This window comes from Quercus robur, chromosome 8, assembly GCF_932294415.1.
Source record: "Quercus robur chromosome 8, dhQueRobu3.1, whole genome shotgun sequence".
Taxonomy (NCBI): Eukaryota; Viridiplantae; Streptophyta; class Magnoliopsida; order Fagales; family Fagaceae; genus Quercus; species Quercus robur.
In genome coordinates, this window is record NC_065541.1 from 66,894,346 (window position 1) to 67,038,152 (window position 143,807).

Consider the following 143,807-nt stretch of genomic DNA (forward strand, 5'->3'; position numbering starts at 1 on the left):
GCCTAAGGTGCATGGTTGAATTTAGTTGAAGAACTTAAGATGCAACACTTAAAGGATTGTACCTAAGATATATAATATATTAATTCTAAAAAATAAAAAGTTATACTATACACTAATACTTGCAGTAAAAAAAATTCTCTACCGTTCATCATGTTCCACTCACATGCATAATTGGTTAAATCTTTGTTACCAGGATTGTAGGGACAAAAAAAAAGTTGTAGATGACAATGTAATGCCCAATGCATTATGTTTATTGTCATCAATGTCAATGCTGGTAGAAGACTATCATCGTGACAGTTTTAATGGCCGACATTGATGGGCTTACACACCAGGAAAATTTACAAGTTGTAGGAATTATGGTTTACAAGGTTGATCTAGTGCCTAAGTTAAGAAGTACTTAGTGTCAACCTTACTGTTCTTTTTACTGTTGCGTTTGTAATTTTTAAATTCCCTCACATTTAATCAATCAACCTAAAATTGCTAATAGATTGGTTGAGATTAGACTGTGTTGGGTTTTGAATTTGCATTTTTTTTTTCTTTCCAAATTGTTGAAACCCGAACCAATGTTCTCACTCACACCCTAACCCAATAGTTTGGATGAAAACTTGTTATTTTGACTAAAAAGGTTCAGACTGACTAACCGAAACTGACCCGCAACTCGTTTGCATTCCAGTAATGTGAACTAAGTATAATTTAATTTCTAAGGCCACTGTTTCTGACATCATTCCGGTAGCAATTTCTTTTCCTTTGTTTTCATTTCCACGCAACAATCTTTGAACCTTTGCTCTTGGGGTCAGAAAAATACCAACTAGCCAACAAAAGAAAGGCAATTACTCACACAACACATTACTGGACATAGCAAAGTCAACCTTGGCTATCGCATACATTTCTCTCTCTCTCTCTTTTTTTTTTTTTTTTTTTTAGGGAGACAGTCAACACATAAAACAAGCAAGAAAATAATGAACAATGTTATACAAGCAAACAAAATACACACTTTCGACTCCTTAATAACTCACATAGGATTATACTACACGTCTTGTAAAGTCTGTATAGGAATTATCTTTCCCTTCAAGGTTTCTTTAGTTTTTGAGAATATCTTCTTTTGTTTTTTTTTTTCTTGACTATGTTTCAAGGACTAATTCAAGAAGCTGTAGTCAATGATGAGCCCACATGTCTATAAAATGTTAAAAATACCCAGAGAATATCAAAAAATTGTTCTTCATTTGTCTTATTCAAGACAAAGAGGACAAAGAGAAAAAAAAAGTAGAAGAAGATAATCATGTTGAAACGTCTCTAAGCCGGAAGAGGGGTTCACACTTGCTAATAAAGCATCAATTGAGTTGAGTTGAGGCCCCCAATTTGCAAATTGGGACATGACATGACATCCCTAACATAATATCTAGTGTACCTCATCATTTTCAATTTGTGTTCACTGCTTACCATTCCAATACAATTTGGCGGCACACACAGATTTAATGGGCAGCCCATCAAGGATTGCCACTTGGCATGGAGGAAATTGAACTGGACCTTGCTTTATGGTGCCCCATTTGGAGTGGGGCCTGCTTCTTCTTTGTGATTTGTTAAGAGCAACACATTAGAACTACTTCGGATTTGGATAGCTAGGCCTAGCTATCTAATATCTAAATGCTGTATTATCCATTTGATGCCTTTACAGCTCTCTTAATTAGATTCTTAATTCAGAAACAATTGGTACCAACAAATTCTTATCAACAAGTACTGTGACAAAATAAATTTGTTATTCTTTTAAAAAAAAAAATTATTTATTGAAATGACCTGTTAAGAATTAAGATTGAAAAAAAGATTGTTGTATAATAATTAAAATTAACCTAAATAATATGCATATTTGTAACTTGTAAGCAGTTTAAATTTCAAAAATTTTAATAGAGTTGTGAAACAAGTTGTGCTCATAACATTACGCAATTTTTTATCTGCACATTGTTAATGAAGGTTTTTTTTTATATTATTTTTTTATAGCATTTATTAAGCTAAAGTTTCTTTTTGGGCATTTAGAGTGATATAATTTTTAGTGTGCATTTAGTTGAACTTATTTTTTTAATAGAGTTGTGAAACAAGTTGTGCTCATAACATTACTCTATTATTTTTTTATCTACACATTATTAATGAAGTTTTTTTTTTTAATAGCATTTTATTAAGCTAAAATTTCTTTTTCGGCATTCAGAGTGATATATTTTTTAGCGTGCATTTAGATGAACTTATTTTTATTAGTTTATTAGATAAAAGTATAGTTGTGTATCTTGAAAAAAAAATAATGCTTTAAAAAGTTGAACATGCATACTTTCTTTTAGGATGAAAATAAGCTCAACTAAACATATATCCTTTTTCTAACTGTAATGTTTTTTTTTTTTTTTTTTTTTAATAAAATTTTTTTAAGAAGAAGGCCATCAAGGCCTATTATTCATTAACTTGAAAATCAAACAGATAATAGTTATAAATATCTAGAGAAACAGGCTCCACCCAAATCATCAAAGGAGAAAAAGATCTTGCTCTCTTGACCAAAGTATCAGTTAAAGCATTACCTTACCTAAATGTATGAGAGAAAGAAAAGCTCTATAAAGAGCTAGCAAAAGACAATATGTCTCTAATTAAGTGACTAAAGGAAAAGTGAAGTAGATTATTGGTTCGAAACATGTAACTCTGAAAAACTTGAAAGTTTAATCTATTAAAAATGATAAATTTAATTATTTAACCATAATTTTAATAAGCTTCTACAAATCCTCCATTTGAAGAACCTTTGACCCCCTCTAAACCTCTTTCTCTACCACCAATGCCAATTTTTCTTTGTGACTTACAAAATCCTTGTTAGTCACTAACACAAATGCATATTAGGTTTAGAAGCACTCCAAGGTACCTTTAGTAGAGATAAGAAAGAGGACTAAAAAGTGAAGTAAACGTCACATGATGCCTGTCACGCATTTGTGAAAAGTGGAGAAGGGTTCCTAATATATTTAAGAATCATGTTAACCACTCCGCACCCTCGGTGCGGTGATCACTCCATAAATATAAATGCTTGTGGGGTGTGAGGAGAAAGAGTCGGGGTTCAAGTTTCTAAGAGAGATGCATATTAGGTTTAGAAGCACTCCAAAGTACCTTTAGCAAAGATAAGAAAGAGGACTAAAAAGTGAAGTAAACGTCACATGATGCCTGTCAAGCATTTGTGAAAAGTGGAGAAGGGTTCCTAATATATTTAAGAATCATGTTAACCACTCCGCACCCTCGGTGCGGTGATCACTCCATAAATATAAATGCTTGTGGGGTGTGAAGAGAAAGAGTCGGGGTTCAAGTTTCTAAGAGAGAGTTTCACACACATATACATTTAAATTATGCTAGAGTAGAAATTTTATCTTATATATATATATATATATATATATTTTTATATCTTTAAAAGGATCATTTTAACATGTGCCCTTAGGTAATTGTTAATAAATTATTTCAGGAAAATTTCTATATCACTTTTATGAGAAATTAAAAAAAAAATTGTCAAAACATTAATTTTTTTTTTCTTTTCTCATAAATCATTGTAGTTGCACGATTTTCCTGGCCCAACTTCTATTGCTCAGGCCTTGGCCCAAAGCGCAACCCACAATAAATATTTGTAGAGGATGGGTCAAAGAACTTAGCCTCAGTGAACCTATTCGGTCTGATACATGGACAGTATTGTTTGCAGAAAAGATAAAAACACAAGAATGAATCTCTCCTGTATGATTCTATTTCTTCAATTCCCAATACAGTTTTTTCGTCCCCTTCTTTGAGGGATTCCACTACATTATATAGTTCTCCTCATCTCATCTCAACCTTACACCTGTTGATCATCTAAGCATCTACTTGAGCACCTGTCCCATCAGACGCCCTCATCAGTCCCTTTGTGAGTTGCAGAGGTCAAGGTGCTACTGTTCAGAGGTCTTTTCCTCATTAATGCGGCCAAGAGGGTGGTTGGGACGCAATTAATGTGGTGGTAGCTTTCCATGAGATATTTTGGATTTTATTCATTTTATATGTTGGGAGGATGAACTGAAATGACTGGGGAGAGTTCCTCGTCTGGGCTTCATGATGTCCGAGGAGGAGTTACTCCTCGGACAGGTTTCCCTGGCGTTAGTGGGATCGAGTAATGCTTAATATGTGGTTTTTCTTCGGACAGGACGCTCCTCGGATGGGCCTGAATTTGGAATAGCCCATTATTTTTGGGCCGGGCCCCACAATAGCCCCTCAAAACTCCGGTTTTTATCTCCTTCCGAGGAGAAAAGCGGGGTTTTGATGTTTGTGAGAGGATGGAAATAAGGAGATCGTGTGGCGCGCGTGCGAATCGTTACTTTTGACGCGCTACAATTTACGAGGCGTGGCCATTAACTTCTGGAGGCGTTATGTTCCCTTCATCCAACGGCGTGGCGTGGATCGAACGGCCATCGTTTTTTCTCGTATTTTTAGGCAGGAGTGATCTTTTCTCTCTCCTTCCGGCTATATAAGACGTCAGAGGGGTTCAGTTCCTTCTTTTTATCTGTATTTCATAAACCTCAAAAGACTCCAGAGAACTCCATCGAATCCCAGAGATATACGAACACTTGCGTCCGTTACGCCACCGTAGCCGTTTTTTGTGAAGCGTTTCGTCCAAGAGAGATTTCCAGGCGTCCCATTGAGCGTTTTGTGAAGGTACCAGTATATTTCGTTCTTCTTGCTGTTTCAATTCCCTCCTCGGACTCTACTTTTCTTCTCGGTCTTTACTTTCATTCCCCCAGTTCAGTTCAGATGGGTAGATTCGAAAAATTAGTAAAAACTCCAGCCGCTATGGAGGCCTTTAGGGCTAAATACCACATTCCCCCGGGGGTTGGGCTGCGGTACTGTCCTCTGGAAGGAGTATTGACAGATAGAGGTGAGGGAGAAGTCGTTATCCCCATGATTGCTTTCATAGAGGGAGGGATGACACTTCCCATGCGTAGGATTACAAGGGAATACCTGTTCAACCATAGGTTGACGCCGTATCAGTGTGTCCCGAATATGTTCAAGATACTAGGCTGTGTAGATGTCTTAGACGAGCGGATGAATCTAGGTCTTACTTGGCACGATGTGGCCCATCTGTACGAATGTCACCGCCTCGGGGATGATGGGTATTATCTTAAATCCCGGAACGAGGATGTTAGGTTGATCTCTTGTCTCCCAGTATCCAATAAGACCGTGAAGAATGACTTCCTCATTGCTTCTGGGGAGTGGTTTGACGGTATTCATTGTCCAACTCGGGCAGGAAACCCAGGTGCGGCGCTTTTAGGATCGGTCCTTTTTGGGAAAGGATTTAGTATTGAGGGGTTATTTTTCTTGCTTTCTTTGTAATTGGAAAATTTCATGGACTAACCCCACTTTTCTTGGTTGTTTGCAGACAAAGTTCACGTCGCTCCTCGGATAAACTTTGTGAACATGCCAGCGTTGAACTATCTTCTTAAGTCGGAGATTTACGTTGCCGAGGACGGACAGTTGCGTGCGGCCCATCTGGTTCTGGGCTATCAACCTCTGAGCAACGCTTTCCAGGAAATCGGCCACGCTATAAGGGCTGGCAGTCCGAGGCTGGCTAGGATTGACGTGTCCAAGGACGGGTTCCTAGCTCAACACAATCTGCCTCCAGTTGTGTTGCCTGGTGTCAGAAATCCCTACTTAGCAGAGCAGCTACCTCCGGTGAACGAGCCTGGCGCTGCTGTTTTGGTTGAAGAAGAAGCTGAATCATCTCGTCTTTCCCTTGAGGAAGAGATAGACGAGTTTTACTTCGAGGAGGAAATTCAGCAAAACCCCTTGGTGGAACTTTCTAATCCCGAAGCAGAGCAGGACCAGCATTCTGCAGTTGGTGTTCCCTCAATCATTATCTGTTCGGACGATACTTCAGACGAAGAGGCAGAGCCCATGGCAGGAAAGGGAAAGTCTCTAAAGGAGCTGATGTCCTCCCGAGGGAAAGGTCAGTCATCGAAGGGTCAGTCGTCGAAGGGACCAACTCCATCACAGGTCAAAACCCTTCCCCCCGTGGTCCCTCAGGGCGTCTCGGACCCTGGCCTTAAGGTTAATCCGGACTTGAGGAAGAAGAGGCCGGTTGACACTCTTGAGGAAGGTGAGGTGATTGCCCAGCCGACCAAGCAGCAAAAAACCACACGGGCGCCAAGGAGCAGAAAGGGTAACTCCTCGGAGAGCCGGGATGAGGAGAACCTTGCTGAAGTGCGCGCTACCCCTCGTGCATGGAACCCCAAGTTGGAGCTGGATGGGGTTGCCATCCCTTTCAATGCTTCGGTCCGAGAGTATAACCGAGGCCGGGCAGGGTACGTGGCGGATGCCTTAGAGCAACCCCTACTCCTCCCTCGGGACATGGAGGCCTATAGGCGATTCTCTCAGCCCAAGCTCTTCCTATCCCTTAAAAGGGATCTCGCGATGGTAAGTAATCCTTTTACTGTTTTATTAATTTACTTACCCCAATTAGATTTTTTTTTTTTTAAAACAATCTTGTTTCGTTTGTAGATTACTCAGCAGGTGTTCGTGGCTGAGGAGTTTTGCCGTGATAGTCGTAGTCGGGCTGAGGCTGAGACCCAGGCTCGGACGGAGATGGAGAAAACCTTGGGGTCCCTCAAGCACGAGCACCTTAAACTCACGGACGAGTTCAAGGATTCGGAGAACCGGCGCAAAAGTGCAGAGGCTGGTTTGAAGAGTGCCGAGACCCAGGCGGAGGACCAGCGCAAAGAGCTGTACTCGACACAGATTAACCTCGCCACCGAGAGGCAGGCAGTGCAGGATCTCAAGACTGCCTTGCAAAAAGTTGAGGATGAGCTGAGGCGGGTCAAAGAGGAGGCCCAGCTGATCCGAGAGGCTACTGAGGCCGAGAAGAATGCTGCTCGCCAGCTCGGGGCTGAAGAGACGGAGGCCAGGCTATCCGAGGAGATCCCCGAGGTGCGCAGGGATTACTGCAGTATTTCATGGGCTCATGCTCTCGATGCTGCAGGAGTTCCTGCGGATTCGGCACTAAGACTGCCCGAGAGCATCTTCTATCCTCAGGAGATCCGAGATAATCTTGATGACGCCCAAGTCGCTTCAGAGCAGGACCTGGCGGTGACTGATGCCGTCCTTGTGCCTGATATGACGAAGGATCCCGCCGCAAACTCTACCATTGAGGTTCCTCCTCCTCAGCCCGAGCAGAAAGAAGATCCTCCTGCTAAGGCTTAGCCTTTTAGGCTTTTGATCTTTGTACTCTTTTTTTTTTTTTTTTTTGAATGAGAGTCGTCTTATTTTTCCATTCTTTTGTAAGGACCTCTCTTTCTAATGTACTCGGAATATTAATATAAAATGTTTGTTTTGCTTACTATGGATGTATGTCAGTAGCGTTCTCTTTTAAACATTTGCAACGATGTAGATACAGGTAAACGGTCAAAATAAAAATGGGTTTTTGTGCTGCACATTTGAGGGTTGCGATGGTGCTAGACTGTGCGCACACATTAAAATGATTTTCTTTAAGTAGTAATCTCCCAATCTATTATAAGTAATAATTTCCCCTAAGTCTGTGGTGCGAGGAGCCATGTAGGACTTAGGTTCTGTTTAAAACTTATGAATAGTTGCCTTAAGTAATAATTTCCCAATCTATCATAAGTAATAATTTCCCCTAAGTCTGTGGTCCGAGGAGCCATGTAGGACTTAGGTTCTGTTTAAAACTTATGAATAGTTGCCTTAAGTAATAATTTCCCCTAAGTCTAAGTAATAATTTCCCCTAAGTCTGTGGTCCGAGGAGCCATGCAGGACTTAGGTTCTGTTTAAAACTTATGAATAGTTGCCTTAAGTATTAATTTCCCTTAAGTCTGTGGTCCGAGGAGCCATGCAGGACTTAGGTTCTGTTTAAAACTTATGAATAGTTGCCTTAAGTAATAATTTCCCCTAAGTCTGTGGTCCGAGGAGCCATGCAGGACTTAGGTTCTGTTTAAAACTTATGAATAGTTGCCTTAAGTATTAATTTCCCCTAAGTCTATGGTCCGAGGAGCCATGCAGGACTTAGGTTCTGTTTAAAACTTATGAATAGTTGGTTTAAGTAATAATTTCCCCTAAGTCTGTGGTCCGAGGAGCCATGCAGGACTTAGGTTCTGTTTAAAACTTATGAATAGTTGCCTTAAGTATTAATTTCCCCTAAGTCTGTGGTCCGAGGAGCCATGCAGGACTTAGGTTCTGTTTAAAACTTATGAATAGTTGGTTTAAGTAATAATTTCCCCTAAGTCTGTGGTCCGAGGAGCCATGCAGGACTTAGGTTCTGTTTAAAACTTATGAATAGTTGTCAGTAGATCAGCAAGCAGCGGATAGTCATGAAAGAAAACGTATGCTAAGCCATTCTCATTAATAACAATATCTTCTGAGGTTATTTACATTCCATGGTCGAGGTACAACTTTTTCATCCAAATCTTCTAGGTAGTAGGCGCCTATTCCGGCCACGGATGTGACACGGTATGGTCCCTCCCAATTGGGCCCCAACTTGCCCCAAGAGGGGTTCTTTGCGCTGCCAAGAATCTTCCTCATCACGAGATCACCTGGACCCAGAGGCCGCAGTTTGACGTTAGCATCATACCCTTGTCTCAGCTTCTGGTGATAATAGGCCATATGAATCATCGCTTTTTCCCTTCTTTCTTTAGTTAGGTCCAGACTCCGTTCCAATAACTCGTCGTTATCGTTTGGGGTAAACGATCTAGATCTTAGTGTGGGAAAGTTGTTCTCGATCGGGAGCACGGCCTCAGCCCCATAAGTCATCGAGAAGGGGGTCTCACCGGTCAATCGTCGTGGCGTCGTCCGATAAGTCCATAAGACGTGAGGGAGTTCTTCTACCCATCTCCCCTTTGCCTCGTCCAGTCTCTTCTTCAGTCCGTTCACTATGACCTTGTTCACGGCCTCGACCTGCCCATTTCCTTGAGGGTAGGCGGGGGTGGAATATCGGTTAATGATTCCAAACTCGCGGCAATACTCCCTAAAGTTCCTACTGTCGAACTGCAGACCATTGTCGGAAATGAGTGTACGCGGAGTCCCGAAGCGGGTGATGATGTTCTTCCAGATGAATTTTTGGGCGTCCACGTCCCTAATGTTGGCCAAGGGTTCAGCTTCCACCCATTTAGTGAAGTAATCAGTTCCGACTATTATGTATCGCTTGTTCCCCGCGGCTTTGGGGAAAGGTCCGACTATATCAAGGCCCCATTGTGCGAACGGCCATGGGCTAGAGAGGGGGTTGAGAACCCCTCCGGGTTGGTGGATATTCGGGGCGAATCTTTGGCACTGGTCGCACTTCTTAGCGTATTCTTGGGCCTCTCTTTGCATGTTCGGCCACCAGTACCCTTGGGTGAGTGCCCTGTGCGCCAGTGACCTTCCTCCGGTGTGGCTTCCGCAAATCCCCTCGTGTAACTCCTCAAGTAAAGACTCGGACTCTTCTGGATGTATGCAGAGTAGGTACGGTCCAGAGTAAGAGCGTCGATATAGTTTGTGGTCCTCTGATAGCCAGAACCGAGGAGCATTCCTGCGTATCTTCTCGGCTTCCAGTTTTTCCTCCGGTAAGATGTCGCTTTGGAGGAAGCTCTTTATGGGGTCCATCCAGCTGGGACTTTTTCTGATCTGATGGACTTGAGCCGGGTTTCCGCGGATGGGACTTGCCTGTGATAGATCTTCAACAAGGATCATTCACGGCAGATTATGCGTCGAAGACGTGGCGAGAGTGGCCAGCGAGTCTGCATGGGTGTTTACGCTCCTGGAAATGTGCGTCAGACTAAAGGATTCAAAACTCGTCTGTAGCCGTTTGACTTGTCCCAGATACTCTTGCATCCTAGTATCTCGAGCTTCAAGCTCGCCCATCACTTGTCCAACCACTAATCTGGAGTCCGAGAATGCTTCTATATTCTTCCACCCAATCTTTGAACCATCGCCATCCCTTGAAGTAAGGCTTCGTATTCGGCTTCATTTTTCGTAGCCGAGAATCCGAGTCTTAACGATTTTTCAATGGCAGCGCCGTCCGGCGATATTAAAACTATCCCAACTCCTGATCCTCTCTGGTTGGCCGCGCCATCCACGTAGACCTTCCAATGCATGGTCCCCCCTGCTGAAATTGCGCCAACCAATTTTCCACCCAGGTCTTTCTTCTCGGTCATTGTTTCTATAGAGGGCTCGGCAAACTCGGCTACCAAATCTGCGAGGACCTGTCCTTTGACGGAGGGTCTGGGCATATATTTAATATCAAAGGCCCCCAAAAGAGCACTCCACATGGCGATCCTTCCTGTGTAGTCAGCGCTTCGAATCACGGCTCGAAGGGGAAGCTGAGTTAGAACGATGACCGTATGCGCCTGAAAGTAATGAAGAAGCTTCCGGGTTGCATGCACTATCGCCAGAATTGCCTTTTCTAAAGGTAGGTATCGCACCTCGGCTTCATGTAGTGATTTGCTCACATAGTACACCGGTCGCTGCACCCCATTATCATCCCGTATTAGTACCAGGCTTACAGCGTGGGGAGCTACGGCGATGTAGGCAAACAGCACCTCATCTGCCTCAGGACTGGACATGATGGGTGGCCGGGACAGGTAGTCCTTAAGCTGCTGGAAGGCCTGAACGCAATCCTCCGACCATTCGAAATTTTTCCACTTGTTTATCAGGAGGTAAAAAGGCCGACATCGATCCACCGATCGTGATATGAACCGGTTTAATGCCGCAATCATGCCAGTGAGCTTCTGCACCTCCTTCGGATTCCGAGGAGTCTGTAGGCTGTTGATGGCTTTGATTTGGTCGGGACTTACTTCTATTCCCCTGTGGGTGACCATGTACCCTAGGAATTTCCCAGACCCGACCCCGAATGAACATTTGGAGGCATTCAGCCGCAACCGGTGCTCCCTTAAGATCGCGAAGACTATTCCGAGGTCTTTCACGTGCTCGGACACCCTTTTACTCTTCACAACCATATCGTCTATATAAACCTCAATGATCTTGCCCAGTTGTAGCTCGAACATCCGAGTCATCATCCTTTGGTAGGTTGAGCCCGCATTCTTTAGCCCGAACGGCATCACCTTATAATGATAATTTCCGATGGGCGTCATGAAAGCCGTTTTCTCTTGGTCCTCTAGCGCAAGGGGTATCTGATGATAGCCCTGGAAGGCGTCCAGGAAACTCATTCGAGGGTGCCCCACGGTTGCATCCACCAATCGATTGATTCGGGGTAGGGGGAATGGGTCCTTGGGGCACGCCTTGTTCAGGTCCGTGAAGTCCACGCAGACCCTCCACTTCCCTGTCTTCTTCCTTACCACCACCGTGTTCGCCAACCATTCGGGATAAAAGACCTCTTTGATAGACCCCTCCTCTTTTCAATTTTGCCACTTCGTCCCTTACGGCACTAGCGTGTTCCTTTGAAGGGCGTCGGGGTGGCTGCTTCTTCGGAGTGGAAGAGGGGTTGACGTTCAGGTGGTGACAAATGAGGCTAGGATCAACTCCCGGGGCGTCGTAGGCGTCCCATGCGAATACATCGACATTTTCTCTGAGAAATCCGACCAGTTCCTCCTTTTCTTGAGAAGGCAATTTGGAGCCGACCTGAAAGAACTTCTCCGGGTCATCGTTGACAGCAATCTTATCTAGACTTTCACACCTTATCTCCTCGGCCATCCCATCGTCTTCCCTTGCCGAGGAGGCTGGTTGCTATAATCTATCTAGGACCGAGGACTCGACTAAGGGCCGATGTAAAATGGCGGCCACCATACACTTCCTGGCCACGGCCTGATCTCCTCGGATCTCTTCTACTTGTCCTCTGGATGGGTATTTTACTTTTTGGTGAAGTGTGGAGGTCACGGCCTCTAGGGAGTGGATCCATGGCCTTGCAACTATCGCGGTGTAGGGTGAATAAGCGTCGACCACGATAAAATTCACCTCCACCACTTCCGCCCCAGTCTGTACGGGTAGTCGGATTTGCCCTTTTGGTGTAACAATCCTTCCCTCGAAGCTGAGAAAGGGGGAGTCATAAGCTGTCAAATCTTCTGGCTTCAAGTTCAGCCCCTTGTACAGGTCAGGGTACATTATCTCCACAGCACTTCCCGAGTCTACTAACACCCTTTTCACATCGAAGCCCCCAATCCGCAATGTGACCACCAAGGCATCATCGTGAGGTTGAACAGTTCCTCTCTTATCCTCATCCGAGAATCCCAGTATCAAGGAGCTTCCCTTTTTTGGCCTTTTGGGCTCCCTTTGCTTGCCCTCGGAGGGGAGCCGATCAACAGCTAATACCCTGGGGATGGGTGGCCCGGTTCTTCCTGGTGCAGCGAGGATGACATGTATCGTCCCGGTGGGGGGTCTTAAAGACACGTCCTTTCGAGGCTCTTGTGCTGCCTGGCCGAGTTGGCCGCTCGATGGGTGCAGCAGGTGACGTAACTTCCCTTCTCGGACCAATTGATCTAGGTGATTCCACAGATTCCTGCAGTCCTCAGTAGTATGCCCATGGTCCCGATGATAGTGGCAGTACAGGTTCTGGTTACGTTTGGAAGGGTCTTCAGCCATCTTTCCCGGCCACCTGAAATAGGGTTCATCCCTTACTTTCTCCAGTACCTGTTGTACTGGCTCTCTGAATACGGCATTCACTGTTTGCGGGTTGCTCTGCCCAGCCTGTCGTGGAAAATCTCTCCTCGGCTGACCAGGATTGTGACGTTCCGACCTGAAATCATTTGCTTTGGGGGGGATAATCTTCTCCTTTCCCCTCCCTTGCAGCTGATCTTCCTCTACTCTTTTGTACTTGTCGATCCTATCCATTAGCTGTTGGACGTCAGTAACTGGTTTTCCGGTGAGGGATTTCCTTAATCCATGCTCGGTGGGGAGACCGCTTTTGAACGTGCTGATAGCAACATTATCATGGTTGTCATCTAAATCGTTATACACCTCCCAATACCTATCCGAGTACGCTTTCAGGGTTTCTCCTTCGTGCATGGATAAGGATAGTAGCGAACTGAGAGGTCGAGGGACTCTGGTGTTTGTAATAAAACGGGAGGAAAAAGCTTGAGTGAGCTGCTTGTAGGAGCCTACGGAGTTTGTCTTCAGGCTGTTGAACCACCTCATTGCCATCGATCCCAAGCTGGATGGGAAGATTTTGCACATTAGGGCTTCGTTTTGCGAATAAATCGCCATTTTTTTGTTAAACTGACTCACGTGCTCTACCGGGTTTGCTCTGCTGTTATAGATGGCGAACACGGGTTGGTTGAAGCGTCTTGGCAGCTTAGCCCCTTCGATTCTATTCGTGAAGGGTGACCTCGAGACCTGATCCAACGCCTTCTTCATGGCGTCGTTCCCCGAACCTTTGCTGGATGGGCTCTCATACTTCCGTACAGGGCGTGGTTCCTTTTCGTAAGAAAAGGTTTCACTTGGGGGGGTCCTTGACCTTTGTCTGTAACTCACGTCCTCCGCATTAGAAGACTCGCCTGAGTCAGAGGGAGATCGTCTTCGCTGCACACGTCGTAACTTCCTTTTTAGGTCATCTATCTCTCGCTGCATGGCCTGGTGACTATTTTGCCTCTGAGACACGTGACTTCCTATCTGAGTGTGACTCTGGCTCGTCCGGATAGTATGCACACTTCCCTCACGATTCCCCCTGCCGCCTGGGTTGGTTGGGTTATTTTGCCTCTGGGACTCGGCGGGTTGTGTCCGTTGGGAGTTAGCTTGGTGAGGATCCTCCTGGTGCGGACCTAGTTCTGCCATGCTCGACCGTTGCACTAGCTGATGCCTTAGTTCTTCCCACAAATGGCGCCAATTGTAGTTGCACGATTTTCCTGGCCCAACTTCTATTGATCAGGCCTTGGCCCAAAGCGCAACCCACAATAAATATTTGTAGAGGATGGGTCAAAGAACTTAGCCTCAGTGAACCTATTCGGTCTGATACATGGACAGTATTGTTTGCAGAAAAGATAAAAACACAAGAATGAATCTCTCCTGTATGATTCTATTTCTTCAGTTCCCAATACAATTTTTTCGTCCCCTTCTTTGAGGGACTCCACTACATTATATAGTTCTCCTCATCTCATCTCAACCTTACACCTGTTGATCATCTAAGCATCTACTTGAGCACCTGTCCCATCAGACGCCCTCATTAGTCCCTTTGTGAGTTGCAGAGGCCAAGGTGGTACTGTTCAGGGGTCTTTTCCTCATTAATGCGGCCAAGAGGGTGGTTGGGACGCAATTAATGTGGTGGTAGCTTTCCATGAGATATTTTGGGTTTTATTCATTTTATATGTTGGGAGGATGAACTGAAATGACTGGGGAGAGTTCCTCGTCTGGGCTTCGTGATGTCCGAGGAGGAGTTACTCCTCGGACAGGTTTCCCTGGCGTTAGTGGGATCGAGTAATGCTTCATATGTGGTTTTTCTTCGGACAGGACGCTCCTCGGATGGGTCTGAATTTGGAATAACCCATTATTTTTGGGCCGGGCCCCACAATCATTTTCTAAAATGGTTCATTAACAAATACTTTTAAGCATTTGTTAAATTTTCCCTATATTTAATTGGAAATTCTATAGATACCAAAAAATTTGATAAAAAATTCCATACTTCACTTAATACAATTGATTGTTAGTGCAAAGTAAAAAAAAAGGGATAATTACAGTAAACCCACCTGAGGTTAGGCCCGATAACACTATGCCTACCCGTGGTTCAAAACTTATCACTTTGCCCACTTGAGGTGCCTTCCGTTAGGGCTCTGTTACCCACCTCTCCGTTTGCCGTTAGAAAAACACATTTTTAAAGAAAAACAAACATAACAAAGATCAAAAAGTTAGAACTTTTTATTGCTTAAGAACTTGTTTGAGAAACAAAACACAGGAATAGCACAGATCAAATGCTATTCCTGATTAAAAGTGATATCATTGAGCATTTGTTTTTTTATTCTTGTTTTTTTTTATAGATCTCTCCAACTTTTATTCAAACCAAACCAAACCCAAAAAAAAAAAAAAAATTCCAGAAAACACAAGCCTTGATCAATTTAATGAAACAAATACATTTCTCACAATCAAGTTATAAGAAAACAAACCTTGTTAACGAAACATGACAATCTCAAATCAGCGTTTTCTAGCCCATAAAACGTGGAATCCGCCAAAGCCATTTCCACAGCATTTCTAAATACTGTATCAGGAAGGCTACATATACCCAAAAGGAGCGAGGAGCTAACGGTAGCTGCTGTTGGAGGAAACCTCTCGACGCCGGCGAGATCGCGCCGTCGATCGCGATCTCGATCCGGCGCAATCTCGCCGGCGCGATCTCGCGAAGGCGAGATCGCGCCGGCGAGATACGATTTTCTGGAATTTTTCTTGTGTTTTCTGGAATTTTTTTTTTTTTTTTTTTTTTTTGGGTTTGGTTTGGTTTAAATAAAAGTTGGAGAGATCTATAAAAAAAAAAAACAAGAATAAAAAAACAAATGCTCAATGATATCACTTTTAATCAGGAATAGCATTTGATCTGTGCTATTCCTGTGTTTTGTTCTCAAACAAGTTCTTAAGCAATAAAAAGTTCTAACTTTTTGATCTTTGTTATGTTTGTTTTTCTTTAAAAATGTGTTTTTCTAACGGCAAACGGAGGGGTGGGTAACAGAGCCCTAACGGAAGGCACCTCAAGTGGGCAAAGTGATAAGTTTTGAACCACGGGTAGGCATAGTGTTATCGGGCCTAACCTCAGGTGGGTTTACTGTAATTATCCCAAAAAAAAAAATTGATGTCATTGACAAATTCAGATAAGAAATAGTTAAAATTTATCAACTCAACTTAAATGAAAAATGTTATGTATTTTTTTTTTTGATAAGTGTTGTAAATTTTTTTGTATCTATAGCTATCTAATTTCTCTCTTTTGTGTGTGTATATATTTGAAAAAAATCTTGGATGAGATGGACGCATGCGCATGTGGGACTCACATATCATTGAGACAATGAGCGCATGTGCCCGTCTCACAAGATAACATTTCATATATTTGATGCTTTTTTAAGAGAGAATCTATTTGATGCTAGGGCAGCTAGACAACAAATGAGATAGAGAAATTGGGAAAATGAGAGACAGTTTGAAGGAACTTGTACTTTCACCTCAAATCACGCTCCACTAACTAAAAGTTAGAGTTTTGTCCTGCTATGTGCTATCAAACATTACATGGATAATTCATACTAGCAAAAAGATCCCTCACTACTTGTGAACCATTCAAATCTCATTTATATGCAATGCAATTGTTCGTGGGTCCTAGATTTTCAGTTTTTATTATTACTATTTCTTCTCAGGAAATGTTAATGAATGCTCTAAGAGTAATTGTACATGTTAGTGAACTATTTTTGAATTTTTTTTTATGGAAAATAAGAAAAAATAATTAATATTTAGACAATTTTTAAAATTTTTTTATAAAAATAATATAAAAACTTTCACATAATAATTTATTAATAATTGTCTTAAAAGCGCATATTAACAGGACTGCTCCTTCTAACTGCATAATCATTTAAAAATGCGCTTCTTTTCCTTTGTCTAAAGTTGGTTGGTATTCAGTGAAACCCATAGGATTAAAAGAATAAAAAAAAATGTCTCCAAATTTAAGGACCCACTTAATAATAATGCATTAAAGTGGTGATAATCAAGTTTTTATAATTTTATCGTGCAAATGAACATCCTAAGTGTCAGTACTAGATGAAATTATTGTATGTACAAGTGGGCAAAAATGTGGGTCCAATTGATTTTATGTCATTATTTATGATTCCCAACTTCTTCATATCTCCATCACTATCACTTTCCTTCCAGATTGCAAAAGCCACTTAGAAGAAAAAATTGTGAAAGCCATTTAGAAGAAAAATTAACTAGTCACAAATATAAATTTAATTGAAAAGATTTTTTTTTAGAGATATTTAATTGAAAAGTTTGAATTGTTATTTATATATTAGCTAGTGTGATTGCCAACCTGTTTAGCTACAAAAAAAAATAATTACTACTTTATGCCGAATCTACCAAGATTCATTCCTTTGTGCCGGTCATAATCAAAGAAAGGACAATATTATATCATTCATTCTATAATCCCACATGGAGTGGACAAATGATGGAGTCCAGCTGAAGAAGCAAGTGCTGCCTGAAACCTTTTTATTTTTTATTTTTTTTTATAGAGTTTCAATTTATGCCCTACCCTCTTGGTGATTGATTTCTTTATTTATCAAGATATCAATTGGTTTTTGGTATAACTGAGGATTGAATCTCAAATCTCTTATTCAACTATCGGAGAATTTACCAGATGAGCTAACTGGAACCAACATTACTTTTGTTATTTATTTGCAATATGTAGTATGATTGGGTAATTGAAAGTTATAAACCACATGATTGTTGCATTTGCAATAGAAAATGCATTTTTATTTTTATTTTGATTTTTTTTATAAAGAAAACAGACTAATATTAAAGAGAATCAACAAGCACCCACAATTGTCTTCATTTGACTTGTAGCCCATCATAAAAGGCTGAGGTATTTTGAATTTTATAGGTTAACTCATAAAGTTGGCTACATGTTGCATGATTTGCTAATTAAAAGTTGGAAGTCACATGATTGTTGCATTTTTAATAGAAGATGCATTTTGATTTAATTTGATTTTTTAAGAAGACAGACTAATATTAAAGAGAATCATCAATTACATACAAGTGTCTTAATTTAACTTGTAGCAATCATAAAAGGCTAAGTTAAAATGCTACATTGGTGAAGCCATGCATAAAAATAAGCATGTTTGGTAGACTGTTGTGGGGGGTTTTTTCCCTGCACACTCGGCTCATTGTCCTCTTTGGGAAGCCAAGCCCGCAAGGATTTGTCCTCGTCCCCGAGTGTGGTCTTTGGGATTTTCACCTCTTGGGGCGCTTCTCTAACCAATGTGGGACTAAAGGTGTCAAGCCTCCAAGAGGTGAAAATTCCAAAGACCACACTCGGGAATGAGGACAAATCCTTGCGGGTTTGGCTCCCCAAAGAGGACAATGAGCCGAGTGTGCGGGGAAAAAACCCCCACAACTGTAATAGACACTGTAATGTAATAGTTATTTATATGGTTTAACTATTCAGTAGTTTGGTTATATTTTTATCATAGAGAATAGTCATTCCATATGAATAGCTATTCTTTAAAATGAAGAATAACTATTCATCTAGAAGGAATATAATAGCTATTTCTTAGTAGGTGTATTCATTTCTACAATTAATATATTTATAAATAAACAAACTTTCTATATGTACATAACAATTATGAAAATAAAAAATCATAAAAAATAACTAAACTCTCTTTCAAATTTAAAAAATAATTTTTTTAGGAAATATAATTAAATGATTAAGATATTTCCTAAAATATATCTTAAATTTGATTTAAAATCCTTTCATTCCATTGTCTTCAGGGTTCTATTATTGTGTTGCCATGAAACAAATGAATAGTAATAAGCATTACATTATAGTATTTTGTATTTTTTGTAATATCTATTCCTATTCCTTTGTAATTACCGTTATAGTCTACCAAACGTGCTCTAAATTTTGGATATTATTTAGGTCAATTAGTATAAAAACAAATTAATTAAATAAGGATTTGAACCTAATGATTCAAGGAAAATCTTTCCTTTTTCCTTAACCTTAACTCTAACTTACCAATATGATTAACAACAATATATCAAAGTAAATATCAATGGTTTCTCAAAATAAATAAATATCAATGAATCTCTTTATTCCAAGAGGCAATGATAAATTTCCTTTTTCATTAACTTTATATCAAAGTAAATATCAATGGTTTCTCAAAATAAATAAATAAATATCAATGAATCTCTTTATTCCAAGAGGCAATGATAAATTTCCTTTTTCCTTAACTTTAACGATAAGCTATTATGATTAAGGATAAAGTTTAGTTACAAAATTAGTTGCAACCTAAGGCTACAACCTTACTCAATAAAATAAATATTACTAAATATTTTAAAATTTAACTATTGAAATGTATGTTCTTTACGCTTATAATACACATGTAAAATTTTGTGTCAATCGGATATTATTTACTATATGCTCTATAAGCTTATATTTTATGCATAATTTTAAACTATAAAAACTTGCAATTTAAATAATTTATTGATGACATAACTATTGATCTTTAATTTTCTAGAAATTTTGTAAGCACGGAGGATATAAATAGAAGGTGTAATCCAATGGTGAATTTGTCAAAATTCATCTTCAATAAAACGATATTGAATAAGGTTGTAGCCTTAAATTATAACTAATTTTGTAACTAGATTTTGTACTATAATTAACAACAATATATCAAAGTAAATATCAATGAATCTCTTTATTTAAAGAAGCAATGATAAATTTCATTTTTCCTTAACTTTAATCATAACTTACTAATATGATTAACAACAATATATCAAAGTAAATATCTATGAACCTCTTTATTCCAAGAGGCAATGATAAATTGAAAAAAAAAAAAAAAAAAAAAAAAAAAAAAAAAAAAAAAAAAAAGAGAGGAGGGAAGTATAATCTCGCTGTCGATGTGACCTACACCAACGTCAAAGGGTTTAAAAGAAGGGTTAGGAATTAGATGGTGTGACACTGTATAGTTTATATATAGTTATAAGTTTATTATTTATAGGTGGGTTCCAGTTAGCTCAACTAGTAAAATCTCTAATGATTGGTGTCTTGGTTTGATGATAACTGCAGTACCACTATCACTATTTTGAAACTCTCAAAAAAAAAAAAGATTAATTATTTATAGACAACTTAAAAGAAAACCGAATTATCACTATTACTATTTCCTCAGTCCTTTCCCATGTTTTTCTTTTAGAAAAGAATGTGTTAGATAAATTAAGAGTAATGAGTAATGACAGCTTGGGTTACTGATTTAACAATCAGAAATGAGTTTACAAAGAAAAAAGCAGAAAATAATGTCAGATCCCATTAAGTAGGAGTGTGCAAAAAACCCACCGACCCACCAAACCCGACCCAACCCAACCCAACCCGCCGGGTTGGGTCGGTTTTTAAGGCTTGGTGGGTTGAGTTGGGTTGCAAAACTTTTTTTTATAGCGGGTCGGGTTGGGTTTGGGTCATAAAATTACAAACTTGCCAAACTCGACCCGACCCACCCATATTTAATATATATTTAAAATATATTATATATTTAATAATTTTTTTTAAATCAGCTGTAGGGCACTTATATATATTTAAATATATATTATATATTTAATAATTTAAAAAAAAAAACCAACTATAAAGCAGCATTTTCTCGATTTCTCCTACTAATACTAATTTAATATATATAATATATTATATAATTAATAAAAAATTTTAAATAACCAGTTCTCCCTATCCTATATAAAAGCTAATTAGTTCACACAAATCCTAATAAATTACTATTGTTATTTAGTCATTAGTGTTGTTTGCCTTTAAGGAGTTACATTGATACTAATCTTTAGGTTTTTTTAATATATTAATATTTATATTTTTTTCTACTCAATTTAATAATAATAATAAAAATTTGTCAAATCAATGGGTTCAACATGACCCAACCCGACCCATGTGGGTTGGGTTGGGTTGGATTGAATTTTTTTTGACCCACCATGATAGGTTGGGTCAAAAAATCCCCTCAACCCGACCTATGCATACCCCTACCATCAATGTTGAATAGGAGATACACTTTGACCCTTAGCTTATTTCACTATATTAGGAAAAAGTTTTGGCACAATTAAAACTTTGCAACATTTTCACGGTAATTTTATTTTGAACTATGAGCCTATGAAGGATTCAAATATAATTTTATTTTATTAAGATTTATGTTGGACTTACCTCTTAACTTTTTTTTCTTAGAAACAACTTACATCTTAATTTGTAAAGTCTCTAATGGTTGAATAAAAGATCTGAAATTCAATTTCCACCTACACAAAAAATCGATTGGTGTCTTAATCTGATAATAAAGAAAATCATCATTAGGAGCAGATCACCATAGATTGAAACTATATCTCAAAAAAAAAAAAAAAACTTGTTATAAACATGTTATGAATTTTATTGTTATTGTAAAAGGACTCATAAATCTATAAAGTTCTTAGTCTGATAATAAAGAAATTCATCATTAGGAGCAAATTGCCATAGATTGAAACTATATCTCAAAAAAAAAAAAAAAAAAAACTTGTTGTAAACATGTTATGAAATTTTATTGTTATTGTAAAAGGACTCATAAATCTATAAAGTTCTCTCTTTCTTAAATATGGATTTAAATAATAATTAACTTATAAGATTCACCATTAGGCATGAATGTAAGTAGGATAAGATTCTTAAGCATATGGTATCTTGGGAAGATACTTGTGGGTACTTGCCGCGCCATTAAGCAGTTTTTGTCCGCTTTGAGGAGCCAGTCCCTCACGGTTTTGTCACGAAGGGGTGGGAGCTAAGGATTTTTGCCATGAAGTGATTGACACCTAGGCTCACCCGAGTCCCACATCGCCTAAGTAACCCTCCCACTCATGGTTTACAAGCTTCTGGAGCGACCATGAGTGTACCACTATTCAACACATCTGGAGCGACCATGAGTGGGAGGGTTACTTAGGCGATGTGGGACTCGAGTGAGCCTAGGTGTAAATCACTTCATGGCAAAAATCCTTAGCTCCCACCTCTTCGTGACAAAACCATGAGGGACTGGCACCCCAAAGCGGACAAAAATTGCTTAATGGCGGGGCAAGTACCCACAATACTGTTCCCCCATATATATATATATATATATATATATATAGTTCGTAAGGGTTTGACAGTCAATACTAAATAACTCAGTGGAGTTGGCCGAGTGGTTGGGTACTCGGTCGCAAAGTGGTTGTCTCGGGTTTGATTGAGAGCTCCCCAATTCAAGTCCGACCACCAGTACTTTGAAAAAACTCACTGGACCAACGATTTATCCCGTTATGCGCCCACCCGTTGTGAATAGTAATTAGTCTCTGGTTGAAAGTTTGGAAGAAATACCGTGGGAAAAAAAAAAGACAGACAATACTAAAGAAATACAATGCATCCGAAATTAAGACAATAATATATATATATATATGTAATTAAAAAATAGTTTTATATAAATACCATAATATTACCTAAGCCAACTTGTAGTTTGTGAGGATATTAATTTATAAGGGGCAGTTGGATCCAAGCCATGTCTGATGTGTGAATGAATGAATTCGGCATGAAATGAAACAACTCAAACTGAAACTAGCCGTTTTTCCTTGCAAGCTGGGTCAAAATGTTTTATATATATATATATATATATATATATATTAAGAAAATATTTACAAAAATAAATTGAAAAATAAAAAAGAGACTCATGGGAAATGTTTCCAATATGAAAATATAGTAAAGAAATTAATAGAGTATTGAAAAAGGAAAGTCAACTCTGTATATCCAGACAGGCAATGGCAATGCTGTTTCTTATTTGACTTTATATATGCCCGTCATATTCCAAGTTGTACTAGTTTTTAGTTGAGGTTTGAGAGTTGAAATTGGAACCCGCAAGCCATCATGCTTTGCTCTACATGTTCTCACCTTCACTTGCTAGTTTTTGGAATCAAGTACTTACGTAAACAAAAGGTAGTTTTTTTGGAATCAAATTGCATCTTTTGAAATTATCGAGAATCAGGGGCGGCGTTACTCGTTAGCAATATATATAATTTTATAATTTTTGTTTTGATCCCTTAAAATAAAAATTTGAATATCTTGAGTACTTAACTCTAAATCTTTTTTAAATCTAAGTTTAACTAAAATAAATTTGAATATGATCCCCTTAACAATCTATTCTTACAAATAAAGTTATAATTAATTAAAAATTTTGATCGAACCTGTGACTGAAGAGGCTAAATTTGAATGTGTTTTTAATTTTTTATTTGTTAAGTGGGATTTGGGGCATGCGCTAGTCAGTTAATCAGTGATTAGTAAATGTTAACACAACAAGGGATGATTCTAAAAAAATTTAGACAATAGGCGTGGAGCAGGGGAGTAATTGAGTGAAGACAAAAACAAATGTTAACATTACAAATCTTTTTTAAATCTAAGTTTAACTAAAATAAATTTGAATATGATCCCCTTAACAATCTATTTTTACAAATAAAGTTATAATTAATTAAAATTGTTGATCGAACCTACGAGTGAAGTGGTTAAATTTGAATGTGTTTTTAATTTTTTATTTGTTAAGTGGGAATGGGGCATGCGCTAGTCAGTTAATTAGTGATTAGTAAATGTTAACACGACAAGGGATGATTCTAAAAAAAATTAGACAATAGGCGTGGAGCAGGGGAGTAATTGAGTGAAGACAAAAACAAATGTTAACATTACAATAATTTTCTTAATATATAGAATTAAGAAGACCAATAGTTGTTAAAGTTGAGTTGAATTGTTAAATAAAGTTATAACTAATTTATATTTTTGATTGAATCTGTTAGTGGAGTGGCTGAATTTGAATGTGTTTTTAATTTGTTATTTGTTAAGTGAGATTTGGGGCATGAGCCAGGCAATTAATCAGTAATTAGTAAATGTTAACACTAAAAGACAATTAGATAGTTAGACAATTAGCTATTCTAAATAAAAAAATTAGACAAGGGGGTGGAACAAGGGAGTGATTGAGTGAAGATAAAAATAAATGTTAATACAAAAAAAAATTTCTTAATAGAATTACAAAGATTAATAGTTGTCAAAGTTGAATTGAATTATTAACTAAAAGAATTGTACAAAGTAATGACATAAACTAATTGATAAAAATATTCTAAGCAATGAATCATAATTAAAGTTCACTTAACAACAATAATTAATATACTTATTGTGCTTTTATATGTGTGTGAAGTCTTCTCCTAAAGACTTGAACCCTAATCATTGCCTCCCCACAAAAACTTATACTTATGAAGTGACCATCAAGCTAAGGGTGTGCAGTGGCATTGTATTTAGAAACAATAAATTATTTACAAGATTTAATCTTAACAATCATAATTAGTATGTTCATTATATGAAGAAACAATATATCAAATGAACTTATAGTTTATCTTTTATTATCTTCTTAGCACTATAAACAAATTGGGAATAAAACTATGTAGACCACAAAATTCATCTTCTACTCAAGATTGTTGAGAATCCTAAAATGATTCCTAAGTTATTCCAATGTCTAATCAAGGCCCCCATTTTTGTTATAAAAAAAATCTTGTAATATACATACTTATCCCAAAATTTTGTAAAAAATATTTAAGTAGATATCTTTTGGCCCCCCCTCTCCTAATCTCCCTCCGGTAAATTCAAGTAGAAATACTAACTTATCTCCAAAAAAAATTTTGAAGTTACATTTTTAGATGGATTACAGCCATATTAGTGATAAATTAATGAGATATTCAGATAAACACATAGTTATTTCAATTATTATCTCAAAAATTCAACTAAAAAGAAAACAAGTATCTCAAATAAAAAGTTTATAAATTTAACTAAAAAAAAAACACACACACACACACAATTACCCCCTGATACCTATTGGTGAGTGCGACTCTTTTCTTAGTATTTCTCTATATTTTCTCTTCCTCTTTTTCTTTCTATTTTTCCAATCCATGTTTTATTTATTTATTTTTCTTCTTCCAGTTTTTCTCTATTCGATTTGCTTTTTTACTTCTCCTCTTTAGTTTGTGTTGTTTCTTAAGTTTTTTTTGCTAAGTCCTAAACCCTTGTACTCCTTACTTCAATTCCAAAAAGGTAAACACTTGTATGGTTAAAAAACCATACGCTTTGCCAAGTTAATTAATATTAGCCATTACCTTTTCTCTTTACTTCCCATTTATTTAAAAAAAAAAAAAAATACTTCCCATTTATTTGACTCTTCTTCTTCTATTTCTTATTTTACATTAAATTTATATATATATATATATTTATTCTATATGACATTTTTTTGAGAATTAATATGACATATAAATATAATAAATTATTCTTAATTTGATAATTATATATAATATAGCATATAATTAAAATAATGTTATGTTTGATTGGTTATTTGATTATATTTTTTTGCATTCAATGATAGTTTGTCTGAATTTCTACAATATTTAACCTACTAATAATTTTTTAATCTTAATTATTATACTTAATTAGTTTTTGATAATTGGATAATTTTTTAAATCTTAATTATTATACTTAGTTTCTTTTTGATAATTGGATAGTAACAATAGGGAAAGGAGGAGTTGAACACTAGTTGTTTTTGATAGAAGTACCTGAAAATGTCAACCAATTGAGCTACAAAGATCTTGACAATTTTACTTAATTAATAGGTTGTAATTTATCTTCTAAAAAACGTAGTGACTTTAATTTCAAAATCTAGGTCTATGAGCAAGTTAAAAACTATTGAATTATAAAATATTAGTATTAAACTTGTGTTACACATTTAATTATGTTTATTAAGACTTATTCTACTTTAGTATGGATATAGTAAATAGTATATACATAGAAAAAAAATTATTTATTTATTTATTTTTTCTTCGGCCTGCAAGGATAAATTTCTGGTTTCACCATTGTGTCTAATACCTTTTGACTTTTTTTTTAAATTTTTTTAATTTTTATTTTTATCGAAAGTAAAATTTTTTATCTATGATATTGTTATCATTTTGCAGATATAAACAATGTTTAAACTTTGTTCTATGATAATTATTCCAATATCAAACTACATCCCTTTGTTAAAGCTTGTGTTGGATATATAAGGTTAAAAGAGGTGTTAGGGTTACAACAAATTTCGTAATACTCAATTTACGCAGCTATCATCTCACACATGCATGTGTAAATGCAAATTGAATATCATTGTGAATTAATTTTTTTTTTTTTTAAACTTACTAATTCTTTTTTATACGGTTATACCTATCAAAATAATGCACATAACCTTAAAAAGAAGAAGAAAAATAAAGAGATTTAACCAAACATATGCTTGAAAATCATCTCCATATTTCCAAAAGAAAATTCATAAAACAAGGCACATGTAATTGAAGAGTTTGGATTTTGAGACTTTGCCACTTTTAGAGCGGTAAACGAGCTGAGTTTTGTCGAGTAATGTATGTTCAAGCTTGGTTCGTCAAGAAAAATAAAAAACTCAAGCTTGGCTTGAGCTTGTGACAAGTCTAAAAATAGTATTTGACATTGAACTCATGGGCAAGCCAGAAAGCTTGAGCTTGGCTTGGCTTGGCTTGATTAATTAGTCAAGCCAAACTCAAGCTTAATATCAAGCTCAAACTTGAGCTCAGGTTAATTTCTTGAGCTTGAGATCTAAAAAAATTATATTATTAAATGCTTAAATCTCTAAAATTAAGAAAAAAGAAAAAGAAAATAGTATACATATTTTATCATGTATCTAGTCTTACTTATAATTAGCTGTAGGGGAACAATTTGGTGGCTTAGTCCTTGTTGTTCAAGTCTTGGTCCAAAAAGTCCAACACAATGAATTCTTGTAGAGTATGGATTTAAGAACTAGGTTTAAGCAAGTTAAACGGATTACTGCATGGGTTGAGGGAATATATGAACCAGAACCAAAGTCATTATGCTTCAAAATCTCCCAGAATAATAAGGATAAAACCTAATTTCTGGATACCAAATAATGCAGCAGGACCTCTTTACATGCAATAGTCTTTTTTCTCTCCCTTTCCATGCCCTCTCTTACGGGGACTTATACACATTATATAGGCCCTTTCTTATCATATGGGTTTTACACTTGTCGATCATCTAAATCCTTACTTGAGCACCTGTCCCATCAGACACCCCTCTCAGTTCTTTGTGAGTTGCGGTAGCCAAGGTAGCACTGTTCAGGGGTCTTCTCCACATTAATGCGGCTAGGAGAGTAGCTATAGGGTATTCAATGTGGCGGTGGCAGCTTTTTTTTAGATATTTAGTATTTCTTTCCTGTTCACGTATCTAGGAGAGGGGTTTCAGTGGCTGGGATGTACATTTGCTCCGGATTTTCAGTATCCGAGGAGAAATTCCTCCTCAGACATGTCGTCTTTGTTTCCAGTGATGTTTGAATATGGATTGCTTGAGTCACATTGACTCCTCGGATAGGTTGGGGTCCTCGGATGGGTCCAAGGCCCAATCTGTTATTTTGGGCCGGTCCCCACAATAGTCCCTCAAAACTAAGGTTTTTTATCTCCTTCCGAGGAGAAAAGCGGGGCTTTGACCTTATAAGGGATGAGATTAATTAGTTCCTGGTTCACACGTGTGGGGGCAGTTACTTTTGACGTGCTACAATTTACGAGGCACGACTATTTACTCCAGGCGGCTTTATGTCTCCCTTATCTAACGGCGAGGCGCAAATCTAACGGCTGACATTCTTCCCAGAGTTCTTGAGCGAGAGCGATCCCCTTTTTCCCCCTTGCTATATAAAGCCCTAAGAAGACTTGTTTTTTCTTTTTTACTAGCATATAAGAAGTCTAGGGAACTCCAGCGCCCAGAGATTCACGAACACTTCCGACCGTTAAATTTCTAGAGCTACTTCTGCGAAGCATCCTTCCTTGAAGAGATTTCTAAGCGTTCCGGTGATTGTTGTAAGGACATCCGTAAGTTCTACTCTCTTCGTTGCTTCAAATTTCTCCTCGGCTCTCAATTTTCATTTCGGTTTTGTTTCTCGACCCTCCGGTTTGATTTAGATCGGTAGATTCAAGTATCTAGTAGATACTCCGGCCGCCATGGAGGCTTTTAAGGCAAAATATTGTATCCCACAAGGGGTGATTTTGGAGTATTGTCCCCCAGAAGGAATGCTAACAGATAGAGGAGTGGGTCAAGTCATCATTCCCATGATTGCTTTTATAGAATGAGGAATGGCACTTCCCATGCGTAGGATTACCCGGGACTACTTGTTTAACCATAGGTTGACACCGCATCAGTGCGCTCCAAATATGTTCAGGATCTTAGGCAGCATAGATGTCCTGAACGAGCGGATGGGTCTAGGCCTTGCATGGCACGATGTAGTTCATCTGTACGAGTGCCACTACCTCGAGAAGGCAGGGTATTATCTTAAATCTCAGTCCGAGGTCGTTAGGCTAATTTCCTGCCTCCCCAAATCCAATAAGGGTATGAAGGATGACTTCCTCATTGCCTCAGGAGAGTGGAGCGATGGTCTTCATTGTCCAACTCGGGCAGGAGATCTAGGTGCGGCGCCTCTAGGGCCAATCCTTTAGGGAGGGGGTCTAACCCTTTAGCTTCATTCTCTATTGCTTAAAAATTAAACAAAATTTTTATAACCTAACCACAATATCCTTCTCGGCTATTTTGCAGATAAAGAACACGTTGCTCCTCGGTTGAGCCACGTAAATGTTCCGGCCTTGAACTACCTTTTGAGGTCAGAGATCTACGTTAACGAGGACGGGCAACTGCGTGCGGCTCATTTGATTTTGGGCTACCAACCCCTATCCCGCGCCTTTCAAGACGTTGGCCAAGCCATAAGAGCTGGTAGTCTGAGGTTGGCTAGGATTGACGTATCCAAGCCCAAGTTTTTAGCCCGAAACGATATCAAGCCAGTCGTTTTACCTGGCATTCAAAATTCTCCACCAGTTGCGCAACTGCCTCCACCAGACAATCTTGAAGTTGCCGCACAAGCTGAAGGAGAAGCTGAGTCATCTCGTCTTTCTCTAGAGGAGGAGATAGACGAGTTCTACTTTGAAGAGGATAATCCCAAAGCTCCTCTGATTGAGCTTTCAGATCCCGAGGGAGAGCAGGACCGAAATTCAGTGGTCAGCGTGCCACTTGTTATAGCTTGCTTGGACGACTCCTCAGACCAGGAGGTAGATAATATGGCTTCCAACAAAGGAAAAAGCCTACGAGATTTGATGGTCTCCCGAGGCAAAGGGCAATCATCAAAGGTGCCCTCCAAGTCCCAGACCCTATTCTTCCTCCCGTTGTTCCACAACTCCCTATCGATCTCGATCTAAAAGTTAATCCGGACCTAAAGAAGAAAAGGCCGATTGAGTCCTTTGAGGAAGGCGAGGTGAGTCCCCGCCAGGGTAAACAGCAAAAAACAACCCGGGAGCAGAGGGACAAAAGGGCTCCATCTGTAGAGAGCCGGGAAGATGTGGACCGGGCTGAAGTGCGCGTTAATCCGCGTACTTGGAGCCCAAAACTCTAGGTAGATGGAGTTGCCATTCCATATACCGCCTCGGTCCGAGAATACAATAGGGGCCGAGCAGGGTATATAGCTGAGGCCCTAGAGTAGCCAGTGCTCCTTCTTAGGGACATGGAGGCTTACAAGCGATTTTCGCAGCCTGAGCTATTCTTGTCCCCGAAGAGGGACCTTGCAATGGTAAAGTGATTCATCTTATCTTTGATAAAATCATTAAACCCTATCACATTTTAACATGTCGTTTTGTTGTTTTCTGGACAGATTACTCAGCAAGTGTTTGTGGCCGAGGAGTACTGCCACAACAACCGTAAGTTGGCTGACGTTGAGGCTCTCTCTCGTGCCGAGGTGGAGAAGACTTTAGGGTATCTCAAGCAGGAGAATCATGAACTTTCTAAGAAGTTCAAAGAGGCTGAGAAGGGCCGTAGGAGCGCTGAGGCCAGATTGAAGAACGCTGAAACTCAAGCTAAAGACTAGCGCCAAAAACTGTTCGTGACCGAGACTAACCTCGCCATTGAAAAGAAAACAGTGTTGGATCTTACGGCCGCGTTACAGAAAGCCAATGAGGAGGCCCGGCTGGCCAAGGAAGAGGCTCAGCTAGTTAGGGAAGCAGCCGAGGCTGAAAAGAAGGCTTCTTATCAGCTTGGGGCGGAGGAGACTGAAGCCAGGCTTTCCGAGGAGCTACCAGAGGTATGCAGGGATTACTGCATCATTTCATGGGCTCACGCTCTTAATGCTGCAGGGGTCCCCGCAGACTTGGCCTTGAGGTTGCTTGATGAAGCCACTGAAGCTTCCTGTTGAAGCCACTGAAGCATCTGAGCAAGTCACGGTTGTTCCTGATGCTATCCCCCTAGTTGACACTGCTGGGGGCCCTGGTCTAGTAGCTATCCAGGCCAAGGATGCGGAAATGGAGAAGAACAAGGGCAAGGGTAGGGCAAAAGAACCTTCTCTAAGGCCAAGGATCCTGCTAAGGAGTCAGTCACCGAGGATCTTGGGGCAGATTCCTAAGCTGAGGACGTTCCCCCTCCTCTGCCAGAGCAAAAAGAGAATCCTCCTGCCGAGGCTTAGCTCCTAGGGTTTTTATTACCGTATCATTTTTTTTTTTAAACGGGAGTTGTCTTACATTTTGTTCTTTTGCAAAGACTTTGTATTATTTCTCTCCCATTAATATAGAATTCTCTTTCTTTCATCTCTTCATTTTTTATGACTGATGTGGATAGAATTTCGATATTTTGCTCCAAGTTAATGCTATTGTTTCTTTAGTTGATGTTTGCAACAATCCTACCGATGCGAACAAATAAAAAAGGGCATGAGCGTGCGGTGAACTTAGAACAATAGATGTTATTATACGAGACTATGAACGTACCTTAAATTTGCACAAGAGTTCTAAATTGTTAAACGGATTACTGCATGGGTTGAGGGAATATATGAACCAAAACCAAAGTCATTATGCTTCAAAATCTCCCAGAATAATAAGGATAAAACCTAATTTCTGGATACCAAATAATGCAACAGGACCTCTTTACATGCAATAGTCTTTTTTCTCTCCTTTTCCATGCCCTCTCTTACGGGGACTTATACACATTATATAGGCCATTTCTTATCATCTGGGCTTTACACTTGTCGATCATCTAAACCCTTACTTGAGCACCTGTCCCATCAGACACCCTTCTCAGTTCTTTGTGAGTTGCGGTAGCCAAGGTAGCACTGTTCAGGGGTCTTCTCCACATTAATGCGGCCAGGAAAGTAGTTGTAGTGCATTCAATGTGACGATGGCAGCTTTTGCTTAGATATTTCATGTTTCTTTCCTATTCACGTATCTAGGAGAGGGGTTTCAGTGGCTGAGATGTACATTTGCTCCGGATTTTCAGTATCCGAGGAGAAATTCCTCCTCGGACATGTCGTCTTTGTTTCCAGTGACGTTTGAATATGGATTGCTTGAGTCACATTGACTCCTCGGATGGGTTGGGGTCCTCGGACGGGTCCAAGGCCTAACCTGTTATTTTTGACCGGTCCCCACATTAGCTATTATTCAAATTAATAATTTATATAATTAAATTCATTTATTCATCATTCCTTGTCTACAGTTTCAACAATTGTTCAAAATACAATTTTTACATTCACATTAGATGGTGAAGGACTAGAAAAATACCTATTTATAACTATTATGAATGAGAAAATACAAACATATTTCATAACTTTACTTTAAATGATTGATAAGAAAGGATCATATGCGGTCTACTTAATTAATTAATTATTTTTAAATATAACTATAGTCTAAAGTGTGGTTCTTGATCAGTTTAAAGAGAAGGAAAAAATTTAGGTAATATAGGCGGTGGTCTCATGTTGGCCATGTCATTATTAAGATATATGTAATGAGTATATTTACATAACAGATATAAACTTATAAATGAGTTTATGCTTGAATTGTTCGGGATTGTTCGTGAACAAATTTTTTTGCTTGAGCTTGGCTTGTTTATTAAACAAGCCTAAAACTAAGGTTCAAGCTTGATTTAATTATAAACAAATAAATATAAACAAATTTTTTATAGAGCCGAGTCTGAATTATTCATGATGGGCTTGGGTTATTTAGAGCCACTTTGGTGATATATTATTATAAGGTTTTTCAACAACCAGCAACAGTTGTCATGCATCACATTCACGTGGGTCTCTCCTCACCGTTTTTTTATAAGCCTTTTGTTCACACACGTCTGTTCTTTTGATCAATTAGTCTTAATAAATACCTTAAGTGGAACAGTAATCTACAACTCTTTTTTTTTTTTTTTTTTGCTGAATAATCTACAACTCATTTACTCATTAATTGTTCACACTCACGAATATAATTTAGGATTAAAAAAAAAAACCCTTCATAAATAGAATCATAACCTATTTAGAATCCTAAAGATTCTATGTATTTCTCTCCTGTATATCCAAAAATAAAAGATTCTCTCTCTCTCTCTCTCTCTCTCACGACCATATAAAATTATAAATCATATTTCTTCATTAATCTTGGTCTTGCTTCTCTTTAAACTCTATATAATATAACAGCCCAAAAACAAAACACACCCACCCTATCAAAGTTCAGAGTTGTTTTTTTCTTTTTTTCCATTCCTTTCATTTGGGACCCATAATATCATCAACATGGATGAGTCTCAAACTCAGACTCAGGTGACTCAGAACCAGAAACCCCTGACACGCCTAAACACCTATGTGGAAAAAAGCTGGGTGGGCAAGCGGTTCAAGATAGCCGAAAGAAACACCAGTTTCACCACGGAGCTCCGAGCCGGAACAGCCACGTTTCTCACCATGGCTTACATCCTCGCAGTCAACGCCTCCATACTCACCGATTCCGGTGGCACTTGTTCGGTCTCCGACTGTATCCCACTCTGCTCTGACCAATCCATACCCGTATCCAGCTGTACCGGGTCGAACCTCCGGGTCGTCCAACCCGACGTGTCATGCAAATTCGACCCTGTTAATCCTGGTTACTCGGCCTGCCTCGAACGCATACGCAAGGACCTGATCGTTGCCACCGTGGCTTCTTCTCTAATCGGGTGTGTGATAATGGGTGCCTTTGCGAACCTTCCTTTAGCTTTGGCTCCGGGTATGGGTACCAACGCTTATTTCGCTTACACAGTCGTCGGATTTCACGGGTCGGGTAGTGTATCCTATAAAAGTGCTCTAGCCGCCGTGTTCATCGAAGGGTTAATCTTTTTAGCCATTTCGGCAGTTGGGTTACGTGCAAAACTCGCTAAACTCGTCCCGAAACCAGTCCGAATCAGCTCCTCCGCCGGTATCGGACTCTTCCTAGCATTTATCGGGTTGCAAAACAACGAAGGAATCGGACTTATCGGGTACAGTTCTTCAACCCTAATCACTCTCGGAGCTTGTCCAGCTTCCTCTCGCGCTTCACTAGCACCTGTCATAACTGCCGCTAACGGAACCGTTAGTTTGTTACCGGGCGGTACCGTATCGGGCGGTATTTACTGTCTCCGAAACACAATGGAAAGCCCGACATTTTGGCTCGGAATCCTTGGCTTCGTCATCATAGCTTATTGTTTGGTGAAAGACGTTAAGGGTGCGATGATTTACGGTATAGTTTTCGTAACGGCGGTTTCGTGGTTCCGAAACACACAGGTGACCGAGTTTCCCGATACGGACGCCGGTAACTCGGCGTACGAGTATTTCAAAAAGGTAGTTGACGTGCATGCGATAAAAAACACAGCTGGAGCTCTGAGTTTTTCGAGTATAGGAAAAGGGTATTTTTGGCAAGCCCTGATTACGTTTTTATACGTGGACATCCTCGACACGACCGGTACGTTGTATTCGATGGCCCGATTCGCCGGATTTGTGGACCGAAACGGAGATTTCGAGGGACAATATTTCGCTTTCATGTCGGATGCCACGTCAATAGTTGTGGGTTCGTTATTAGGGACGTCACCAGTGACGGCGTTTATTGAATCGTCAACCGGGATAAGGGAAGGCGGGCGGACGGGATTAACGGCGCTGACGGTGGCGGGGTATTTCTTCTTGGCGTTTTTCTTCACGCCGTTACTTGCGTCAATTCCAGCCTGGGCGGTAGGTCCGCCGTTGATATTGGTGGGAGTTTTGATGATGAAATCAGTGGTGGAGATTGATTGGAACGATATGAGGCAAGCGATCCCAGCGTTTGTGACTATGATTTTGATGCCTCTGACTTATTCAATAGCGTATGGGCTTATTGGTGGGATTGGTACCTACATTGTGTTGCACCTGTGGGATTGGGCTGAGCAGCTTTTGGTGAAGCTTGGAATAGTGAGAGGTCGTGTTGTAAAGGCTGAAGTCAATGGGACACGTGATCATGGTAGAGAAGAAGACCCTAGTGATGTAAAGGCACTTGATGTTTAAGATTTTATTGCAGTAATAGAATTGTGCCTTTTTTTTTTTTAATTGGTGTGGGATTAGGAATTTGTGGAAAAAATGGTTTCCATGGTGGGATTGTAAAAAAAAAATATATAAATTGCTTTCAAATCTCCTCTTTTTCTTTATTTTTTCCACATTAAGTTGGTAAGACATTAAGGTCGAATTCTTAGACCTCTTTCCTCTTTGACGTAAGATAGAATTTGCAATTTGATTTCTATAATTGATTCATTTTGTTTTTTTTTTTTAATGTAATTTTCATAATTTTAAGTTTAGGGTTATTATTTCTTCATTTTTAAATACATTTAATGCTTTTACAATCAAATTAGAGTCCTATTATGGTTAAGAATCAGTTAGGATATATTTTAGTAGAATATATTTTATTGTCTATCAAATTTTACGGAACATTTAATTAGACTTTCAAGGTAAATTCAAGCTTATTTTTCAGAAGCAAATGTGAATATGTTTTCTTTTTTATTTGCTAGGAATAAACGTGCTATATTTTTTGTGGTTTCTGTATCCATTTCATTTTTTATTAAAAAATGATACCTTTTTAATTGGAAAGATTAGAAGATATCAATTGACCTAAGTTCATTGGCCTTATTTCTCCTCTTTTACAACCACCAAAAAGTTATCTTCCCGCATTGTTTTCAATCCAATTAACATGTTTTAATTATTATTTTTAGAGCGAACATGTTTAAAATCTGATTAGCAATAATCAATAGAATGGTTCTGGTTGGCATGTCTATAAAAAAAGGAATCTGTGAACGCGTTATAGTTTTTGACAATGAAATTGAGTCAAATGGACGGTGGTGGATTTTCATTTTTCAAGTAATACAATAATAATCAATAGAATGGTTCTGGTTGGCATGTCACAGATAGTATGAAAACTTGTTCTATGATTACGTCCTGTATTTTACATCATTGGACATGGTAGTATAAAATTCTTTGTATATGAAAACGGGAAGATAGTATTAATTTCTTAGAATCTTTTATCAGTGCTCTAGTCGCTTTCTCTCTCAAAAAAAATGGGGGTCTCAAAATAATGGCAAGCAGTGTACGGCAGGCAGTGAATCAATCAAATATTGCATTTTATTGCTTCCTGCTTTTTTAGGTACTCTGTGACTCTGTCCATGAGAAATATGGTCCAGCCTGTGAGTTATGAGTTATGATTCATTTGAACATTGAAGATTGAATATCTCAAAAAAGGAAAAGAAAAAAAAGGTCTCTCTGGCTCTATATAATTAATTTATTTCATTTTTTGGGGAGTAAATTTTGGTCCAACTTGTGTTTGTCTGACTAGATTTGGATTTAACAAGTTGTTTAATCTACTCCTTAAGTACTTTCTCTTATTTTATAATAGAAGCATGTTAGTAATAAGAATTAAAAATACAAACCTATAAACTATACTTTCTTTTCCCATGAGATAAGATCATATGCTATAAACTATACTGAATTGATTAGGTAACAATACTTGCCACTTTGTTGAGACAACTGGGACAGAACCAAGTTAAAGATTCGGTACGAGAAGTGATTTTCAAGGCTGAAAAATATGAGTGTGGATTGAGAAGACCTTAACTTGATTTGGCCCCCCATTAGAGGCAGCCACTACTCATTTGTGCTCAAAGATCATATCAATTATCAAAGTGGGCAGTGTTTAAGTGGGGAATTAAGAATTCAAGATTAGCCAAAACAGATCAAAATACTTATCCGTGGCATTAATTAGTGGGGGAAAATGGGATTAACTAAGTCAATCAAGGAGTCATTCTCGCTTTTAAAAAAAAGAAAAAAAAAAAAAAGAATCCTTAATTTTGGCCTACAAATTGAAATATTTTATCACGTACCAACGTAGGTACACATAATGATTCTAGTAGCAATGAAGCTTTGCAAGAAGATTGAATTCCAAAAGCTCATATTTGCAACAGCTTGCAAACATAATGGATTATTATTCTGTTTGCTAGATGATAGCATAATTAAGGTGAAAAATAGAACAAATTCTTGCCTGAGTGTTGATATGATATGACATAAAACATGGAGCATTTGTCATTTTTTTTTCTTTGGGCCACAAGAAAGTACATGTGTCACCTTAAAAGCCCATATTTTGGAGCTTTTTCATACACAAAAGAAACTCTCTTTTTTTTTTTTCTTTAATTATTATTTATAAACTGTTGGATGAATAGAATTTAAGCTGTTGATGATAATAGAACACGCATTCAGGTCCTAATTTGATGGATTATTGGTATGGGACCTGCTGTCCAAAAGTTGTGCTAATCCGCAAAGATACTCTACCAGTATTCCTTTTTCTTTTCAGCAGAAGTGCATACAAAAATTTGCCTAACACAAATTTCTCATCTCACTAGAAAAAGTTTAGAAACACACAATTTCACAATTTTTTACTATAATTATGACATGACAGAGTGAGATTGGTAAAGAAAAAATAGCAGATTCATATGTAAATAATAGTTAATTACTCATACCTCAAAGTTGTGGCAAAAAAAATTATAAAATAATATGTGATCTTAGAACTATTCTTATGATTATGATGAGATAAATTTATTTGGTATAAAATTATATGTATATATATAATTATATATATTATAATATTTTTAAAAATTTTCAATTAATACCAAAATATTTCGTTACATTAAGCAAACTAAAATAGGTTTCAGAAGGAAATTAATAAGTTTTCTCAACCAAAAAAAAAAAAAAAAGGAAATGAATAACATTTCCCAATGCCCACTCACGTCAGCTAGTTGCAATAAAAGCTGTGTTATTTGATGTCTCTAGCGTCAGTCAAATACAGGGAGGAGCACTGGTAAAAAGGAGAAAATGTGTGAAGAGCATCTGGGAAATAGAAAAAGGAAGAAGTAAATGTGGTTTGACATTTGATAAACTTTGATTAGATGTTGACATAATTTTGGCAAGTGAGAGGGAGAGGAACCTTTTTTGGCAATACTTGATTTGCATCATGGGTTTTAAATGGGTTCAACCTAAAGAAGAAGAAAATACAAGATTGGGCTCAAACTCAATGTTCTGTGCTTATCAATTACGAGGGTTGGCCCAAGTTAACCCTCACCACAAAAAAAAAAAAAAAAAAAAAAAAAAAAAAAAAAAAAAAAGAAAAAGAAAAAGTACACGTGTCAAAATGAACAAGTAAAAGCGTAAAGATTCGGTTTACTTCTACTTCTAATACTTTTTAAAAAAAATCTTAATTTGTTTTAATTAGGGACTGCTATATCATTCACTAACTAAATAAAATGTGAAGATTAAAACTCACTACCACACATCATTGTATATTTAAAATAAAAGAACATGTCCAGTTAAAAAAATACAAGAGGTAAACCACACCCAAAGTGTAAAACCTTAACCTTATGGTCTGTTTGAGATCCACTTATTTTGCTGAAACTAAAAACTTTTTACTAAAAGTATCGTAAATAAAAGTAAAAGTTAGCTGAAATAGAACAGTGAGACCCATAAATAATATCAAAAAGTGCAGTGAAACTCATGAATAGTAACAAAAATAAACTAAATAGTAAAATAAACTGACCTTTTAAACTAAAGCTAAAAGCACACTTAACCTTAACAAGCTTGGCACTCTGACTTTTATCGTGATTTCAAGTTTCAACCTGTTTCTCAAAAAAAAAAAAAAAAAAAAGGTTTCAACCTTGTTAGATATGAAGTTTGAGATACATCATCATTATTCACAAAAGATGAATGAAAATCTGCATTTGAGATTCCCAACTTCTTTACTAGCCCAATCACGCTTTTATATGGGCAGCAGGGATGAGAATCACTGCTCCCTAAAATATCAAAAGCCAAGAGAAGCACTGCACGGTGCTAGACTATATGACTGAAAATATGAAATATACTTCAGGGTAACATTAATAGCAATGATTAATATTGATGATAAAAAAAAAAAAAAGCAATGATTTTTTTTTATTGGTTGGAAACTTGGAATATTGAACAGCAAGTGCCACTGTAAGCCAACTGTTTATAGTAAATGAGCCAAATTCATGACTATAATTAAGTTCGACAATTAAACAAGCTAACTATTAAATAAATTGATGATAAATACCAAATAATTAAGACTACAATTAGGATAAATAGTCTAATTAACATATAAAGGAGGGCCGTTAAAATATTATAATATGAAAAAGAAATTATATGATGTCAGTCATGCAAAATCTCCGATTTCTACCAAACAAGAAATATATATGATTACAAATTGAAGGCAATTCTAAATCCATCAGTGAAGCTCTACAAAATCCTTCTTTGGCTTTAAATTTTTTGGTTTTGGACTTCTATCAAATTAGCTCTTGTCAAAATCAGTTGCTTTGGCACCGGACAAAGCTTCTCGAATGGCCAATAGTCTTGTAGTGGTTCTTTCTGTAGGCCTAAAACTTCTGCTTCACCAGTCTAAAGCTTGTTTAATAAGAGTATCACAACATTTTAGTGGTACAAAAGAATTCTCAGCAACTCATTTCTCAACTACTTATTCAATCACATCACATCTTATCATAGAAATATAAATCTCATGTACCTCAGAACTTATATATATATATATATATATATATATACAATGCACTGAATGCAGTGTCGTCTCTATGGTATTCTTTGTGTGGATGATGAAATGTTTTTCTACTTAACTCAATTGAATTAGTCATTCGCTTGGCTTAAGTTTCCAACCATATTGATATTTTTTATTACAATGTTTATGCTTGCTGGTTTCAATGCCAATAGAAATTCTTAACATCTTAACAAACCATAGTGCAGGTATAGGGGCAAATTTCATAGTTGTACTCAAAGCTAGAGCTTTACAAGTATAATTTACCATTCTCTCTGTGGAAGGACTAGAAGTCTAGAATTTAGCTTCAATTGTGTATGTACAACTTAAATATCTAAGCAGCAAATAAAACTGAGCTGCCAGGATGGCGTTAGGGGTTTAACAGTTGCGGAAGCTTTCCAATTTAGTGACATTTTGCCATCTGACCCGCTATTATTGCACCTAAATCGCATATCTGTGACTCTGAATTGTTTGAATCTTTTCTATAACAAGTTTACCTGGAACACAATGAAATGTTTGTTGAGCAACTTTTATGTTTTTAAGTTCAGTATTATAATTTTTGGGAATTAGCAACCTTGTTATCTGGGAGTGGACAACTTAATAGTAGGATACACTGAGATTGAAACACCAATAGCCTAGTCCAATTTGTTAAATTACTTAACAAATGTAGCGTAAAGAATGTCCATTTTTCTTTTTAAATCCCCTTCTATCTCAGAAAAAGAACCTTTTATATATGGCTTAAAAGTGTATTGTAACATTCAATCATCCGCCGTAGAACTGTAGATTTTAAAATTTATAAGCTTAGATCGTACTTTGTCTTCTGTCTCTGTCATGAATGGCAAACATTATGCAAATGGGTTGAACTCATAACCTTTGTGATTTTATTTGAGTTGAAATTATATTTGCTATGATTATTAGAGCAACAACTTGAGTTGGATGAATACCAATATCATTTGAGTAAGTTGACAGGTAGAAAAGCACAACCAATGCATGCATTGAAAGTGCAAAATGTTTTTTGTTTCTCCCTTTGCTAGTCAGCAATGGGCTTTCAGCTGTGTCCTCTTTAATCTTGTGGATTGGGGTTATTTATTGCTTCGGATTTGGTTGAGGGAGGAGAAGGGAGAGGGTTTGGTATAGCAATCTCATATAGTGAATATAATACTGAGCTATAAATATGGCTTTAATATATGTACAGTTTTGTTGCACAATCATCCTCTGCTTCTCTCTTTTCCTTTTCCGAAGCCATCATCAACATCGTGATGAAGAATCCCACTCAAATACTTATTATTTTATACTGCCTGCTTGCCGACCTAAAACGAGTATGGGCTAAATTTTTAGCTCCCAAGTCCCAACAAAATGGGCCCTTTTAATTCTTACTCGTTTCACTAAAAACTAGGCCCACGGATATGATAAAAGCTTTAGCCCATTTCGACTTAATCTAAGTTCCTGTATCTTGGAATGACCCAATCGTATACAATTATCTTCAACGAAAGATGAGCCTAAAATGAAAAACCTTGAATAAAATCTTCTTTTCTTAATATAAAGCCTAGACTTGATCGATTGATTCATATATATATATATATATATATATAAAAGAATAAATTAAAAGGAAATTAATGAGGTTCCCAAACTGATGCAACCTAAGTTCTACAAAAACACTAGGCTAATAGGCAAAATAATAAAGAAAACCTATTTAACAAACTTTTATTAAAAAACCCATCATAATTCTCCTCCATATAAAAAGTATATATAGGAATAGAATTTATCCTACTCCTTTAAGAAAAAGAAATAATAGACCTACTTCTACTTGAGAAAGGAAAAACAATTTAATTATTAAAAAAAATTAAAATTAAAATTAAAATCCCAATTCAATTAGGAAAAAGATTTTAATTGAACTTGAAAAGGGAAATAAATCCTACTTCCACATGGAAAGAGAAAACAGCATAAAGTATTAAAATATTTTCTTCTCCCTTAACCAATTTGCATCATTATCTCCAATTTTTAGGACTAAGACTTACAAAAGAAAAAAAGAGATAGAGATAGACTCATCTCAATTACAATAGGCTCATCCCAATTACAATAGGCAGCCCATCAAGCCACATTGTCAGACAAAAAAATTACATTATGAACAAAAGAGAAATCATCTCTAAACCAGCAGAGCTTCAAATTGGGCTATTGACAAATTAGTTCCATCAGGTTGGCGGTTTCTGATCAAGTCTTGAATAGCCCTCATCAGGTAGTGAATGGCTAGAATTTGACCTTCATATATATACCAGCAAGATTGTCACCGTTTCTCCCCAAAAAAATATTAAATTAAAAACTAAAATAAATAATAAAGAAAGAAAGGAAATGTCTTCTAAAAAAAAAAGAAATGAAATGGAAGATGTCACCAATGTCCTACATAAAAACCTTTTAAAATGTGTGTGTATATATATATAAGGTCCGTTTGGATTGAACTTATTTTTGCTGAAACTGAAAACACTGTAGCAAAATAATTTATAAATGTGTGAATAGTATCGTGGGACCCATTTTTAATGAAAAAATTGTTGAAAAGTGGAATTTGTGGATCCATAAACAGTACACAAATGCACTGTTCACGGTTGACTTGGTCAAATAGTGTGGCTGGAACCAAAAAAAAAAAAAACTTGAAAACGCAACAAAACTTTCAGCCACTTTCAGCCCAATCCAAACACTTAGGATCCGTTTAGATTGAACTTATTGTTGCTGAAACTGAAAACTGAAAACACTGTAGCAAAATAATTTTTAAATGTGTAAATAGTACCGTGAGACCCATTTTTAATATTTTTTAATACGTAAACAGTGTATGCACAGTGCATAAACAGTACATACACAATTCATAACAGTAAATATTGTCTCCCAAAATCAACAAATGCGGCAAAAAATAAAAAATAAAAAAATAAAAAGGAAAAAATGCGCTTTGAGAAAATGCAGACGCTGGATAATTGCTATCCAAACGCCCTCATAGAGACACACACATGATTCTCAAAAAAAATAAAAAGACACACACACACATAAAATCTAGCACGTTTTCAAAAAAAAAAAAAATCTAGCACTAAGCAAGGTCATTATAGTCAAATCATCTGAGACAAGTTAGCTCCTACATAAAATCTAGCACCCCATTCAGCCAAAAAAAAAAAAAAAAAATCTAGCACCCCAATCACCCGTGAGTCAGACAAACAAAGTTAAGAACTAAAGAGGTACAGTAGCTTGGAAGTTGTAGTCGAGCGTGTAAAATGGGTAGTATCGGTAACAGCTTGTTTTCTTATTCAGTTCTCAAAGCTCCTCTTGAAAACAAGAAGATATTGATGAACTCTGCATGCTATTCCTTTGTGTCCATTTCCAAGAGTAGCTCAAGCTTGAGAAAGATTAATTGTAAACTACCTGAGACTCAGACTGGGATTCAGCAGCACAGACACACAAGCAAAAAAGCCTCCGATTCAAAGACCAACAAGATGGAAGAGTACAACATTGCTATGAAGGGGATGATGAGGAACCCTTATGAGTATCATCATGATCTTGGTCAGCTCTCTTCTATTCCCTTTTTCTTCTTCTTGATAATAATTCACATTTCATTGTCATATAGGATTTTGGTCCACCTATATGTGTGGCTGTATAGTTATCTTCTTTCAAGTTTCAAAATATGAGATCCAGGTTAACTCAACTAGTAAAATCTCCTGTCATCAAATAAAGATTTTGAATTTGAAACTCATTAGTAGAACGAATGCTATAAGTTTCAAATCATATTGTGTATATATAAAAGAAGAGGCTTTAATATTGGTAAGTTTGTTACCAGGAAATGAAAAAATTAACGGTGGTAGTGGCATGGTGAGTTCAATTTATGGAATAGACAGACTGGTTTATGAATTTTGTTACATTGGCATATAGTAGCTATGTGTCTTCTATTAATTGTTTGGTTTTACAGCTATTAGCAAATGTTTCATTCAGGTCTTTAATAACTCAATTCGAATTGGCATTATGAGAGTCTTTTCTTTTTTCCCTTTTTCGATTTGGCCTTTCTATGTTAGTCTATAGTTGAGCTTTAAGATAGTGATACCTTTTAGAGAAGTAAATAAAAGTAATGGTGTTAATTGACTCTTTTACTCTAGCTTCTTCTCCTCCCCCACCCTACAAAAGATAAAGGTGCTAGAAGAGCAACTTTTTTAAGTATTTGTCATGCCAGTTTGACAGGAAAATATAGTTTTCTTGACCAACAAAAACAGTTTGAAAAGGTACCAATGAAAAAGTTCTGCATTGCACTATTATCATTTTTTTTTTTTCTTCACAAAAAAAAAAAAAAGATTCTTTTTTCCTTTTCTTTTCAGCAAAGGAATTTGACTGTTTGAACAACTTATGATGCAATAATATTCATTCATACATAGCATAATCATATATGCAGCAGCTGACAAAGCCATTTTGCTGGACGTTATTGATAATATAGGTTCTGAGATCTGTTTATTTGAGTAAAAGTAGCTAATTAGAGCAATATCTCTTTGTCAGAATAACAGTGACAATGATTTGAGGAAAGGGAGAAATAGAGAGGTTTGATTTATGGTATCTGGGTTTTGCCTTTGATATAAATGACCATGTGGATAACTCATTTGAATGAACATCTCAGACACAGAAAAAAAGAGTTCCGTGTTTTTTATTCAGGTTTCCTCACTGATCAATGTGCAGGCATGAACTATACCCTGATAACTGAAAATCTAATAGTGGGCTCCCAGCCACAGAAACCTGAAGATATAGATCACCTAAAAAAGGAAGAGAATGTGGCATATATTTTGAACTTGCAGCAGGACAAGGATGTTGAATATTGGGGAATTGACCTGCAGTCAATAATAAAAAGATGCAAAGAACTTGGAATCCGTCACATGAGGAGGCCTGTAAGTAAATTTTTCTTGTAGCACTACTTTTTAAATGATAATAGATACAAGTGATTTGGCATAAACTGAAGTCCTACACTGCTGAATTAATATGATTTTCTAGGCATTTGATCTACTTGGAATCAAAACTTTGGAGAAAGATTATGCTCAAAACTCAAAATTCTTTGGGATGAATGATTTGTTAAGTTTTTTCTTTAGTATTGGTGGAAACCCATAGATAAATTGATTAATCAATCACATTGAGATCTGAGAGATCTATGGTGTTTTGAGTAATTGAGTTACTATATATGAATTGTAGGCAAGAGACTTTGATCCAGATTCATTGAGAAGTGGATTACCTAAAGCTGTTTCATCACTGGAATGGGCCATTTTTGAGGGGAAAGGAAAAGTGTATGTGCACTGCACTGCTGGATTGGGGAGGGCACCAGCTGTTGCAATCTCTTACATGTTCTGGTTTTGTGGGATGAATGTGAGTCTTTCACTCTTTTGTATATTGTCATACCTTTTTCTTGAAAAGATATGTGCATAGTCTCTATGTTCATTCCTTCACATGCTCTGGAAAATACAGCACTTTCTACATTTATAGCAACTTAGTTTTGAGGCTGAGTTGAAGTTTAAAATGTTACATGAAACTGATTTGAATTCGGAAGTATGCATATTGAACTGAGTATAGAGATGTTTGAAAGGTTTCTTAGATAGACGATTTTTAAGAAGTTGCAACATTTTTTTATTTGCGGCAATGTGACAGTTGAATACAGCATATGATACACTAACTGCAAAAAGGCCTTGTGGCCCCAATAAGAGAGCAATACGTGGAGCTACTTATGATCTAGCTAAGAATGATCCATGGAAAGAGCCTTTTGAGAATCTTCCAGAAAATGCATTTGAGGGTATGGCAGATTGGGAGAGGAACTTGATTCAAGACCGTGTCCGTTCCCTCCGTGGAAGTTGAGCACTTAGGTAAGTACTTCTTCTTTTAATTTTTTTATATCAGAATTCTCCTTTTAAAATTAAAATGCCTTCAGCCTAATCTGAAATTTCACAGCTGTGCTCCTAATATATTGGAGCTGGTCATTCCAAGGACTATATGTTTGAGTAATAAGCAGATGTACTTGATGTGAGCATGACTTCTCTTTAGTCACCTTCTAAAGAAGTGAAATATGTCTTTCTTAAAAATGTAGTTTAAGTTGCTGCGACATTTGGCCTTTGATATTCAACATGCTTACTGGATTTCCTCAAACACCTGCAAAACACATGTATGACCTAAATAAAACGAAAAAAGAAAAAAAGAGAGACTCATGGAATTTAATTTAATTCCATATGGGATGTCTTTCTGAACTCCCTTAACTTTTAACTTTTTTCTTGCAACCTCTTCATGTGTTCATTATTGCTACATCTTATATTTGCCAGCAATGCCAAGATCCTTGTAGCTTAGTAGCATTTTTCTGGTCTCCTTTATGAGGAGAACCAAGGTTTGAACCCTCCTTCTCCCACTTGTTGTAGCTGTCACAAGTACAGTAAACAATGCAGTATTGTCTCTATGATGTAGTATTCTTTGCATGGATGATTGAAATGTTTTTCTACTTCTCTTTAACTCATTTGAGTTTGCTGAGTCATCATTTTACCGGAGCCAAACCAAATGAATTTGTCATTTTCATCCAAAAAAATTAGTCATGTGCTTGGCTTAAGTTTCCAACCATATTGATATTTTGATACAATGTTCATGCTTACAGGTTTCCATGCCATTAGAAATTCCCAGCATCTTATCAACAATAAATAGCAAGATAATGAAACATAGAGTGGGTACAGGGGCAATTTCAGGCCTGCACTCAAAGTTGGAGCTTTTCAAGTATACTTTACCAGCCTCTCTTGGAAAGAATTAAAATCTAGCTTTAATTGTGTATGTATGATTTATGATTCAAATAATGTATTTAAGAAGCAAATAAAATTGAGCTGCCAAGATGGCACTGGGGGTTTAGCAGTTGCAATAGTTTTTGACATTTGGTCATCTGACCAATTATTTATCTATATAATCTTGGTCATCTGACCAAGATGGCACTGGGCTTCATTTTAATACAATTCCAATTCCGTTATTTATCCAAAAAAAAAAAAAAAAAAATTGTCTATATAATCTATAAAAGGCGAAGACATTTGAGTTTTTTTGGACTTCAGAAAATTTTGCCACCTCACTTTGGAGGCTTCACAATTTTTTACATCAGCATTAATAATTTATTAATACTGACAAATCACAATTATCAATCTATCAAAACAAATCACAATTATGTACCATATTCAAAGTAGAGTCCATGTTGGTCTCTAAATCCTATACGATTAAAAGAACTAGGCTAAGCTCAACCCATACATCTATATAAGAAGCAACAACCCTCATAAAAATTAATGTTTTAGAACTTAACAATAAGTAATGTTAAATTTTCTCTTTTTGAGCAAAATAAAATAAATAAATAGATGAGTTTGGATTCATTAAATATATGTGTAACATGTAACAAATTTGAGATTAAATTGCTAAAATTTAGTAGAATTTGGAACAAGATTGAGATCTATATATTTTGATTAATTCAGATTTAGAATAAGTACCCTCTCATTCTTAAGTGCACTTAAGTAGACCAAATGGACAGAAGTGCAAGAATCACTTTGCTTTTTTGTTTCCCCTTCTACTAGCCAGCTAGCAATGAGAGCATTCAATGGAGGTATTAGATGGTGCGAATCAAGAGTGTACATGCATCGCGTATCTTAGTACAATTGGCCTTTTTGTGCCAGATCATTGATGAATTAATAACCATCATTATTTCCAGTGAAAAGAAATGAAAGAAAAAAAGTGTACATCTATGAATCTGCTTGTAGAACATTTCAAAACTTTAAAATTTTATATTTGTATCCTATATCCTGCAACTAATGTACATTAAAATTTTACAACATTTTAGGAAGTGGGGGAAGTTTGTAGCTTTGAAAGCTGTGCTTGACGGCGTCCTAAATGGAATGCAGTGACTATCCACAATAAGCACACCTGAGTAGTGGAAGCAAAGGTGAATAAATTCTCCAGAATCTCACCTTAACCAAAAAGAATATAAGGAACAAAAAAGAAGAGAGAAGTAAAGTTAACTATACACATACAGGTAAGGCATATATTGAGACAGTTGACGTTCTCCCATTGAGAGTGCTAGAAAGTAGCTTGTACATCCCTGCAGCGGTAGCATCTCCAAGTCTTTGAACAACTACATCTATACACACCTGCAGTAGTATATACTCAGAGAGTGTATTGATGAGCTTTGCTATTAACCCTTTATGTGTGGCATCCAATTAATGTAGCATAAGTCACACACTGAAACAATGTATTCCTATAACAGATGGCATGTTATGAAGCCATGTTTTCTCTTTAGATCAAAGCCCTATCTCAACTTGAGGAACCTCTAAAACTAAATTCAGGACTTCTGAATTTACATAAACACAACCAGCTGCCAAAAGTTTCTATGTGATTAAAACAAAAACAAAAATAAATTCTGGGAAAAAAGGGGTCATGCCTTTGCTTTGTATTTCTCATCCTGAGAGACAACTGTAAATAGGAGTTCTCTTCCAGGCCTGGTCACAACATAAGTAACAACCTGCACAATAATAAAGTCGGAATTTTTAAAACCTACTTAACAATCATATATTGACCTTCAACTTCAGCCATCTTTCTTCCTAAACACAACATAATTTCCCTTTAAGAATGAATATGTGGAGAGTGAAATTTAGTCAACAATAAAACCAGAGGATGACTGCAGAATGAGTAAAAAATGGGTCTAAGAAGGAAAACACAACTCGCATTTACACAAGACATACCTTTCGCAAGGTCTCAGACACAGCAATGGCTACCCAAGTTGGCCAAATGGCAATAGCAATCAAATTTAAGAATGAAACAAAAGGAGCAGAGCAAAGAGCTATAGTAACCCCAGCAACAGTAAGAACGCGCCCCTGTATTTTAACAAATGAAAGCAACATAAATAACAAAAGTTAAATAGATGATGATACATTTATTTCATTAACTTGCAGGACATATATATTACTTGGAGATATTGATCCTATGTCCTATTGAATTTAAAAAATGCAACGTCTGGGCACAATACATAAAACTGCAGAAAATTTATACAACTTTAAGATGATTTAGCTCCTAGGAAAAATGTCTTTATTTTTCCTTCAAAAAGTTACGTATTTTTTCTCAAAGATGCCTTAAAATGCATGGAAACTCATTACATGTCAAGAAATAGGAATAGGAATCACAATTCCAATATATTTAACAAACATTAGTACGTGTACAACTGCAGTTGACAAAATGAGTTTTGCATAAAACAATAATTAAATTGCTAAGGAAACTGATATATGGCACTTCCTAGATCTCCAAGCGTACTGCCACCTCTCAAGGTTAGAAGTCTTGATTTTGTACTAGAGTCAGTCATTATGGATTTTCAAAACTACTAACAGAAACTCAACAATACATTAAAAGCCTGAAGAATTTTAAGTCAGCAGAATATAGGTACCATCTAGATTTACCACACCTGGGCCCCTCCAAATTCACCCAAACTAAAAATAAAAAAGACATTGAAGGATTAGGGTCATCATTCGTATGGTTGTGTACTTTGGAAGGCAATTAGACTTGGATGGGGATTCTTCTCTAGATTTGGGGGGCTTGGTTTAGGTGATGGCAGAAGAATTAGGTTCTGGGAGGATGTGTGGTGCTCTGATAGGAGTGTAGCATCCTTATATCCTATGTTGTTTCAGCTAGTAGTTAGCAAAGAGACCATGGTGTTGGATTACATTGAGATGAGAAATGGAGGAATCCAGTGGATCCCCATGTTTGTGAGATGTACTCATGATTGGGAGCTAGAAATTTTGCTCATTTTTTTCCCAAAGTCTCTATTCATTCCAGCTCCAAATAGGAATGGATATACAACCTGCATACTCCTTAGATTCTTCTTTTGTACATTTGTTTCTTTGTTACCTCTATATAAAAAAGGGAGGAGGGGTGGAGAAAGAGAGAAATTCCATTTAAGAGGTTTACAGCATATAAACATAGATATATATATCCATCAGCTGCCAACCAAATACTTGTCCTTTTTTCAGGCCTTAAATGAGCTATATTTTATAATGTTCTCAAAAGGCCTATTAGTTTCATTATTGAAGACAAAACCTCAAATTCAGATATAAGCATAAAACTAACCATGAGGCATGCACCCTCAGGAGGCAAAGATCTAAGTAAGTTCTTTAGACATTATTTCTCATATTCTTTGTTGTAACACCATGATATAACATCTAAATGACAGCCGAAATTCATCTTATAAATAACATACCGTCAAGGTAAGTTGTCCGGCAAGAATAAAAGCAGCAATGAAACTATTTATCTGGGCAAACAATCTTCTTCTCTCAACAGAGCTAGTAATAGTTGCAGCGATTACGCTCGCTTTCTGCAGAAGCAGAAAATGAATACAAATTCAAATTAATAATTACAAGTGCAACAGTGGTTGATAAATTAAGCACAGAAAATTCAACCCAACTGAATTCAACCAAGGTGTAGATCCCAACTGAAAATCAAGCACTAAAAACATGACTTTGGACATGGACAGGAATTTCTGTACAGACACAAATCCATATCTGGTGTGGGTTGCTTGTGCATGAAAGAAGACATGTCTTCTTTTTAACAGATTAACATAATATGTGCTAGCTATTATAATGTATGGTAATCAATACCAATAAAAGAGAAAACATAAAAAATTTAAAAAAAAAAAATGTAAATGGAATGAGAAAAGATTTAGTCTGATCCCAAAAAGAGGACAGTAAACAAAGTTGGCTAGAAAAATATCAAATGAGTAAGCCATTTCTTATGCTTCCTTTCCCTTTCCTCATTCTTCCTAAGAATCAGAGGGAGGTAAAGATGGCAAAGGAAAAAGAAAATTGTACTTCAGCTTTTTAAGCACACAAAGAACAATTCATGTAAGTCCAAATCACACAACATATATTGAGAGGTTTATTCTAGAATCAAAGTACATTTTTTGCGACTGAGAAATATCTTACTTGGAAATAGAAGAATGAAGAGACAACTGCACTAAGCCACAGGAACAAAGACACGTACAACAAATAAGTTGAAGACAATATGAGCCGGAGTCCATCTAAGATGGTCCAAAGCTGAGGCTTTGCCATGGAACTCGGAAACTTAGGAGAAGAATTTCTGAGAGGTTGTGCAGTCTGCCGATCACCATGAACCTCGTTTTGTTGATCAAGATCAGCTTCCCTAGAAACAAAAAAGAAACCAAGTCAAGAAATATGAGGTTTAGCCCTTACATCCCTGATCCAACCCATGCTTTCCAATAAATTATAACAGATCAGTTTGAACCTTCTTTGAGAAAGCTTTTTAAACAGTTACCCAGAAACTGAGTTGAAGTTTCCAGGCATGGCTTGGGTATCAAAATCAGAAGGGCAAAAAATCTTGTCATTTATATATTTATTATTCAGATTACATAAACCACATGTCAGCATATAGATTCAAGGCCGTTTAACTACATTGAGGCTAGGACTGATATGATAGGAAATACGCAAGCCCACCCCCCCCCCCCCCCCCCCCCCCACAAAAGAAAAAAAGCAAATAAATGAAAGAAGAAAAGAACGAGAAATTATGAACACAACCTAGAGAATTTTACCATCTTTTAGTCACTTATGCAATCAAAAAATTAGAGATATAGCTGACCTGATGGGAGTTAATTCCTCAGGAAGATGGGAATTATGGGATACATCCTTGTTTATCCCTTTTGATGACTGTGCAGCAAATTCCATTAGCAAAGCAGCAAATAGGAGTAGAACTGCAAGGAATCAACCTTGGATTAAAACCCACCGAAAACAAGAAGGAAAGAGAGTTAAGCAAATTTACAATTTCCAAGGAGCTGAACAAGCAATCTTACATGGCCCCAACCAAGCCATTCCGGTGGCAAACAATGACCCAAAAAGCTGGCCAAGTGTGGCACCGGCACCAATGAACCCAAACAATCTTGAACCTGACTGAATACAGAACGAGTTAAATATGTATCAAAATATCAACTTGTTATCAGATATCTTGTGGCAGCAAACAGACCTCGCTGTCCATGACATCAATCACTCTTGCCCAAGTTGAAGAAATTGTTATTAGATTAAGCAGAGCAACCTTCAAAAAAGCAAAAATTCCCATGAAGATCTAAATTTTGGAAATACTCTACAATATCTAAAAGTCAAAAAATAATAAATAGACCTTAAAAAATAAGATTAATTTCATACCCAAAGGAAGAATGCAACTCTCACTAAAATATAAAACCATCCATGGTTATCCCATTGTACAGAGTATGTAGAATTAGCATCAACCTTTTGTTCCTCTTTTGAAGTAGAGGATGTAGCCACTGATCCCTAGACAAGGGGGGAAAAAGAGCAAATTAGTGCGGGATGAAAACAGAATCAAATTTGGGGAGTGAGCAAGCAGCTCAATAAAAAACAATTATTTTATAATAAGATTCTAATCTTACCTTTAATTTGGATAATGAATATCCAGCCGATGAGGAAAGCCATAGAATGAAGAATAAAACAAGTGATATGCTAAAAAACCTGTGTATCAAAACCAATGCCTGGAATTTCAAGAAGCAACTATTACAGGAGGATATGTGAAGAAACATAACTTAAAACTAAAGGGAAAACCAAAACAATAAAAAAATCTACTGACTTCAAAATGAATTTTCCTTTTTTTTGCTTTTATAAATGAAAATTAATTCACGAAGATAACCAGATGCAGAACAATTAGATACCACCAAAACTAATGATTTCAAACACCTTATTTGGTTATAGGTGAATTTGAATGGCTATTGGCTACCCCAAAAGAAGTGATTATTGTTCAACTAATGAGAAAACTACACTACTCATTACCATTGTGGGCAATGAAAATAATGGGGCATGGGCGGTATGTAATCAATGACCACACCTATGTGCTCTTATGATCAGAGTTTAAGATCAAAAGATGTGGGGAACAGCAATGACAACAGAGCATAAGACACTTAGTCATGGTTAGAGGGTAAGGCACATGAAAAACACACATAGGTTGACTATCTCTTTTGGAAAGCCCAAAGAAATTGAATTGGGGTAGCTAAAATCCAGCAAACTAAACAAATAAGTATGGTTAATCCTCTCAAGAAAACACAAAAATGATTATAGACATTGCAATCACCAGTTTTGCCCACTGAAACCATAACATTGCACATTGATACAAGCATGTTCTAAAATACAGAGTTTGAACACATAGTATGCATTGTCCAGTACATGGCAACATAATTACTTGGATATTTTACAAGCCAAAAACAAGTCATTTATCATTGACAAGCTAATATTTATTAAGTACACCACATATCATAGTCCTCTTCATCAAAATCATCATTTACCTCAGCATTGTCATTGTACATCTCATACACATTCACCCACATCACATAAGCTAACTAAAAACATACAAAACCCAATTCATCACCCCATCTTCTATTTTGCATTCATTTTCCCTTTCCTTACATTAATTCTTAAAATTTATCACAAAAACATAAGTGGGCCAATCATAAAACCAATCCAAGAAACTCATACACTTGAATATATATACTAATTAAATGGTGGGTTCAATTCATACATACCTTGCCTTTGGAAAGACTAGGCAAAGAGAAAATGAAAGTGGAAAGAGGAGCAGCAATCAAAGTAAGCACCAAGGACCCCACAAAGAGACCCGGCAGGTTTGATATGCCCAATGAGATTGCACCATCATCACGCAAAGGAAGCACCACGAAGTAGGCGCTCAAGATCTAAAGCTCAAAAAATAACAACGACCCAGTTGAGTGAAAATTGAGAATAATATATATACATATATATATATATATATATATATAATATGTGATAAAGGTGAATGAATGAATCAGAGGGGGAGGCTTACGAAGAAGAAGCAAGAGGAGGAGTGGAGCAATATGGAAGTCTCGTGAGGGTGCACTGTAACGAATATGGAGAGGATCGCATCTAAGCGGGGCCTGCTTATCATGTTCATCGTGTTTGGTTGTCGCTGTAAAAGACAATAACGGAGGAACTTTGTGAGTTTTATTGAACATTTACTCCAGCTCCATGGTCAAAGGACTCAGAGCAGACATGACTTTGTATAATATATAGTCTTTTGTCCCTACCATTTCTTTTTTTTTCTTTTCTTTTTTCAGTAACGTTATAAACATAATGTTTTTTCACTTTTATTTTTTGGAAAAACATTTAATATAATGAGAAACAAAAAATAATAACTAAACAACTCATGAACAAACTCTCTAAATTCCCGCTTATATTAAAAACTGATTGGTGTGATCTAATGATAAAGAGCTATCATCAGGAGTGAACGCTGTAAAATGAAACTCTCTAAAAATAAAAATAAAAAAAAAACTCCAAATTATATGATAATGAAATGAAAAAAAATTAAGTATAAACTCCAGATTGTTTGAGTTCAACACCATTGTTTGGTGGTGAACTCAATCTTAAATTGTGTTCAAATTAAAATTAAATAAATAATTTTATTTTAATACTGACATTGTTTGATGATGAACTAAAGTGGTTATGGTTGAAAATGTTATAACATGAGTACAAAAAAGATATAAGCCCTTTTTTTTTTATAATATTTATAAAGTGGTGTTCTAGCCTTTTTTTTTTTTTTTTTTCAAACTATTTCATTTCCTACTCGAAACATTCTCAAAAATCATATGAGCTTATAGTATGGTGGATTAAACTAGGGGAAACAACAACCCCAACCTTTTTTTTTTTTTTTAATCCTTTATAATATTTATATCTATTAAACATTTTTAAAGATATAGCCTCTAGGTTTATGTCACCGCCAGACCAATAAACCCACCACTTTAGTATTCCTGTGGGGGTGACCTAATTAATTTGAATTCAACAAAAACTAGAATATTGAATTGAATCAGGTTTGGAAGTATAGTTGAATGAACTCTGGTACATTGGTGAAAATATATTTTAGCGAAAAAAATAAAAAGGCCAAAAGATACACAGTTCATGAAATGAAAAGGCCAAAAATAAAAGGGGCACGATTGGTTTAGATGTTATAAAGATCATGTATACTATTATTATATTAAAAATGACAAAAATTTTTCTACACTTTCCAATATATTATATAACAATTTATAAGATTATCAACGTGTAACGTTTAAACTAATCAAACAATTTATTAAAAAAGTTATGTAACTAAAGTTACATATGGATGATCCTTTCAACCTAGTTTGCGTTTAGATATGGCTTATTTTGCTGAGAACTCAAAACTTATTGTTGAAAACACTGTAACAAAATATTTTTTTATTGCTCAAATTTATTGTTTACCCACAATTTGCACTTGGGAACCAGCCAAAAATGCAGCTTACCAAAACGTAAACGTAAATGCAACTTACCCAAACGGAGCTCTAGTGTGTAAATATAATTTGAGTTAAAAATAGATAAACCATAGTGTATTTTGGTAAAATAAATAGAGGGTAAATTGTAAATTACACCCCTAAAGTTTGAGATGTCTAGATTTTACATCCTAAAGTTTCAAAATTATGATTTTATTCCCTGAAGTTTGAGAGTGTTTGGATTTTATACCATACATTTTAGAATTTGGGTTTTACTCCCTAAATTTCAGGGATGTTTGGATTTTACTATCTAATATTTGGAAGTGTTTGGATTTTACACCCTAAAATTTTAGAATTTTGGGTGTAAAATTCAAACACTTCCAAACTTTAGGGGATAAAATCCATATTTTGAAACGTCAGGTGTAAAATTCAAATTCTAAACTTTCAATTTACCCCCTAAACTTTCAAAGTGTAAAATCTAAACTTGTCCAAGTATAATTTTCAATTTACCCCCTAAATAAAAATGTTAACAAACAAGCAGGTGACACGTGGGCAATAGTAGAGAGGCGCGGGCAAGAATATTGGTCAATTCCTCGAAGAGAGATGCTACGTCCACAATATTTTTATAACAAATCACAGGTGGTTAGTTGTTATTGGTTCAAATTTAAAACTAATGCTAAGATTACTTTTTTACCCCAATAATAACAACTAGTAACAACCTACCACTTAGGATTTGTTGTAAAAATATTGTAGACATGTCATTTCTCTTCCTCGAACTGCAGAGAGATCAAAAGAAAAGAGAGCATTGAAGATTTAGGGCTCGTTTAGTAATGTTGTATTTTTTTTAAAATAGGCGTAGTAAAAAAGCGTGTGAAATTACGTGTAATATTATTTATACACAAAAAAAAATTGTTTTTCAAACCACCTACCAAACAGCCCCTTATAATCCCAACCCCACCCTCCTCCCGATGAGTAGCACTTGGTGCAGAGGACGATCACTACTCGTAGCTTCCAGAACCCTCAAAACAACACCAACGAAAACAATCAAAACTATCATCACTTCTTCAACGCTGAAGCTGAACCCGAATCCTACTTCTACAAGATTCTTCCACTATCGAACCCGTCTCACTCATTCATCACCACCGTTTTTAATGGCTGCTGCTAGGGTTTCCAATGAAGGAGGAGACGGCGTCGTTCGCTTCCCTCTGTCTCCTTCCGCAGCTCTCGTTATTCAGAAGGGAGATATCACCAAATGGTTCGTTGACTCCAAAACCGATGCCATTGTCAGTGCCTCTCTCTCTCTCTCTCTCTCTCTCTCTGTTTACAACATTGTTTATGTATATAATATATGACTGAGCAAATCGATTAAGTTCTCGTTATTTATAATGGCCAAACAAATTGTTGATTAATCTGTGTGTTTAACTGCGTATTGATTGATATTGTCGATCTTAGTGAAATGCCTAAAATATCATGACCCATGTTCTATTTTCATCATTTTCGACCCTGAAATTTTAAAATGTACTACATTTCGACACACACATACACATACCCACCAAAAAAAAACACTAACAGAATTGGATGGAAGGAAGAAATGGAATATGTATTGTATTTTGATTTTGAATTGTGATTCCATGTTACCAGTTATGCTATCAATTTAAATTAATAGGTTCAGTGACCACCCTGACTTGAAAAAAAAATGTATATATATACTTTAAAATATATATATTATATACTAAATTAACCTATTTTGACCATCTTAATAAAATTTTTGAACACCTTTACTTGAGAATAATAAGAATTTGAGTTCAATAAATATAAGAGTTTTCACAATAATTTCACAATAAATTTTATGTGATAAGCTGTTACTAATTCTAATTCGGGTTCAATATTGACGTGTTTTACTCACTAATAATAGGCTAACAACTTGTTGCATAAGATTTGTTATGAAATTGTTGTAGTCACTTTATTATTCTCATATCAGCATTTTCAATTTGCAATTTATCTTTTTTTTCTTATTCTCTTTGATAGTACAAAAAAATTATATTATTTCATGTATTTGAATGTTTTTTTTTGTGACGTTATGTATTTGCATGGTTTTTTTTTTTTTTTTTTGTGACGTTAATATGTTCGAATTCTCTCTTTATAAATTTTGAATAATTTAGTAATTACCCTAAAAAAAATTCCTAGGGTCGCCACTGACCTATATGGTCGTGGAGCCCACATGTTGTGAGAGGAAGGATTCATATATTGGATGTATGAGGTAATTGTTGCAATGGGTGCCATTGTTACCTGATTGCATAATTAGGGATTCAGAAGCTACTTTATCTAGTTTCTTATTTGCAATGAATTATCAATTACTATGAGTTCCAGTGCGTCTTTCTTCATTATGAGGGACATGTTCTGCAGGTTAATCCAGCAAATGAGCAAATGCTTGGAGGTGGGGGTGCAGATGGGGGTAATACATTAATCTCTTATGGGTATTTGTTGTAATAGCAATAAGACAACGACCATAACTTTGATACTTCTGTGTTTTTTTTTCTTCAGCTATACATAGAGCTGCTGGTCCAGACCTCCTTCAAGCTTGTTATAAAGTTCCAGAAGTCAGCCCTGGAGTTCGTTGCCCCACAGGAGAAGCAAGGCTTACCCCGTAAGCTCTTATGGCCTAAGTTCTGTTTTTTACTTACGGCATTGTTTTAACTTGTATGTCAGAAACACATATCAATAGACTAACTAGTTGTATCATAACTATGCAGAGGTTTTAAATTGCCTGCATCTCATGTAATTCACACCGTTGGACCCATCTACAATGCTGATAGTAACCCTCAAGCCTCTCTGAGAAATGCATATAGGTACTTCTTGTGTATGTTGCTGCTATTATAGTTAGCATGTTTTATTTGTCACTGTTAAAGATGATTTCTTTTTGCCAAATCAATTACAGGAACAGCTTGAGTGTTGCCAAAGAAAACAGCATTCAATATATTGCATTTCCTGCCATATCCTGTGGTGTGTATGGGTAAGCTGAACAGCTGTCACTAACAAGGTGTTTCAAGCACAGGATTACACATATTTCTTATAACATAGAAAAACAGCTTATCTTCTTGGTTGCTTTTATTGAGTCCTAACATCTGTTGCCCTTAATGACAAGAATTTCGAATGGAGAATTCATTTACCTAAGTGATGTGGACTGAGTCAATTAAATTTTTGACCTTTCAATAACTCATGCTTTAACGTGCTCTTAATTCAGTTCTAATCAATAACATGAGGAAAATTACCAATGTTCTTCATAATTTTGGCAACAAAAACATTATGAAAATTACTTGCTCAGTTGAAGTTATAAATGACTGAGGTATAGTTGTGGATTCTAATTTCTCCTCTTTAGATGTCCATAAAAAGTGTATGAAAATTATATCTTTTTTATATTCCTTATCATATCTTTCAGATATCCTTTCGATGAAGCTGCGACGATAGCTATATCTACAGTTAAAGAGTCCTCAAATGACTTTAAAGAGGTATTCCTCTATTTTTTTCTTCTTCTTTTTTTTTTTCTTTTTTTTTTTTGCTTTGGACTCCACATTTCCAGTATCTTCACTTATTTTATGTGGCAAAGTTGTTTGGTTCTTATAAATGTGCAATTTCTTGTGAACTGGCATTTACATGATGTATTGTTTGCAGGTACACTTTGTTCTATTCTCTCCAGATATTTACAATGTGTGGTTGAACAAGGCAAACGAAGTGCTGAAAGATTAGTCTGTTATATCAGCTAGCTATGGAGAGAATTATGGGCACTTGCCTATCATATCTATATGTGCAGCTGTTCTACTTTGAAGTTGATGGTGGCTTGTGTATGGAATTTCCATATATAAAACTTAAATATCTAAGGTTGATAAAATTTAAGTGACAACTACTTTTGAGAAGATGTCCTTTCTCTTGGAAAAACGGATCATGCTAATTATGTGTCATTGTAAATTATACCTGTTTGAATGCTAGTTGAACTTCTTTCTCCATAATGCCCCTATTATGTGCATCTAATAATAAGAAACAGGTTCTCAAATCTTAATACATTGTGTTGCTTTTGTTCCATAGCATTAGTGTTGATTTTCTGTTCTTGTTATTTTGAACAAACAAACATCAAATCCATACCATTACTGAAAATTCTGTAAGTAGTTGATTATCATGCAGGCATATCTGACAGCTTCCTTTCATGTTAAATAGGTTTTTCTGGTCAAGACCATAACCAACTATATTAAGTTTCAATCTGATTGTGAACTTGAAACTCAGGTTGTCTTTCTGGCTTCTTGCCTACTTGACAGTAAAGGGTTAGCAATCCTGATTATTCAACAGATAATTAGCGTTCTGCTTTCTGGCTTCTTGCCTACTCAATCCTGATTTTTCAACAGAGAATTAGCGTTCTTTAATAAATCATGAGCAGGCCATGAAAAACATCCCATGAGGTTCATGGAAAACCAGAATTATCGCAATAGCTGGAAACTGTAAAGTCGATAATCTTTTCCCGGTGGACTGATATTGTTATGATAATAGGCCACATGGCCAAAGCCATCTGTTTTGGGGTTTTCACAAAATAAAGTTTAGGCCACTGAGCCGCTTCAAGAACATGTAACAGAAGAAAAGCTGGCTATTCAAAACTTCCAAATCTACACGGCTGTGCCAAGCTCACAAATTTTCTTAATCAATTCTAATGAAAGAGAATGGGCATTCCACCCATTACGTACAGAGAGAACCAAGGATTTCGGTCTTGGTCCACCAACAAAAAGATAACAAATAACAAACATACAGATAACTTGAGAACAGCCACTGCAACTCCAAAACAGCCCACTTTGTTACTCATTACTGAAACTAGAATTTCAGAACTATGAATCCTTGTTCTTAGAAAAACTCCGGGGGAGTCTGCTAAAAACACCATCATCCACTATTTTATAGTGCTTTGAAAATTGTCGTTGGATTATTCCGCAATACCTATCAACAGGTTCCTCATATTTGCTGTACAACGCAGGAACTGTAATTGATATGATGGTTCCTGTTGCCATCGAATTAGAGAAAAGTGTAAGTAGAGCATCAAAAACTGAGGAACTTATTTGTAAATCAACCTCTCTCTCTCAAGAAAAAGAAAACGAAAAAGAAAAAGAAAAAGAAATTAAAAAAAAAAAAATTTTGATGAGTGTCTTATGCACCTAATTCCGTGTGTATAAGAAAAAAGCAGTTGGCTGGAAAGTTTTTGGCGAGCTCAAGTCAGAAAAATAGTTTACTTAAGTTAAATGGGAGCTCATTTTGTTGCCAAGACATGATGGATGTCTTATGCTGACCATGCAAGAATGGTTAATTTTCAAATTGGCCTCAAGTTTGAAAGAAAAATCTGGATTGTCACATGTGATCTACAGTAGCACACACTAGCAGGGGCAAGCAAAACATCCCATGACATGGCAAGACAGATATATTGCTAAAGGTTGAAAATCTAAGGTCAGTTGGCAGATATACATACGACAGTAAGCCACAGTGCATCTTTTTAAGACAAAGGAAGAACAAAGGCGTAAAAAAGAGACAGAAGATTTTCCTATATAATAACTGGGCCAAATTATGTGATGATATACACATAATATGTACATTGATAGATACATAATGACTTTAAAAGGAAAAGGTTAGAAAAAGAAAACAATAAGCAGCACACACACACAGAGGAACGAGTTACACAACATCAGCCACCGCACTTAAGTGACAGACTAAGGATGAATTTGCATACCAATATATGCAAGAGTGAAGAAAGAGAAGTAGCTACCGATGACAGACAAGAGCCACATACAGACCACCACCTGTAATACATAATAGTATGTGAGAGAATTCCTTAAATGAATCAGCAAGGTACACAATGCACAATTAAAAGAAGATTCCCATGGTTTCAGTGGGATCAATAATAGATCCCAAGAACCTATTTAAATAGCAGAGAGCTCCATAAATCATGCAGGGGATTGGAACCCAAATACAGTGGTTTGCACTACCTGCCCTGCAAACCAAATAGAACAAACATTGATACCAAATTGTTGTCTAAGAGAAAATTAAACACAGTTGAGTTGCAGTGCAGTTTCTGAAACAGAAAATTCTTGTCTTTCTTCGGGGAAAGGCTCTGCACAGGTACTCATGGTCACCCCTGCCCATTTTTGGACATTTCCCCACATCTCTGCCCCCTCTTGGCATATTTAAACCATTTTTTTTGGGCACCAATAAATGTAGGTTGATTATCATTTTGACAATGGATGAATAATTGTCATCTACAAATCATGATTGCCTCATATTTGCCCCACTATGGTTGCAACACCTCAGCCATACAGCTTAGCATGTTTGAATAATTATACTGTAAATCTAGACTGACCTTGAAAAAAAGTCTAAAATCCTTGCCAAGAGTGATGTCGTGAGCCATATGCAGAACATTATTGATTTTAACACGAAATGATGCTGCAGCATTATTAACCATTTCCTCTGATAATACTAGCTCCGGTAATGTTTGTAATTGTCTGCTCAAGAATGGAAACAGTTCTCATGATGAAAATAGTTTTGGCTCTATAATAGTAGAGAGATATAATCAATTAGCAGATCAAGGGTAAGATTACCTATCTCTGATAACGTTATAGTTGGCCCAAAGAAATAATAGTATGATTAAAATCAGCAACACATCTGAACAAATTGATAAGAATGATAATCCAGACCGCTCAAATAGGAGCCATGCAACTGTAGCAACAACAATGACACCAAAAGAAGCAGTCCGCCGCTTCCACAATAGAATATCAGCAGCTAAAATAAAAATACAGATAGTCAAGTAAAATGATATCAACTAGAGAACACATTTAAATATATGCCAGAAGGCTGTAGCTGGTGAAAAATAATATGAAAATTTACATTACTAGTTTGCTGCAGGTTTTGATGGCAAATTGTAATTGCTAATAAAAGAAAGTGGTACATATTATAAATGCTCAACACGTCATAATCCAGCTAATTAGAGTTGGTAATAAAAAAAATTCAAATGGATTGAAGGCAGGGGGATGAGAAACATAAAGATAATGTAAAGGTCAAATCCAAATAACAAAAAAAAGAGGACCCAGAAAAAGAGTTGGTCTGTAAAGGATAGGAAGTTTTTCAATGGTAAGGTACACAGGATTTGTTCTCATCTCAAATCAGGCACCCCTTCTATCTCCTACATATTTAAAGTACTGTAATGCAAATCCAACTGCTTTTGCATGAAAGAAAAATGCAGCAAACAGTCAAGCCATTCGAAAAGGCTGGTATCTTTTAGCCGAAAGAGAGAGAGGAAAAAAAAAAAAAAGAAGAAGATGAAAAGGCTGGTCTCAGCAAATAAATACAAACTTTCAATCAGAGGAGAGCAAAAAATTTTCCTGTACATGATGGATTAAAAGAGAAAACCAACAGCAGTTGTGATTGCAAAGAAGGAAGCAACATAAATCCAAGTTGTGCTAAAAACATTGATTCAAAATATAGAAACTCCGTATAATCTCTCTTTTTTTCTTTTTTTCTATAAGCAAAAACTGTGATATATAATCATTGATACAATGGCATTTACTACACATCATTAATACTATCACTTTTAGAGAGAATACATCAAGAAGAGTTTTGCCAAGGTGAATCACTGGAAGAAATAAAAGAAGACAACTTCAATTAAACCTAGGTACAACACACAGGCCCGTAAGGCAAACTTTGTGATATAATGGACTCGTATGACATAACATAAATGGTGGTTGCTACTACAATATCATCCATAACTAGGAGTTACATTCTACCCCTTTTTTCCAGTACTATTCTTTTCTTCCTATCTTCTCATATGATGTGTATTTATCACCATCTGTTTAGATTTCAGCCAGTCTTGCATTGTTTAATTTCTAAATTTCCTATACCAGGGTGAGGGTACCATAGCAATCTACACATACAATTAATAATGAACCAAAGTGGCACCACTCCTCTTTAACATAACTTTCAGAAAATCCAGTTGCCTTCTATTGATGGTCTAACACCATGGTATGATTGCAGATGTTAGGATTGAGAATTGGGAACTTTTAACGGGCAGAACAAGCCACTGCAAAAGGCCCTTGAGTACGTTCAAACAAAACAATCTATTGCACAAATACCTTCTCCATTCATGATTGCCCCCATCCAATTTTACCTAACAGGTACCATCTCTTCTATCGTTTTCATATTTTTAATTAAAACTGTTTTGCCCATTAAAAGTTTCCAATTCTCAATCCTGTGCATCATCCTGAATGATAAATTAAAGAAAGACATGATAGCACAAAACACAAAGTTAAAAAATTTGGAAACAATTACTAATCCATCAAAGTCTGCAACATGATACCCAATTATGTTCCTTTTTCACATTGGTCAAGAACCCACTAACTTAATTAGAGAATAAGATGCAATCACCAATTTTTTCAATTCATAAAACTTACATTAAGGGAAGGAATTGAACTCCAGCACAAATTGTCTAAGCCGCAATAACACACTAAAAAAGACACAAACTTGCAAAGAGTGATCGCATCAACGGTTGTGTTTAAAATTGAAAATGCACGAAAGCCCACTTCATATAACACCCAAATCTGTTCTTCATTAGAAGTAATCAAAAATTCCCTTCATCTTAAAACCACTATAAATCATAAATCCCAAATGTAAAGGACGCAACTTTAACATATGAAAATGAAATAAAGTCAGTCAAAAATCTTTTTTTTTTTTTTTACCTTTACCTCCACCCATAAAACTGTGGATTGTGCCTCGGTAAGCTGACTCTCCTGGGCTACCTGAAGATGTTGAAGATGTGCAAGCTGTGGCCTTTCTTGCGTCCCCATCATCCTCAATGTTACACAAGTCCTCTGGACTTTCCATGAAAACCCAGAACTAATACAACCCCAGAGAAGTTGAACCCCCCAGAAGGAGAAAGATGAGGCAATAACTTGAATTGGGCAACTGAGAATTTTTCAAGTTGGTTTCAAAATTTTTGAAAGCTGAGAATAACTTTTCATTTTGTGTAAGAGACTCCGAGTTGGGATCAGAATCCTGGAGTAGTCAACTTCACGCTTTCCGAGGTGAATACGTGGCCAGTTCTAAAAGAAACTAAGAAATGGTCAAAGTCGACTTTACAAGCTCCGCGGTGATAATATTGAACTGAAAGGTTTTGTTGAGGCGATACTATATTTGGTCGCCTTGAAAGGCTACGAATAGCCAAGATAATTTTTATAAACTTTTTTTTTTTTTTTTTTGGGATGGGTTTTATAACCAAAAAATAACCCTATACTTTCACTTGGGTCAAATTCAAACCCTAAAACTTCGCAAAAAATTTCATAAATACCGATATAGAAAGTTGTGAATGATAGATAACAGTGTGATGTTCATAATAAAATATTGTTAACTCAATTATTATGAAAACTAGTATGTAATTTTGTGCATATACACGAATACATTTAAAAACAATCAGAATTATATATATATATATATATATATAATTTAGAATCTAATTAGATCTAAACTCTTTTATTTTTGCATTCAATAATTTACTTGCCACAAAAATTTTTAAATTAGATAGAACACATGTGCAAAATTGAACTCCATTTAAAATTCAATTTAGAATCTAATTGAATTTAGACTCTTCAATTTTTGCACCTAATAATTTACTTAACACTCAAATTTAAAAATTAGATGAGATACGTGGCGCAAAATTAGATTCCAGTTTAGAATTTAATTGGATTTTCTCTTAGCTTTGGCTATTTATATATATATATATATATATATATGACTTATACTCTTGAATTGTTTTTAGTTATACAAAAAAAATGGCTCATAAATATAAAATCATTCAAAAATTATAATTTTTTTATGGTTTCCTTATATTAGACTCCTCGTTTTTTACACTAAATTAACTCATTTGACACAAAAATTAAAAAAAAAAACTTGATTAGATGAGACACATGGCACAAAATTAAACTTTAATTGAAATCCAATTTTTATATTGAATTAACTCACTTGACACAAAAATTTAAAATCTTAGATTAGATGGGACACATAGCGTAAAATTATACTCTAATTTAATTCCAATTTTAAATCTAATTAGATTTTCTCTTTTTTTTTTTAGAGAGTTTCAACCTATGGGTTCCGCTCCTGATAATAGCTCTTTATCATCAGACCAAGACACCAATCAGTTTTTGGTGTAGGCGGGGATTGAACCCCAGATCTCTTATACAACCATCAGAGATTTTACCAATTGAGCTAACTGGATTTTCTCTTAGTTTTACCTATTATTATATATATATAGACTAGTCGGTAACTAGAGCAATGCTTGAGAAAGTTAGACATAATCCTTTTTGTCTAAATAAGAAATTTGATAATTATGATAACCAACGAACATTTATTATAATCATAATGCCAAGAATATTGTAGTTTTGTCACCTTTTGAGTATTTTTAAATAAAATATTTAGGATTTAAATTCTCTCTTTTCTATTGCAACTATCGAATTATAAACAAACGAAATCAACAAATACTTTCAACGGTCTTTCTTAGATTTTAGAAGTTTGAAATTGGAAGCGTTTTTCGTTTCTTAAAGTAGAGACTAAGAGACTAAGATTGTCTATCTATGAGATATTAGTATGTAGAATACAGAAGCTCCACCGACTTACCCTCCTTAATTCTCCAACCATGAAACTTGCTTGCTTTCTCCCCCTAAACTGTGACATATTACCACCATCAACCTCCACAAAATTGTGTTGTTCAAAGACAAATTTGTGATAAAGAAATCAGGTTACGAATAGTAAAGAGAAAGAGAATGTAGAGATAATGAAATTCAAATTTTGACCGGACCTAAAAGTAGAGGTTTTAAATAACTAGCAGATGGAGATGATGATTTTGGCCTTAAAACTCATCAACCCAAAGGAAAGTGGGAATTCTCCTTTTTCATCAATTTCTAAAACATGACACTTTTCTACTACTATTTTTGGTAGGTGAACTTCCACGCAACTTTTGAAGTGTTTAATACTAATACCGATTATCAACAATGATGAGCCATAAAATATATCATTGTTCATGTATCAACCCACGATTATTCTTACTTTGGTTGAATATGGCTTAGATGTTGGTTGAACTTCAACAAATATGAATTTTGAACAATAGTATGTTTCACATCAAATGAGAGGAAAATATTTCGTTTTTTCTTTTTCTTTTTAATGATAGAAAATATATGCCAATATTGATGTCAATAAGACTAACATTTTAGCTAGGTTACAAATTACATGTTAAGCTTCCTTCATCAAATCACCTGTTTTATTTATTATGATATGCAATCTTTTCATCACCTTCATATTTATTTTTCTCAATCATGCTGTTTCACATTCTCTTGATATTTTATTTGATAAAAGTTGAATACATTCTCATGTAACGTCCAAGTCCAATTGGCTCGACCATAATCCAATTGATGATCATGGTTTGCACTAAACACTTCAAAAGCAACATGGAAGTTCTCCTACCAAAAATAGTTGTAGAAAAGTGTAGTTTCTAATATTTTGATTTAAAAGAGAATTCACACTCTCTTTTGGGCTAAAGAGTTTTAAGTCCAAAAGCATCATCTCCATATTTATAATGGTAGTTGTTCTTTAGGTTGTTGATGATTTGTACATAGTGCTTTCTGAACTCCCTAGGTGTTAATGTGTAAACTAGATTGAATATGAGTGATTGAACAAGTAATTTAATTGGCATGTTACAGGAGAGATTAAGCATTCAATATACTCTAAGATCATAACGAATCAAAGAGTTGAAACATTTGATATATATATATGTAGGGACGCGATTCTCAAACGGCCCAACAATGACGTTGGGCTCGCGCGTGAAGGATCCCTCACAATAAAATTTGTAGAGAGTGGGCTTGAAAGGCTAGCGTTTGGTCACAGGGCGTTGGTCCGAACCGGATTTTAAGGAACTCAGATAAGAAAAGGCTTCAGCCTGGATATCTAAGCCCCACAGCTTTATAACTTGAGGGATTGGACTCCTCGGATCAGGTCCGAGGAGCACTAATGTTTTTCTCCGGTTATCCGGCGGTGGATTTTTCGTGGTGGTGTACATATATTATCCAGGCATTCTCATCCCTGGAGTTTTTCCCAGGAAGTGAGATGGGGATCCCATTCTAATTAGTTTACCTTTCCTTTTATACTAGCCTACGTTTGCTGTCCCTCGTCCACGTGTAGGGTCAACTTTTCCAGGACTGATGTTTGTCCCGTCAATCTAATCCCAGAATTGTTGGGGATGATTAATAAAGCCTAAAAATCAGGTTCTGTTAGGTGTAAAGTCTTATCAGTGAAGGGTATTAAGGACAACTTCCCTGAAATATTTTAGATCTTCTTACGGATTTGTTCTTATAGTTCTCTTTTACCCCTCTTGTCAAGGGAGCTTTAGGCTTGCCGAGGACTAAACCGTCCTCGGCTGCATATCTGGGCCATCCCCAGCCTTATACTTTTAAGCTTGGGCCATAACTTTTTTTTCAGCTTGGGCTTGCGGGCTCCCCACGAGCAAGTGGGCCTGGCCTATAAACTATCGGGCCCCACAATATATATATCATATTAAATCTTAAGAACTTGTCAACATGCAATGATTCCAAATAGTAAATTAATCTCAAAATTCAATCATCAATCTATAGAAAGCACATGGATAATCCCAAGAACACATGTTAAAAATATTAGGTTTCACCTCTAATCCTAGCTAGAGATTTAGCCACACATAGTTACGCAAAAGAAATCAATGCTAAACCTCTAAAAGAAGAAGAAAAAAATATTAAAAAGAGTTCTAGGACTTTTCCTCTTCTATTGTGTCAACCTCCTCCGAAAGCTAAAGAGAAAATCCCACAAATTTAGGATGTAAAATCCGTGATTTTTGGAATTGTATCTGCTGTCAACTTCCATCCCACTTTTGGCCTCCAAAACGAATTTTTTTTTTTTTTTTTTTGGAATTTGTGTTAAGCTAAAAAGTTGAAGATTTTCTACTATTGGACATTTGTGTAACAAGTTATGGCAAAAATACTAAAACAGTGCAAAATGTATCCATGTTAGGATTTTTACAATTTTGGCTTGAACGAATATTTTTCTTCCCTTTTTAATTCCAGTACATTTTTTTTTTTTTAAACTTCTTTAATGCTCAAAAGTCATGCCCCAATTGATCTTGACCCTTGGATTCTCTTGGTTCCATGTCAGCATGATCAGTTGGCTAGTTTTAATCTCCCTTAAGGGGAAAATACACATTAAGAATATATATAAATATATATATATATATATATATAAAAGAGATATCTTTTAAACTCATATATTTACGTGTAATTAAAAATAAAATTTTTGTGATATTGCCTATTGAAACTAAAATAATAGTGTAAATTTAAGCAATCAACTGGGACTCGTGGAAGTATTGTTGCTTATTAAACCTCCAACTCTTTTGGTTGCATTCGTGGGTATCTTGGACTTCTTTGAGGCCATTGATCTGGGTGGATTGGAGACATGAAGATTTCTAGGATGGACTCCAACCAAGTGTTCTTGACATTTGTACCAAATAAAAAATAAAAAATTCATAAGAGATAAATAACATCATTGCGATACAGTGTACCAAATGATCAATTTATATTGATTGATATGGAAGTGAGTACAGTTATCTATATAACTCTTTAAAATGATAGAATAAAATAAACTCCTTTGATTTGATCTCTAAGAAGCTTTACAATCCAAAGAGCTATGAAGCATGATCTTGAATCTTGCGTTATTGTCTTCGAGTTTAATGAGTAGTTGAACGTATGTACTTGATTTGATGCAAGAGATGTTGGATTAATCTCGTACCAAATCAAAGGAACATGATGGAAAATCCTTACTTTGATTTAAAGAAATAGGAATGAGCATTGATTTTGAGGGAGCTATGATGCTCTTTTGGACTTAAAGATGACTCTTTATTTTGACAGAGTGTCAAAAGGGTTTTTCTCTCTAAGGCTGCGTTTGGTTCAATGTAAATCGAATTCTGAGTGTAAAATGAATGCAGGGGAAAGTGAATTCCCGTAAGGAAAATGAAATCCGAGTGTTTGGTTCTGTAATGGAAAATAGTCCAGAAAATGATTTCCGATGTTTGGTAACATTCTGAAAATGCTATTTTCCTACAAATTTTTCACATTATCTTAGCTCCCAAACAAATTTTATAACAGAAAAATTCAAAATATACACTTAACACAACCAAAAATCAAAATAAAAACATCTTTTATTCACAAACTTGGTGAGAGGAGGAAGAAAGAGTGAGAGATTGAGGGAAAGAGAGATAGATCGGGAAAGAGAGGATCGAAGTGGATGGAGGCGGCGACAGCCAGATCGGGTGGGTTTAGGGGTGGAGTGGAGTGGGCTGGTGGTCGGTGGCGGCCAGTGGGGGTTTGAGGAATGGGTTTGCGGAATGGGTTCGTCAAAGTGTTGGGTTCGTCGGAGTGGTGGGTTTGTAGGAATAGGTTTAAGGAATGGGTTTTCTGGGTTTCAGGGATGGGTGTGGTGGGATGCAACCAAATCGGGTTGAGTTTGAACAAGAAAAAATGGAGGGGACGATGAAGCTGGAGGGGACTTCAGACGACGCCTTGTGGTTTGGGCATTGCTCGACGAAGATGGAGGGGACTTCCGACGAGGGTGGGTTTGAACAGATGGGTTTACACAAGCAACAAAAAGGAAGGAAGAGGAATAGAGCACTCATCGTTGTGTGGATGGGACGAGGACACCGATCTGACTGGTGAGGATGAGCTTCAGGTGGTGTGTGCTTGAGCTCAGTCTCAGTCTCTCTCTTCTAGGTGTGTTTTCTAGAAAATGGTTGAAGGTAAAATCAAAGCATAAACGATTTTATGCTTTTGGTGGATTATTTTACGGTCAACGGATTGCTGATTTTCTGTTGACCATTTTTTCCGTGGGTGCCCAAACACACACAAGGGTGTAAAACAGTTTCCTAAAATTGAAATCATGTGAAACAAACGCATATCTTTTTTCTTCTCATACGAAAGGCCTATATTTATAGGCGACTCAATGGTCATTGATTTGGAAATTTCACTTAGTATTTATTGAGATTTAATTACAAATTTTGAATTTGAATTTAATTTTGGTCGTGTATTTAATAAGAACTTTCCATGTGCATCTTTTATTCTGACATTGCCACATGGCTTTCATATTTCACACAACCCCATGGCTTGGACACATGTCATTTCTATGTGCATCATAGTAACTCATGGGCTTGCCATGTGGCTTGATTTTGTTTGTTGATTGTCCGCTATTGACACATCATCAAATGGAAATTAACTGGATCACAAATATTTGATCATGATCGATCAGACGAACGTGAATACATCATAAAATTTTGATTTCTACAGCAGCATCAGCAATAGCTAGCCGAAGCGAAAAGCTAAGGTTCCTAAACCGACTACGAGTATGAGCGAAGCAAGGAGCTAAGGTTCCTAAACCGGCTACTATTATGGGATTGTTGTATGAGTATATAATGTATTGTACCATTGTTTAATAATAGACTTATTGAGTTGGGCTTAGTTTCTTAGTGTTTTTTACAGTTTGGGTTTTTGTCCTATAAGGTCTCTGTATGGGTGTGTATATTCTTCACTGCATCAAAAATGTTTGTCCATGAACAATGTCAAACTTGAATTTTGATTGCTTAACTATCCAGTTAATATTTGATTAAAATTATTATTAAGCTATTCTAAGGATCTAGCCTCATTTCTTAATATTGTATTAAAATTGACCCATTGGTTGCTATTGCATTTTGCAAATTAAAGCTTTAGGGCATGTTTGGTAGATTGTAATAGGTGCTGTAATGTAATAGTTATTCCTATGGTTTAGTTATTCTTTAGTTTGGTTCTGTTTTTATTACAAAGAATAGTCATTCCTTATGAATAGCTATTCTTCAAAATGAGGAATAACTATTCCTATTTAAAAGGTTGTATTAGCTATTCCTTAATAAGTGCAATAATTTCAAAACTTAATATATTTCCAAATAAACAAACTTTCCACATATATCTAACAATTATAAAAATAAAAAATCATAAAAAATAATACATATCTCTCTTAAATTTAAAAATAAGAATTTTTAAAGAGATATAATTGTATGAGTAAGATTTTTCCTAAAATAAATGTTAAGTTTCATTCTAATATTATAACTCATAACCAACTAATGAATATGTTTAGTTATTACATTACAACGCATTTTATTGCTAGTAATAAAGATTACAATTCCTGTCGTAATCCTCATTCAGTGTACCAAACGTACCCTTATTATTTTCAGTCACAATCATTAGTAGTAGTTGAAAAAAAAGTTATGTTCGCCTTAGAATGACGTAACACTCATATTTACAATACATGATATAGTAATAATAGACTTCAATAATATGTAAGGGCAAAACTTAGATATAGTATCTTAGGTACAGTACATTAGGTTCCCTACTTAAAATTTTGACATCTGTCCAATTTACAACCCAAACAAACGGCGTTAAAACTAAAAATTATTTTCTTTTCTTTTTTTTTCTTCTTCTTCTTTTTCCTGTACTGCAACTGCAAGAGAACCTATGGCTTCATATCTTGGCATTGTAGGATCTGTGCCTTCTGTTGAAGAATAAATAGATATCATCATCAAAAGCAAACAAAAAAGCCACAGTAAAAAAATAAGGAAGAAAGGGGAAAAAAGCAGAAAGCTTCCTTCTTAGACTCGCTCTTGATCTTTGAGCCCAACGACTCGCCTCTTCTCAAAATCATCACCTTCTCCATCGCCGGACCGGTCTTCACCACTCTCAGATCGTCCGCAGAGCTCAACCTCTTCAAGACCGATGGCTCCACTGTGGTGACATACCTTTTCTTCTCCTACCGGACTACCAATTTCCGGCTAGATCTAGTGTTAGAATAGTTAAAGTTAGGGTTTCCATAGTTTCTCCGGCGATAAAAAACCGTTGGCTTCTTTATTTTCTCCTTTCTTCTTTATTTTTTTGCTGGAGATTTTTTGTTCGCTTTTGGTGAGCACCGTGGGAAAGTAGAAAGCTTAGCTTTTGATGGGCTGAGATGAGAACAAGTTTACAGCTGATGGACTTCTTTGTTTTCCTTTTTGTTCTCTCAAAAGGAGTACCTCCACATCCACCATCTTCATGGTTATTTTTATTATTTTATATGGTTTTAGTTGTAGTGAGCCAGTGACTATTGGATTTATTTGGATTTCCCACGGTGATTTTGGCTTTTTACTTTATTTGGAGTAGAAAGCATAGCTCATCTCTTTATTCTTCAGCGGAAGGCACAAATCCTAGAATTCGAAAGATTTGATATGGCGTAAATGCTCTTTTCGTCCCTACATTTTGGGGTAATTTCTATTTTGGTCCCTACATTTCTATTTTGCCACTTTTAGTCCCTAATCTAATTAACACGTGTTATTTTAGTCCTTTCCGTTAGCCAACAGACAAAAATAGTTGACGTGGCTGACGGAAGAATTAAAATATTATTAAAAAAGCCACATCAGATAAAATAATATAAAAAATTTCTAACTATCTTATTTTTTTTATTAAAAAAAAAAGAAAAGAAAATAAATAAATTTATTTTGTTTCTCTTTTTTTGGGGAGAACATGAAGAATCTAGAACATGTATTCTTCCCGTCAATCATGTTCTTCATTTTCTTCCTAGCAAACCTTGCCCAGAAATTTAAAAAATCAATATTTTTTGTTTTCTCTTTTCTTATATTTCCTTAGCAACAAAGCCCATAAAATCAGTCAGATTTACAAACACAAAGACATGCCCACAAATTTACAAAACACAAACACATTCAACAATTACTCTATCATTATTTCACGTTCCCATTACACAAAGACCTTCAAGGATTCAAAATACCTTCAACAAACCCAAGTCTTTACACGCCTTAATCCAAATTTACAGACCCAAGCAAACCCAAATAGCAAAAATCCCAAACTCAAGATCGCTTTCCTCTTCCTCACCAACTCCGACCTCCACTTCGCCCCTTTCTGGCAGCAGTTTTTCCAAAATGCCCCTTCCAAAAACCCCTACAACGTGTATGTCCATGCCAATCCTTCCGTCAACGTCACTCGCCCTAAGGGCACCGTCCTTACCTACCGTGGCTCACCGACGCTCATCTCCGCCACGCGCCGTTTGCTCGCCATCGCCGTCATCGACAATCCAGCCAACGCATTCTTCTTCTTCTTTTTTCTGTATCGGATCTCCTTGGAGTTCGAATTCAGGTTGATGGAGCCAGATCTGTCTCTGGGAGCCATTTGGGTTTGTAAAAGTTTTGGAGATTTGGATTTGTTTGGAACAAGTGAAAGAGTCAGAAACAGTGTTTGAGGAAAGGAAGGAAGTGAGGGTGTGGGTTTTTATAGAGGTAGGTTAGAGAGAGAGAGTGTGCGTTTAAGAGGGTGTGGGTTTTGTGTTGTTGTGATTTGGGTCTGTGTTTGTGTTTGATCTCTGTTTTTTCTTTTTCTTTTTCTTTTTTCGTTTGTGTTGTTGTAATCTGGGTTTGAGTTATTGGTTGCTGGGTTTGTGTTCTTGTAATATGGGTTTGAGTGTTTAATCTTCTTTTTTTTTTTTTTTTTTTTTTTTTCTTTTTTCGTTTGTGTTGTTGTAATCTAGGTTTGAGTTATTGGTTGCTGGGTTTGTGTTCTTGTAATCTGGGTTTGAGTGTTTGATCTCTGTTTTTTTTTTTTCCTTTTTCGTTTGCGTTGTTGTAATCTGGGTTTGAGTTATTGGTTGCTAGGTTTGTGTTCTTGTAATCTGGGTTTGAGTTCTTCGTTGCTGGGTTGGATTGGGAAGAACAATGAAAATTAATAATGATAAGTAATATGTTTTTAAAAAAAATTAAATTAGATTTAAGGTTTTTTTTTTATTTTAATAATATTTTAATTGTTATATCAGTGCCACATCAGCGTCACGTCAGCCAATAGAATGTTCTGTTAGCCACATAAGCTATTTCCATCTATTGGCTGACGGAAAGGACTAAAATAACACGCGTTAATTGGATTAGGGACTAAAAGTGGTAAAATAGAAATGTAAGGACCAAAATAGAAATGACCCCAAAATGTAGGGACGAAAAGAGCATTTATGCCATTTGAAATCTGAAGTAGTTGTTAAATTGGACTAATGTCAAAATTTTAAGTAGGGAACCTAATGTACTATAGCTATGGTACTGTACCTAAGTTTTGCCCAATATGTAAATAGTACATAATATTATTTACAACATAAAGTGTGTACAAGAGATTATATCAATGGGGATACCATCATATTTAAAATATGTTTCTTATTTTCCAATTTTATTTAAGTAAACTTTATGCACATGCACAGGTCAAGATTGAATAGTTAAAATTAATTCGTACTTAGTTATCTTTTACCAAAGCAAAAAAAAAAAAAATGTAAATATTTGTCATTTTGAATGAAAATTTTTTAATTTAGGTTTTTAAAAAAGTAGTAGTTTTATTTTTATAATTTTATAGTTAATATTAGGAGGATTTGAACCATGATTCTCTTAATAAATGACAGCGTGTTATGTCATTTGCCAATGCCTTACGGCTGCTCCACCACCTGTCGCGGCGACGCCTGCGCGCCTTTCATCTCATCTTGGCCTCAGTGCAAGAGATGATATATGGAGGTGTGTCATACCTCAGGTATGCGACTGGAATATGAGTCGATTTTAAGAAAATTACCAAAGGTAAGTGAAGTCACCACCAATCATTGAGTTTTTCTAAGGTATGACTAGTCACCTAACTTTATTTGATTTTATTACCGATCCTAGGTTAAGAAAAATGGCATTTTTCCTAATCTAATGTGAATGGGCAAAAAATCTTGATTCTTGAATTCGGAAGTCTGGTTACGTGTGGGAAATGTGTTAGGCACCCCAAAACACCTGTCCAAAGACCGTCCTTTGTTTTGGTAAAATTGTAATTTTTAGACATTACCAATTGAAAACGAGCTATTGGCATTAGCTTATGGGGCTTTGAACGTGTTGGGATTTCAGGTTTGATTTTGGAATGGATATGGTCTGGATCAATGCTTTCTAAGTGTATTTGAAGTCGTTACCAAATTTCCATAGCGAAAATCTGGCAGCATTTCATCGTATTTTCGTGGCGGAAATTTATGGCCTCGGGAAGCGTGCTAATGTGTTTTTCAAGTTTTCTATATATTTTAACCATTTTAACTCCGATTTCCACCCATGAATAGTCGTCGGAAAGGGAATTTGATAATCTTCGCTATGGCATTGGTCCCAACTTGTTGTATCAATCAAATCAAAATTAAGGTTTCTAGTGCCCTTGGGAGTCAATCTCGGGTTAAACTTGGTCAAAGTTGACGAAAATGACCAAGTAGCTCGGGTTTGATGTAGAAACATGAAAAATGTTGTTTTGGGATAATTTTGACCGACTTTGACTTTCAGTCAACCCAGGGTTGACTAGGGGCATTTTGGTCAATTTAACAAAAAAAAAACACTTTGAGTGCTCCGATGTCCGAACGGGTTGTGCCACGTCAATCTAGATTCTTCCCCGTACCCATGGAGAAAATATAATATTTTTGGAATTTTCAAGGTCTAGTACACAAATTGAGGGTGGACAAAATAAGGTGCCTACATCATTGAACTACAAGATTATTGATAAAAGACAACAGTTAATGCAATAAACCATTTAGGTACTTGAAATCATTTAATTTCGTTGTTAATCATTTGTTAGAATATGTAGATTAATCATCCAAAATAGCTTCATTTTAGTAAGAAATTTAAGTAAGTTTCTTAAATTATTTATGTAATTGGTTTTTATTTCCTATCTTAATTTTTGTGTTGGTGGTATAATCAACTTCAATAATATGTGTTATATTTTTAAAAACAAAAGTGATTAAAATTTAGTTGTTACAAAAATCTATATTAAAAATATACAATATTTAGAGACACAGCAAATTTGAATATATGGCGTTCGTTTTATGAGTTTTATATCTTACCGTCGTCGAAAAGTATGAGCGCAAGTTAATTTGGCATTAAAAACATGCATGTAGATGAATTTAATGTTACCATATCATGAACACAAGCATGTATTTGGTGAAGAAAAAAAAAATTACAAAGAGTTTAATAACAATTTTTGTTTTATTCCAAAATATTCCAGCTACAGTAACTAAACAAATACTATTGTAAGGATTCAATTTGTAACGACCTCAAATTGGTGTATTGAGTTCGAACGTTAAAGGCCCAAACAATAAAATTTGTAGAGAGTGGGCTAAAAGGCTAGGCCTTGGTGAATGAACAGCCGTTAGTCATGGTGTTCGTGATGATCGTTTAGAGGTGAACTGTGCTTGCCCAAGAAAACTTTCTCCTCGGTACGGCCTGGGTGGCTCTGGTTCTTAGCCCTGGTCCCAGCCCCCTTTTCTGGATTGCTTTCTTCTCCTTTTATACTAGCCTTTCCCTTCCCTTCAACTTCCACGTGTAGGTTCAGCTTTCTAGGGCTGATACTTGTCCTATCAGCCCATACCCAAAGTGGTTGGGGGTAGTTGTAAAAACTTAAAAGCATGGTTCTGTCAGGCACAGAGTACTTAATTGCAATAATGGCAGTCTTTCCCTTATCCTTTGTTGCCACACTGTTCAGGGGTCCTTTCCCCATCAATGCGAATGTGTTTAGCTTTTCATTGAACAGCTCCTATACTGTACTCGCCCTTTCTTCTAGGAGCGCTTTGGGATGCCGAGGACAGAATCGTCCTCGGTTATATCTCTAGGGCATTTGGACTTCCGTTGCATGTCCTCTGCAACGCCTCTCCTTGACGCGGGCCTTGGGCCCTAATATAAAGTGGGTCGGGATGACAAATTCTCTGGCCCCACAATAGCCCCTCAAAATCCTGTTGTCCAACTCCTCGGACGGAGAGGAGGATTTTGGTGACGTCAGGCCTATGTCATGGTTTGCCAAGACTTGTCCTTTATCAATGCTGGAGCCTTGTCGTTTGCCTGGGACATGCCCCTAGTTGTGAGACATTCTTTTGGTTTACCCACGCCGCGCTCCTGCTGTTTCGGTACACGAGGCGCGCCTTTAATAAGGTCTCTTTACGAGGCGACGCAAATCCAACGGCTAAAGACTGCTTTGGGAATTGAGCGGGACTTATCTCGTTTGTAGTTTTTCTTGGAGATTTATACAGATTAAATGCCGTCAGGCTTGCCCTCCATATAAGAAGCACGATGGGAGGTCATTTCCTTTATGTACAGACCCTTTAAGCTTTTCAAATCCCTAACCCTCCAATTGTGCTCAAAGTCCCCACCACTAGTGTGACTGAGCCCTAGGGAGTGATATGGTCAAGGCCAGGATGAGGGTGAAGGGACCACACCCTTTCCAGAAGCCTTGGGTTTCTTCGAGATTCAAGATGGCCTGGTCAGGGCAAAGGAGACAAAGACTCAAGACACTTCTTCCCCCTGATAAGGCAAGAAAGGAGCATTTTCTTCCTTCAGCCAAAATTCGAAGCAAGTGGAGGTCGCATTAGATTTTTGGTGCGACAGCACTGAGATTTCTCATTGCCGATACCATCCGTTCTCGCTCGATTGCCGCTAATATGATGCTTGCTATATTGCAGTTAGGGCTGGTATGGGGATTTGGCATCCCCGCTTCTTCTTTTCTTCCATCACTGGTGCCACCCAGGCGCCTCTGCTTCTTCTTCTCTTCCATCACTGGTGCCATCCAGACATGCTTAGTTGCTGCTAGAGCAAAATTGAAGGATTTATCGTTCCCATGTATCCCCCCCCTTTTTTTTTTCTTTTTGCTTCTGTAGTTAACTTCTGGTATAGGCTTGTTTAAACCCCTTTTATTGTACGCTGTACTACTTCTTTGTCTAATAAAAGATGACTTTATCCCATTTTGTGTGTTCTTTCTTTTCCGCACTAATTATTTTGTGATGGATGTGCTGGTGTCCTTTTCTTTCGAACAGTACTTAGGGCCGAAACCCTTGTTAACAAAAAGCTATCACTTTGAACTTATTAAAACTGACGGGCACAATAATGTCGACTTGAAGTAGGTTAACCATATGAGACTAACCGGGATAATAGCTGAACGTTCTGTATTGCATATGGGGTGATCACCCGAGGATGGGTAACCTAAAATGAACTATCCGAGAGGGTCGCCGGGCACTAAGGTGCTTTGCCACGTTCCTGACGACATTCATAACCTTAACTTGCTTTTGGTATCCGGTTCGAGGACCGAGGTATGACTGTACCGGGTCTAAACATTCGGTTGTGTTAGTTTCCTTAGAGTTGGGGGTCCGAGGACCGTGCGGGATCTCCATTCTGTCTAGGACTTAAGCCATTTTCTAGTGACTAGTTTCCCCATAGGTTTGAGTCCGAGAATCATGCAAGACCTTGATTCTATCCAAAACTTATATTTTTTGAAGTAGTTGGTTTCCCCATAGGTTTGAGTCCGAGGACCATGCAAAACCTTGGTTCTGTCCAAAACTTATATTTTTTGAAGTAGTCGGTTTCCCCATAAGTTTGAGTCCGAGGACCATGCAAGACCTTAATTCTGTCCAAAACTTATATTTTTTGATCCCTTGGGGATTAACCCCTTGGCATATGTGTGGGCCTTAAAATTTATGTTAGAAGCCCCTAGAACTGCCCGTGCCACTGGCGCTTTGAAGTGTAGCCTTGAGTGGGAGCTGAGTTAGGGCAACAACCGCGTGTTGTTGGAAATGATGGAGTGGCTTTCGCATAGCTTGCACCACTACCAAAATTATTTCTCTCGAGGGGCCCTTGTTGACAGGGGCTTGATCCTTCCACGACTAACCGCCACCTACGCCAATGCACAAGCCTTCCCACAGACGGCGCCAATTGTAAGGACTCAATTTGTAACGACCTCAAATTGGTGTATTGGATTCAAACGTTAAAGGCCTAAACAATAAAATTTGTAGAGAGTGGGCTAAAAGGCTAGGCCTTGGTGAACGGACAGCCGTTAGTCATGGTGTTCGTGATGATCGTACAAAGGTGAACTGTGCTTGCCCAATAAGACTTTCTCCTCGGCACGGCCCTGGTTCTTGGCCCTGGTCCCAGCCCCCTTTTATGGATTGCTTCCTTCTCCTTTTATACTAGCCTTTCTCCTCCCTCCAATGTCCACATGTAGGTTTAGCTTTCTAGGGCTGATACTTGTCCTATCAGCCCATACCCAAAGTGGTTGGGGGTGGTTGTAAAAGCTAAAAAGCATGGCTTTGTCAGGCGCAGAGTATTAATTGCAGTAATGGCAAACTTTCCCTTGTCCTTTGTCGCCACACTGTTCAGGGGTCCTTTCCCCATCAATGCGGAGGTGTTCGGCTTTTCCTTGAACCGCTCCTGTACTGTACTCGCACTTTCTTCTAGGAGCGCTTTGGGATGCCGAGGATAGAATCGTCCTCAGCTATATCTCTAGGCCATTTGGACTTCCGTTGCATGTCCTTGGCAACGCTTCTCCTCGGCGCGGGCCTTGGGCCCTAATGTAAAGTGGGCTGGGATCACAAATTCTCTGGCCCCACAACTATCTACAACAGCACTCTAGATCATAGCAGCTTTTAGTAAAAGGCTGAACTCAAACAAATCTAAAAATTACTATCCAACATTCCACAATTTCATTTAAATAAAGAAAAAGGGAACATGATAGACTGAAGTAAATGAAATTCTACTTAGAATAGAACTCCTATAACCTATTTGCAAATAGTATTTCCTCATTTTGCATTAGTTACAATAGCTTGGGAGGCATTTTATTATTGTTTGCTGGTACAAGCATGAGGATTCTGCTTGCTCGAAACGGTGGGCTTGACATTAACACAAGTGGAAGTAGCAGATGCTCCTGCTCCCTTGTATGCGAGATCAATGTTAGCAACCGCCACTTGTTGGCATGGTACGCTGTTACTGCAAATAAGCTTCACAGCTCCTTTGTTGAAGAAGTGCCTCTAATGTTCTTGAAGCTAACATTGCTGATCTTAACTTTCAAGGGAGACTGAAAGCAAAACAAACAAACAAAAACCCACACAAGAATTTGATATTAGCGTCTGTAATTTGTTTTTCTTTTTTTAACTTTTAACATCAAAATGAGTGTATATATTTGTGATGTTTGTAATAACCTTGTTTGAGCATTGATTGTTTGGGCAGTAGCCTTGATCAATGAGGATAGGATTGGCAACATTGTTCATGATAATATTCTCGAAATGCATATCAGAAGCACTCCCAGGAAGGCAAGAAGGCCATGTTTTGATTCTAACACCTTCTTTGTATTGCTAAGGGTGCCACCAATTACTCTGATTCCTAAAACAGGTTGTTCATTCTAGTACCTTCCAAGGCTTCCAACACTGATACCATGGCCAGGTCCACAAGTTACTTGGTTAGCAACAACATCTTGGGTTCCATCACCAATGGAGATGCAATCGTCACCTATTCCAACGTTGGCATTGGTGATGATGATCTTAGATGAATGTCCGATGTGAATTCCATCAGTGTTGGGGCTATCTCCGGGTGCAGTTATGGTAACATGTTGGATTTGCAAGTTCTTGCATCCCATAACGTTTATGTGGAAAAATTTGTTGTCCTTCGATTTAATGTCACGGACTATTGAATTTGTGACGAAATTGAACCTTATATTCTGTTCATGTTTACAAGTTAGAAAAATCAAAACATCAAATATTAATACCATGGTTTCATTTAAATATTCTCCTAACAATATTTTCATTTAAATATATTATAGTAAAATGCTAACGCTTCTTTGAATTACTATATTAAAAAAATTACAAATATATATCAATGAATGTGGTTGGTACTACTTTAACAATATTATATAATAATAAAAAATTCTTTTTGGACAAAAAAATTTGTCACAGCTTGATGTTACATGCGAGTATGATTGGTGAACCATCGCTTTCACCTTTAACTACCACTTTTTCTCCATTACACACAGTTGCACAGGTTAGGGTCATGGCATAGAAGTTGTGTCCATATTCCGTATTTGGACTTTCTCATATATAAATTTGGAATTATCTTTTTTGGTGAGTTGTGACACCTCACTATATAAAGCTTACATCAAATTATTAATAATATGATAATATCCTTAACATCATTAAACAAATAAGTGCTTGAATTAGTATTTCGTGATGGTTAAAGTTCTTAAAGTTGTAGTGTCTATATATATCTACATAAATATAATGGAAATTTAAATGCTAATTATTAAGATTGAAATCTTACGATAGGAAGTGTTTTGCAGCTGTACTTTTTGTTACAATTATTTTTTTGCTATGCCGTTTGTCCTTTGCCATCAAAAACTCCACCACCTGACACAGTGAGATTGTTGATACGTTGAAAAGAAACCCAAAAGTCTTTACCGTTGAAGGAGGCAACGTCTGATGGGGCCTGTAGGGTGCCTTGAAGGTGAAACTCAATAGCACCTTTGCATGGACCTAATAAAGTCACTACACCTAGTTTGTATGTCCCTACTGAAATCACAACTTTACTTCCTGCTACTGCGCATGCAGCTTTTCAAGCTTTTGTCCAAGCCTGATAAACACATTATGAAAAATCGAAATCAGTATATTACAATCTTTTTTCATGTTAATGTTTTATCATCTGGTCAAGACACCAAAGAGTTTTTAGTGTAAGCAGAGTTTGAACTCAAGTACTTTTATTTGACATTAAAAGACTTTACTAGTTAAGTTAACTAGAACTCACTTTTCATGTTAATTAGGTATAGTTAATTGTGCTACACATATTTATACCTGGGTGATATCAACATTAGGTTGTCCTCCATACGATTTAACATCAAATACTTGCCCGACACTGGTGGATGCCAACAACAATAGCAAGGAAATTGTTACAATGCTCAAATTCTTTCCCATTATATTATTCTTTATTTCGCTGCCATTGCCAATTTGTTGTACGGTATGATGGTTTCCCTATTTGGTTTGAAGCTATTTATAATACAGTACTTGACCTCATCACCATTAAAGCTATCCAACTGATATTAACTAATTTTATGCATGGTTGCTAAGAACTCTCCTGTTTACACTTCAACTTCTATACTATTATTAGCTTTCATGCTTCCTCCTTCACTAATTAATTAATAGTTTATCGTTATAATCAAATTGTTTGACCAGTTAAGATTAAATCAATTTCATTGACTATGGAAGGATAAATTTTTAACAACTTTATGTTTGAATTATGCTAATAACACTAAAGGGTTATAAAATGTCTTTTTTTTGGTCCATTATTCTATAAGATAAGATTATTACTACTATATATCACCCTAACTTTTTAGCCTTAAATGGAAATCTCTTAGCCACCTGAAATCTGTTCATTTTCTCCTTGAAGCAAATTGAATACTTCCCATTAGAGAGGGGGGAAAAAGTCTAGAAAAATAATCATCTCTGAAAACTATACAAAGTTAGTATAGGTAGCATGCTGGTCTATAGTGTAAAATAGAAAATAAAGAAAATACTATATAGGAGAGGTTGAACTCACCTTTTCAATTATTATATTTATCATTATTACTATAATTAGTTTACAAATCTTTGTCAATTATTATATACTAATGTGTAACCCCGTGCATATGCAATGATACATTTAAAAACAATTAGAATTACATATATATAATTTAGAATCTAATTAGATCTAGACTCTTTTGTTTTTGCATTCAATAATTTACTTGCCACAAAAATTTAAAAATTAGATGGAACACATGCGCAAAATTGAACTCCAATTAAAATTCAATTTAGAATCTAATTGAATTTAGACTCTTCAATTTTTGCACCTAATAATTCACTTGACAGACAAATTTAAAAAATAGATGAGATACGTGGCGCAAAATTAGATTTCAGTTTAGAATTTAATTGGATTTTCTCTTAGTTTTGGCTATTAATATATATATATATATATATATGACTTATACTCTTGAATTGTTTTTAGTTATACAAAAAAAAGGCTCATAAATATAAAATCATTCAATAATTATATTTTTGATGGTTTACTTATATTGGACTTCTTGTTTTTTACACTAAATTAACTCATTTAACACAAAAATTAAAAAACTTGATTAGATGAGACACATGGCACAAAATTAAACTCTAATTGAAATCCAATTTTTATATTGAATTAACTCACTTGACACAAAAATTTAAAATCTTAAATTAGATGGGACACATGACATAAAATTATACTATAATTTAATTTCAATTTAAAATCTAATTGGATTTTCTTTCAGATTTACCTATTATTATTATTATTATTATTGTATATATATATATATATATATATATAGATTATTATATTTGCAAAAGTACTTGTGCTATCGCTACCTTCACAATCAAAATCTCTATCATACTTATGTGCAATGAATCAAACATCTGACATCAATACACAAAAAAATAAAAATTATTTTACTCAACACGTATATCTTGCACCCATTGTAAACTGTAGTGACAGCAAATAAACACATATCATCGTCTCAACGATTATTGGAGTAATGTACTTGGTCTTTCCCTCTCTTTTTTTTAATATCTTTTTGGAGGAGACTACTGACATTTATTTTTATACCCTAAACACCTTTCTTTATTTCACTTTCTGGCTGATCTATTGCATTCTTCCAGTTTTGGTTAAAAATAATTTTGGTGTTTCTCAAATTGGCATAAAGGTGGTAATGGCCTTTTTTTTGGGGGGGTTGGGGAGAGCCAAATGTGAGGTGGAAAATGGATGATTTTGTAGTGGTCTTGATCCGGCTTCAATGCCCCTTGTTTCACAACTAGCAGACAGATGGTTTCAAGGTTCTTGTAGTTTACTCTTTCTGTTTTTTTCTTTTCAACCACAGTATTTGATAAGCTAGATGCTAATTTAACAATTAATCTACAAAACTCTTGATTTTATTGTTAATTTACTTGTAAAGAAAGTTGTTACTTCCATTGAAATTCTAATTACCAAATGAGTTCTCACAAGCACTACACATAATACTCAGTAGTTGATAATTTACTTAAGAAATTTGTTGCTTCCATTTAAATTTTAACTTCTCATTGAGTCCTTATAAGCAATACTCATAATACATAGTTGTTGGTGATCTCCTTGTAAAGAAAATTGTTACATCTTGTTAAATTCTAACTGCTTGATGAGTTCTCATAGGCAATACACGCACAGTAATACTGATACATTAATAAATTGATTGATAATTATAACCGCATCTACAAATGTCCGTTTGACATTACTTTTTAAAGTTGGATTTTAACTATAGAGTTTTTTGTAATATAAAGGCTTAACTAAAAAACTCTTTTGGTGTTTGAAAGTTGACAAATTACATGATTCTAAAAAAAAAATATATATATATATATATATATGTGAGAGAGAGAGAGAGAGAAATTACAATGAACAAAGCACTAAATTTATGAATTTATATAAAGAATAAAGAATTGTTGAATTTTTTTTTATACAAAAAATTCAAAAATTCGGTTTTACTCAGAACCTCCTTCAAACTCTTTAAAAAAAAATGACCAAATTATTATTATTATTATTTTTTTTATTCAATAGTTATAGTTACAATGGGGTGGAAAGAATTTAAACCCTAGACGTGTCACGTTTGTATTAAAAATACTTAAAAATATTAATTAAATTATAAGGCTATTGTAAACATTTGACAATTTTTTATTAAAAAAAAAAAAGCTTTTAAGATTCTTAAAGCACCTTAACATCCCTTCTAAACTCTAAAGACTCATTGTATTATCTCAAATATATATATTTATATTTATATATATATATATATATATTTTGATTGGTCAAAAACATCACACAAGTATTTATATTATATTAACTTCAACTCTATTTTATTGTTGAAATTAAAGTGTGTTTGGAAGAGCTTATTTTCATTGGTTCATTGAGCTTAAAAATACTACTCAAATGTATTGTTATACCTAGAAAAATAAAATAAAATATTTAAAAATCATACATAAGCTAAAATAAACTAAAAAAACTGAAGAAGAAAAATCAATATGATTTTATGAATAATCATCTAGTCCAAAGAATTTTTTTTTAGAAGCTCTGATTAGAAAGTTTGTGCACAAGCACGAGCACAAGCATAGGTGGTGTCTGCTCCATGCCTCCATCCACGCCTGACAAGTAATCACTCAAGACAACTAGTAAATTATTATTAATGGTGAAATAAATTAAAATTTTGGGGTTCAAAAGGAAAAAAATATAAATAAGAGGAATCCAGATCTTCACAATCTGGATCCCACCTTTTTTATTTTTAAATGTTGAAGATTTGGATTATATATTTTTTTTACTCTCTCAAAGCAAACACGGATTTTCAACTTACGAGTTCCAACTTTTTTTCAGAAAGCGAATATTTGGATTCCACTTTTTTTTTTTAATGAAAATATGAATTTTGAACTTTCGGATTCCACTCCCCTCTCTCTCTCTCTGAACCAGCTTTATATCTCTCTATGTTTTATGTTTTTCCTTCTCTCATTTAATTATTCTATCTCTCTCCAAGTATTGGTGTTGTAATTGATGTTGTACTCATTCCAATTGTGTAATACTAGTAGTAGTAGTATGAAAGATGGGAGAGAGGAAGAGATTGAAGGAGATAAGACCTAAGAGAGAGGAAATAAAACTTACCAATAATAATAATATGCAAATTGCCTTTGGTTTATCCATCCAAAGGAATACGAATCTTTTTTGTTTTTTTGTTTTTTTTTAGAACAAAAAAAAAAAATCAAAGAGATATTGATGAAATGAAATATGTGGGGCCAGAGAATTCGCGGCCCAGGCCCACTCTACATTAGGGCCCAAGACCCAAGTCGAGGAGAGCCATTGCCGAGAACGACCTTATGCTCGGCACCTCACGAACTGCCTGAAGAAATGGGCAAACTAAGTATAGGGACAGGGCAAGGGAAAAAGCTGCCAACATCATAATACAAAACCCTGTATCTGACAAGCCCATACTCTAGACCATGCCCTTTAACTTTCCCAACGACCCCAAACCACTCTAGGAATGGGTTAACAGGACAGGTCTGCACCCCAGAAAAGTGAAACTGACACATGGACTCTAAAGGGGGAAACAAACACTAGTATAAAAGGGAAAACCCCCCAGAAGAAAAGGGATCCCCTAAAAAAGGAAAAAAAGAAAGGATATAAAGCTCCTCGGACGCCGTCCGAGGACTTAAGTCCTGCAACCCGTACTAATGGAGGGCTTAGCTAGTCAAGCCAAGCCCGCCCATATAAGAGCTTCCATAGAAGCCACGATTAAACCGCCCACCTGTGCCCAATGTCATGCCTTTCAAGCCCACTCTCTACAAATCATATTGTTGGGACCCTTTGCATACGAGCCCAACGTCATTCATGGATCGTTACAAATCGTGTCCCTACAAAATATATCCACAATGTAATGAGCTTCCATTTATAAACAGATAGGAAAAAAAAAATGAATCTTACCCTATATGGTAAGGACTCAAGCTTTCTAGGATATAAATTTTATTACATAGATAGTATCAAATTATCAATCACAGAAAAGAAAAGAAAAATCTGTTAGATGAAATTATAGATTGATGTGGTCATCAATCACAGTATAAACTAAAAAAAATATATATATATATATATATTATATTAAAAAAAAATTAACGGGTTGAAAATTCAGCAATTAGATTCATTCATTCATTCTACGAGACCGTAGGACCCGAATGACTGGACACCGACACAAACAATAAAACCCAACCTCCATCTTTGATCAAAACCGCGTTACCTTTCTTTCTTTTCTTACTCTCTTTCCTCTCAATTCATTCTCTGAATCTAAATATCTTTTAGAATCATTTGCCACTATTATTCTTTACAATCACCCAACTTTTTCAACCCCACTGGTCGTCCTTGCACCTCTGAAAAAGCAAAGCAAAAAAACAAAACAACAAAACCCAGTTCCGACATTGTATTGTATTTTTTATTTTTTATTTTTTTTTCAAATACCTCATAATTATTAAATTTAGTTTGGTTTGGTATACTACTATCAAATTAGTACAAATTCACCAAACCAGACACATACAGTCTGTTTTAACTTTAGTGGCACTTCTTTTCTTCACAAAGTGACTGCTTGCCTAACCAAGAAAGTTTTCTTTTTATCAAAAATCAAAGACCACCCCACAATCCCATTTTTACTCACACCCAGATCGGATCAGATCGAAAGCTTTGGTTTTTATCAAACACCCACTTCCAGTTAGTGGAATTTGAGGTGGGTTTGTGATTAGAGAGCCCAGTAACAGGAAATCAAAGAGGATGGGTGAGGGTGAGCGATTCCAGCTGGGAACAGTTGGGGCGTTGTCTCTGTCCGTAGTTTCTTCTGTGTCCATTGTGATTTGTAACAAGGCTCTAATGAGCTCATTGGGTTTTCATTTCGGTAAGTTTAAGGTTTTTTGTTTCACAACCTCGTTTTCTGCTAGATATTTTGGTCAAACGTGGCATTTGTAGTTTTCTGTCTGATTCTTTTGCCAAGTTACAATCTTGTTAATAAATTATAGTTAAGATATGTGCTTTTGTGTTTCATTTAGTTTTGACCTTATTGGGTATGTTTCTTTCTTTGTAATTTGATTTTTATTGATGTAGTTAAGTGTCTAAGTGGGGATATGAGGTTGGCGAGTTATAAATAATAGTATATCAAGTAGAAAGGGATCAATCTAAATTGTTGTAATTTATGCATTGAAGTACCAAAATGGGAGATCTTTCATGCTAACTGTATTTATTAATGGTGACGGTGGGACATTCGAAGTGGCTCCATGGAATTAGAGCATCCCTCCCCTCTTCTTTGATGATTATAAATCGAAGAATTTTAAAGTTCTAATAGCTAATCTCATTTGGTGATATATTGGTAACTGATATATAATCTCCGATGAGCCATCTGGTTCTGTGTTCAATTATATGTATAAGAAAATTACTGAATTTTAGACTTCACTAATTCATAGTAGAAATTTTTTACTAGGTTATGGTGACTAGGGATTTTTTTCCCGATGAGTGATGAATAAAGGTATTTTCTGATGAATTAGTATTTTTTTTTAGCCCAAGTTATCTTCAAAGGATCCCTCATATTTTTATTATGAAAATTTCATGCCGACCCAAGTATCTTGGATGTATTAGAGACATATTCTGGCATATCTAAAATAATCAGATTTATAATTTAGTATATCCTGGTATATCCATATCAGTATTTGTTGTGCATTTTGGAGTCCATGAGTTTACTAGACCTAGTCTAATAAATTTGATTTTGATTTTTACTATAGCATATTAGCTTGACTTAGTTCCACTGTTTGCCAAAACAAGATTATTGAATGATAAGTTCACATATTTTCATAATTGGTATACTTTGGGATCCCCTATATAGAATGAAAGACATAAGTGGATGACCAGTTTCTTACCATCTAAATATGAAGAAATCACAAGGTTCATCTTTGTAGTTTCTTGTTGAAGCAAGAGTTGACACATCCGGTTATCACTGCAGTTTTTTGTTGCCTTGATTTGTTCACTAGGATGGTATCCCGTCTCCCAATAAATTTAAGACCACTTTGTTGGTCTAGATCACCTGTTGCCTGAATCAGACAAAGGTGGGGGTAATTATGGGCGGGCAATGACTTGGCAATTCTCTAATGACTTTGAGCGACTGTTCAATAGTCACACACGTAGTCCCGGTTGTGTTGTTATGAGCATATGAGACGTTAGCACTTCCGTTGGACATGCCAATTGTGATGTAAAGCCCTCAACTAGATTATCCTTTCCAGAAAAATGTTTGGAATTATTATTCTCATTCTACTAATTCAAAAAAGAAGAAGATTAGTCTCATTCTGATCATATTGTTACAGTCATGATGATAATGGTTTGCTTTGTTAGACCTTACGACTTAAGGTGTATTAACATCTTTTATCCTCTCATATTTCTGCAGCTACAACTTTGACAAGCTGGCATCTTCTAGTCACCTTTTGTTCTCTTCATGTGGCTTTAAAGATGAAATTCTTTGAACACAAAGCTTTTGACCAAAGTGCTGTAATGGGCTTTGGCATTCTAAATGGGATCTCCATTGGGCTTTTGAATTTGAGCCTGGGTTTCAATTCTGTTGGATTTTATCAGGTACTATTGTTATTCTTACTCTATTTTGAATTTTACATATATATGTGTCCTGTGTTCTTTTAGCCTTTCTTATTAAGTTTAAGAAATTCTGAACTACTCCTTTTTAAATCCAGATGACCAAGCTGGCAATCATTCCTTGCACTGTAGTCTTGGAGACCCTTTTCCTTGGCAAGAGATTCAGGTTTCTCGAGACACTTTTACACTCTTATGACTAAGATGCTGATATACTGATGCACTCACCTAAAATAATTATTAGTTCATCATGAACTTGAACATTATGCTCTGTCAACTACATTATTTTCATCTGAACGTAAAATTCCCTAATTTGGCTACTCTCTGTGATTGTGTACTTGTAAGTAGTAACCTTATGGGATGCTTTCCAAGGTCCTATCATTTAGTTGCACATGTCATCTCAAACTGTATTGCAACCTTCTAGTTGTGATTGTTCATCCCAAGGAATGGGGTTGAAAACAGAATGTTGATGAGTTTCTTAGCACCAGAATTGTTTGATTTATCAACTTTTCAGGCCATATGATTTGGAAGCCCGATGGATGTTTTATAAAGAGGACATTTTTCACTGAAATTGTAAAATTGTTGTGATTCTTGTGGAGCACTATATTATTCCAATATCATTATTGATTCAACAGTAACTCAAATTCTTCATGCATGTATTGTGGGGTTCTTTTGTGAATTTGTGTTTGTTTTCAATGCATGTCATGGTTATCTTCAGTTATTATAAGACTACTATCTGTTGCTAATTTTTCAAGGTCACTCATGTTCGAATTTGATGTATAACTGTCTTGGCATTCTCTATAAGGTTACATACCATAGAAATCATTTGTAAGGTTACAAGTAAAAAGGTAGTTCTTTAGTTGTGCTCAAGCTAATTATTATGGTTTCTGGATATCAAATTGTCTTCCCCTCCCTTTGGGGAGACATATTGCATTTCTTCAAGGCATAAGTACCAACCACTTGCTATAGTTTTTAAATCCTTCTTTAGCATTTAGTGCTATCTAGGGTCTTATCATATTATGCTGTCACATCTTTGCTTTCACCTCAACTCTCTTGTGGTTTAGCACTTTTTGTTGTGGTAATGCTTCCCACCTGAATTAAATTTTTAGTGATGATCAGTCTTTGTTGCTCACGTCTGGCAAACATTGTCCTGAAACTATATGTGTTCTAAAGAACATGATTGCTACTGTTATGGATATGCATCTCAGTGCATCAAGCGCTTCTTTTCTATCCTTTTAATTCTTTGAGCATGGATTGCCAATATTGTCTCCTCAACTGCTGCTGTCTTTTATTAAGTTTGCAAACATGTGACCTCTTTTCTGAACCAATTTAAATGCATTTTGGTTTCTTCAGCTATGAAATAATCTGGTCTCTGATTTGTAATTTATTGAAACTGTACTTATATGTTCTTTATTTTTATTATTGTTGCAGTAGGACTATTCAGCTTACACTCATTATCCTCCTTCTGGGTGTTGGGATTGCAACAGTCACAGATGTGCAACTTAATGCTTTGGGCTCTATCCTATCTCTCCTTGCAATTGTTACAACATGTGTTGCTCAAATTGTATCCTTGATGAAGTTACCTTAATTGAAAATCCACGTGCACACCACCTTTTGTTAAGAATCGTTGAGACATGTTGAATTAAAAAGAATTTAATCTTTTGAGCTTAGGCATTGATGCTTTAGCTTGTTTATCTTTGCTGGCAATAGTCTTGCATGGACAACACACTTCTATTATTTTTGCCTTGTTTAAGAACTTAACTAATTCATTTCAGATGACCAATACCATCCAGAAGAAGTTTAAGGTTTCTTCAACCCAACTTCTATATCAATCTTGCCCATATCAAGCAGGCACCTTGTTGATCACTGGCCCATTTTTGGATGGGCTTTTGACTGATCAGAATGTATTTGCTTTCAAATATACCAGTCAAGTAGTGGTGAGAATCAAAAAATTTCTGAGACTGACCCCTTTTTTCTTTCCCTCCTTATCTTTGAAATTATTCTCATTCTCTCTCTCTCTCTCTCTCTCTCTCTCTCTATTACAGGCATTCATCATCCTATCCTGCCTGATATCTGTCTCTGTAAATTTTAGCACATTTCTTGTAATTGGAAAGACATCCCCAGTCACCTATCAGGTGCTTGGACATCTGAAGACTTGCTTGGTATTGGCATTTGGTTATGTCTTACTTCATGACCCATTTAACTGGAGGAATATTTTAGGGATTTTGATTGCACTAATTGGGATGGTTCTATATTCCTACTTTTGCACTCGTGAGAGTCAGCAAAAGGCTAATGAAACAGCAGCACAACCATTTCAGGTTCTGTCCACTTTTGTCAATTCTTGTCTTATTCTATCAATATGCACGCTTTACTTCCTAGAAATTTCATTTACTGTTAAATTTTAATGCTAACATGCTTTGTGAACTCTCTCTCTCTCTCTCTATTTATTTATTTATTTTCTAAAAACAATTCTGAATGATGCCAGGTAGTGGAAGGTGAAGCTGATCCTCTGCTGAATGCGGAAAATGGGAAAGGAGGATTAACTGATGCTGTTGTCCCAAAAGCCCCTGTGTGGAATTCAAACAAAGATTTGCATGCATGAAAGATTGTTCATACACTGAAGAGAATCAGATCTCAAATTCGCGATCAAACTAAAGGAGAAAGTCACTTAAATGAAAATAGGGGGGGAAATAGTGCTACTGTGAGAGCAATGGCAATATCTGTGGCATAAACAGATTTTCCATGTGGTACATCTGCAATCTGCCCAGGTGTGAGCCTTCCTTTTCCTTATTAGTGTTGGTTTAGCATTATATTAAGTTGATATCCCACCAGTTAGCTCAAACGATGACTGCATATAATGGGTATTGTTGTTTTCCTGGCCAAACAAATATGGTTCAGCCTTGTAATCATTTTTTTAATGAAATCTTATTGCCTGTTATATATGGAAAATTTGAATTCTCTGCGTTCTTTAATGAAATATAAGTTTCAAATTGGGTTATTTATTATTATGTAGATGAGGATATTAGCCTTTTCCCCCCCTTTTCCATAGAAGTCTGCTTGGGCCTATGGGCTAATATAGAAGGTAGCCTTCTCCCACCCTTAGGATCTGATTCTTGGTCTCTGGTATGATCTTTTGTTCCAACCTGTCCTAATGTTTTCAGTATTTTCCTTGTTTATCTAATTGTTCTTCAAATAAAAAGCTGACAATAGTGGTCGAGGTTTCGAGGTGAGTGGGTATTATCATTCTCTATCCCCTTCTACTGTCGTTTCTTTCTTTCCCATGGAAAATGGTGTGGCAATCGAAGGTTCCTCCTCGGGTAGCTTTTTTCTCCTGGACTGTTGCTTTAGGCAAGATTCTAACTACGGATAATCTTCGAAAGAGGCATTTTGTTGTTCTTGAGTGGTGTTATATGTGCAAAAGGTGTGGGGAATCTGTAGATCATCTCCTCTAGGGGTGTGCAGAAAACCCACCAACCTGCCAAACCTGACCCAACCCAACCCGACTCACTGGATTGGGTCAGTTTTTAAGGCTTGGTGGGTTGGGTTGGGTTACCAAAAAATTTTTTATAGCAGGTCGGATTGGGTTTAGGTCATAAAATTACAAACCCGCCAAACCCGACCCGACCCGACCCACCCATATTTAATATATATTTAAAATATATTTTATATTTAATAATTTAAAAAAAAAAAATCAATTGTAGGGCACTTATATATATATATTATAAATTTAATAATTTAAAAAAAAAAAAACCAGCTGTAGAGCAGCATTTCCTCAATTCCTCCTAATAATACTAATTTAATATATATAAAATATATTATATAATTAATAAATTTTTTTAAATAACCAATTCTTCCTATCCTGTATAAAAGCCAATTAGTTCACACAAATCCTAATAAATTACTATTGTTGTTTAGTCATTAGTGTTGAGCCTTTAAGGAGTTACATTAATACTAATCTTTAGGTTTTTTTAATATATTACTATTTATATTTTTTTTCTACTCAATTTAATAATAATAATAAAAAAAATTGTCAAACCCATGGGTCAACCCGACCCATGTGGATTGGGTTGGACTTATGTGATGGGTTGGGTTAGGTTGGGTTGAATTTTTTTTGACCCACTATGGTGGGTTGGGTCAAAAAATCCCCTCAACCCGACCCAATCCGACCCATGCACACCCCTAATCTCCTCCTTCATTGTCCTATAGCATATGAGATGTGGAGTATGGTCTTTTGCTTGTTTGGTATTTGTTGGGTGATGCCGCAAAGGGTAGTGGATTTGTTAGATTCTTGGTCATGCAATTTCAGGCGACATCGCAATATAGCTATGTGGAGGATTGTGCCGTACTGCTTGATGTGGTGTATCTGGCAGGAACGGAATACTAGAAGTTTTGAGGGATGCGAACAGTCCATTCTTGAGTTTAAGTTTTTTTTCTTTTTTACTCTTCTCGAATTGTGTTTAGTTTTACCATCTTTTTCTTGTCTCTCCCTTCCTGTTTTGCTTGATCATTGTAATTTGGTTTCTTGATGTTTTTGCCTCTTTAGTACATTTCCTATGTCCTGGGCTGTGTTTTTATTTAATAAAATTTTTATGTTACTTATCAAAAAAGCTGACAATAATTTTCTTATATTTTTTGTTACTTCATGCTCCTTGTTTAACAAATTTTTTCTTACTTATCAAAAAAAAAAAAAAAAAAACTGACAATAAAATAGAATGAAATGAATGATTTTTATTTTTGGGGCGAGGGGGGAATGTGAGGAATGAAACAGGAGGTTTTTGCCATTAGAAAGTCTAGGACTATCGCATATCATGGTGCCAGTACAAGTAGTTTAGCAGCTTCAAGGGACCAAACTCAGCTAAGGAGATTGACTTCCAAATCATTATTCTCACCTTCAGTGGCCAAAGCCAGATCCTTGGCCCTTATAGCCTGCTGCTTCCAATCAGTTGAAACCAAAGTGTAGATCATCATGCACATACATGATATCTGAGCTGCCGCAAGACCAAACCACAACCCCATAAAGCCCTTTCTGAATCCAAAACTCATGAGAACTGCAACTGGCATACCAATTAGATAGAAGGAGCCAAAATTAATATAAGCACCCACCTTAGCCCGTGCAGAGCCTGTGAGGACTCCACATGCAGCTGTCTGGGGACTATTGCCTAGCTCACAAAAGCCTAATACAGGAAGGGCAGTTGATGTTAGAGCAAGGACATTTGGCTCACATGTAAATAGCTTGCCCCACTCATCTCTAACTGCAATTGTAAAAGCAAAAGCCAGTATACCGCACACAATCGCCACAATGAGTCCAATTATTGTTGTCTGTCGAGCCTGCGCAGGCTGCCCAGCCCCCAACTTTTGGCCAACACATGTTGATAAACCCAAGCCAAGAGAGTGAGGAAACACATAGAGCAATCCTGTTGTTTGTATGAGGATTCCCATTGCAGCCACACTTGCCTGTGGATCACTAAGTAGACCGCACAATAGGAGCATTATCTCATACCACCACCACTCCAAACAGACAGAGAGAACGCTTGGCACTGCAAGGGCTAGCAATGGTTGCCAGCCTTGAGAGCATTCATGTTTTGCTTTCCCATCCCAAGGTTTTAGTGCTGTCCTTGATTGGAAAAGGTAAACTAGCAAAGCAAGGTACAGGTTTAAGGTAGTCCAGGATGAGGCTAGAGCAACACCCCTTATCCCCATATTCAAATATGTTACAAGATAGTAGTTGATAGGGAGGTGGAGAATTATTGCACAAACAGCAGATATAGTGAGGGCTTTGGTTAGATTTTGTGTCCTTATGAAAATCTTTAAGGGATGGAGGAGGACTTGGGCTAGTAAATCAGGAAGAGAATATGTTATATAAGCCTTGGCCACAGACGTAATGTTTCGATCTTGACCTAACCATAGAAGGATGGGTTCCATGTTCAACCACAAAAGAGAAATTGGAATGGCTGCAAGAAAGAGGAGATACTGAGTCCTTTTGTATGTTTGGCAGAAAACTTCCCATTTTTTTGCTCCATAAGCTTGAGAACAAATTGGTTCCATCCCCAACGCCAGGCCTTTCAGAACAGAGTAGCCTGTAATATTTGCAAATCCAACTGAAAGTGAGCCCCCAGCTAATTCAGCATCCCCAAGATATCCCAAGAAGACTGTGGAGATGATTGCCTTGGGATATAAAAGCAAGCTTGAGGCTACTATGGGCCATGCAATTTTACAGAGTGATGTCAGCTCCTCTGCTACCTGCATAAATTCATACACAGTATTAGGTAATTCAAGATATACTAAGACATCTGTTCAAAATATTACTTATCAAAAAAAAAAAAAGAAAAAAAGTTCAGAATATGATTTACCATAATGCTAAGAAAACTGATAGCCACACAGAAAAATTCACACTGTTATGTCGATTTTGCCTGTAGGTGGGATGAACAATCTTTTCACTATTTTGAAAGGATTAGGGTTTTCTTGGCTTCTTGGTTTACACCTACTCCAAATTAGAATACTCTTGTAACCCCAGAACCATCTCTTAGCAGAGCCTTATTTCCCGCACCATGAAGAGCTTGTAAAACCCTTCCGTAAATCAACATACTCTGTATCCACCCACCAAATTCATTATAAAACTGTGATAGTATTGATCAACAAATTGGTTCTCTATTATGAATGGAGAGGCACAAGTCACGATGCTGTGCACGTGGTGGGCAGTTGCGGAAACTGACAAATGTGGTAGTTGGATTTAACTTTTGACTCCCGGAATTTTCGTTCATACAATCATGTGTCAATTTGATGAGGTCTTTCTGGTGAGATGAAATAGTGATTTTGCTTCATCTGTTTGGAAAGATGTCCCATCTGTATTTGCCAACCTGGTGACAAGTGATTGGAATTGTTTCCATTAATTGTCCTCGATTTGATTTTTATATAATGGCATCACCTTTATTTGTACTTTCCCTCTTTTACAATTTGAAGTTTACCATATATGACTTTCAAAGGGTAGAAATCCTAGTTTGCAATTGAATGGATATCCAGGCTGTGAATCGTGCATCAATTAGGTTTTTTTTATAGTTGAATTGTACCATTTATTAGTTTGATCATGTTATTAGAGTATTAACCTCAACACCGCTCTCTGATTATGCATTACTGTCAATTAGTGTTTGGACCCTGGTGGATTTTTTTTTTTTTTTGGTGTATTTAGATGACTAGTGAATCAATTAGTAAGCTTTGTTAGCCTCTGGTATGAGTGTTTGGTGCTTCTTTAGTAGTTATTATACAAGTAGTTTGATTTTCAGTGCTTTTTAGCATTTGATGAGAAAATCATAGTTGGTTCTCAAGTAAGGAAAAACACTATTACCACTTATCCAAAAAAAATAAAAGGAAAAACACTATTACCAAAAGAGTTATGGAGCTTACATGGAAATTTTGAGTTGTTCATTCATGTTGGACAGCTTTTAGTTGAAATGCAATGGATTCCACCAACTTTGGCAAAAATGTGGTCTACTGTATAGTTGACTTCATGTCTAGTTGAATCTGTCAGGATTTGATTGTCGGTCATGAGCTTATAACTAAATTTTGCATATGCATTTACTCATATGCTATCTGCAAAATAGATCCACAGTTCTGGACAACAAATTATGCAGTACATCATTTGGGTTGTATCCAGATTCTACTTTACAAAAGAGGAAGACAAATTCGTGAAGCTAAACAAAGGGAAATGCTTTTTCCAGTCACAATGACCAACCACAAACACCTTCTATTTTGTACTTCAGACTGGATTTTTTTTTACCTTGTATTTGCTATTCTATAAAGCTGATTGATGATTGATCCATATCCAGAAGAAAATGCAGGGAAGCCTGAGAATTAGAAACGCCCAAATTGAGGTTGCTTGATTGCTTGTGGTCATGGCTACCCATTTGCTGGAAACTGGGTGAAAATCAAGGCAAGAATTGCTTGGAAGTTGCAAAACCAGGAGGAGAGAATTCTGCTTAGAGGGAACAATGCCCCCCTTTTTGCTTGGGAATTTCCAGACCTGGAAAAAAAAAAACATTTAACTTAGCAAATAAAGAATTTTCTGTTAAAACAAGAATTTTTATGAGGCATTCAGATTGGGTACTTCGGAATTTTCCGGTAGTGATCCAAGAGGCTGTTCTTTGCTAATATCTGGAGCAGTCGAAAGTTTATCCGCCTCTAGAATCCTCTCAAGTCTGTCCATAGATTCAGCATTATCAGGAACAATTATGAGAAACCTGTTGGTGCAAATTGAGAAAGTTCAGATTTTTGCATGATAGTTTTAACTGAGAGGGTGTGAGTTAGAGAGGCTGGCTCATTGTCCATCATATTAAGCAAGATGTCACTCTCTTATCCTGCTGGCAAATTATACCATATCTTCCAGTGTTAATCTCCATTTCTGCTAAATTTAATTGACAACCCAAGTTACTGTCTATGTTAGAGATTTTAAAAGCATTTCTGTATTTGCCAATGCCATCCCCCCCGGACTTTAAGAGGAAATATAATACTAAAATATATTTGACACTGCCATTTTTATCACCACTGTTTGAAAGTTACCATGTTACACCGCACTAGGATTCAGTTGAAATGGCACTCAAGCCTTTTTTGGTTAGTGTCCAATTGTTTTTACCAAAATGGTATGTTTAATTTGAAGTTTGTCAGAAAACATATTTGAACAAAGAGAGTTGCTACATACACAACATTTTTACAATATCTTTACAACAAATCATAGATAGTTAGTTGTTATGTTAGTTGTTATTGGTTCAAATTTGAACCTAATATTAAAATTACTTTTTTGCCCCAACAATAATAACCTGTCACTTAAGATTTGTTGTAAAAATATTGTGAAAATGTTGTAGATATATCATTTTTCTTTGAACAAAGAGAGATTTTATCGTTCATAACATTTTTACAATATTTTCACAACAAATCATAAGTGGGAAGTTGTTATTAGTTCAAATATGAACCTAAGCTGGCATCTTGCTTCAAGACAAGCACTGTAGCTTTTGATTTGGACTGCCTATCCAGTTCACTCAAGAAAGGCAACCAAAACAACGGTTGGTAGAACACTACTCACTCCTTTTTGGGCCAAAAGGAACTGAGGGAGGTGAGTTTAACTGACAGAAATTGAAAAATCCTACTCAACTAACCCCAATTTGATCAACAACTCAAGTAGATATAAATACATGAATTTGTAGATACATTTTAAATTCTAATTATATGGGATTGGAATACTTGTGGCATTTGTTCCTCCCTTGCCTCATCTTTTTTTTTTTTTTTTTAATAATAAAATAATTTCATATTACAACGAGAGAAAATATTTGAATTATGGATATTTTTATTGAGAACACTAGCGAAGTTACAAGGCTGTTAGCAAATAAGGCCTGTGAATCTTAAACCTATTTTTGGAGTACAAACCTTTTTCCCCTTGATTTAACAAAATGTACAATTCAATTTGGAATTGAGTGCCTTAATATAATTATGTGCGAGTTTCCGTTCAAATCTACCAAACCAAGTCCAAAGGCAATTCCACCCAATTAATACTGATTACGTGTGAGTTTCAGTTCAAGCCTACCAAACCAAGCCCAAAGGAAATTCCACCCAATTGATACTGACTTGCAAATCCTAAACATTTGTTTTGTATTTGGAAATGATTTTTTCTATGGTGGCTAATGCTTCCCACAGGGACAGGGTAAACTACTGCAATTGGTATGACAACAATTTGGCTGTATGGGCCTCATTCTCACTCGTTTCACTCAAACTATGCCCACAGAGATAATAAGAGCTCTAGCTCTTTTCTACTAAATCTGAGCTCCTACAGCTAGGAATGGCCCAATTGTATGCAATTGTCTTAAAACTTAATAGTAGAAGATCCTGAAATGAAAACCTTAAACTTAATTGATTTGTGTTCATCAACGTCTCTCCTTTAACTTTTAGACCAAGAATTCGAAATAATGTCTCTCAAATGGTTATGTTTCCTTTATATATATATATATATATATATAATCCATAGCTCTTTGAGCCCCTAATTATTCACTTGTATGTATAGTCCTCGTGCTTGATGGTAACTTGCAAGCATTTTTTGTGCTTTTATCAACAAACTTAGACATGTTTTTTTGTTTTCTTTTTCTTTTTCAAATGACATTTTTTATATGTGGGAAATGAAAATAATTGTCATCTTCCCTAAAAAAATTGAAAAAGAACTTGTTGCGCATGAAATTTGGTCTAGATTCCTTTTTTGTTAGTTATAGGGTCTGTTTGGATACAACTTATTTTTGCTGAAATTGAAAACTGAAAACACTGTAACAAAATAATTTTTAAATGTGTGAATAGTACCGTGGGACCCATTTTTAATATTTTTGTCCTAAATAAAGTGACTGTGGGTCCCATGAACAATACCAGAACAGTGCGTGAACAATGTTAAACAGTACGGGAACAATGAATTTTGTCCCCTTTGAAACGCGTGCAGCAAGAAAAAAAAAAAAAAAACGCAAATGCAAAACTCAAACGTGGATCCAAACCCACACATAATTTGATTCCTAAAGATTTTGGATTATATAAATTTTTCTATTCTATGTAATATTAAATAAATTAATTATATTTGAAACAAAATTGTTGAGGCAATAAAACAAAAAAGAGTCAAATTTTTGTATTAGACAGGACATGAGAGTGACACGTGGTCATTTTTAAATATGTATAAATGCAAGGCAAACCAGCCAAAAAAAAAAAAAAAAAGACAAAAGAAGAAATCAATATATTTTTTGTTTCAGCGATAATGTTTTTTAAAAAATGAGTTATTTTTCACAAAATTATTTTTTATAAAACTAACTCATTTAGATAGAGTTGTTTAAAAAAAAAAAAGAAAAAAAAAACAATTTAGTAGAAAACAATGTCTAAAAATAAGTCATATTTTTTTAATTGACCGAAAATAGTTTTCCCTTAATTCATTTTTTTTGATACTACACTAAAATAGGGGTGTCCATTCGGGTTAGCGTGTCGGGTTCATGTCGTGTCGAGGTAGGAGTATTCGACTAAATGGCTCAACCCTAACCCGACCTGTTAATAAGGCAGGTTGACCTGACCCAACTCATTTAACACACTTAATAAACGAGTCGTGTTGAATTGACACGAATATAACACAACTCATTTCAACTTACATAATATTAAATATAACATCCATCTAGAAATATATTTTTTTTACATCCCAAAAATACACTTCAATTCTTCAAAAAATAAGATATAGATCCAAGGGAATTAACACACTTTCTTCAAAAAATAACATACAAATCCAAGGGAATTAACACGTGTTTATAAGATGGCCAACAAGCATAACGTCAAGTTGTCTTATTATCATTCAAAGAAACTAAAACAAGTGGGCAATATCATGCAATCATAAAACTGTTCATACGATATCAAAAGGGAGTACTACAACGTTACACGTAATTGTAATCTTCAAAAGCAATACCCATCTGATATGGTTTATAAACTATTTCAACAAACCCACTTGCAAGATATGCCGACAGTGTCTAACACACACACACACACACAAAAACAATGGCACAAGACAAAAACTACAATTGTGCCCTTAATTAACAATTAATATATCTCATATATTAATAACGGCACATGGGTTCAAAATTTATAGAACAAAAACATTATGCAGAAAAAAAATTACTGCAGAACTTTGAAACACCAAGAAAACAGTTTTCTTTAATTTTAAAATTTACTAAACACATTAGAAAGATAGAGTAATAACCGGTTTAAGATTTTGAGTTTGAGAATTGGGCGTAAGACTATAAGATAGTAGAGTAAGTAGTACAACTGAAATAAAAAATAAAATTAGATATATGTTGGATATCTAATTATATTCCATTGTAAAGTTTCAATTTCCAATTATATCCCTTTGTAAATTTTTGTAATTACTCACTTTTCTTTTTAAATTTAAAACATATGTTGAATATAAAAAGTATTTGATAAATCTAAAATAAAATGAATATTTATTTGTTATACGAGTTAAGCAAGTTGTGTTAAGTAGATCATTTCGGGTTGACACAAATAAATTGATGTTTTAAATGTGTTTATTACAAGTTATGCGGGTAGACCCACTTATAACACGTCTCTTATCGTGTCACTTTAGGTCAACCCATTTATAACCCAAACTTATTAAGAACCCACTCTAACTTGCAAAAGCCTATATGGAGTTGGGTTAAACATGGGCTCAAATACACACAAAAAAAAAGCTATCTTTATACAAAATTAAAGGAGATGACACGTGTCCAAACCCGTGGGTCGCATTTCGGAATTCCGCACCCAGATTCGAATCGATTCGATTTGATTTTTTATCACACACACACAGTGAGACAGGAGCTCACCTCCTCTCTCTCTCCTGCATATAAAATATATATATAAAAACCTCTACATCTCTTTTCTCAATTCTCAATTCTCAATTCCCACTCACATTTTCAATCTGCTTTTGTTGTTTTCTCTCTCTCTCTCTCTCTGTGTAGACTTTTCCGATGGCGTTCCGGCCTTTATTGAGCAGAACCTTAGGTTTAACCCAAACCTTAACTCACTCTCACAATCTGAGTCAGCTCCGTGGCTTGCAAACCTTCTCTCTTCCCGATCTCTCATACGACTACGGCGCTCTCGAGCCGGCCATTAGCGGCGAAATCATGCAGCTCCACCACCAGAAGCACCACCAGGCTTATATTACCAACTACAACAAGGCTCTCGAGCAGCTCGAGGACGCCATCGCTAAAGGCGACTCCTCCTCCGTCGTCAAGTTGCAGAGCGCCATCAAGTTCAATGGCGGAGGTCTCTCTCTCTCTCTCTCTCTCTCTCTCTCGCTTTTTTTTTTTTTATTATTTGTTTTGATTTCTTTACGAAATGTTAGGATACTGTGTTGGTTTGATGCTATTATATGTTTGGATGATTTAATTGATTTTAATAATACTGTTGTGAATTTATGGAGTTTTTGTTGTGAGAATTGGATTGTGAAATGTAAATTAATTCCTTGACTATAGGGTCGGTTTGGTTAGGCGTTTTGGGAGTTTAAAAGAGCTCTTTTACCCAAAACTCTGATTTGCATCCACAACTCCTAGTTGCTTTTTTATTATGCTCATTTTAAACTCAAAACACAGTTTTCCAAACACACCCTATGTTGTTAATGGAGTATATCTTTTGAGAAAATTGTTATTAATGGATGTTGATGACTATTGATGCAATCAGTTTAATAAAGAAACGTAAGAGTGTTAGGATATTGATGCAATGAAATCATAATGTGAAATTGTTGCTGTGAGTAATTAACAGTTTGAGATCTTCCTGGGGGCTTTGCTTTTGTTTCATCCTTCTGATTCTTGTAGCTAAAGAGTAAAAGTCAAACTCTTTGTACAAGAATTTGCCAGTTTTTATTGCATTTTCATGTCTTTAGATGATCAAAACTTAACCCAATTTAATTTTCCTCATGGGCATTGTCTATATCATCATGTTACCGTTAAAAGTTAGTCATACCTAACTTTGTTTCACCTAGAATGATTTATTTTCCTTGCAGGTCATATCAACCACTCAATTTTCTGGAAGAATCTATCTCCTGTTTCTGTAAGTTTATGTCTTTAGCTCTCTTTTTTTTCAAGTAATTTTTTTTTTTTTTTTTTTAATGTTTAAGAAACTTCTTTTACCAAGTGCTTTTTATACATGGCAGGAAGGAGGTGGTGAGCCCCCACATGGTTCCTTAGGTTGGGCTATTGACACTCATTTTGGTTCCATGGAAGTACTTGTGCAAAAGATCAATGCGGAAGGTGCTGCTTTACAGGGCTCCGGATGGGTGGTAGGTTTTGCAGCTTGTGTAGTTTCCAACATTCATTTCATGCCCCTAATCATTGGCTGGCTCATTCAGTGAATTCTGCTTTTTTTTTGGGGGTGGGGGTGTTTGTATGGTACTTTTGACATATTTGTGTCTTGGCAGTGGCTTGGTCTGGACAAGGACTCAAAGAAACTTGTGGTTGATACAACCGCAAATCAGGTAAAATTTATAAATATGCAATCAGAAAGTTATCTAGCAATGATCATTCGTATTTCTAATTCCTCTTCAATTGACCGTAATTTTATTCCATTTTTGTTGAATTTTGTAACCCTTAGTAGGACTTTTGGTGTCAAACTTTGATATTGTTTGGTTTGGATTGGTTCTTAAGCTTGTTACCTTAGCATAATTTTAATGTTGGAGCCTGGATATATGTTGCTATCTTAACCCTCAATTTTAGGAGGTTTGCAATTACTAGGAATTCCCATGATTCAAAAATATTTCAAAAATATTGATGTTAAACATAGTGCTGAAGTTGCTTTTGAACACGGTTCATCCACTCTTTGTGTAATATCTATCTGTCAAAAAGTCTTTGATTGTCTTAACATGCAGATAAAACTATATTACTTAAATTCTGAAGTTATTTTTTCTGCAGGACCCACTGGTAACTAAAGGAGCAAATTTAGTTCCACTGCTCGGTATAGATGTTTGGGAGCATGCCTACTACTTGCAGGTAAATTAGTATTACTTTAGATTGCTTGATGATATCTCAAATGTGGTTGCATGATGATTGAAACTCTTAATTATGATGTTTGGTTTGAAATGGCTTCTACATGATGACCAGGATTTTGCAAGAGTACATGGTTTATAATGACAATTTGATAATCTTTTTCTTGAATTATTATATTTCGGCATTGCCACTTTGGACTCGTGAGTTTGTTAGAGACGTGGTCATAGGCTTTAGTTTAATAAAATCTACTCCCATGATTACTAAGCCCCAAGGTGTTGAATATACTCGCCTTTCTAGGGTGGGAGTGGATGAGACTAAGAGGGTATCAACATGGGGTTGCCTTTGTTGATATATCAGAAATTAATTGCATTGCTCTCATTTTACCTTGAGCTAGATTATTTTATGGAGGTAAATGGTTGGCGACTGGGTGACAGTTTATGAAAGCTGTTGTTACTTGTAAGAAGACTGCTTTATATCTATTTTACAATTTATACTAAATTGTTGACTGGTGCCTTATGTATAATGTTTCTCTTTAAAATGCAAAATTTAACCATGATTTACTTCTCTATCATGAATGACATTTCTGTTTTACTCATGTTGCAGTACAAGAATGTCAGACCTGACTATCTAAAGAACATATGGAAAGTTATTAATTGGAAATATGCCATTGAAGTGTATGGGAAAGAATGCCCTTGAGTTCCAATTCATCTTTCAAGATGGGCGTCCAGCTGGCTTTGCGGATAGTTTGGTTCGTGAAATAAAATGATATGGTCAAAACATTGAGGGACATTGTTTCTGTTGAGGTGTTTGATTAATATTGTATCTCATGTATGAAAATTCTATTTACGTAGAGCTATATGCTCATTGTAGCTTTATGCTTATTCCAAAATATGAAAATTCGCCCCTCTTGCCATTACCCTTTATTGATAATGTTGCTTTTGTTTGTAATTGTATGGCTTCTAGCAGTTCAGTTCTTATGGAGCATCCGTAGTAGATGTTGCAAAAATTGTCATTTTACCACATCAAAAACCTACTTTATTATTTTACTATATCATTTTACAACATCCCATTTATCAGATGTTTTATCATTCAATTCTATATATTAAAATAATATTTACTACACATTAAAATAATATATTATCTCATTCCCATTATCATCAACAGCAGCCACACCATCAACGGCACAACCACCAGCCACCAATATTCATTGCTGCAACAACACCTCTACTGCAAACCAACCACCACAATTACTCACCAATATCAGATCAACCCAAATTGCAGCCAAAAAAAAAAAAAACCCACAACCAGAGAGAGGCAGAGTGAAAGGTGGACAAAGAGGAGAGGGAAGAGGGTGAGATTGACAGCGGCCTCGCGGTGAGATCACCTACCAAACCCAAACCTGACATCGGCTAAACCCATCTCCACCGAGCCTAACGTCGTAGCGACGTTCTTGAAGGCGATGGTTGGCGATGGTCGACGATGGTCTCCACGGTGGTTGGCGATGGTCGGCGATGGTCTCCACAGAGCGTGGGTCTACGGTGGTTTATGGTTTTGGTTTGTGGTTGTGGTCTCAAGTAATGGATCTGTGGGCTGAGTTTGATTTGCAGTGGGGGTGGTTGTGGATTCCGATGGAGTGGTGGGTTCCGATGGAGTGGTGGATTCCGATGGTTGTGGGTTAAGATATGGTGGTGCCGTGGTGGGTTTGTTGGGTTTTTTTGGATTTGAGTTTTGTTGCTGAGATGGTGGTTGTGGTTGGCTGAGGTGGTGGTTATGGAGGATGACGATGATTGGCCGCCGTCGCTGCCACCTTCTTCTGCACCACCTTCTTCTTGCTCACGTCCGATTGTGAGAAGAGGAAGAACGGGTTGGGAACTTGGGAGAGAGAGAGAGAAAGAGAGAGAGAGACAGATTCTGAGAAGGGAGAGAGAAAATCAAATAAAGAAATGAGAGGAAAGAGAAAAGTCGAATAAAATAATAATTTTTGGTTTACCACATCTGTCCGTACCGTTGCAAATTTGCAACGGTACGGACACAAATGGTATAATTTTACAACATATGCAATATCTGATGGGGAGCTATTTTTTGTGTTTGGTGTAGGATATGTGCCAAATATTTAGCATTTGGCACATATCCCACATCTACTGTGGGTGCTCTTATAGATGTGCTACCTTCACTGTTACGCAGGCTTTGTTATGCCTGTTACATTGTGGCCCATTGGTTGCTCTCATTATTCACGAGTTGGTTTATTTAAATGGTTACTCTGATTTCCATTTAGAGCAACCACATCAGTCCATCTATAGTCTTCTAAAATATAAAAAAGTACAAATTTTACACATTTTGAGAAAAAACACCCACATCAGTGGGTGTAAAAATGTGTAAATATTTCCATGAGTTATAGTAACTGTGTAAATATGCACAGTTACTATAGATCATTTATCCATTATTTTAATATTATTTCAACTCAATCACTACAACTCAACATAGCGCCAACCACATAGACGCACTGGAAAAACCCATATGAAAAATCTAACAGAAACCCACATGAAAAACCCATTGGATCTGGGTTGCTGCCGATCTGCTACCGTGAGGTTGCTGCCGACTGTTACTGATCTGGGTTTGAGATTTAAGTGAGGAAGAGAGTTTAGGGAGAACTAGAAAGTAGAGGCAAAGGACAATTGATAGAGAGAGCCACGGTTGGGACTTGTGGAGTGGAAAAAATATATATATTAATGAAGAGATATTTATTAATAAAATAATAATAAAAAATATTATTTAAATAAGTTAGAGTGTATAAAAGATATTCTGATGTGGGAGTTTTGTAAAAATAGTCTTGTAAAATAGAAAAAGTAGGTTGTTAGTGTAAAATAGACGGAAAAATTTGGCGGAAATAATGTGGTTGCTCTGTCCAAACTTCAAAGTAGTGCTGCATGGTGCATGTGTTATGGCATCTAATATGATATCAGATTGTCTAGATTTGTATTGGAGTAGTTAACCTAAGTGGAACAAAGTGGATTGAATGGACCAAATAGGATCAAACTAGATATAATGGACCGAATAGGGCCAAAGTGGACTGTATAGGACCGAAGTTGAAAAATGGATCGAATAGGACCGAATTGGACTAATGTGGACCGAATAGGAACAAAGTGGACCGAATAAGACCAAAGTTGACATAATGGACCGAATAGGAACAAATGGACTAAACTAGACCGAATAAGAGCGAATGGACCGAATAGATCCAAAGTGGACCGAATAGGACCGAAGTAGACAGGATGGAATGAATATGACCAATGTGGACCAAAGTGGATCGAATAGGACCAAAGTGGACCGAATAAGACTGAATGGACCTAATAGGACCAAAGTGAACCAATAAGAAGTTGATAGAATGAACCAAATAGGACCAATTTGGATTGAAGTGAAATGAATAGGACCACGGTGGATTGAATAGGACCAAATTAGATAGAATTGATCGAATAGGAACAATGTGGACCAGAGTGGACTAAATAAGACCAAAGTAGACTGAATAAGACCAATGTGGAATGAATAGCATCGAAGTTGATAGGATGTACCAAATAAGATTGATTAGTACCAAAGTGAACCGAAGTACACAACATAAATATAAGAGAAACACATTTGTATTTGTCAAATTTGGTTTAACAATCCAATAAATAAATAATGATGTTGTGAAGCCTTCAAAGTGTGGTAGCAAATATAGATATAGAATATATATGATTTTAAGTTTTTTTTTTTTTTTTTTTTTTTTTTTGCTAAACAAAAAATGGGTAGGGGGCGATTAACATGGCAATTTACCATAGTAGCATCCTACCCGCTGGATTCGAGACCCTACTAGGGTATAGGGGGACTATGGTGAGCCATAGCTTCCCAACCCCACAAGAGAAACTAATGATCCTGAGCTGTTGAGGGAGGTAACCCAAGCACTTCCAGATTCGGAGTCAAACCTAGGACTATGCACTCAGCGCATCTTGTGCATCACCCAACACCACTAGACCACACCCCTCAATGGTACAGTTTATTTATTAATTCTTATTTAATAATATGATTCATGCATAATAAATAAATATAGGATATTCAGTATTTGGCACCTTATTGTCAATATGGGTTTCGATGTATTTGGCTTCATAAAAAGATGGTGCACATATTTGTTATTGTAGTTGAATTTATGGTTTGATAACATGGGTTCTATGCATATTTGGCATGTGAAGATTGGATGATCTTCTTGTACTTGGTCATGGTATGTTTCTTCTTCTATATGTCTTCATGATGTTTCTAGCGGGTTTCCAAAGGCTTGAAAGCTGAAGTTACTACTATAATGTTATTTCATTTTTCTATGAGGGCTCTTGCTTCCTGTATAGATGTATGAGTCAAGCTTAGCCTAGTTATTTTAATCTTATATAATTTTTAGGAGTGTAAATTGGCTACACATCTTTTACTGTGAAGGAATTTGTGTTGCATACAAACATGCTTTGGAAGTAAGTCAAAGACTTACATGCCACTTAAATAAAATAAAATAAAATAAATCCTAATTTGAATCTAAATACAAGCTACATATTGGATATTAAAAGGAATGATTGACATTTGATTAATATTTTTTTTTCTCAAATAAATAAGGAATAAAATAAAAATAAAAATGATGTGTTAGATAAATAAAGAATTAAAAAAATAAAAATTATGTGAAAATTTGTTAGACTACCAAAACTTATGTGGCATAATATAGAAGAGTTCAAAAGTAAATATATAAATATCATATATATATATATATATATATATGATTGATGTTCATTCTTAATTTTATATAGTTTTAACTAATTATAAATAGTTAAAAGTAAGAATAAAAAAAAAAAAGTCATAAGAACGTTTATAATCTATTATGTTATTGATAAATATCATATTTTATTTAAAAATTTTATAAAATCCAAAACAATTCAATTTTAATTATAAAAAATTTCCTTAAATTAGTAGAACACATCGTTTTCTATTCCTTCTATTAAAATGTTATGAAAAAAAAAAAAGAAAAAAAAAAAAGAAAAGAAAAAAATAACAAATAGGTGAATACATGTATATAGAGGAATTGAAGGGGAGAAAGTAGAAATAGCTGGAAATAGGAGGAGGGTTTTTACCATTTACCAATAGTTGGCTGGCTAGGGCACCGTGGCATATATAAAAAGCGCATTCTTTTTCATTAGCTTAGTCTTAGCGCCCACATATCTCTCTCTAGCGGCATAAACCCTAGCTGGTACTCACAGCCGGCGACTCCGAACGCCTCAGATCTCCTTCGCAACCATGGTTAGATCTCTTTTCCAATCCTCAATTCTTTATCTCCGTCTTTCATTTCTGCTTGTTTCATTCACTGTTCTAATCTCTCTCTCTCTCTCTCTTTGTCTTTGTCTCTGATTTGCAGACTTTCAAGCGCAGGAATGGTGGTCGCAACAAACACGGCCGCGGTCACGTCAAGTTCATCCGCTGCTCCAACTGCGGCAAATGCTGCCCCAAGGTTTTTCTCCTCTTTTTTCCTTTCGTTTTCCATTTCATCTCAATCTATAAATTGTACCGTTTTGTGTGTGTTCTTCAAGTTTAAACTGTGGTGATATGTGTAAATTGTGATTTATATGATTATTATTGATGGGTTTGTAAGGATGAGTGGAATTGATGGATATGTATGTGATTGTGTTTGTATGAATATGTATAATACTCATTTCTTGTTATGAAAATGTTAAAGAAAATAAAATATGGTTTGATTGTGATTGTATGTTTACAATATGTAGATGCAATAACAACCAAGCCTTAGTCCCATATTGCTTTGCAGTCTCCGCAAATCAGGGCCAGTTACATGGGTTATGAACAAAATATATAATACTGGCCACAAATACTAGTGGGGTTTACAATATGCGGGTGCTTTTCATCGTTATTACAAAACCATGCGGGGCAACGTGAGATTTTTGCTGTTTTTCATGTGTGATATTTGTCTATTTTTTCAGTTGTGTTGAGTTTACAAATGCGTGCTTATCTTCGGGTTATTTGTTTGTGTGTTGGCTATTGAAAGTGCGATTATGTATATGATTTTGGGTGTATGCAAGTTGGTTAAACTGTAGATCTTGACGATTTGGGTTTTTCTTGAAAAAAGGACAAGGCTATCAAGAGATTTCTTGTGAGGAACATTGTCGAGCAAGCTGCAGTTAGGGATGTTCAAGAAGCTTGCGTCTATGACCGTAATATATTTTTTCCTCACTTCTTTTTATATTTTTCAGTGTTTATCTCCTGCATTTATATTTTTTTTGCTGAAAATGTACTCTTTTCTTGCAGAGTATGTTCTTCCAAAGCTGTATGCAAAGATGCAGTACTGTGTTTCCTGTGCTATTCACTCACATGTTGTGAGGGTTCGCTCTCGCACTGATAGGAGGAAGCGTGACCCACCACAGCGTTTCCTCAGGCGTAGGGTATGTTTGCATCTGTTTAGTGCCTTTTATGCCAATGGTTTTGCCATTGATTCACTTTATATGCTTCAAGATTCAAATAAGAAATATTCAACTGGAGACTTGGTGTTTATTGTTTTTATGTCATACTAATTGGAAGTTGTGTCTCTTAATTGCCAAAATTGTTGAACTTCCGAACCTTGCCCTGCTTAATTGAGTCCCAAAACAACTGCTAAGCATGCTGAAAATGGTTAGTTTTGAAAATCTGCTGAACTGAACCTTAAATCTATGGGAATTAATTCCTTTGAGCCTATCTAAACTGAAATCTTCATTCTCTCTCTTCTATCAGAATTGCTTTTGGGGACTTCTATTGGACATAAAATGGATCCATTGTACTTTATGTAGCATTTCACAGTAGGAAGCCATAATCTACTCTGGAGACATTAATTTTTTGCTAGCATTTTATGTTTTCTGTTGTGAAGGTTGTGATTCTCATCAATGGGCTTGCGGAAATAAAGCCTTAGATTGGCTATTTCTTCTGTGAAATTAGGAAATTGTAATACTAGTTCTTGGATTAGGAAAAAAACTTGATTCCTCCTTTTTCTCTGCACATTCATGGAAATATCTAGTAGTGTTTGTTTATTTTTTTTAATATGTAGTCAGCAATAAGCCATATGAATTTATTCTTGTTGTCTTTTATGAGATTATGAGGATGAGCCCTTTGAATTTAACTGATTCTTTGGCTTATGTTGCAATTGTCTGCCCTTATTACTTAGTCTGCTTTTCCTAAACTGGTTCATTGCGTTCTGTGAATTTTCAGGATGATCAGCCAAGGCCTGGTCAGCCTGGTCAAGCACCCCGCCCTGCTGGAGCTGGGAATCCTGCCCGAACATAAAAAGCTGTTAAGCTTATCACATATGCAGTCATTGCTGTCCCTGGACCTTTCAGTTTTGTCTAGGAAATCTTAATGGTTTAATTTACTGTTTTCTTTATGGATGTTTGATTCGATGAGTATGAAACCTGGCAATCCATGAATTTAATTTTCAAAACATGATTATGTACTTAATTGAGTTTTGACATATCAGTTTTATTTGCAATTGTCTTCCGCCTCCCCCCTCATTTGCTCCACCATGTGCAATGCTGAGGTATAGGTCATTGCATAAATAGCGTGACCGTGTGATAGAAAGTTAAAAAACTGAACTCAAAAAGACGTATTCTCTACAGGTTTATATTGTAATATAGGACCTTGAGAATATGGTCTTCACATTCAATATATAAGTTTTGTTAAGCAGCGCTGAGCTGAGTTTTTGATGAAACTTATATGATAAAGGTGATATGTCTTGGACAATTGAATAACAATGTTCAGAAGAGTGCCCGATACTGTGTTAAGCTGCCCCCATTTGAATACGTTTTAAGCTTTTGATATTGTGTTACGTTGGAAAAGGAGAATCTTTTTGAGCATGAAAAAAATATGAGAATCTTTTATTTTTCTCTTAAAATGATGATCTTTTAAAAGATTAGGCCCGGTTGTATTTGTATGATTGAAAGTTTCTAGAAAGAATACAGTTTGCCTCGCAGTAAGCTGGTAGATCATTCCTCCAACACAATTTAAGACGCTTTTTTTTAGCCACGTCTTTACCCTCATTCGCTTTTAATCTACCGAGTCTCAAACAAGAACTAATATAGTATATCATTTGCAAAATCTAGAATCACTCCTCTGATCGAGCATTGCACTCTTTTTCAAGTTTGGGCAACAGAATGAGGTACCTTTCAAATCAACTGTGTTGAGCACCAACAGTACTGCACCATGCCAAATCACTCAACAGATTTTTAACTATGACACTGCTGTAGATTCTTGGCAATTCTGATGCATACTGTCATGGGACAGTTTGTCTTGATTGCATTGGAAGCAATGTGTGACCTACTCGCAGCATACCCCTCCTGCAAGAAACCAACTCACAATGAACTTTGTCTTTGGATTTTCCAGAGGGTTAATTCTCCTTTATGCAATAAAGACACCAGTATCGTGTGTTACTTAGCTGAGAGCAAGAAAATGGTTACCAAAGAGAATACTGGGTATGTTACCTTGTGAATGGTGCTCAACATGGTCATTAGGGGTGGAGAATTTACTTTTGCACGGCTTGCCACCTGGGAAATAAACTAGTAATTATGCTAAGTCGCATTCATTTAATTTGTGGAAGCAATTTTGCAGGAGTACCTCATCCAACTTGATGTAACCAAATGGTAATCTGGGGTCACTTTCATCCACCATTTGTTTCAAAAGTTTTTCAAGGTCAGTTCCTTTACCACTGCCCACCCACCCCCATTGCTCCGCCAAGTTCAACATTTCTGTTACATAGGCGGCATCATGAAGAGGTCCCGTCCAAAGAGGCCCTGAAACCACGGGTGAGCTAGAAACCTGGAAAGAAGTCAAAGAACCAACATAACATTGTATGTACACAGTACACCAACTCTATTCTACGATATAGTAGTAGCGAGAAAAAGCACTAGATCCCAATAGAGCATAGTGGAACATACCTTTGAATCACTACAGGAGCAACTGATCTGACCAAGTTTATCCCAAGAAATTGTGTCAGAATTTCCACACTGGTGGCAGTAGCTGATGAAACCATAATACCTGTAATAAACCATTAAGCAACTGATTATCAGCCACATTGATGACTAAATGCCTAAATCCCAAAGCCTTAACAAAAATGAACGAACACAATTATATATCTTACCTGTCATCAACAAGCTTCCCACGATTTAACTGGAGCATGACTCGAAAAACAGGCCCGTGGTATGAATAGTATGAAAATAACGGTGTGACATTATAACCAAGCACGGATGCTTCCCTTACAGCACCACCTATAAGCATTCGCAAACCAACCTCATTCGAAAATGGCATTGGACGAACATAAGCTCCATATGCAGCTAATGAACTAGCGAGAAAATTTGGGTCATAACCGTTTCCACTCCACAAACGAAACATACTAACTAGCTACGTAGATAAATTTATCAAACAAAAAGGGAAGAGAAAAAAAAAAATCCAATTGCCCAAATGTTAAGAAAAGTAAATTGGTCATACAGTAAAAGAAAAAAGAAGTATCATATTCATAATATTTTTACAATAAATTATAAGTGGTAAGTTATTATTGGTTCTAATTTGAATCTACAACATAAATTACTTTGTTGCCCACTCGTAACAACTAATAACAACTAATAATAACCTGCCACTTATAATTTGTTATAAAGTGTTGTGAAAATGTTGTAGACATAGCATTTTTTTTAGTAAAAACTTTTTTTATGAAAAAAAAAAAAAAAAGATTTTATAGTAAGTCTAAAAGACATGGTGTGGGGCCCGACAACAGATGGGCCAGATCCACCTATTCACGGGGATACTTAAGGCCCAAGCCGAGGAGGATAGTAGTCCCAGCCCAATAAACACAAAGCACTAATGGGCCATAGAAGCCGCCGAGGAAGGTACAACCCTCGGTTAGCCCAGAGCTACACTAAGGAAAGGGGCAAAAGTGGTATAGGGATAATCTTGTAAGAAATCTAAAATATATAGGAAAGGCTGCCCATACTACCTGCCCTAGACAGAGCTTTGCCTCTCACAGAGTCGTGTTTCTTTGGCCTACTCAACCACTCCCAGCAACTCAGGTCTGAAACTGATGGGACAGGTGTCAGTCTTGGAAAGTCCGACCCTACACGTGGACGAAGGAAATTGAATGCATGCTAATATAAAAGGAAAATATACAACCTAAAGTAAGGGGGGGGATTTCTTCCGGAGAGAAAAAGACCTAAAGGGGTGAACACCTCTAGATCATGCATGAACAACTCAACAAAACCACGGCTGAGTAAACATGACTTAGCCTTTCGACCCCACTCTCTACAAATGATATTGTACGGGTCCATTTACGTGTGAACCCAACCCTACTGTGGTCCAACGCGAATCGTGTCCCTACACATGGGTTTTACTTTTTTTAGTTATATCAATTTGATAATGTCCGATTAAAAATTTGGGTTTGAATTCTACTATACAGAAAATAAGCTTATTGATTTATTGACATAATGATAAAGAGTCATCTTAGTGAAACCAATAAGTCATCACAGGTTTCAAGCATGAGTGACGTGTGAATGAACATCAAACTCACAGGTGTGAACAAACATTAAGCATGAATGACATGTGTGAATGAACATTAAGCATGTCTGACATGTGTGAGCAAAAGTTAAGCATGAGTGCAAAAATTAAGCATGAGTGACATGTGTGAATGAACATTAAGCATGTGTGACATGTATGAGTAAATGTTAAGCATGAGTGACACATGTGAATGAACATTAAGCATGTCACACATGCTTAATGTTCATTCACATGTGTCACTCATGCTTAACATTTACTCATACATGTCACACATGCTTAATGTTCATTCACACATGTCACTCATGCTTAACGTTTGCTCACACATGTCACTCATGTGTGACATGTATGAGCAAACGTTAAGCATGAGTGACAAGTGTAAGCAAACGTTAAGCATGAGTGACATGTGTGAATGAAAATTAAGCATACGTGACATGTATGAGAAAATTTTAAGCATTTGTGAGCAAAGGTTAAGCATGTTACCCTTGTCACTCATGCTTAATGTTCATTCACACGTGTCACTCATGCTTAACATCTGCTCATACATGTCACGCATGCTTAATGTTCATTCACACATGTCACTCATGCTTAACGTTGGCTCACACTAAGTATGTGTGAGCAAAGGTTAAGCATGTTACACTAGTTACTCATGCTTAATGTTCATTCACACATGTGAATGAACATTAAGTATGAGTGACATGAGTGAGCCAACGTTAAGCATGAGTGACATGTGTGAATGAACATTAAGCATGTGTGACATGTATGAACAAATTTTAAGCATGAGTGACACATGTGAATGGACATTAAGCATGTGTGACATGTATGAACAAATTTGAGTGACATGTGTGAATGAACATTAAGCATGAGTGACATGTGTGAGCAAATGTTAAGCATGTCACATATGTCACTCATGCTTAATGTTCATTCACACGTGTCACTCATGCTTAATGTTCATTCACACGTGTCACTCATGCTTAACATTTGCTCAAATATGTCACACATGCTTAATGTTCATTCACGCATGTCACTCATGCTTAATGTTTGCTCATACTAAGCATGAGTGACACGTGTGAATGAAGATTAAGCATGAGTGACATGTGTGAATGAACATTAAGTATGTGTGACATGTATAAGCAAAATTTAAGCATGAGTAACACATGTGAATGAACATTAAGCACGAGTGACATGTGTGAATGAACATTAAGCATCAAACCTTAAGCACGAGTGACATATGATCCTCCCACAATTATGAGGATGACAACATGGTTTAAAAAACCAGATCAGAGTGGCCAGTTCAATCGAGAACCAGACCCTTAACCAGTCCGGTTAAAACTGTAAAAACCAAAAGTTCAATAGTAACAACCACTAGTTCAACTAGTAAAAATCGAGAATCGAACCCTGATGACACCTACACCTTGTATTATTGTTATTGTTATTTTGGATAAATTCCATTAACATACCTTGAGGTTTGGGCTAATACCAACTAGGTTCAAAACTAACTAATTTGGTCTCTAAAGCCAACTTAGTCCCTAAAATAGTTGAGAAAAAATAACTAATTATTTAGGGACTAAATTAGCTAATTTTAAAAAGTTTTGGACTTTGTGTTAGCATTAGCACAAACATCATGGTATATTAGTGGAATTTACCCTATTATTTTTACAATGGAATAATATTCTACCTCTTTTATTAAAAAGCAAAAAGTCTAAACGTAAATATTCATTTGTCATATTGTAATTGATGTTAAAAGTGATGTTATTAACAAGTTACTAGCCGTTAGGAGAAAAAAATTTGTGAAAAATTGTTCACCTACCTTGTCAGAAGTTATGAAAAATTAGAGACAACTATTACAAATTTATTATATAAACTTAAAAAAAAAAAAATTTGAAATTGTAGTAAATTTTGAAATATCTTAAGCGTCACTCAAATTAGCTCAGCCCAAATAGCTGGGAAAAAAAAAAAAGAGAAGTGAAAGTGACTCACTGATGAGGGCGGTGACCACCGGATGAGTAACCATCGGTACAAGTAACATAAAGCAATCCACCGTCCAATTTCAGAGCATTCATCGCATTTCTCAGGAAAAACGACGAGTCGCTCCCAAACGAATCCACGTCTATCAAATCAAAGAAATCCCTTTGCAGATAACACTCCGCCATTACTCTATTCGCATCGAAATGCGTCACTTCCCATCTTCCTTCATTCTCTCCGAAACCCCTCTCGACGCGAGACAGGTTCTCCGATATGATTCTCCGATACTCTTCGTTCGCATCGTTTGCGAGCACGAAATCGGCCTCGGCTTCGACCAGGTACCGGAGAGACCGAATCCCGCAACCGCAGAGAGCGTCGAGAACACGGAGTTTGGATTTGGATTTCTTGTAGAGAGAGGCGGCGAGAACGCTGAGGTCTCGGCCTGTGGCGCTCTCGTGCCGGAAGAAGGTATCGCCGGTCTCGAATTCATGACCCCTTTCGGTTTGGTACTCGGATTTGAAGCTCGGCCTCGATTGGGTGAGGAATTTAGGGCTAGGGTTTTGGGGAATGGGAATGGGAATAGAGTTGAAGAGAAACGGGGAAGGGGATAGGGTTTTAGGAGTAAGGTTTAACATGGCGGGAAATGGGTTGGGTTAGACTGTTAGATAATCTGGCGGCATTTATTATATGGGATAATGAGAATTGAGACATACAATTTATCTTTATAATTTCCTAAAGTGGTAATTTACAACTTATTGACAATTCAAAGAAAAAAAAATTAATAAAAATAAAAATCAAGTGAACATGTTTCTCAAAAAGAGAAAAAAAAAATCAAGTAAACATTGGTCTTGTTTGGGTGAATTGGTAAATTTTTTTGAGTTTAACTAGATATATAATTTATTTAAATAATTTAAGAACGAAGTTTACCTCTAAAATTCCTCCAAGGTTACATGACGATTCGAATAACTATTCATGTATGCTTTTACTCACATACTTATTTGACAAGTTAAGTAATTTATTTAAATAGTTTAATAAGTTGTGTATACATTAGAAATTGAACTTTGAATGATGGTCTAGTTTAATCAAACAAAGAGATAATAATCAATTTTTTTAAAAAGCAAAAATTACTTTTAGAAAATACATATTACAATTTTTTTTGTTGAATAAAAAATTTATATATATATATATATATTACTGAATAAAAAATATATATTACATTAAACCATTAATGCATCCTAGTGATGGCATCTTTCCCATTTGTGAATACGAAAAAATAAAAGCAACAAATCATAAAGCAGTTTGATTAGGACTTAAATGAAATCTATCCGGTTAAATGGGCTTGTAAAGCTAGCTCAACTAGACAAAACCACATGGTTTCAAATTTTACCCAAATCCATTAATTAGGCCTTATCTTCTTTTTCTTTTTCTTTTTTTTTTCTTTTTTTTCTTTTTTGTTGTTGTTGTTATTGTTGTTGTTGAGAAAAGGCCTTATCTATATGACCCACTCCTATTTAAATAATTGCTTTGAATAAACATTAATCCATCTAATATATGCCTGTAAAAATGAATGGAATACTCTATATTCATAAGGTCTTGGGTTGAAAATGCCATCTCTACAGATTCTTTCTTATAATTATTTAGCCTGTGTAATTGACAATATTTCAATAAATTGTGAAAAATTTACGTCGGTAGCATTTCCATTTACTTCTTGGATTCATATTATGTTCATGATTTTTATACATATAGGGACGGAACCAGGATTTGAACTTAGGGGGGGCCAAAACATGAACCAAAAAAATTTCAAGTGACATGGTTTATTAAAAAAAAAAAAAAAAATCATGGTAAACAAAACAATTGCACTTTAGTACCTAAATATTTAAGTCGAGAAGGAAATAATATGAACAAAAAAAGTTGAAAATTAAAATATGATATTCTAACCTTTTCGAAGAAGAAGAAGAAAAAGAAGAAGAGGACTTCGGATCTCCAGATTTTGAGTAATTGGAATTAATATGTTGATTTTATCATGTTGACCAACTCAACAATATGATAAACCCATACTTTTGGATGCAACTAAAAATCACACTAATGAAGTTTTCAAAACTTTGTTTGACGATTTAAAAAATTTGGGATATTAATATTAAGAGTTGGCAATGCTACATCATCAATATTGGCTTCTAAAAGAATTTTGCATTTTATCTTTTGAAAAAAATTTAAATATTGTAATTGACTTTCTCATAATTTATAAATCAATTTAAAAAAATTCATATAAATTATTGTAACCCCTGTAAGGGAATTTTTTTTTTCTATGAGATTTTTTTGGTTATGAATTATTGAATTATGATATTGGTTATTTGGGGATTTTATGTTGTGTTGTATTTGGACTATGGAGGGGCCACGGGCCCAAAAAAAGGGTTAAGTGATTAGTTTCTTTTGGGCTATTTGGACCAATCCAAAAATTTGAGGGGGGCCAACTATAACAATTTCACACCCAAACTCTAAAATATGAGTCATCCTATATGTTATTAAATTTTTAAAAAGATTTGGGGGGTGGGAGGGGTGGGGGGGATGGCCCCTTGCCCCTTAATGGTCAGTCTCTGTGTGTACATATATAATAATAAAACAAAAAAATTATGGTTTTGATTTAATTGGTATTGAGGGTGCACAATCTCATTGATTTTGTTAAGGGCAACTGTTGGATTACTAGATGTGTATTGTGAAAAGATTATTTGATGGTTTAGCTTTGTCTTTCTGATAATTGATTGCTTGCTTTAGCCAGAGGCACATGGAGGGACACAATATTTTTTGCAATCTTCTTTTATAATATGGTAAAATTGATAAATTTTGATGGAAATAACATCACTTTTACATTAATTTATTATTAATATTATTTTTATTACACAATAATCATGTTAAATCACATTAGTTATGCAAATCATTGTGTTCCTACACTTACGGTAGGTGATTTTGGTGTACAAAATAGAATGCTTATGAAATAAACAATGAGACAAAGCCTAGAGGGATTAGTACTTAAACGATTCACTTTAAATACACGAAAGCCTCATATATACTTATGAATAACCTTGGAATCATTTCAAGTTACAATGGCCTAGGAAAAAAAAGGCTTTTGAGATTTAAGTGATAAATCTATGGTAATGACTAGGGATGATAATTTTCCCCCACTCTGCTTAACCCGCCCCTCCCCACTTCGCCCCATGCGGATTTTCCTTACCCCACAAAGGTGGTGGGGGTGGGGATGAGTTTAGACATTTCAGTCCTAACTTGCTTCGCTCCGCCCCATCCTTGCCCCGCCCTGTATTGACAAAGGTTAAATTGTAAATTTTTCATACCCTAAAACTCTACTATTTAAACAAACATTTGATCAACTTATTTTATTCCACCCAACAAGGCTTTCTGCCTCTTTTTATTTTTATTTATTTTTTAGCTAGGTTGGAAATAAGGTACCAATTTTAACATTTTCTTTTGTCTTTATTATAAGCAAATTTATATACTATTGAATCATTAATTTTGTATTATGAGATTTTTGTTTTTGTTGTGATATTGTATTGTTAAACACTTTAATAATATTATTCAATTTTTGCTAAAATTTAATTTGATTTGATGGGATAAATTTATTTGTAATTTTAGGTATATTTTTATTAACGAAACAGGTTTTATTAAAAACAATTGTAATAGTTGTGGGCAAATTAACAAGAAGTAGAGTTATATGGGGTGGAGCGAGATTTCATAAGGCCTCAAGGGGCAGGGATGGTGTAAGAAAATTTTCCCCGTCATGCGGGGTGGGGCGGGGATGGAGTAAGAAAAAACCATGCAGGGCGGGGCCAAAGATCCCATCCTTCGAACTTGCCCTACCCAATTGTCATCCCTAATAATGACATCATTTGTAGCACCCCATATCTATGATTTGAATCTTACCACTTTTCCTCCACTATCTATCTATCTATCTCAGAGAGAGAGAGAGAGAGAGAGAGAGAGAGAGAGAGAGAGAGAGAGAGAGAGAGAGAGAGAGATATTAATGTGTATTTAATATTCCATTAAATATTACTTTTAGTTTTACACACTTCTCAAAAAATGAAGTCATGTATGCACAACCATCAAGAAAACATTATGACAATTGTTGTTTCTCTAGGTTTGTAGAAAGCGAGTTTGGTGTACCACATGCACATGGGAATAAACTTTAGAATCGTTTCAAGATACCATGAAAATATAAAAGGGCATAATCCAGGTGTTAATTTAGTTGTAATGACATCATGTATAATGTCATATGTTTGTAGTTTGAATCTCACACCCCCCTCAATATTTATTCATCTTAGCAAAAAAAAAAAAAAAAAAAAAAACATTCATGATGAGTGATATAAGAGTTTAGGTTATGGTGCATTAATACTCAACTAAATGATACTTGTGCACACTTTTCAAAAATGACATCATTTATAGCACCCCATATCTATGGTTTGAATCTCACCACTTTTCCTCCACTATCTATCTATCTCAGAGAGAGAGAGAGAGAGAGAGAGAGAGAGAGAGAGATTAATGTGTATTTAATACTCCATTAAATATTACTTTTAGTTTTACACACTTCTCAAAAAATGAAGTCATGTATGCACAACCATCAAGAAAACATTATGACAATTGTTGTTTCCCTAATAATTACATCATTAAGATATAACACCATCCTTCGAACCCGTCCTGCTCAATTGTCATTCCTAATAATGACATCATTTGTAGCACCCCATATTAATGGTTTGAATCTCACCACTTTTCCTCCACTATCTATCTATCTCACACAGAGAGAGAGAGAGAGAGAGAGAGAGAGAGAGAGAGATTAATGTGTATTTAATACTCCATTAAATATTACTTTTAGTTATACACACTACTCAAAAAATGAAGTCATGTATGCACAACCATCAAGAAAACATTATTACAATTGTTGCTTCTCTAATAATGACATCATTAAGATATAACACCATCCTTCGAACCTGTCCCGCCCAATTGTCATCCCTAATAATGACATCATTTGTAGCACCCCATATCCATAGTTTGAATCTCACCACTTTTCCTCCACTATCTATCTATCAGGAGAGAGAGAGAGAGAGAGAGAGAGAGAGAGAGAGAGAGAGAGAGATATTAATGTGTATTTAATACTACATTAAATATTACTTTTAGTTTTACACACTTCTCAAAAAATGAAGTCATATATGCACAACCATCAAGAAAACATTATTACAATTGTTGTTTCTCTAATAATGACATCATTAAGATATAACACCATCCTTCAAACCCGTCCCGCTCAATTGTCATCCCTAATAATAACATCATTTGTAGTACCTTGTATTTATGATTTGAATCTCACCACTTTTCCTCCACTATCTATCTATCTCAGAGAGAGAGAGAGATTAATGTGTATTTAATAATCCATTAAATATTACTTTTAGTTTTACACACTTCTCAAAAAATGAAGTCATGTATGCACAACTATCAAGAAAACATTATGACAATTGTTGTTTCTCTAGATTTGTAGAAAGCGAGTTTGGTGTACCACATGCATATGAGAATAAACTTTGGAATCGTTTCAAGATACCATGAAAATATAAAAGGGCATAATCCAGGTGTTAATTAGTGGTAATGACATCATGTATAATGTCATATGTTTGTAGTTTGAATCTCACTTCCCCCTCAATATTTATTCATCTTAGCAAGAAAAAAAAAAAAAAAAAAACTTTCATGATGAGTGATATAAGAGCTTAGGTTATGGTGCATTAATACTCAACTAAATGATACTTGTGCACACTTTTCAAAAATGAAAGTCAAAATTTGCACAAACATCAAGAGAAATACACAAATCACAATCAATGTTTACATGCAAACCAATAAATTATAATAAGTGTTCCCTACTTCCCCAAATAAAAAGTGAATTATGTTTCATAATTGTATATTTTTTATTCCTTAATACGTGTCATTTAAATACTTAAGACCATGTCTATGAGTCAAGTCACTAGGTCACTAGTTCAACTAAGGGTGGTAATTTGTGTTTGCGTGTCGGATTTGTGTTGTGTCAACTAATGAGTATTTGACTATATAAGTTAACACTCAGCCGACACATTTATTAAATGGGTCAAGATTCCTCAACTCTAACACAACCTGTTTATTAAATGGATTAGTCACGTCGACCCATTTATCAGATTTTATCAAAACGAAACAAAAATATACAAAATTTAGTACTAAATTATGCAAAACCAAAAACATAAATTTTTTTATATATATAAAATTCAGAACTAAAGAATAAATGTATCACAAATAATCATTTAAAATTAAAAGCATATCTCAATATCACAAATAATAAATCATAATATGTTAAAGAAAATAAACCACAACAACTAATATGTTTATATATCTAGGGTTTGAAGGGTATATTGGTAAAATATCATTTAACTAAACAGGTCAGACGGGTCAAAGGGATTCCATATATTGGACACTAACCCAACCCGTTTATTAAACGGGTTAGTCGTGTTAACCCGAATATGACAAAAACTTATTAAGTCTCAACCCATAACTTGCTAATTTCGTGTCAAATTGTGTCATGTTTGCAAGTCGTGTCAAATTTTGTCACCCTTAAGTTCAACCAAGTTGAACTGCATGGTCAAATAAAAATATTTTAAAAATTAAATACATAAAAAAAGTAAGTTTGAGAAATTTTAACATGAATATGTAAATTAAAAAAAGAAGAAGGCATATGCCTAAATTAAATTTGTCATTATAATTCAAAATCAAGGTTTCACAAGCAATAACATTAGAAATTCAATAAAATTCACAAGCAAAATAAACGAATATTATAAGATTCTAACAAAGTTTTTGCTAAATAAAATCTTGTTATGTGTCTGAAAATTTAGTATATATATATATATATATATATATTTTTTTTTTTTAAATGAGGCAAATCTCAAACTACGTAAACAAAAGAAAAGAACAAAAATGTTAATGGTTTAAACTTTTTTTTTTTTTTTGGAGAATCAAATAAATAAATAAATAAATAAAGCACAAAAAATGTTAAAGGCTTAAACTTAAAGTAATAAACAAATAAAGCACAAAAAACGTAAACAAAAGAAGAGAAAATAATGTTTAAGCAATAAACTATATAACATATACTCATATACTCATATCTGCGTGCTAATTAGCCGTGTGAAATTGAAAAATTATCTATTTAGGGCAAAGAAATTGATGCATAATTGCAAGTTTGGAGAACTAAAATAGTAAAAAGTGATAAAGCGATGGATAAAATAGCGTGAATCGGCAGAGAAGTGAGAGAACAATACATTTTTTCTTCTTTTAAGTTTTCTCTTATTTAAATTACCATATTTTCACACATTAAACAATAAATAAGTCAATGAAGTGGACTTATTAATGTAATTTACACAATTAACAAACCTAGCTGCTTAAAACTAGCAGGGCTAACGCACATCCGATCTAATTAATGACCCAGACCGATTTATGTGTTGGGTCACTGGGTTTCGGCCCAACTAGCAGGGCTGGGTTTGATAACATTGCTTAGGACCCAAAAGAAAATGGGCCATTAATTAAGAGGAAGTTGCCATGAAATTCATTTGTTTGGGATTTTTATCAGTTGGTAACGCAATCCATGAGCCTTGTCCTTCGAATTGTTTTAAAAACCTACGCACAATTTATTAGGAGTTGTGACTTAGTTTTTCTAATTAAATTTAATTATGTAACTATATGTTGTTTTTCTCCAAAAATAATTCTATTCATCTCGTGGCAAACACTATCACATGAATAAATTTAATTGGAGAAATTAAGATATAACACCTAAGAAAATATACATAAACTTTGTCCATTTCTAAATATTTTTGCATCATTTGTTATGTTTGCTATTAGTGCATTAGTTATGCATGATCTCCAAATGAGTAAAATTAGGGTTTTTTTTTGCTTTTGTTTTTGTTTTTGGACAATGATATTTGAGATCATATATTTCATGAGTGTAACAAATTAAACCCTGGGGTTTTAAAATGTGACAACTTAAACCCTATAGTTCGAAAGTAACAAATTGAGCACGAAGGTTTCAAGAAATAAATTAAGACACATTCCATTTAAGTGGAATGACATTATGTTTGAGGTTTTATATAAGTTGAGACTTTAATTTGTTACCTTTTGTAACCTTATTGTTTGATTTGTTACTCTTTTCAATTTCATGATTAATTTTGTTACCTATGAAATTACAAGATTTAATTTGTTACACAATTAATTTATAGGGTTAAAATTTGATGAAATACGATTTACATGAGCAATTATTGTTACTATTTTTATTGTGTAATAACAATAATTTAACACCTTAATAAGTTATGAAAATACTATATTAGTAGACTTATTATTTCACATTCATCACTTGACAATTCAAATGAAGATCAACATGCCAAGAGACTTGTAACTTAGTGGCATTAACTAATCTTCTTTATACAAATAACAAAGGTTCAAACCCTCCTTACTAACTTTTTGTTACCACTTTCTTTTGGAAAAAAGATATTTTAAACCATATAGTTCAAGGGTGTAATAAATTAAACCCTTGATTTTAATATGTGTTGATGCACACTATGGTGAAAAGGCCCAATAGTAGGAAGAAGCCCAACAATATGGGAGGGAAAAAAAGAAGAAGAGTTAGTAAATTGAAAAGAAAACCATTAAGCTAGAATGACAAGAATAATGGATCATAGGCCTAAAAGATAGCAAAAGGGCCTCAAAGAAAGCAAGCAGGCCCAAAGGAGCCCGAAGAAAGAAGTGGTAAACCCATGGGCATTATAAGAAATGGAAAGCAAGCAAGAATGGGCCGTAGGAACCCAAAGGAAGGAACTAAGTAACTAAGGGGTTGGTGGAAAAGCCCATAAAACCCAAAAGTGAAGGATATGGTAATTTGGGCTCGAGATGCCCAAAATAATTAGCAAAAGCCCATGGGAATGAAGAATTGGAATGGGCCGGGGATGCCCAAGGAAATGAAACGGGTCGAGGATGCCTAAAAGAATGAAATGGACCAAGGAAGCCCAAAACAGCATGAGTACAAGCCAATGATAGTGCTGGGTTACTAGAATTGAGTAAAGGGAAAGCATACAGCAGACCCAAAAGAGGCCCAGCAAGCACAAGTCAAATAATAGCATGGCAGGAACATCAGGATGGCATGGCAAAAGTATTAACTAACCCACAAAAGAGGTTAAGGAACAGATTGGAGAATGAAAGGCCTACGATCAAGCAAGACCCAGCCTAGGAAAGAAGTACAACATAAAGAATGAAAGCTCAAAGACTCATTCACGCCACAAGAGGTCAAGGACAAGTAGTAGAATGTGCAGACGAGCCCTCGGGTCATGGAAAATGCATGAACAATAGACTAGCCATGGATGCACATGGAAGTGGAGGTGGAGCACGCACAAGACTCAAGCACCAACAACTTGTACCCAGCCAATACAGGAGTGGTGGGCCATGGGTCAGAGGTAAGAGAGGATATTGTTTGGGTGAATTGGTAAATTTTTTTGTCGTCAAGCAAGACATCTGAGTTTAACTAGATATATAATTTATTTAAATAATTTAAGAATGAAGTTTACCTCTAAAATTCCTCCAAGTTTACATGACGATTCGAATAACTATTCACGTGTGCTTTTACTCACATGACTTATTTGACAAGTTATGTAATTTATTTAAATAGTTTAATAAGTTGTGTATATGTTAGAAATTGAATTTTGAATGTTGGCCTAGTTTAAACTAGACTAGTTTCGATGATGGTCTAGTTTAATCAAATAGACAGATAATAATCAATTTAAAAAAAAAAAAAACAAAAATTACTTTTAGAAAATACATATTACAATTTTTCTTGCTGAATTATAAAACATATATATATATATATATATTACTGAATAAAAAAAAAATATTACATTAAGCCATTAATGCATCCTAGTGATGGCATCTTTCCCATTTGTGAATATGAAAAAATAAAAGCAACAAATCATAAAGCAGTTGGATTAGGACTTAAATGAAATCTATCCGGTTAAATGGGCTTGTAAAGCTAGCCCGAACTGGACAAAACCTCTGGGTTTCAAATTTTACCCAAATCCATAAATTAGGCTTTATCTTTTTTATTTATTTTTATTTTTTTATTTTTTTCTTTTTTTAAATTATAAAAAAGGCCTTATCTATATGACCCACTCCTATTTAAATAATTAGTTTGAATAAACATTGATCCATCTAATATATGCATGTAAAAATGAATGGAATACTCTATATTCATAAGGTCTTGGGTTGAAAATGCCATCTCTCAAGATAGATTCTTTCTTATAATTATTTAGCCTGTGTAATTGACAGTATTTCAATAAATTGTGAAAAAGTTACGTTGGTAGCATTGCCATTTACTTCTTGGATTCATATTATGATAATGATTTGTATACATACAGGGATGGAACCAGGATTTGAACTTAGGGGGGCCAAAGCATGAACCAAAAAAATTTTAAGTGACATGATTTATTTGAAAAAAAAAAAAAATCATGGTAGACAAAACAATTGCACATTATTACCTAAATATTTAAGTCAATAAGGAAATAATATGAACCAAAAATGTTGAAAGTTATAATATGATATTCTAATCTTTTTGAAGAAGAAGAAGAAAAAAAAAAGAGGACTTTGGATCTCCAGATTTTAAGTAATTGGAATTAATATGTTGATTTTATCATGTTGAACAACTCACTAATATGATAAACCCATACTTTTGGATGCAACTAAAAATCACACTAATGAAGTTTTCAAAACTTTGTTTGAGGATTTTAAAAAATTGGGATATTATTAATATTAAGAGTTGGCAATGCTACGTCATCAATATTGGCTTCTAAAAGAATTTTGCATTTTATCTTTTGAAAAAAATTTAAATATTGTAATTGACTTTCCCCTAATTTATAAATCAATTTAAAAAAAAATCATATAAATTATTGTAACCCCCGTAAGGGAATTTGTTTTCTATGAGATTTTTTTTGGTTTTGAATTATTGAATTATGATATTGGTAATTTGGGAAGTTTATGTTGTGTTGTATTTGGATGATGGAGGGGCCACGGGTCCAAAGAAAGGGTTAGGTGATTAGTTTCTTTTGGGTTATTTGGACCAATCCAAAAATTTGAGGGGGGCTAACTATAACAATTTCACACCCAAACTCTAAAATATGAGTCATCCTATATGCTATTTAAATTTTTCAAAAAATTGGGGGGGGGATGGCCCCCCAGCCCTTTAATGGGTCCATCTCTGTATAGTAATAATAATAATAATAAAACATTATAGTTTTGATTTAATTGGTATTGAGAGTGCACAATCTCACTGATTTTGTTAAGGGCAGTCGTTGGATTACTAGATGTGTATTGTGAAAAGATTATTTGACGGTTTAGCTTTGTCTTTTTGATAATTGATTGCTTGCTTTAGCCAGTGGCACATGGAGGGACACAATATTTTTTGCAATCTTCTTTTATAATATGGTAAAATTGATAAATTTTGATGGAAATAACATCACTTTTACATTAATTTACTATTGATATTATTTTTATTACACAATAATCACGATAAATCACATCAGTTATGCAAATCGTTGTGTTCCTACACTTACGGTAGGTGAGTTTGGTGTACAAAATAGAATGCTTACGAAATAAACAATGAGACAAAGCCTAGAGGGGTTAGTACTTCAATGATTCACTTTAAAATACACGAAAGCCTCATATATACCTATGAATAACCTTGGAATCATTTCAAGTTACCATGGCTTAGGAAAAAAAAGATTTTTGAGATTTAAGTGATAAATCAATGGTAATAACTAGGGATGACAAATTTCCCCCACTCCGCTTGACTCGTCCTTCCCCACTTCGTCCCAGGCATATTTTCCTCGCCTTGCAAAGGTGGTGGGGCGGGGATGGAGCAAGATTTTAGCCCCGCACCACAGGGTAAGGCGGGGATGAGTTTAGACTTTTTAGACCTAACCTGCTTTGCTCCACCCCATCCCCGCCCCGCCTCGCCCCGCATTGATAAGGGTTAAATTGTAAATTTTTCATACCCTAAAACTCTACTATTTAAACAAACATGTCATCAACTTATTTTATTCTACCCAACAAGGCTTTCTGCCACCTTTTTTTTTTTCTAGCTAGGTTGGAAATAAGGTACCAATTTTAACGTTTTCTTTTGTCTTTATCATAAGCAAATTTATATACTATTGAATCATTAATTTTGTATTATGAGATTTTTGTTTTTGTTGTGATATTGTCTTGTTAAACACTTTAATAATATTATTCAATTTTTGCTAAAATTTAATTTGATTTGATGGGATAAATTTATTTGTAATTTTAAGTATATTTTTATTAACAAAACAAGTTTTATTAAAAATAATTGTAATAGTTGTGGGCAAATTAACAAGAAGTAGAGTTTTACGAGGTGGGATGGGGTTTTGCGAGGCCTTAAGGGGCGGGGATGGGATAAGAAAATTTTCCCCATCATGCGGGGTGGGGCGGGGCGGGGATGGAGTAAGAAAAAACCATGTGGGGCGGGGGCAAAGATCCCATCCTTCGAACCCGCCCCGCCCAATTGTCATCCCTAATAATGACATCATTTGTAGCACCCCATATCTATGGTTTGAATCTCACCACTTTTCCTCCACTATCTATCTATCTGTGAGAGAGAGAGAGAGAGAGAGAGAGAGAGAGAGAGATATTAATGTGTATTTAATACTCCATTAAATATTACTTTTAGTTTTACACACTTCTCAAAAAATGAAGTCATGTATGCACAACCATCAAGAAAACATTATGACAATTGTTGTTTCTCTAGATTTGTAGAAAGCGAGTTTGATGTACCACATGCACATGGGAATAAACTTTGGAATCGTTTCAAGATACCATGAAAATATAAAAGGGCATAATCCAAGTGTTAATTTAGTTGTAATGACATCATGTATAATGTCATATGTTTGTAGTTTGAATCTCACTTCCCCCTCAATATTTATTCATCTTAGCAAAAAAAAAAAAAAAAAACTTTCATGATGAGTGATATAAGAGTTTAGGTTATGGTGCATTAATTATAAACTAAATGATACTTGTGCACACTTTTCAAAAATGAAAGTCAAAATTTGCACAAACATCAAGAAAAATACACAAATCACAATCAATGTTTACATGCAAACCAATGAATTATAATAAGTGTTCCCTACTTCCCCAAATAAAAAGTGAATTATGTTTCATAATTATATATTTTTTATTCCTTAATACGTGTCATTTAAATACTTAAGACCATGTCTATGAGTCAAGTCACTAGGTCACTAGTTCAACTAGGAGTGGTAATTTGTGTTTGCGTGTCGGATTCGTGTTGTGTCAACTAATGAGTATTCGACTATATAAGTTAACACTAAGCCGACACGTTTATTAAATGGGTCAAGATTGCTCAACTCTAACACAACCTGTTTATTAAATGGATTAGTCATGTCGACCCATTTATCAGATTTTATCAAAACGAAACAAAAATATACAAATTTTAGTACTAAATTATGCAAAACCAAAAACATAAATTTTTTTATATATATAAAATTCAGAACTAAAGAATAAATGTATCACAAATAATCATTTAAAATTAAAAACATATCTCAATATCATAAATAATAAATCATAATATGTTAAAGAAAATAAACCACAACAACTAATATGTTTATATACTTAGGGTTTGAAGGGTATATTGGTAAAATATCATTTAACTAAACAGGTCAGACGGGTCAAAGGGATTCCATATATTGGACACTAACCCAACCCGTTTATTAAACGGGTTAGTCGTGTTAACCCGAATATGACACAAACTTATTAAGTCTCAACCCATAACTTGCTAATTTCGTGTCAAATTGTGTCATTTTTGTAGGTCATGTCAAATTTTGTCACCCTTAAGTTCAACCAAGTTGAACTGCATGGTCAAATAAAAATATTTTAAAAATTAAATACATAAAAAAGTAAGTTTGAGAAATTATAACATGAATATGTAAATTAAAAAAGGAAGAAGGCATATGCCTAAATTAAATTTGTCATTATAATTCAAAATCAAGGTTTCACAAGCAATAACATTAGAAATTCAATAAAATTCACAAGCAAAATAAACGAATATTATAAGATTCTAACAAAGTTTTTGCTAAATGAAATCTTGTTATGTGTCTGAAAATTTAGTATATATATATATGTGGGGCCCAATAATTTGTGGCTCTGGCCCATTTTTATATTGGGGCCCAAGGCCGGAGCCGAGGAAGGGCATAGCCGAGGATGTGTAATAAAAGTCCAAATAGTCTTGAGACATAGCCGAGGATGATTCTGTCCTCGGCATATCCGAGGTCCCCTGGAAGAAAGGGCAAAAACGGTATAGGAACAGTTTGAGAAAAAATCTAAAATATCTATGTCAATAGAGAAGGAGACGCTGGATAGTATAACGACCAAGGACAAAGGGAAAGCTGTCATTACTGCCATTCAATACTCTGCACCTAACAGAGCCATGCTCTTCAGCTTTTACAACCACCCCCAACCACTCTAGGTATGGGCTGACAGGACAAGTCTTAAGTCCTAGAAAATTGAGCTTACACGTGGACGCTAGTAAGAGGATAAATGCCCGTATAAAAGGATAAGAGAGGCAGTGTGGGAGGGGGGGGGGGAGGACAACCCGTCCTCCCAGCCATGGTGTCCTAGAAACAGAATAAGAAGAGCATAGAGCTCCCCAGACTCCTCGGACGAGATTCACTGATCGGAGCCAACCCGAACTACCGTCCGGTGACTAAGACCTAGCCTTTCAAACTCACGCTCTATAAATGATATTGTTTGGGCCCTCTTTACGTACGAGCCCAATATTATCTTGGGGTCGTTACGTATCGAGTCCTTACAATATATATATATATATATATATATATATATATTTTTAAATGAGGCAAATCTCAAACTATGTAAACAAAAGAAAAGAACAAAAATGTTAATGGCTTAAACCTTTTTTTTTTTTTTTTGGAGAATCAAATAAATAAAGCACAAAAAAATGTTAAAGGCTTAAACTTAAAGTAATAAACAAAGAAAGCACAAAAAACGTAAACAAAAGAAGAGAAAACAATGTTTAAGCAATAAACTATATAACATATACTGATATACTCATACCTGCATGCTAATTAGCCGTGTGAAACTAAAAAATGATCTATTTAGAGCAAAAAAATTGATGCATAGTTGCAAGTTTGGAGAACTAAAATAGTGAAAAAAAGTGATAAAGCGATGGGTAAAGTAGCGTGAATCGGTAGAGAAGTGAGAGAACAATGCATTTTTTCTTCTTTTAAGTTTTCTCTTATTTAAATTACCATATTTTCACACATTAAACAATAAATAAGTCAATGAAGTGGACTTATTAATGTAATTTACATAATTAACAAACCGAGCTACTTAAAACTAGTCAAGTTTTACCAATTTTGACTGGGTCTAAAGCACATCCGATCTAATTAATGACCCAGACCGATCTATGTGTTTGGTAATTGGGTTTCGGCCCAACTAATAGGGCTGGGTTTGATAACACTGCTTAGGACCCAAAAGAAAATGGGCCATTAATTAAGAGGAAGTTGCCATGAAATTCATTTGTTTGGGATTTTTATCAGTTGGTAATGCAATCCATGAGCCTTGTCCTTCGGCTTGTCTTAAAAACCTACACACAATTTATTAGGAGTTGTAACTTAGTTTTTCTCCAAAAATAATTCTATTCATCTCCTGGCAAACTCTATCGCATGAATAAATTTAATTGGAGAAGTTAAGATATAACACCTATGAAAATATACATAAACTTTGTCCGTTTCTAAATATTTTTGCATCATTTGTTATGTTTGCTATTAGTGCATTAGTTATGCATGATCTCTAAATGAGTAAAATTAGGGTTTTTTTTTTCCTATTTTTGGACAATGATATTTGAGATCATATATTTCATGAGTGTAACAAATTAAACCCTGGGGTTTTAAAATGTGACAACTTAAACCCTATAGTTCGAAAGTAACAAATTGAGCACGATGGTTTCAAGAAGTAATAAATTAAAACACATTCCATTTAAGTGGAATGACATTATGTTTGAGGTTTAATATAAGTTGATACCAAGGTTGTCAAAATCGGGATCCTACATAAGATCGTGGGAGGTAGGTGGGATCGTGGGAGGTAGGTGGGATCGTGGATTGTAAGATCTTACATTATTTGAGAAAAAAAAACAAAAAATACACATTGGTATGTTAAATAATCACATAAATTATACATTCATTGATATAATTACCATACATCACTACATTCATTTGTAAGCATTATTTAAAGATGCCAAAAACCTCAAAATGTGACACTCTATTGGAATATTTTTTATTTGAGTCTAACTGACACTCTCTCTATATTAGAGTGAAAAAACTTGATCTATTGGAATTTTATTTTTCATTTGGGTCCAACTGAGCCTTCTGTCAAGTTAAAGAAGATTACAAGAAACCAATGTCGTTTGGGATCGTCAGAATCGTACGATCCTACTGATCTTGAACGATTGCAAAGATCTTTGAAAGATTTAGATCGTTTTGGGTAGGTGAGATCGTAAAATTGTAGGATCGTAAGATCTAGATCGGGATTTTGACAACCATGGTTGATACTTTAATTTGTTACCTTTTGTAACCTCGTTTGATTTGTTAATCTTTTCAATTTCATGATTAATTTTGTTACCTATGAAATTACAAGATTTAATTTGTTACACAATTAACTTATAGGGTTAAAATTTGATGAAATACGATTTACATGAGCAATTATTGTTACTATTTTTATTGTGCAATAACAATAATTTAACACCTTAATAAGTTATGAAAATATTTTGTTAGTAGACTTATTATTTCACATTCATCACTTGACAATTCAAATGAAGATCAACATTCCAAGAGACTTGTAACTTAGTGGCATTAACTAATCTTCTTTATACAAATAACAAAGGTTCAAACCCTCCTCACTAACTTTTTGTTACCACTTTTTTTTGGAAAAAAGCTATTTTAAACCATACAATTCAAGGGTGTAATAAATTAAACCCTTGATTTTAATATGTGTTGATGCCCACTATGGCGAGAAGGCCCAATAGCAGAAAGAAGCCCAACAATATGGGAGGGAAGTAAAGAAGAAGAGTTAGTAAATTGAGAAGAAAACCATTAATTCCGAATGGCAGGAATAATGGATCATAGGCCTAAAAGATAGCAAAAGGGCCTCAAAGAAAGCAAGTGGGCCTAAAGGAGCCTAAAGAAAGAAGTGGTAAACCCATGGACATTATGAGAAATGGAAAGCAAGCAAAAATGGGTCGAAGGAGCCCAAAGAAAGGAACTAAGTAATTAAGGGGTTGGTGGAAGAGCCCATAAACCCTAAAAGTAAAGGATATGATAATTTGGGCCCAAGAAGCTAAAAAGAATTAGCAAAAGCCCATAGGAATGGGCTGGGGATGCCCAAGGAAATAAAACGAGCCGAGGATTCCCAGATGAATGAAATGGGCCAAGGAAACCCAAAACAGCATAAGTACAAGCTCAATGATAGTGCTGGGTTACTGGAAATTGAGCAAAGGGAAAGCATATAGTAGGCCCAAAAGAGGCCTAGCAAGCATAAGTCAAATAATAGCATGGCAGGAACATCAGGATGGCATGACAGAAGTATTAAACGACCTGTAAAAGAGGGTAAGGAACAGATTGGAGAAGGAAAGGCTCACGATCAAGCAAGACCTAGCCCAGGAAAGAAGTAAGACATAAAGAATGAAAGCTCAAAGACTCATTCACGCCATTAGAGGTCAAGGATGAGCAGCAAAATGTGCATATGAGCTCTCAGGTCATGGAAAATTCATGAACAACAGACAAGCCATGGACACACATGGAAGTGAAGCACGCACAAGGCTAAGGCACCACCAACTTGTACCTAATCAATACAGGAGTGGTGGACCATGGGTCAGAGGTAAGAAAAGGTATGTTTTGGCGGTGGGGAGAAGGGGAAAGCCTATTCTGGGGTTCCCGCTCAAGCTCTTTTGGGGGAAATATCCTTTTGGGATGACATACGACCTAAGAGAGGGAAAGATGAGTTAGAATCATTAGGTGCATGCCATGAGGGATAGTGAGAGAGAATGTCCACCCTTATCCTGATGGGAATGCCACGGTGAGCAAGAAAACAAAATGAGACTCTTTTGTTTGGAAATGGAATATGGCACGACCAGCACAGGTAAGTGGTGATGACTAAGCAGCTGACAGACTAGTGGGTGGTCTAGGAAGGACCCCTATGCTAGGACAAAAGCAGTTAAAGGGTAAAATAGTAAAAACTTGTCATGACAGGCAGTATAAGAGGGGCCTTAGCCGTGCATAGGAAAAACAACAACTGGGGGGGGGGGGGGGGAGGGGGAGAGCAAAAGAGAATAAAGAGAAAAGGAAGCAAGAAATGGAGTGAAAGATAGAACAGAAAACTTTGAAAATAAAAAGGAATTAGAAAGAAAAATAGAGAGAGTAAGCAAGAGCGTGATAGCGGGCATGCACCAATAGACTGTTCCCTTCCCTCCCTCCCTCTAAAAGCTTACTCTCTAGTGAGAATTAAGGAATTTGAGGATAAGCCATTTAGGCCCATTCTCTCAAAGTGGGTAATTTTCGTGGCAAGATTTCCTTGTGAGATTGCTCACATTGAAGAGTGGTTCCCTTCTTAGACTTAGCTCTGTAAATAAATCAAGCATGGTAGACTGACCATTCTCCCTTTTTATTTTATTGATCAAGCATTAGTGTGATTTCCATTTCCTCATTGTTATCATCCTAATCATGTTGCATTTATATTGTTGCATTACTTCTTCATTTATTAAGATCATGATTTAGTATTTTCCGTTCTTTTGGCTGACAGTAAGCATATTCTCCTTATTATTATCATATTACACCTGCCTGCCATAACTTTTTTTGTAATAGTTTCCTCTGCCATGGGCACGTGTCCAAGGTTCTAGTAAAGGGGCTTTAGCTTGTGCACAAGCTGACTTGGGGTGTGTTGCAGTCAAGTCAGTCCTGAGTCTCCTACCTAGAACCATTGGGCCATAACATGGTAGGAGGTAGCTCAGCTTGCAATTGCGAAAAAGGTCCACCACAATATGTGATAAATTAAATTTTATAGTTTCAAAGTAACAAAATAAACTATGAGGTTTCAAAAAGTAATGAATTAAAATTCATCTCATTTAAGTGGAATGAAATTATTTTTGAGGTTTAATATAAGGCGAGGCTTTAATTTGTTACTTTTTGTAACGTCATTATTTAATTTGTTCCTTTTTGAATTTTCATGATTAATTTGTTTCTTTTTGTAATCTCATTGCTTAATTTGTTACCTTTTGAATTTTCATGATTAATTTATTACTTACCTTTGAAACTACATTAATTAACCTATTACACGCCTAACTTATAGGGTTAAAATTTGGTGAAATGATAAGTTGTTATTGATGTAATACCATTTTTTACATGGGCAATTATTGTTACCATTTTATTGTGCATTAATCATAATTTAACACCTTAATAAGTTGTGAAAGCATTATGTTAGTTGACTTATTGTTTCCAACTCATCTCATGACAATTCAAATGATGAATGTGCTAAGAGACTTGTAAGTTGTAACTTAGTAACATTAAGACTTCAATTGATGCTCTACTCAGTTAACATCATGTATATATTTGCCAATGTTCTTTAAAAGGACATTAACTGATACTCTGTACTCAGTTTAGATCATGTATATTTTGCCAATGTTGGTTCTGTTGCTAATTTTGTAGCATAAAAGTTGGTAATGTTTTATTGACACCCATGTTAGCTTCTCTCTCTTTTTAAGAATGGGACCCATGTTAATTTTTATTTTTTATAAGAAATACATTAAAATTAAATTATTTAATGTTGTGTTCTCATTCAATAAATGTCTTACTCAAAAATAAAAATAAAAATAAAAATGATCAACCTTATTTAAGCAAATGATTATTAAATAAGTTATGTTGGTAGGGAAAAAAAAATACATGTATGGTCAATGCTATATAAGTATATAATATTCGTTGGAAAAAGAAATTTATGGGTTAATCCCCTCTTAAAAAAGAAAAAACTTGTCTTCAAAAAAAGAAAAAGAAAAAGAAAAAACTTTACCAGAAAAAAAGAAAAAACTTATGTGCATTTATAATTCTAAGATGGTCGACCCAGATGTATTTGATGTTGGGTTTGAGATTGTTTACTACCCGACATTGATCTTGCCACGTTAGCGTGTGGGTCCATGAAATTTTACATGGTTACTGGTTAGGTTGGAATTGGATGACTACTACGTGTTTCTGGAGGTGTTGGATTTTAACGGTTGGTTGTTTGAGCGGTTATTCTCCTTCATTCCTAGGTTGTGACTTTTGTTTGTGTCCTGTTACTGAGGTTTGAGGTTAGGGTTTTTTTTTTTTTGGATTGTGGAAAGTGGGAATAGCTGCATGGATTCAGTGTTTCCAACAATGAAGTGGGCTTTTAGCCATAGCAAGAAAGGAAAGCAGAAGAAGAGAAGAAAGAAGCCATTGTGATTAGTGGCACCCATTAAAGGTAAAAACTTTTTTTTTCTGGGTTCAACCTTTTATGGGTTTTTAATACTTTGATTATGGTGAATAAGTGTCACATTTGCCTAAATTGAGATTACTTATGTGCTTTCTATTTCAAGCTTGATATATGAATGCAGTAAATTGGGGTTGTAAGAGTTTCGTCAATTCATGTGGTTTTGAAACTGGGATTGGTTTGTTCCTCAACCGGTTGCAAAAGGTTGAGTTTGGAGAGATGTTTGACATTTTGGCTATCATTTTCTTTTTCCAATGCCTCACTTTGAGCTTGTGGTCATCCCCTCCTAAAATTATAGTTATTTTTATTTATGTTTTGGGAGTGGGTATGACTAGAGATGAGCTTTTAGAGCCATCTCTAAAAGGCCAATACATAGGTGAGTTACTATTTTGAGAATGCAGCACATTACCCTTTAGAGATTAGCGTTTCTATTTCTAATATGTTAAGGAATATTTGGACCTCTCTCTATTTGTCTATTGTTAGATTCAGAGCACATGTCAGTTCAATGTTTGCTGAGGGCCCTACTATATTTGAAATTTATTTGTCACATTTTTCCAAATGAAGAACATATTGCAATTTGTGTGCTGAAATTTTCAAGTGAAAAACTGGTTGCAATCGAGTTCAAAATTTTGTCCATTTGATCAACTCTGTCATCATGTATCTGTACTGAACATATGCCAATGTACAAAAGTTTAATAACGTTGTTACTTTCTGTTGCCGTAGTGGAACTTTTATTTTGATTCTTGATTTCACTTCAAATTTTGTATTTGCATGAAATAGAACATGCATAAATGTTCACAGCATGGACAAAGGAATAAAAAACATAAAAAATTAGTTATGTGAATGGCAAATATTTTCGAAAATCTAATCAGTTTTATACCATATGGAGTGGGTTTTGGCAAATGATTTCCTCTAACTTTGCAATTTTTTTCGGCTTTATACTTTCCGATGGAAGGAAACTACTTTTTTTTCAGTGTTTGGTCCATTCTTGAAAATGCTTGGAAAACAATTTTCCAATGTTTTTGTTTATTTTCCCCAAAATCTTATATGGTAAGTAGGAGTTATTAAGTAACCTTAACCAAAACAGCTAAAGTTTCATAAGGGTAGCAGTCCACGAAATAAGAGAGAATGTCTTTGTGTAGATATAAGTCCCAAGTCATATACAAACCTCTGCACCCCAATTCTCTCCAATTTTCAAATTAATAGTTACAAAAATCCTTATCCTTCTTTGCAAAGATTTCAGCTTTGGGCAGGTAATGTTCTCTAGGCACTAAACTCACAAAGCTCAATCGTCAGATTTACTTGATGCAACTAGCTAAACTCCTGTGAAATACTGGCAGATAGATGGCCGGTGAGTAGCTTTTGCGGAAGGGGTGGTGTCACCGGTGGGTGGCTTTGGGTGAAGGTGTTGGCTAGTTCCCCTTTTGGGGGGGGGGGGGGGGGGTGTGGGGGAGTTGTGGAGGGGTTGATGGCCAAGGTCAAGAAGGGAAAATGTTTTACACTTTTTTTTTTTTGGGTGTAAGACATTTTACACCTCTCAAAACTGCATTTTTTCTGCTTAACTGAAAACATTTTTGGTTTTACCAGGATTTTACGTCATGCCAAACACCTGAAAACACTGAAAGTGTCTTTTGTAAAATGTTTTACAGCATGCCACATGCAGTGGAGTGAGGATAGGAGTGGCATCTGGAGTGACTGATTTTGGTTGTAAGTGTTACACAATATGGCTTAAAAGAAAAAGGCAATTTGCATCAGCTTGTGGTAAAGTTGAAATTGATACAAGGTAGCTTAATCATATTTGATGAATAGAATCTTCAGTTGGCCATCTGGTTTGCCTTGGATTTCACATAAAGGTATGTATGATATCAAATTAGTGTACCGGGATGTGAAAAAGAAACGAGCTTAGAGAATTATTCTGGGCCTAGGTTGATTTTAAGCCCCATTTATGTTTGGCTTGACAATTATTTTTTTGTATGTTAACCTTATTCAGCAATTGTGGAGGATGAATGAACTCCAGTTGGCCTGTCCTTGTTCCTTATAGTGGGATATGTCATATAGGAGTGGGTAAGGCCTAGAGGAATAGGTATTTATTGATGAACTGGTTGTGCTTATGTCATTATGTAGATTATAACATCTGTAATGTGATTTGCAAGGCCACATGCACAGTGTGTGCATGTACTTTCTCCTCTACATGCCTCCCTCCCAATCACGGCTAATTGATGTGTTTGTTCAAGCTTGGCTGGCTTAGTAACCAAGCTTGATATTTGATGAACTGGTTTTGCTTATGTCATTATGTAGATTATACCATCTGTAATGTGATTTGCAAGGCCACATGCACAGTGTGTGCATGTACTTTCTCCTCTACATGCCTCCCTCTCACTCACGGCTAATTGATGTGTGTGTCCAAGCTTGGCTGGCTTAGTAACTAAGCTTAATATTTGAGGCTTGGACTCTCGTACACACATTTGTCATATTTATCTGACCAAAAGATTAAAGTTCTCCTGTTTTTATTTTTTCTTTTTCCTCTTTCCTTTCTTTTTTATTTTTTGGGTGTTATTTGGGGTTATGCCCTATTTGGAAATATCACTTGTTTATTAAATATCTAAACATATTAACTAGGTAGCAAGGATCTTTTGGACTTGCCTTTTTCCTTTTTGTTTTGCCTTTTTTTTTTGGTTGTTGTTGCTGAATGATCATTTGGTACTGTTAACTTAACGGAAACAACTCCCGTTATTAAGAATGTTTTGTGCTTTGCAAACATTTCAGGGCGTCTAAAAAAAATGCTTCTTCTGGTTGACATTTTCATTAGCAAGAGAACTAACATTAAATCTCCTTGCAATAAATGCTTTTAGCATTGATATCTGGGAAGCTAATCTGAGATGTGATATTAAAGAAGGTTATTAAATGTTTAATTATCTAAATAGTTATAAAAAAAAAAAATCTAAATAGTTGGAATGAATTAGGATAACAATTATTGAGGAAAAAGGTGAAATAGCTTAGAATTTATTAATCATCTTATTGATACTAGCCCAAGGCATGTTATTTATCCCAAAAAAAAAAAAAAAAAAAACTCGCCATGGCATGTTATGAATGGAGAAAGATACACAAATTTACTGTTATAACATTGTTGATTTGGTCTTATACTCTGTTGGCTCATTAATGAAATAGAATCCACATTGTCTAGTGAGACTCTATGAATGTGACAATGTTTTAGGAAAATACTGCTTTGGGAAAATGTTTGACAATTGACAATTTGAGAAAAAGGAAGATTTGGATATTGGATTGGTGTTATATGTGCAAGTGTAATGGTGAATTGGTTGACCATCTTTTTCTTCATTGTCCGGTTGCTATGGATTTGTGGTCTATGGTTTTTGGTTTATTTGGAGTAAGTTGGGTTATGCCACAATTAGTTGTCGGGCTCCTAGCTTGCGGGCTAGGCCGGTTTGGCCGTCATCGAATTGGGAATATATGAAGAATCATTCCTCATTGTTTAATGTGGTGTCTTTGGAAGGAAAGAAATAGTAGATGTTTTGAAGATATTAAGAGATCCGTACCTGACCTTAATCTTTTTTTCTTTAGAAGTTTATTGGATTGGTTGTCTGTTTTGCGAAACCAATCATTCTCTTCTCTTCTTGTTTTTCTAGATTCTTGTAATTTTTATTCTTGATTGTTGACCCCTGTACACTCCCTGTGTACCAGGGTGTCCTTTTTTTTTTTTTTTTTTTTTTTTTTTTTTTAATATATTTTTTTATATCAATAAAGCTTATTACTTATCAAAAAAATGTTTTACTTGATCCGCTTTTAAAGCTTCCCTTAAGGCGCCCACGCCACCATGCATGCGCTTGAGTGCCGGGTAGGCGGGGACATTTTTTTTTTTTAAATTCCGGTTCATATCACCTTTGTCCTTTTCTGTTGCTCCTTTCCATGTTTAAAAAGATTCTCCAATTATTCCTGATGACATAGTCCTATGTATGCCTAGATTTAAAAATACGTATTTTGCTCTCTCATCCCTTCTCTGACAACCGTCATTGTCAAAATAGTGCCGATATTTTGCTTATAGTAGTTTTGACCCTTTCTTCTACCATATAAGTTCTCCTATGCAGTGTTCTACTTGATCCGCCTTTAAAGCTTCCCTTAAGGCACCCACACCACAGTGCGTGCTTTTGATTGCCGGGTAGGTGGGGACATTTTTTTTTTTAAATTTTTGGTTCATGTTACCTTTGTCGTTTCTTCTGCTCCTTTACATGTTTGAAAATATTGTCTCCAATTATTTCAAAATGCTTATTTCGCTCTTTCTTCCCTGATTTGACAACCGACATTGTCAAAATAGTGCCAATATTTTGTTTATAGTTGTTTTTCACCCTTTCTTCTACGGTAGAGCATTTTGGCTATTAACATAAAGGGAGGCATATGGAAGCAGTGTTCTATTTGATCCGCCTTTAAAGCTTCCCTTAAGGCGCCCACGCAACAGTGCGTGCTCTTGATTGCCGGGTTGGTGGGGACATTTTTTTTTTTATAAAATTTTTGGTTCATGTTACCGTTGTCCTTTCTTCTGCTCCTTTCCATGTTTGAAAATATTGTCTCCAATTATTTCAAAATGCTTATTTCGCTCTTTCTTCCCTTATTTGACAACCGACATTGTCAAAATAGTGCCAATATTTTGTTTATAGTTGTTTTTCACCCGTTCTTCTACGGTAGAGCATTTTGGCTATTAACATAAAAGGAGGCATATGGAAACATAGTATCTGAGGCTGCAATAGATATGGAAGCAATTTGGACCACTTGAAAGCATCCAAGTAGCCGGTTTTCTTCTACATATTTCCCAATTTACACTGCGGGACTAAGTTCGACCACTTTCATAATATTTTCTATGTCTGCACATTTATTAAATAATTTTTCTAGATGACAATATCCTGGCATCCTTCTCAATTCCTAGGCTGTATTTATTACTAGTGTTGACCAACATCAACAACTCATTTCAGTTTCTCCCCAAAGCTACTTTATAACACTCTGACTTCCGGAGGCTATGATGCTGCCTTTTCTGTGATCAATTGTTGAGCTGGCACTGGCCTGCCCGGTTTGTGTGTTCCTGGGTTTATTTTTCGGAACCTGAATTATCCTAGATTTTTTTTTTAGCTATGGAAGATTTTCAAGAGACATTGTCAACTATCTCCTCTTTACCTTCTTCCTCCTCTTTACCTAACCCAGACCCATTGTCAATTGATGGGGAAATCTGGCTGATGGCTGAGAAAAGGACCCGGGAAATTTTATGTGCCATTCAACCTACTGTGGATTCTGAGAAGGCAAGGAAGGAGGTTATTGATTATGTCCGGTGGCTAATTCAACGTTATTATGCAACTGAGGTGAGAATTCCCCCTGGACCCCTTCCCCTTCACTTTGTTTTGTTCTCTAGGTTTTTGAAAGTTCAATATAATATATACATTTTTTAAATGTAGCTCCCCCTCTCCCCTCTTTCCTGTTATTTGGTTAGATCTGCTTGAGATTGTTTGGCTTATTTGTTTAAATAGTTTGCATGTTGCAGACCTCTCTTTGTAATACATGGCAATCCCATTTCTTTGAAGTCTGTAATTGAGTTTGTTCTTTTTTTTTTTTTTTGGGGGGGGGGGGGGGGAGGTTGGGGGGGGATCACTCTTGAGTTTTGATTTATATTACTGGCACCACCACATGGAACTGAGGCATGTTGATTGATATTTTGTATTTTTTGGGTACTTTTTATGCTGAAAATTTTAATAGAGATCATAGATTACGAAAGGCCTTAACGGCGGATGGGGAGGCAAACAAAGTTTTTGCAACTTTGATCTTGTCATACTACTTTGTCTAGTCCTTTAGATGACAACTAGCTTCCTGGAGCTTTTCTTTACAAATGTTTTATCTTTTGTGACTTGATTATGTATTTTATAACTGACAAAGATACCTTCAATTACGATATGTTGTATAGTTCTTTACTTTCATATATTTTCAACTAATATTTGAACATCTAGCTCAGTGATAAAACTGATATTTCTTTTAAAAAATCATTTACATAGCTCAGAATATTTCAATATTAGACATATGAAGTTGTAACTTATATACTGGAGATGCTTTCATGTTTTCACATGCTTTATTTATTTATAATCTTATGGAACATTTACAAATCCACTTGCTTGATCCTATGAGGTGTATCTATTTCAGTTAATTTATTTTTTTATAGGTTTGACTGTTTATTGTATCAAAAAATCTTTGCTAGAAGGGATTAATGATGATTTTATTTCAGTTTGTATATAATGCTATTATAGTGAGATTGAATTAATGTGAAGGTCTTTTTTCATGTCTATGCACTTACAGGTCTTCCCATTTGGCTCAGTGCCACTAAAAACCTACCTTCCTGACGGAGACATTGATTTGACTGTCATCAGTGATCAAAATGTGGAGGAAGATTTGGCTAGAGGTGTCTGCAGCATCCTTGAAGGTGGAGATAAAGACTCCAAGTTTCAAGTAAAAGATGTCCAATACATTTGTGCACAGGTTTAGCTTCGTTAACTTTGTTGTTTCTTAGTCCAGTGATTAATTTACATATACTGAAAATTTTACTTTAAGTTGTGGAAAATTTTGTTGATCTGTGAAATTAATAGACCCCAACTTTATCTGGGATAATGATGGGATTTTGAATGGCAGGTTAAAGTTGTGAAATGTAATGTGAAGAATATAGCTGTGGACATTTCTTTCAATCAATTGGCTGGGCTCTCTAGTTTGTGCTTTCTTGAGCAGGTATGGTCCAGTATTTTCATATGTATGCATTGTAATCTTAGTATAATTTTACTTATCCCCCAACATGCAACTTCACATGTACTATTGTGAATTTCATTGACATGGCACTGAAAAGCATGTGCAGTATCAATACAATGGTTTGTCGTCCTTTAACTGAATAAGGTTTAAATTTGTTGGTAGGTATATTTTTACCTTTTCATTATTCTAGAATTTATTGTGTATGTGGTTCTTGCTCTGTTCAGCTTCTATTGCACATTCAATTTTTTCCCTATTTCTTGCATTTCCCCCTATCTTAGCCTAAGAAGTGTGTGAAACCACTCTTTTTCTCTCTCCATCCACCAAATTATAATAGATATTGACTGTAATGTAATTTTTGAGAAAACATACTTGACTTCTCTGGTGCTGCTTATTTTTTAGGTTGACCAAATTATTGGAAGAGACCATCTTTTCAAACGCAGCATTATCTTGATAAAAGCCTGGTGCTATTATGAGGCTAGAATTCTTGGTGCTCACCATGGCTTGTTTTCAGCATATGCATTAGAAACTTTGGTATTGTGTATTATCAATCGCTATCATTCATCAATACGTGGTCCATTGGAGGTGAGATTCTTTCAGTTCAGCTTTTTTTTTTTTTGATTAGTAAGAAAGATGTATATTCAAGAAGCTACTTTATGCATGAAAAGCATAAAGAAAACCAAAAATACAGAGAAAAGAAACAAAACAGAAAATTAATTACAAAGGAGAAGAGAGTTTAGGAAAAAGGGAAGAGAATCACTAGAAGCGAGTCCCCAAGCCCGAGACCACTCAAACAAAGATCCACTAAAAGAACAAAGCAGCTGATCTCCAGAGCTATCTAAGTCCTCAAAGGTCTGCTCAGCATTTGTGTTTGAGTTTAAAAGCATTAATTCTACTTATTTTCATATTCTACTCACAGGTTCTGTATAGATTTTTGGTGTACTTTAGCACATTTGATTGGGACAGTTACTGTGTCAGTGTAAGTGGTCCGCTCACCATATCCCTTCCAGGAATTGGGGGTAAGTTGTATTTTATTTTGTTTTCTGTAACCTGATTGTTTTACTTGTCTACTTAAGATCCTTATTTTTTACTTTTTGTTCTTTGTGGATGCTTTTTGCAGCAGGAACAACAGAAGATAATAGGGATGAACTATTGCTCACTGAAGTGTTCCTGAGAAACTGCAGAGAAATATTTTCTGTTCCAATAAGGGCACATGAGACTAGAATCCATGAATTTCCCATCAAGCACCTCAACATAGTGGATCCTCTAAAAGACAACAACAATTTAGGACGTAGTGTCAGTAAAGGTT

At 35.6% G+C, this 143,807-nt stretch overlaps 11 protein-coding genes and 1 pseudogene across 19 annotated transcripts in view; 7 read left to right on the forward strand and 5 right to left on the reverse strand.

The window, feature by feature from the left end:
• Nucleotides 1-32,077: 32,077 nt before the first annotated feature.
• LOC126697832 (adenine/guanine permease AZG1) lies at nt 32,078-34,138 on the forward strand. The gene has a single exon (XM_050394955.1). The coding sequence runs from the start codon at nt 32,253-32,255 to the stop codon at nt 33,996-33,998; it is 1,746 nt and encodes a 581-aa protein (XP_050250912.1). The 5' UTR covers nt 32,078-32,252; the 3' UTR covers nt 33,999-34,138.
• Nucleotides 34,139-41,732: 7,594 nt separating this feature from the next.
• On the forward strand, nt 41,733-45,463 carry LOC126697833 (phosphoglucan phosphatase LSF2, chloroplastic). Of its 2 annotated transcripts, XR_007646266.1 has the most exons (6): nt 41,733-42,114; nt 43,270-43,475; nt 43,774-43,944; nt 44,224-44,435; nt 44,521-44,592; nt 45,209-45,463. XR_007646266.1 is itself a non-coding variant. In XM_050394956.1 (5 exons), exons 1-4 carry the CDS (start codon nt 41,829-41,831, stop codon nt 44,425-44,427), a joined length of 867 nt encoding a protein of 288 aa, XP_050250913.1. In that variant the 5' UTR covers nt 41,735-41,828; the 3' UTR covers nt 44,428-44,435; nt 45,209-45,463. The 2 variants fall into 2 exon arrangements, 1 of the variants encoding a protein (XP_050250913.1); XM_050394956.1 differs by lacking the exon at nt 44,521-44,592 and having other exon boundaries at nt 41,735-42,114.
• A 763-nt stretch (nt 45,464-46,226) lies between these two features.
• On the reverse strand, nt 46,227-52,650 carry LOC126697834 (uncharacterized). Its single transcript, XM_050394957.1, has 13 exons — nt 52,447-52,650; nt 52,154-52,318; nt 51,014-51,112; nt 50,772-50,897; nt 50,593-50,661; nt 50,423-50,519; nt 50,212-50,323; nt 49,542-49,758; nt 48,821-48,934; nt 47,316-47,447; nt 47,015-47,095; nt 46,608-46,724; nt 46,227-46,500 (listed from the first exon to the last, which is right to left on the reverse strand). Exons 1-13 carry the CDS (start codon nt 52,552-52,554, stop codon nt 46,414-46,416), a joined length of 1,524 nt encoding a protein of 507 aa, XP_050250914.1. The 5' UTR covers nt 52,555-52,650; the 3' UTR covers nt 46,227-46,413.
• Nucleotides 52,651-54,802: 2,152 nt separating this feature from the next.
• Nucleotides 54,803-57,941, forward strand: LOC126697835 (uncharacterized). Its single transcript, XM_050394958.1, has 7 exons — nt 54,803-55,167; nt 56,291-56,339; nt 56,429-56,531; nt 56,638-56,733; nt 56,823-56,897; nt 57,324-57,393; nt 57,557-57,941. Exons 1-7 carry the CDS (start codon nt 54,853-54,855, stop codon nt 57,629-57,631), a joined length of 783 nt encoding a protein of 260 aa, XP_050250915.1. The 5' UTR covers nt 54,803-54,852; the 3' UTR covers nt 57,632-57,941.
• Nucleotides 57,942-58,499: 558 nt separating this feature from the next.
• Nucleotides 58,500-62,981, reverse strand: LOC126697836 (reticulon-like protein B16). Of its 2 annotated transcripts, none has more exons than XM_050394960.1 (5): nt 62,641-62,981; nt 60,505-60,685; nt 60,267-60,408; nt 59,640-59,709; nt 58,500-58,919 (listed from the first exon to the last, which is right to left on the reverse strand). In XM_050394960.1, exons 1-5 carry the CDS (start codon nt 62,777-62,779, stop codon nt 58,753-58,755), a joined length of 699 nt encoding a protein of 232 aa, XP_050250917.1. In that variant the 5' UTR covers nt 62,780-62,981; the 3' UTR covers nt 58,500-58,752. The 2 variants fall into 2 exon arrangements, with proteins under 2 accessions (XP_050250917.1, XP_050250916.1); XM_050394959.1 differs by having other exon boundaries at nt 62,635-62,977.
• Nucleotides 62,982-78,649: 15,668 nt separating this feature from the next.
• On the reverse strand, nt 78,650-80,767 carry LOC126696675 (exopolygalacturonase-like; annotated as a pseudogene).
• A 4,846-nt stretch (nt 80,768-85,613) lies between these two features.
• LOC126697838 (UDP-xylose transporter 3-like) lies at nt 85,614-90,971 on the forward strand. Its single transcript, XM_050394962.1, has 7 exons — nt 85,614-86,292; nt 87,826-88,010; nt 88,124-88,191; nt 89,454-89,586; nt 89,798-89,959; nt 90,068-90,340; nt 90,508-90,971. Exons 1-7 carry the CDS (start codon nt 86,172-86,174, stop codon nt 90,622-90,624), a joined length of 1,059 nt encoding a protein of 352 aa, XP_050250919.1. The 5' UTR covers nt 85,614-86,171; the 3' UTR covers nt 90,625-90,971.
• A 1,729-nt stretch (nt 90,972-92,700) lies between these two features.
• Nucleotides 92,701-94,268, reverse strand: LOC126697837 (protein DETOXIFICATION 53-like). The gene has a single exon (XM_050394961.1). It carries the CDS (start codon nt 94,266-94,268, stop codon nt 92,874-92,876), a length of 1,395 nt encoding a protein of 464 aa, XP_050250918.1. The 3' UTR covers nt 92,701-92,873.
• Nucleotides 94,269-100,431: 6,163 nt separating this feature from the next.
• Nucleotides 100,432-103,470, forward strand: LOC126697839 (superoxide dismutase [Mn], mitochondrial-like). Its single transcript, XM_050394963.1, has 6 exons — nt 100,432-100,832; nt 101,569-101,615; nt 101,719-101,844; nt 101,983-102,039; nt 102,473-102,550; nt 103,151-103,470. Exons 1-6 carry the CDS (start codon nt 100,535-100,537, stop codon nt 103,241-103,243), a joined length of 699 nt encoding a protein of 232 aa, XP_050250920.1. The 5' UTR covers nt 100,432-100,534; the 3' UTR covers nt 103,244-103,470.
• Nucleotides 103,471-107,687: 4,217 nt separating this feature from the next.
• LOC126697841 (40S ribosomal protein S26-1-like) lies at nt 107,688-110,041 on the forward strand. The gene is made up of 5 exons (XM_050394965.1): nt 107,688-107,848; nt 107,964-108,056; nt 108,687-108,771; nt 108,866-108,999; nt 109,796-110,041. Exons 1-5 carry the CDS (start codon nt 107,846-107,848, stop codon nt 109,868-109,870), a joined length of 390 nt encoding a protein of 129 aa, XP_050250922.1. The 5' UTR covers nt 107,688-107,845; the 3' UTR covers nt 109,871-110,041.
• Nucleotides 110,042-110,572: 531 nt separating this feature from the next.
• Nucleotides 110,573-115,754, reverse strand: LOC126697840 (tRNA (guanine(26)-N(2))-dimethyltransferase). The gene is made up of 6 exons (XM_050394964.1): nt 115,097-115,754; nt 111,717-111,917; nt 111,514-111,613; nt 111,194-111,394; nt 111,061-111,123; nt 110,573-110,916 (listed from the first exon to the last, which is right to left on the reverse strand). The coding sequence occupies exons 1-6, from the start codon at nt 115,714-115,716 to the stop codon at nt 110,806-110,808; spliced, it is 1,296 nt and encodes a 431-aa protein (XP_050250921.1). The 5' UTR covers nt 115,717-115,754; the 3' UTR covers nt 110,573-110,805.
• A 19,503-nt stretch (nt 115,755-135,257) lies between these two features.
• The window catches only part of LOC126697842 (uncharacterized), a 10,874-nt gene continuing 2,324 nt past the window's right edge, over nt 135,258-143,807 (forward strand). Inside the window, exons 1-8 of one of the 7 annotated variants that reach the window (XM_050394969.1) lie at nt 135,258-135,706; nt 137,365-137,568; nt 140,924-141,078; nt 142,061-142,240; nt 142,391-142,483; nt 142,901-143,083; nt 143,418-143,517; nt 143,619-143,804. In XM_050394969.1, the coding sequence (XP_050250926.1) occupies nt 137,517-137,568; nt 140,924-141,078; nt 142,061-142,240; nt 142,391-142,483; nt 142,901-143,083; nt 143,418-143,517; nt 143,619-143,804 (949 nt within the window). In that variant the 5' untranslated portion in view covers nt 135,258-135,706; nt 137,365-137,516. The other 6 variants (XM_050394967.1, XM_050394966.1, XM_050394970.1 and 3 more) reach the window with 6 other exon arrangements.

Excerpts from the sequence above, each read along its gene's own strand:
- LOC126697832 (XM_050394955.1), top strand. The coding sequence starts at position 32,253 with ATGGATGAGTCTCAAACTCAGACTCAGGTGACTCAGAACCAGAAACCC.
- LOC126697833 (XM_050394956.1), top strand. The coding sequence starts at position 41,829 with ATGGGTAGTATCGGTAACAGCTTGTTTTCTTATTCAGTTCTCAAAGCT. Across the intron at positions 42,115-43,269 it reads TGAGTATCATCATGATCTTG|GCATGAACTATACCCTGATA; the intron begins GTCAGCTCTCTT and ends ATCAATGTGCAG. Across the intron at positions 43,945-44,223 it reads TCTGGTTTTGTGGGATGAAT|TTGAATACAGCATATGATAC; the intron begins GTGAGTCTTTCA and ends GCAATGTGACAG.
- LOC126697834 (XM_050394957.1), bottom strand. The coding sequence starts at position 52,554 with ATGAACATGATAAGCAGGCCCCGCTTAGATGCGATCCTCTCCATATTC. Across the intron at positions 50,898-51,013 it reads ATTCATTATCCAAATTAAAG|GGATCAGTGGCTACATCCTC; the intron begins GTAAGATTAGAA and ends CCCCTTGTCTAG. Across the intron at positions 46,501-46,607 it reads TCTCAATATATGCCTTACCT|GTGTGCTTATTGTGGATAGT; the intron begins GTATGTGTATAG and ends TCCACTACTCAG.
- LOC126697835 (XM_050394958.1), top strand. The coding sequence starts at position 54,853 with ATGAGTAGCACTTGGTGCAGAGGACGATCACTACTCGTAGCTTCCAGA. Across the intron at positions 56,898-57,323 it reads ATATCCTGTGGTGTGTATGG|ATATCCTTTCGATGAAGCTG; the intron begins GTAAGCTGAACA and ends CATATCTTTCAG. Across the intron at positions 57,394-57,556 it reads CCTCAAATGACTTTAAAGAG|GTACACTTTGTTCTATTCTC; the intron begins GTATTCCTCTAT and ends TATTGTTTGCAG.
- LOC126697836 (XM_050394959.1), bottom strand. The coding sequence starts at position 62,779 with ATGGAAAGTCCAGAGGACTTGTGTAACATTGAGGATGATGGGGACGCA. Across the intron at positions 59,710-60,266 it reads ATTTTAGACTTTTTTTCAAG|GTGGTGGTCTGTATGTGGCT; the intron begins GTCAGTCTAGAT and ends TATGTATTACAG. Across the intron at positions 58,920-59,639 it reads CTTCACTCTTGCATATATTG|GAACCATCATATCAATTACA; the intron begins GTATGCAAATTC and ends CGATGGCAACAG.
- LOC126697838 (XM_050394962.1), top strand. The coding sequence starts at position 86,172 with ATGGGTGAGGGTGAGCGATTCCAGCTGGGAACAGTTGGGGCGTTGTCT. Across the intron at positions 89,960-90,067 it reads AATATACCAGTCAAGTAGTG|GCATTCATCATCCTATCCTG; the intron begins GTGAGAATCAAA and ends TCTCTATTACAG. Across the intron at positions 90,341-90,507 it reads CAGCAGCACAACCATTTCAG|GTAGTGGAAGGTGAAGCTGA; the intron begins GTTCTGTCCACT and ends GAATGATGCCAG.
- LOC126697837 (XM_050394961.1), bottom strand. The coding sequence starts at position 94,268 with ATGCAGGTAGCAGAGGAGCTGACATCACTCTGTAAAATTGCATGGCCC.
- LOC126697839 (XM_050394963.1), top strand. The coding sequence starts at position 100,535 with ATGGCGTTCCGGCCTTTATTGAGCAGAACCTTAGGTTTAACCCAAACC. Across the intron at positions 101,616-101,718 it reads AGAATCTATCTCCTGTTTCT|GAAGGAGGTGGTGAGCCCCC; the intron begins GTAAGTTTATGT and ends TATACATGGCAG. Across the intron at positions 101,845-101,982 it reads TACAGGGCTCCGGATGGGTG|TGGCTTGGTCTGGACAAGGA; the intron begins GTAGGTTTTGCA and ends GTGTCTTGGCAG.
- LOC126697841 (XM_050394965.1), top strand. Across the intron at positions 108,772-108,865 it reads AGAAGCTTGCGTCTATGACC|AGTATGTTCTTCCAAAGCTG; the intron begins GTAATATATTTT and ends CTTTTCTTGCAG. Across the intron at positions 109,000-109,795 it reads AGCGTTTCCTCAGGCGTAGG|GATGATCAGCCAAGGCCTGG; the intron begins GTATGTTTGCAT and ends GTGAATTTTCAG.
- LOC126697840 (XM_050394964.1), bottom strand. The coding sequence starts at position 115,716 with ATGTTAAACCTTACTCCTAAAACCCTATCCCCTTCCCCGTTTCTCTTC. Across the intron at positions 111,614-111,716 it reads GGGAAGCTTGTTGATGACAG|GTATTATGGTTTCATCAGCT; the intron begins GTAAGATATATA and ends GGTTTATTACAG. Across the intron at positions 111,395-111,513 it reads GCTCCTGTAGTGATTCAAAG|GTTTCTAGCTCACCCGTGGT; the intron begins GTATGTTCCACT and ends ACTTCTTTCCAG.